This window comes from Asterias amurensis, chromosome 10 (genome assembly GCF_032118995.1).
Source record: "Asterias amurensis chromosome 10, ASM3211899v1".
In the NCBI taxonomy this organism is placed as follows: Eukaryota; Metazoa; Echinodermata; class Asteroidea; order Forcipulatida; family Asteriidae; genus Asterias; species Asterias amurensis.
The window spans coordinates 8,005,855-8,150,033 of NC_092657.1; the positions used below are offsets into that span (position 1 = coordinate 8,005,855).

General features: G+C 39.2%; 5 protein-coding genes across 10 annotated transcripts in view; 3 read left to right on the forward strand and 2 right to left on the reverse strand.

Annotated features, from left to right (window-relative positions):
• Positions 1 to 3,781: 3,781 nt before the first annotated feature.
• Positions 3,782 to 18,760, forward strand: LOC139942577 (uncharacterized). Of its 2 annotated transcripts, none has more exons than XM_071939432.1 (5): positions 3,782 to 3,910; positions 6,573 to 6,733; positions 10,233 to 10,331; positions 11,356 to 11,569; positions 15,502 to 18,760. In XM_071939432.1, the coding sequence occupies exons 2-5, from the start codon at positions 6,617 to 6,619 to the stop codon at positions 16,326 to 16,328; spliced, it is 1,257 nt and encodes a 418-aa protein (XP_071795533.1). In that variant the 5' UTR covers positions 3,782 to 3,910; positions 6,573 to 6,616; the 3' UTR covers positions 16,329 to 18,760. The 2 variants fall into 2 exon arrangements, with proteins under 2 accessions (XP_071795533.1, XP_071795534.1); XM_071939433.1 differs by having other exon boundaries at positions 3,892 to 4,018.
• Positions 18,761 to 20,253: 1,493 nt separating this feature from the next.
• LOC139942575 (DNA-binding protein RFX6-like) lies at positions 20,254 to 59,969 on the reverse strand. Of its 5 annotated transcripts, none has more exons than XM_071939430.1 (17): positions 59,223 to 59,969; positions 54,702 to 54,897; positions 53,747 to 53,870; positions 49,497 to 49,558; positions 46,791 to 46,868; positions 43,870 to 43,897; positions 31,043 to 31,150; positions 30,619 to 30,696; positions 29,983 to 30,146; positions 29,042 to 29,201; positions 28,581 to 28,722; positions 27,449 to 27,543; positions 25,824 to 25,929; positions 25,013 to 25,135; positions 23,049 to 23,792; positions 22,200 to 22,469; positions 20,254 to 20,950 (listed from the first exon to the last, which is right to left on the reverse strand). In XM_071939430.1, exons 1-17 carry the CDS (start codon positions 59,377 to 59,379, stop codon positions 20,697 to 20,699), a joined length of 2,889 nt encoding a protein of 962 aa, XP_071795531.1. In that variant the 5' UTR covers positions 59,380 to 59,969; the 3' UTR covers positions 20,254 to 20,696. The 5 variants fall into 5 exon arrangements, with proteins under 5 accessions (XP_071795531.1, XP_071795532.1, XP_071795530.1 ...); XM_071939431.1 differs by having other exon boundaries at positions 20,254 to 20,947; positions 25,824 to 25,941; XM_071939429.1 differs by having other exon boundaries at positions 25,824 to 25,941.
• Positions 59,970 to 71,070: 11,101 nt separating this feature from the next.
• On the reverse strand, positions 71,071 to 95,685 carry LOC139943080 (GDNF family receptor alpha-4-like). Its single transcript, XM_071939895.1, has 14 exons — positions 95,554 to 95,685; positions 90,227 to 90,361; positions 88,829 to 88,993; positions 83,719 to 83,775; positions 83,379 to 83,462; positions 81,361 to 81,685; positions 80,229 to 80,437; positions 78,249 to 78,353; positions 75,252 to 75,316; positions 74,847 to 74,955; positions 74,113 to 74,199; positions 73,119 to 73,252; positions 72,461 to 72,544; positions 71,071 to 71,502 (listed from the first exon to the last, which is right to left on the reverse strand). The coding sequence occupies exons 1-14, from the start codon at positions 95,573 to 95,575 to the stop codon at positions 71,263 to 71,265; spliced, it is 1,821 nt and encodes a 606-aa protein (XP_071795996.1). The 5' UTR covers positions 95,576 to 95,685; the 3' UTR covers positions 71,071 to 71,262.
• A 14,601-nt stretch (positions 95,686 to 110,286) lies between these two features.
• Positions 110,287 to 115,891, forward strand: LOC139943123 (uncharacterized). The gene is made up of 6 exons (XM_071939940.1): positions 110,287 to 110,482; positions 111,713 to 111,812; positions 112,124 to 112,341; positions 112,686 to 112,906; positions 113,283 to 113,442; positions 114,184 to 115,891. The coding sequence occupies exons 1-6, from the start codon at positions 110,287 to 110,289 to the stop codon at positions 114,372 to 114,374; spliced, it is 1,086 nt and encodes a 361-aa protein (XP_071796041.1). The 3' UTR covers positions 114,375 to 115,891.
• A 26,333-nt stretch (positions 115,892 to 142,224) lies between these two features.
• The window catches only part of LOC139943352 (neo-calmodulin-like), a 14,490-nt gene continuing 12,535 nt past the window's right edge, over positions 142,225 to 144,179 (forward strand). The window contains exon 1 of the mRNA XM_071940182.1: positions 142,225 to 142,338. Within this exon, the coding sequence (XP_071796283.1) occupies positions 142,336 to 142,338 (3 nt within the window). The 5' untranslated portion in view covers positions 142,225 to 142,335. The remainder of the gene's footprint in view (positions 142,339 to 144,179) is intronic.

A 144,179-nucleotide genomic window follows, 5' to 3' on the forward strand; every position in this document is an offset into this window, starting at 1 on the left:
CAATCTCCACCATCTTAATGAGACCACGGTTGGGAGTTTGGATTTTCAGAGTGCTTGTTGAATTGTTTATGAGCTCATGACCATGTCACCCCTTAGAAAATCTGACAGATGGCCTACTGTGCTTTGGAGAGTTCTGCTGTGTGATTGCCGCCCCTCTATTTGAACTGCTTATTATAACCACACTTTGGGCATGTTCATTAACTTCCACATATTTTTGTTCAAACAATTTTAACCAACAAAGATTGAAGCACAGACCATTTAATGTGCAACAGAGCCTCGCAGGTCAGTCGATGTCCTAAATTAAAGGCGCAAATAAGCCTTTGCCTTGAAGCATGGGCTCAGTCTTATACTATCGGCTTCATTACACCCGCCTCTGTCCACTTGTAGGCGTAACCAAGCCAGTACGTTCAATGTGTTGGCAATTAGCCTTCAGAAAATTGAAGCAAACGTATAGTCCTCCCTTGTGAACAAAATTAAATCTCACACTTTGGACTTGCCCGTACAAGTTCTTTTCCTCTGCTGTGTAAGTGGCCGGGCAACTGTGATGATGGTATATTTCTGACCTGTCCACAAACTGATTGATCAAAGTGATGAGATTGTCATTGCTGTCTGCTAGTGCCTGGAGAGTAGTGAGAATTCTTTCATCAAAGAAACTTGGCAAAAAATATGTCAAGCTGTAGTGGTTTTGGTGTGCCTGGTTATATGTAGCTCTGGAGTTAGCTTGGAAGGGCACTCCAGATAAGAAAGCATATGTATCACTGCACGAGATAGGTACAATGTATAACTACGATAAAACAACATTTTACTGCAATCAGAATGTTCCACATTATTTCCTGTCATTAGTGAATTAAAATTTACTAATGACAGTTGAGTATTTTACGTATACTTGGAAAGATTGTGGAGTAAAAATAACGTTGATATCAGTTTCTGAGCATGTCAAACTATACAACTACACATCAAACTAATTGCATTTTGCTTTCAAAAAAGTTGTTTGTTAAAACTATTATATGCAGTGGTGGGATAGGGTGTGCAAACAAATGTTTGGTATGCTCAATTTATGCACTATAGGAGAAAATCACACCTTTATATTTAATTTTCCTACAAATTTGTGTACACAACAAAATGTTTACTCTTAATTTCACAGACTTGGAATGTCATTATGATTACGGAAATAAGTTTTATGGATAGATCTGCCACCTGGGAAAAAAATCAAAACTGTAAAATGTTGACCTTTTTTGCATTCGTTTACCTCAAAGTTACCTCACATGAAGGTGGTATTTGATTTTTGTTCTCTCAAAAACTGTCTGGGTATTCTTTTGCCGTTCGATACGTTTTACTGTTTGATCGAAACATCTGCAACTTTATATACCGTGGTTTCACTTAGGATTATTATGTAATTGAACTATTTCTGATTAGTATTGATATACTTTGTTATTGGTATGTTCCTACATTTCTGCTTAGCAATACCATGGCAATAAGTAACTATAGTTGTGCTGGACAAGCATTGTCCTTAGATAACCCTTTTTCACACTTTAAGATGTTCAAGCACATTCCTTTCCATTTAAGTTGGCTAGACGACTGTTTGCTGTTACGTACGTAAACAGTTGTGACCTTTGATCTGGATTGACCAAAATCGTACTATACACGTGCACGCATATCGTTCCCTAATGTTTAAGACTCACGAAAGCTATCAGTGGGTGCGTTCGTTTAGCTTCCCTTGGTCGACCCCGGTGTGTGGCGGTTTTTTTGTCCAGGACGAACGTGGGTAATTATCTGCACACGTTTGTCCTGGAAAAAACTCCGCCACACAGCGGGGTCGACCCAGGGAAGCTAAACGAACGCACCCTATATTCACAGAAAGAGTGTTACTGTGTTTTATAGTTTGTTGTATGTTCTTTATTATGTTTGTAAGTCATGTTATAGTTGAATAAGTTTATGGAGTTAAGATCATTTTTCAGAGAGCGAAAATCGGCCTAATGCAAGAGGACTTCTCGAGATGTGTTTAGATAGTTACACTTTGCGTAGATTTTGTTTGGAACATTTGTTACTTCCCTAAGTAAGTTCCTAAATCTCTTCTTGCATCTCTATAAAACGTGCAGCACGTGCTCTGTTGATACAGAGTAGTCCACAGGCCTCGCTTGAGAAGTTGACCAGGTTCAACTTTCAACTGATGTCAATATTTCAAGACTGAGTCTCTACCAAGTTCTAGTTGAAGCGCGGAACCCAGCTAAGATCTATTATATTATTGTGTATTTGCATTGTCATTTAACTGTCTGCGATCTGTTTTTCTCAGGCTCATATTTTGTTGAGTATTATTTTAACTTTTTGTTTCACATTGGTGAATTGCCGTTGGTCAGATATGATTTCGCACAGTTTTGTAAACCATTGATATACTGAATAACTTTATACGATTGCATTATTGGTTGTTAATTAAATGTATTGTGTACTTGAGATTGGGAGTGCAAACATTTTGGGTATACTCAAAATAGTACTTTTCAAGATAATCACACTTTTACGTTTTACTTTGCTATACTTTTGTGTACAAGGTCAAAGTTTATCCGTTAATTACATACGTTTGTCATATCAACATTAACTTACAAATACATTTTATGGATAGATCTTTCACTTGGGGTCAAATTTGGTGAAACTTTCAAAAATGCAAAATTGTTACCTTATTTGAAATTCTGACCTCAAAATGAGTCGTTATGACCCCACATGAAGGTGGTATTTGAATTATTTGTTTTCTCACAAACTGCCTAGGTATTATTTACCTTTCAAAAAATAACATAACAACATAAAGTTAAAAAATACATTTTATGGATATAGATCTTTTAAATGTGATTAAATTTGACACAAATTTGAAAATATTGATTGGCGGGGACATAATACTCAGTGAAGTGAATAAAATTAATACAATGACAAAGCCGGTTGATTTAAAACTCTGCGTAAAAGAGACGAAAAATAATCCACATTTATACGGATAATGCGTAGGCCCGCTCGATCAACACTAAAATATCACGAACAACACTACTTGTACCATGCCAAGTACCACCATTGGCAAGTATACCCTTCCCCACTTTTTAAAGCTCAATCAAGAATCTGTGCCCATCCCAGCGGTCCTGGATAGACTGGCCGCTGGGGCCAAGCGAATTAAAGACTGTGGACACTATTGGTAATTGTCAAAGACCAGTCTTCTCACTTGGTGTATCTCAACATATGCATAAAATAACAAACCTGTGGAAATTTGAGCGCGATCAGTCGTCAGAGTTGCGAGATAACTATGAAAGAAAAAAACCACCCTTGTCACACGAAGTTGTGTGCTTTCAGATGCTTGATTTCGAGACCTCAAGTTCTAAACTTGAGGTCTCGAAATCAAATTCGTGGAAAATTATTTCTTTCTCCAAAACTACGTCACATCAGAGGGAGCCGTTTCTCACAATGTTTTATACTACCAACCTCTCCCCATTACTCGTTACCAAGTAAAAGGTTTTATGCTAATAAATATTTTGAGTAATTACCAATAGTGTCCACTAGAATTTGTTCACATAATTACTGACCTAAGTTGACTTGACTTATACTAAATTTATGCTACCTTTTAATTTAATGTTACCTCTGAGTTAGGTCATTGATATTTTCTTTCATACTTATTAAAAAAAAAGTTACTGGTAAAGCCATAAATTAATTACAAAATTCGTTAAAATTAGAAAAGAGGGGGACCGAAATTTTACCACCTTTAACTGCATGGATTCTATTTTCCTCCATTTCCTGAATACGCGGCCAGAAATCGGGCCAGAAACCCGGCCGGAAACACGGCTAGCTAGCTGAACAGTAGTTCGAGCGTTATAATAAGCACAGGCAGATGAGCAGCAGGGCCCCAGCAGGGCAGGAACATAAACATCCAAGATCCAAGGTAAAAGTGATTTGGACATGCTCAAGTTCTAGTTTGTAATTCAAATTTTGTAAAGGACTTTCCGTACGGCGCCATCACTTTTTCACTCATTTGTACAAAAAGGGATAGGTAGGTAGGGCCTCGGTTAGCCCACCTTGTTGAGCTGTGTTGGCTCCGCTTTAATTTTAAACATCGGTCTCATCACTGTGACCATAGCTGTGACCTTTGACTGTCACCATACCATTACAGTGACAGTGATGAGACCGATGTTAAAAGCGGAGCCATTAACAGCTCAACAAGGTGGGCTAGGTAGGGCCCATCTCTTGGTCTTGTCACTTGCTAAAGTGGCTTGACAGACAGTGGCTTGACAGACAGTGACTTGAGGATGTATTCTATCCTGATTCCTGGTGTCATGTGTTTTCACTCTTCCAGTCATGCCAGTAGGATAACAGCCTAAACAGGAAAATTGTTCACAATCAAAAATTTAATTATTATTTTTTTCAAATCATCTATCCAACATTTTTACAATGACACTTATTTATTGCGATAACGTAACCCTCCGACGGCCGCCAGGCCTAAGGGTTACGAGATTGTTTCGAGCGTCAACGGTTGATCTGGTCCAACATGTACGATTTCGATAGCTAGTCATGCTAGTGGCTAGTCTGTAGTCACCAGATTTGCCCCATTTTTACAAAATTCAAAAATCATGACACAAATTCTGAGGGTACGAACTTAATCCGCAATGTCTAATGCAGTCTGCCATAATACTCAAAACACCATTGAGGAAATATTTCGAAGAAAAATGGACAAAAACTTACCAGAAGCGGAGCGAAATTCACAGGTTCAAAAATGTTGAACCTGCATGAGACGGAGCTTCGGCTCTATGTGTGTGACGTGTAGTTCAAAAGGTGGGGTGCATTGTGACGCCCCGCAACTGTGCACACCACCCCACGCATTGCCACGACCTTTTGAACTACACGTCACACACGTAGAGCCGAAGCTCCGCCCCACGCAAGTTTGACATTTGAACCTGTGAAATCGCTCCGGTTCTGGTAAGTTTTTGTCAATTTTTCTTCGAAATATTTCCTCAATTGGTGTTTTGAGTGTTATGGCAGGCTGCATTAGACATTCATGACATTGCAGATTAAGTTTACACCCTCAGAATTTGTGTCATGATTTTTGAAAGTGGTAAAAATGGGGCAAATCTGGAGACTAGCTGTCGAAATTGTACGTGTTGGACCAGATCAACCGTTGCCGCTCGAAACAATCTCGTAACCCTCCAGCCTGGCGGCCGTCGGGAGGAGGGTTACGTTATCGCAACTATGACACTTACACTTCATTCATCGTGTCGTGACTCGTGTGATTCGTGTGTTGAAATCTTAAAAAAGTTTAGTTTCTGTTCGAGTGATACTCCACTATTTACATTTTGTCGTTGCTAATTTAATGCGTTTACGAAATTTAGGTTTCGGATAATGATGGAGAGATGTCATATGTTTTCAAACCTTTCATTGGTTGGTATTTTATTGAATATTCAGAAGCTAGTAAGTAGTATATGCAAAATAAATCAACAATCTCATTCAATTACTGTTTATTTAACAAATTTGTCCCAAGACATTGATAAGAATCTGGAGATATCACAAGGCTACTTCTAGAAACTATAAATATAAGGCTCCCCCGTGAGCCTTTAATAGGGGTCTAATCTAATATTTTGGACCTCCTATACGCTATACGTTTTTTAAATCGGCGTAAATTTTATATTTACGACCGTTTAAAGCCACCAATAAAAATAACTGAAGTTTCCTTTGTACTATTACACAACCAAAACCTTCCCAACACACTCAATATGTACATATATCATAAATACTTGCATTGCCTTTTTTTGATTGAAATTAAAAAACATCTTCAAAAAATGCAATTTTCTGCTTGGTACTCACTGGGTTTTTTCTGCCGCATCACCCATTTTTTGACTTCTCACTAATAAGCGCAACGCTTTAGTTTTTTGGTCACCAAGCGCTGAACTGCGTGTACCAGCATATTGGATTGACGAACTGCCGAGCTGCGGCCGAGTTAGACTAAACCATTCTGTGAAAGGGGTGTTAAAAGGTAGTGCGTGCAAGCTATATACCTGAATGGCGGGTATTGTAAACGGACAGCGCCCACGCACTGCCGCACTGCCTTGTTTGTAACACCCCTTTCACAGCTTGGTTTAGTCCGACTCGGCCGCAGCTCGGCAGTTCGTCGATCTAGTAGGCTGGTACCCGCGTGTACAGCGCTTCATGACCCAAAAAATAAAGCGTTGAGCATATTAAGAAGTCAAAAAACGTGCGTCGCGACAGAAAAACAACAGTGATTACCGAGCAGAAATTTCATTTTTGGGAGATGTTTTTTAATTTCACTCAACAAAAAGGTAATGATTTCAACTCCTGAAGCTACCTTGTGTATTTAAGGCAAAGAAGCAGTTTGAGTCAAGCGTCATCATGGCCACACCCATAAAACAAAACAACAAACATTAATTTAACCTTGGCTTTTTTTCTGTTGGACACTTGTAACTCGGACACCCAAATACAAATACTGTATGTATGTTAGTCTCTAAAACCTTATGATTGCATTTTTCAAGCTGTCTGTAATAATAAAAATACACAATGTATTAACCATAAACCCAATTTGTTAAATACACATGTAGGCCTATGATACAGAAAAACCAGCATTGATACTACGAACTAAGCCATGGAGTCTGGTGCCCGATGGGAGCCTCTTGTTTGTGTATACTGTCCGCTGAAAGCTGGGAGCATTGATGGTACAGATACTAGACCTCATGATAGAGCAGTTGAAAGAGCCATCAAGGTATGCAGGGGTTTCCCTTAACTTTTTTTTTCAATCGCCCTGCGGGCGAATCAACCAAAATTCTTGATGGCCTGCAGGTTTTTTCACTAGCCCGCACATTATATTTAAAGTTACCTGGAAGTGGTATTTTTTTCAAAATGAAGCTTTTGTCACTAATTTGTTTTGATGAGTGGAATGTGAATAAACAGTTAACTAAGGTTCTCAAAAATGAGAATTTTATTTACAAATTTAAGATTAGGCCCGACCCCAAAGGGCGCTGTTCGTGACGTCAATCGAGGCGCGATATTTGAAGAGAAAATGTGTAGTCTGGCCCCGTACACTAGGTCTGCGTACCTGATCGGTATGATGTCTAGTTATGACAGTCACCAGTAAGTTTGGCTTGGGTTTGCCTACAGTCACCAGTAAGTTTGGCTTGGGTTTGCCTACAGTCACCAGTAAGTTTGGCTTGGGTTTGCCTACAGTCACCAGTAAGGTTGGCTTGTGTTTGCCTACAGTCACCAGTAAGTTTGGCTTGGGTTTGCCTACAGTCACCAGTAAGTTTAGCTTGGGTTTGCCTACAGTCACCAGTAAGTTTGGCTTGGGTTTGCCTACAGTCACCAGTAAGTTTGGCTTTGGTTTGCCTACAGTCACCATTGAGGTTGGCTTGGGTTTGCCTACAGTCACCAGTAAGTTTGGCTTGAGTTTGCCTACAGTCATGACAGTCACCAGTAAGTTTGGCTTGGGTTTGCCTACAGTCACCAGTGAGGTTGGCTAGGGTTTGCCTACAGTCACCAGTGAGGTTGGCTAGGGTTTGCCTACAGTCACCAGTGAGGTTGGCTTGGGTTTGCCTACAGTCATGACAGTCACCAGTAAGTTTGGCTTTGGTTTGCCTACAGTCACCAGTAAGTTTGGCTTGGGTTTGCCTACAGTCACCAGTAAGTTTGGCTTGGGTTTGCCTACAGTCACCAGTAATTTGCCTACAGTAACCAGTAAGTTTGCCTACAGTCATGACAGTCACCAGTAAGTTTGGCTTGGGTTTGCCTACAGTCACTAGTAAGTTTGGCTTGGGTTTGCCTACAGTCACCAGTGAGGTTGGCTAGGGTTTGCCTACAGTCACCAGTGAGGTTGGCTTGGGTTTGCCTACAGTCATGACAGTCACCAGTAAGTTTGGCTTTGGTTTGCCTACAGTCACCAGTAAGTTTGGCTTGGGTTTGCCTACAGTCACCAGTAAGTTTGGCTTGGGTTTGCCTACAGTCACTAGTAAGTTTGGCTTGGGTTTGCCTACAGTCACCAGTGAGGTTGGCTAGGGTTTGCCTACAGTCACCAGTGAGGTTGGCTTGGGTTTGCCTACAGTCATGACAGTCACCAGTAAGTTTGGCTTTGGTTTGCCTACAGTCACCAGTAAGTTTGGCTTGGGTTTGCCTACAGTCACCAGTAAGTTTGGCTTGGGTTTGCCTACAGTCACCAGTAATTTGCCTACAGTAACCAGTAAGTTTGCCTACAGTCATGACAGTCACCAGTAAGTTTGGCTTGGGTTTGCCTACAGTCACTAGTAAGTTTGGCTTGGGTTTGCCTACAGTCACCAGTGAGGTTGGCTTGGGTTTGCCTACAGTCACCAGTAAGTTTGACTTGGCTTTGCCTACAGCCACCAGTAAGTTTGGCTTGGGTTTGCCTACAGTTACCAGTAAGTTTGACTTGGCTTTGCCTACAGCCACCAGTAAGTTTGGCTTGGGTTTGCCTACAGTCACCAGTAAGTTTAGCTTGGGTTTGCCTACAGTCACCAGTAAGGTTGGCTAGGGTTTGGCTACAGTCACCAGTGAGGTTGGCTTGGGTTTGCCTACAGTCACCAGTAAGTTTGACTTGGCTTTGCCTACAGTCACCAGTAAGTTTGGCTTGGGTTTGCCTACAGTCACCATTGAGGTTGGCTTGGGTTTGTCTACAGTCACCAGTAAGTTTGGCTTGAGTTTGCCTACAGTCATGACAGTCACCAGTAAGTTTGGCTTGGGTTTGCCTAGGGTTTGCCTACAGTCACCAGTAAGTTTGGCTTGGGTTTGCCTACAGTCACCAGTAAGTTTGACTTGGCTTTGCCTACAGCCACCAGTAAGTTTGGCTTGGGTTTGCCTACAGTTACCAGTAAGTTTGACTTGGCTTTGCCTACAGCCACCAGTAAGTTTGGCTTGGGTTTGCCTACAGTCACCAGTAAGTTTAGCTTGGGTTTGCCTACAGTCACCAGTAAGGTTGGCTAGGGTTTGGCTACAGTCACCAGTGAGGTTGGCTTGGGTTTGCCTACAGTCACCAGTAAGTTTGACTTGGCTTTGCCTACAGTCACCAGTAAGTTTGGCTTGGGTTTGCCTACAGTCACCATTGAGGTTGGCTTGGGTTTGTCTACAGTCACCAGTAAGTTTGGCTTGAGTTTGCCTACAGTCATGACAGTCACCAGTAAGTTTGGCTTGGGTTTGCCTAGGGTTTGCCTACAGTCACCAGTAAGTTTGGCTTGGGTTTGCCTACAGTCACCAGTAAGTTTAGCTTGGGTTTGCCTACAGTCACCAGTAAGGTTGGCTAGGGTTTGGCTACAGTCACCAGTGAGGTTGGCTTGGGTTTGCCTACAGTCACCAGTAAGTTTGGCTTGGGTTTGCCTACAGTCACCAGTAAGATTGGCTTGGGTTTGCCTACAGTCACCAGTAAGGTTGGCTTGGGTTTGCCTACAGTCACCAGTGAGGTTGGCTTTGGTTTGCCTACAGTCACCAGTAAGTTTGGCTTGGGTTTGCCTACAGTCACCAGTAAGTTTGGCTTGGGTTTGCCTACAGTCACCAGTAAGTTTGGCTTGGGTTTGCCTACAGTCACCAGTAAGTTTAGCTTGGGTTTGCCTACAGTCACCAGTAAGTTTGGCTTGGGTTTGCCTACAGTCACCAGTAAGGTTGGCTTGGGTTTGCCTACAGTCACCAGTAAGTTTAGCTTGGGTTTGCCTACAGTCACCAGTACGGTTGGCTTGGGTTTGCCTACAGTCACCAGTAAGTTTGGCTTGGGTTTGCCTACAGTCACCAGTAAGTTGGCTTGGGTTTGATATAGTCACCAGTGAGGTTGGCATGGACAGGTGTTTGTCTACAGTCACCAGTGAGGTTGGCATGGACAGGTGTTTGTCTACAGTCACCAGTGAGGTTGACTTGGGTTTGACTACAGTCACCACTGAGGTTGGCTATAAATGGTTTGCCTACTTCGAATCATACTTTATGTCTTATGTTGGTGAGATTATGAAGGCTTTCATAACAAACAAACATGTAGACATCAACTTCAATGAAAACAACACTAGAATAATGTGTATGTTGATCCCTACTTTAATAAATAGGGCATCCATGTGCAATTACTATATCTCCGAGTGTACTGTGTAGTAGTGTAGTAACCCTGGTGTCCAAATGAATCCAAGGCAGCCTAAATAGACACCCAGAGGGCTCTCATGTATCCTAGTCTATTTCCACATTCACTATGTGAACTTACATAATTGTGACTTTTGTTTGTACAGGCTATCTACAAGCCCAATAAGAAAGTACAAGGTGACCCAGAGTGTACACTTTTCATTGGGAGGCTAGATACAATGACATCTGAAGACCAACTCAATAAGGTTTGTTTATCATCTATACCATCCATTAAGCCCGGTTCATATTTTATGCGAATGCGAATGCGAAGCGAATTTGACGTGAATTTGATGCACAACCCTCCTTTGGCAGTGATATTCGCAAGTGAGTTGAGCGGAGTTCAACTGCTGCAAACTTTTCGTTGCGAATTTGTGCAGCAACATTCGTATCGCATTCGCAGGAAGTATGAACCGGGCTTTAGGCTCCGCCCATTGGCACGTGTGAGCAAGCCGTGAGCCGCTCCAATGCTATTCTTCAGAGCTTTGCCTCGCTCGCCAATCATACGCGCAGGAATGTCGGAGTTTATGATAGTGTCTGACTTTTGATTGTGCATTGGGTTGTGCTTGGTCAATACGCAATGCTGCATCGATTAATGGATCGGTCGATTGTATGTATGCATAATGGTATTGTAGCCTGGACCAGGGTTGCAGTGCACACAGTTTAATGACACAAGAGGGCACAATTAACTGACCTTTCTGTCCCTGTTCAGGAGTTTTATTTACACTCAACAAGTCATACTAAATACACAAGTACAAGAAGAACTAAGCCAGAAAGCGCCCTCTCTGGCGAGAAGGTTCCCCGATCATCATGCAGGGGCCGGCAGCAGTGCTCCCACAGGGAGTTGTGCTGGCCTCCCCTAACGCCTCTGCAATATACAGCCTGGCCTGAATTATGTTTATTCCTTAACCACAAGAACATAGTTGCTGTTGCTGGTATTTCTGCAGGCCTTTGTTTGTTGTTTGTGAAAGACACTAGTGGGAAGATACTAGTGTCATTTGGGGTTCAAAGGGTGTCAGAACCTTTTTTATATTGTTAACCACAATAGATTATTACTGTGACATTGTTATTCAACATTGATGCTCAAACTCCAGTGCTCAAAATTACTGTGACATTATTATTCAACATTGATGCTCAAACTCCAGTGCTCAAAATTGTATCATATACAAATGTAGGTTCATGGTTTTAAAAATACATCTTCATTTACTTAGCTATTTGCATGTATTTGAACAGATCTTCTCCAAGTATGGTGACATCGTTAGATTACGCTTAGTCCGAGACATAGTGACTGGGATGTCCAAACAGTATGCCTTCATTGAGTACAGTAAGCACAGGTATGCAATGAGAGCTCGGATTGAGGCCAATCACATGGCGCTAGATGGACGGGATCTACTAGTTGATTGGGAATGTGAACGCACCTTGTCAAAATGGATTCCTAGAAGACTGGGTAAGTACATTACATAATGCTTAAAGGAACATTACACAATTGGATTTTGCTAACAAAACATTTGCTGGCAGTGTAAGGACTTTATGTAATCCACCATATACATAAACTGACCAACCTGTAGAAGTTTGAGATCGACCGGTCATCTGTGTCACGAGAGGATAGTGAAAACCGATTAAAAATTTTGCATTGCATCGATGCCAAAATAAAAATCAATAAAACGCTCACTGAGCGATAAACTCCAAACGCGAAGTTAGATTATTTATTTCTCATCAAATATGACATTTCAGAGAGAAATATTTCAAAGGATGTTTTCAACTATCATAATCATTAGACCGTGTAAGTTTTATGTAAATCTGATCTTCACGAAGATCAGTTAAATGTGGACTCTTGTGTCATTAAACTGTGTGCACTTCAACCCCGGTCCAGGCTACAATACCATTATGCATACATAAATCTGATCTTCACGATTTTTGTTTCTTACCAATTCTGTAACGTCCCTTTAAAGTAACGTCCGTCGATGTCGGTTTTTTCCCATAACCGATATATCGAAAATTTAATATCGAGTATACTCGATATATCGAGTATTTCCCGCGCGCAAGATGGAAGCCTAAAAACAGCACTTGGTATACTCATGGAGGTAGAAATATATATACCGTAGACTGACAGTTTAATGGGGTTACATTTCAACCTGTTTTTGTCTGATCCCCCGAACTTGTTTGTAGTTCAAACAATTTCAAATTGCGTAGTCCCGCCCCGATTATTTCTGGTTTTACAACAAAGTATGATCGCCGCTACCGCTGGCTTGGCCATTTGGTGAACGCTCACCACAATTCTCGATTCGTGATTGGCCGTCTCAAAATGACACAGAGCCTTTGTGAGTTGCGTGACTCGCCGACATTAAGGTGTCAGTTGCCGATGCATTGACGTAGAAGTGTCAATCAAGTTGTCCGACGGGCGCCCGGACTACTTTTACGGTTGAAAATGGTTGAGATAATCATCGAAAAAAATCACTAGAAAGTCCCGCAAAACACAGACCTACCACTCCGCGATCACAATATACAACGCACGCAGCATGCAGTCACATAGTCTCCAATAAAGGCTCGTCGTCTTTTTACTTTGCATTCTATAACAAAGGCAAGAAACATTGAATGCTAGAACGCCCTTTATTGTCGAAATAACGCAGTGCATCACGCGTTACCGCCTTGACCAAAGACTGCACGTGTCTGTGCATGCTTGGGCAAACGGGTTTTCCCCCCGAATTGCAATAACCATACACGCTGGTGTGCACGCTTAAACCGTACAAAAGCATAGTCTACGCTGGTACGCACGCAATAGCCGCCGACAGCGTGGTCTGTGCTGCGAAGCATAAAGTTCCTCGGAAATGTTAGCTTGTTTACCGAAAACAACACAACGTGTAGGCTTTATTTGACCAAAATGACGCCATTACGATACCTTGGATTGTTAGAAAGATTATTTTACTGTATAACGTAAGATTGTTTTCTTCCTTGTTTTGTTTTGTCTTGTTGATTCGGGGAAGTTTTTGCGGGGTGAAGACGCATTGATTTTGATCACATGCGCAATGGGAAGTTGCATCTTAAACAGCCGATGGCGCAGCAGCGGCGGTTTCTTTTGAGGTTTTACCGAGCGCTCGCCGCGGGGTCGTGAACTTCTGCGGCGGGCCAGCGGCTGATGGCGAAAACACAAAGAACAAGCAGACATACTTGGTTGTAAAACGTATTTTATTTAATACGGCAACTCAACATGATGAAACTACATAACGACGACGGCTTTTCTAATACTCAAACACAGATTTCTTTTAAATAATCGGACACTCTTTTGGTATTTTCGATATCATTTAGGAACATCGAAATTTTCAAAACATCGAAATTATTTTCGATATATCGAAAATCCGATATTACGATATGATTATAAAAGTGACATCGGCGATTTCGATGTCAAAAAAATATCGAGTTTTTGAGTATTTTCGATATATCGACGGACGTTACTTTAAAGGCACTGGATATTATTGGTAATTAATCAAAATATTTCTAAGCAAAAACTTTGTAACAAGCACTGGAGAGCTGTTGATAGTATAACATATTGTGAGAAACTGCTCGCTTTGAAGTAACGTTGTTTTTGAAAAAGAAGTAATTTCTCAGTAAAATATTTCTTGTCTCAATGCATTTATTGCCGGTTCGCGTAGATTTACCAATAAAGGGCGTTTTATCTTATGCTATTGCATTGTTCCAAAACGACCTCTAGCGTTTCAATGTTTCTTGTATTTTATTGTCGCACGCAAAGTAACAACGATTACAGGCGTGAAATCTGCTTTTGTGTTACTTGAAATCTACTGACCTCGGAACGGTTGCTTTTTGGGGCTTATTTTCTGTGTCATTTTAAGAGATTTTCGAGTCAAACTTGGACATTGTTGAATTTACTGGAAATTTAATGCATGGGCAAAAATATTTTTAACATTCGTTCCTACCCTAAGTTTTGAAGCAATAAAATAATTTAGCAAAATAAAATGTGTTTTCGTCCCTACCGACCCTAATTTTTTGGCCAGTGTAATAGGAAACACACATATTATTTTGTTTGGCTTTACAAGGGTGTGTTTTCTTCCTTAATTATCTCTTATTTTTGACAACCAATACAATTAAAATTTCCGCAGGTTTGTTATTTTGTGTACATGTATATGTTGAAAGACACCAAGTATGAAGACTGGTCTTTGACAATTACCAAAAGACTCCAGTGTCTTGATAGACTACATGTGCTCAATGTATTAAACATTTAACAAATCAAGAAAGAAAACCTCAGAATAAGACTTGAACTCTGTTTCCAGTTACTTCGAACCAATTAAGAATTTAGAATGTTCAATTTATTAATTCTACAGTATATAAATGTAGATCTTTATACAGTTCTGTAGGGTTGTTGAGATTACGCTGAAAGTTTTGAGCAGCTACATGTACATGATAATGTCAGTGCAGGAAGAATATTCTGTAATTTGAATCCACTACATGTATAATCTGAGAATTGTTTCTACATGTAACAGTAACATCTCTCAAGGGGATGAAAACATACTGTATCTTGTTCCATGACGACACTGTTTCAAAGTAACACGATTCTTATTGCCTTATACTTTCAAAAAATGTGCTGTTCTTCTAACCCAGTAAGCTTTTCTTCCCATTAATAATTTAAGTACATGTAGTGATTACTAAAATGTAGAATGTACTTTCTCTTTGAATCTATGAAATGGTCGCTTACTTACTGACTTAATTGGAGGTGGGGTTTGCACATGGGTTTTCTAAAAAGTATGCATCCTTCTCTCAAGTTATAATGTGTTGTCAATGTTAATTGAACAAACTATTTTACAAATAAATTACATACATGTAGTACAATTTAAGTACCCTGATAATAGTTGCATCACATACAATCTATTTTGCAATTAGTTTGTGTATCCAGTTTACTTACTTGTAAAGGCAGTGGACACTATTGGTAATTACTCAAAATAATTATTAGCATAAAACCTTTCTTGGTAACAAGTTAGTAATGGGGAGAGGTTGGTAGTATAAAACATGAGAAAGGGCTCCCTCTGAAGTAACATAGTTTTTCAAGAAAGAAGTAATTTCCCATGAATTTGATTTCAAGACCTCAGTTTTAGAATTGGAGGTCACGAAATCAAGCATCTGAAAGCACACAACTTCGTGTGACATGTGTATTTTTTCTTTCATTATTATCTCGCAACTTCGAAGACCCATTGAGCTCAAATTTTCACTGGTTTGTTATTTTATGAATTGAGATACAGCAAGTGGGATGACTGGTGTTTGATAGTGTCCAGTGTCTTTAAGAATCAAGCGTGTTTGTTTAAACATGAGCAGCCCGAAATGCTGTAGCTTGTGCACGTATAAACCTTTAGTTGTAACTTAATATTGCAGGAGGTGGATTTGGTGGCAGGAAAGAATCTGGTCAACTTCGCTTTGGAGGTACAGATAGGCCCCACCGGAAGCCAATCATTGTGAGTCAACAGCACCACAGTAGAGGTGAGGTACTAGACCGAGGTAATGAGAGGTGGAGAGAAAGACATCCTGACAGGTATAGAGATGATCGATCTACTGGATACAGAGCCATGAGTAGACATAGAAGAAAAGGTGATGACAGAGACGGTGGTAGTTACTATGATAGACACCGAGGGGGACATGAGGAGAGGTCTACCCACAGAGACAGAGATAGAAATAGAGGGGAACATGAGGGGAGGTTTGCTCACACAGACAGAGACAAAGATACACACCGAGGGGGACATGGGGAGAGGTCTCCCCACAGAGACAGAGACGGAGATAGAGACAGAGGGGAACATGGTGAGAGGTCTCCCCACAGACACAGAGACAGAGATAGAGACAGAGGGGAACATGGTGAGAGGTCTCCCCACAGACACAGAGACGGAGATAGAGACAAAGGGGAACATGGTGAGAGGTCTCCCCATAGAGACAGAGGGGAACATGGTGAAAGATCTCCCCACAGACACAGAGACGGAGATAGAGACAGAGGGGAACATGGTGAGAGGTCTGCTCACACAGACAGAGACAAAGATCGTCACAAAGAAAGAAGTAGAAGCAATACTGAGCAGAGCACAGTGGCAGGAGGGAATGATGTATCAAACTCTAACATTAAGACAGAGAGTGAGTGTGTTGTCAACGGGCCAAGACTGCTGAATTCAAGAAACACTCTGGATCCTGATATTAAGATTAAACAGGAAAAAGACTGAGGTATGTTAAGCAATAATATGTGACATGTCCTTGTGAACTTGGAAGGAACTTGGCCTCAGTCAATATCAAGAAACACTTGACATTGACTAAGTACTGGGCCCAATTTCATGGCTCTGCTTACCGTAAGCACAGAATCGGCGCTTACGGACGCCAGGAATTCTACGCTGGGGGTTAGCGGCATATTTTTGCTTGTGCTTATGTGTACTCCAGGTTACTAGGCATTCTCTGCTTACAAGGCTAGTGCAGAAATTTAGCGATTGCACATAAGTTGAGAATCATGATCGTAAGTGCAGAGTTTGTCGTTAAGCAGAGCCATGAAATAGGGCCCTGATCGTTAACCTGACCATCTTGTTAAAAAACAACACAACGCGATACAACAAAGCTGTGTGATGGTTCTTGTTTTGGTTGTCATGTTTTTAAGAACCCACATCAGAGACCAGTCTATGTTTTGTCAGAGATCGATGTACATTTGGCCTAAAGGATGAGTCACACTGCAGCGATAACAAAAACAATAACGCTAAAGACGCAAAGAGAACGCATTCTTATGGTTGATTTGCTCCGCACAGAATATGCCCACGCTCATTCAACCAATCGAGGGCGTGCATTTTTGACGTTCTCGTTCTTGTTCTCGTTATTGAGGCCTGTGTGACCGGACCTTATAAGTCTATCTTGCAATTCAGTCAGTTTTCCGTGGTTTATTATTTGATATCTGAAGTAAAAAGTGGCATCGCCTTAGGGTGATCCCCTAGCTGCGCTTTCCAGGTTGTATCGTAGACTTGGGTTGATTCCTAGCTATACAGCAGCTAACCGTTCTTTGGCTTCTGGCTTGCACCCCGGAATAAAGGAATTGACAAATTAGGAAGACTAAGATAGGGCTCGGCGGCAGGATATTTTAGTCTGTAGAGTGTCTGCTAGTTAAAGGCCGAGTTCGATTTCACAAAGAGTTAAGACTCGTCTTACCTTGAGTTGGGATGAGTAACTCGTCCTATGTAACTTAGGATTAATCTCAAATATTTCAATCTGAGAATGACTTTAGGCCTGAAGCTTTTCCCAGGCATCCGAAAAGAGACACATTCGTGCATCTACTATAGGATGTTTTTTTTTTTTTCATTATTTCCTATGAGGGATTGAGCCCAAATTTGCACAGGTTTTTTATTTTATGCAAATGTTGGGCTACAGCAAGTGAGAATAACCCTGGTCTTTGACAATTACATTACCAAGCGTTTCCAGTGTCTTAAATCTGAAGGACATTTGGTTCAAATTCATTTCTAGTCAATCCGCTTTGTTAAACCTCAAATCAAAGAGTTACCCTTCGAGAAATAAGCTGTAATATGCAAATACTACTTTACTGAAGACCTTTTTCTTTTGATGTTTGGAAATAAGGGACATAACTTATTTTGCAACTGGAAAACCAGGATTCCCTTCGAATCATTATCAACATTGTTAAGCTGTTCAAGGTTAGATGAATTAATCATTGTGATTTATCTTAGCTGCTGCAACACGTATTAAAGATAGAAATACTGTGTACTGAAATAAATGTGTACTGAACCATTCAAGTACTTGCTGTGGTGTACAAATGAACGCTGCCAGTGCATTGTTCGTTAACCATGATAATTGAAAATTAGGCATCCGAATTGTGTTTCATACATTTTTCCGAAATTGTTTGTTTGAAAGAAAATGCAACTTGTGAGTAAAATTTAATTAGAACATTCAGGATAAGAAGTCAAAAGAAGAAATAAACACCATCTTTTTGTGATCTATAAACTGCCAATCATAATTTTTTTTATTTTGTTGCGTTTTTGCATTCCGCCCTGAACACCTTTTTTTTTTTGTAAATTTCAACCATTTATTTCATACCTTAAGAACAAAGCAAGCAGCAATATATATTTTTTCCACCAGGCTTGTACTCCGTGATTCTGATTGGTCGATCCATAGCAACAAGATTGTGATACATAGTATAAACCTATATTGCACGGCCCATGTCACTACCTGCGCCTTGTGTTCTGTCAGGCGCCAAGGTTGCTTGAAGATAAATACATTATCACACATGCAATCGTGGAATACAAGAAAAATATAGCGCTGCGTCCCATATCCAACTCGGCATTCGGCCTCGCTAGATATTTTTCCGAATTCCACTCGCACTTGTGTGATAACTCATAATGTCATGCAATCAAGAGACCATCAAAATTGCCAAGCACTGTATCCGTTTTCCTCGCCAGGGGCTTTTGTGAGGTTTGATGCAGGATTGGAACTGGGGTTTACAGAGGTAGAATAGAAACACCATGCCAACATGTTACCGAATTAGATAAAACAAACACACATTACATGTATGTCATCAAGGTTATTCTCTTTATTGGATTCATAAACATTTCAATACAATATACAGTAACATTATTACATGAAAGGAACTAAATACATTATGATAACTTAACTTAAAAATAACAGTCTTGACAATAAAGAACTTTGGACGGAGTTTTTAAATCAGTTTGTTTACATTTTTTATTTTATATGTACAATTGATTTGTTTAAAATTAAATTATATTGAATTTTTAAACTGTTGTGGTAACCATTTGAATCCCACATCAGCTGCAATCCGCTTACACAAAGTTACAGGTCATAAATTCTGATAGCAGAGATAAGCTTTGATGTAGAGATGTATTGTCACAGTGAAGGCATGTCCAGAACTGACTCCTGAATTAAGTCTTACATGTCTTATATGTAACATTCTGCTTGGTTTTTTTTCAAATTGAAACCCAGATTTGTTTTGTATCATTTTTACAGACATACATTGTACAGTTGTACTGCAAATAAATTATTATTGTGTCTGAATGCATTGATGATGTACAAAAATGAATGGTCTGTTTTAGAGGGTACAAGCCTCAAAATCTCTGATAAACCACATGTTGTGAAATCCGAACCTAGTCTTACAATGTACATATTTACATCCCTTTTCAATTAACACATTATTATCTTGGAGACCTGAGCAGGAGTAGGCCTACATGTACGTGTATCTTAAATGTTGTAGCATGCAGGCCTGGAGAGGGCAAGGCCATCTTTTGTTTTGCAAAGGGCACTTTACTTCCATTAGACAATGTTAAAGTGTACGGTGCACCAAGGCCAAGACTGAGGGTCATCATTGCCTCTGTGGCATGCATGCAATTCCAGCTCTGTATATCAAGTTGTAGTAACCCTATCATTTTATATCTTTTTGCCAGCTGTAATTACAATTTGGTTTTAAGCAAACAGTTCAGAATTAACCAACAGAATTTGTTCAATGCAACTACTAAACAAAAGTCTGAAAAGAGTCATTGATAGAATTAAAGATTTTAATTCCAACAGGAATGCAAATTTTAATAAGTGTGCAGTCTCAATTTCATTTTAATAATTCATTTATCCTGTTGTGCCCGAAATGTGTAACACAAGTTTGTTATGATGTTGAATAGAATGTTAAACAGATTTTATGGACTCCACTACCATTTGTCCAAATAATTCCTTTGGTCAGAAACACACTTTTGCTGTGTGACAGCAACTTAATTTGATTTTAATTCATTTCAAATTAGATAAGAAGCACATCCATATTGTGCACAGAATGACTGATAAATCTAGTCATGAATAAAATAACAAAGGTTTGTGTGAAAAGCTGGATGAAATAAGTGTAATGAATAAATACGTTGGACAATTATTTCCAGACGTGATTGGTCAAAACTCAATCACATGGGATGTGTTAATGAGTTATAAAGGACCGAGTCGGAGGTGAGGTCCATTAGCAGTGCCAGCCACCAACTTGCGGCGGTCATTACCACGCAGTGAAGACAGAGTCCTCCACTGTTATTCCCGAATTAAAATGAAATGTTGGCACACTGCATTTTTTGTCCGCGTAACTAATGCAGATGAAATACTGTATAAATGTATGATGTGTACTTCTTTTGGATCAAAATTTTCAGGTGTGTTGATCGTGAGTCCAAGCGACTGAAGTTTTAATATTGAAATTGATTTGCGCATTATATTATATAGTTACTGCATTTCAAAATATGTTTACTTGTACAACACTGGTTGTTTGCGAATACAAAATAACATCCAATCAACAGCTTCTAGTTTTGAACTTACACATATGATTTGGGTTTGTTTTGTCTCTATGTGAAACAGTCACATGTTGGATATGGGACCTTTATGTTTACCACAAATGTTTGAATCCTTTTACTTATAAAAGGTCATATGAAAGTATCATTCTAATGAGATTTACGTAATATATACAGAAAGGCATTTACATGTCCTAGCCTTTTATATGGCATCAAAAAAATCCAGGATAGATTCAAAGAGCACTTGACCAAGAACTTTCATTCATAATTCATATATTTGCAGGTTTACTAGCCATCTATATTAAATACAGTGTTGATTGGTGGAAGAGACGATCCCTGTTCATTACTCACAATAGGGGTGCCAGTAGACTGAGGGTGATGTGTTGTATTATGTTGATTGGACCCTAAATGTCTCATCTCCCCTGTGGAATCATGGTACATGCTGACTCCACTGACTGGAAGGTAGTCTGTCTGACCAAGCAATCCTTCATTTTGTCGTTGTGGTCCGTTACATGATGGCGACTGTGAAGAATGAGAAACTACTGTACATAAAAGACAAGATGCAAGTAATCACTGTATGAGTACGTTTTCTGATAAATTTCCTATAAATTTTACAGAGTTTGAATGAAACCGGTTTTTTGTTACCCTCAACAAACTCTCTGTGATTGTTTTTTACTCATCTGTAGAGGGCGCTACATGTGGAATTGTTTTCATTGATACAGTTTACCAGTCGACCTAGACCCCGTTCCCACTTGACCCAGCATTGATATCTCAATTCGAGAAAAGGGCGATCAAGACCCCGAAAGGGCGATCAAAGGGCGATCAACGAGAAACAGGCTCCAGTGGGAACGCAAGGGCGATCAGGATCTGACCGTGCAATTTTGATCCTCCTTGGGAGTAGGATTAAAGCGGGATCTGATCACCCTTGTGGATGAATGGGCAATCAAAAGTCTAGTGGGAACGCAAAGGGCAATCAGACCCCCCAATTTGCTTGCAAAACAGTATTCTTTTAAACCCACTTCCGTTCCCCTAAAGGGGGATCAATGCGCGATCATACTCAAGTGGGAATGCGACTGCGATTTCACGCCTGCAACTCATCTTGTTGCGAGATCCCAATCTCGCAATTGTGGATCCAGTGGGAACGCGATCCTAGAGATTCAAAATTCTTGATCCATTTACTTAAAATTGTCTGTGTCTATATTTTAGCCCACCAGAAATGTTAACTTTGATGGACACGTTGCCTTAGATCGGGCGAGTTGGTCTCTAAAAAGCAGTTGTTATAAATACATATGATGGAAAGATGTTTTATTTAAAAGTAGAGTGAATGATCCACACAAAATGCCTAGATATTGTATGGTTTGCCTTATACGTCGTGAACTAATGTGGTACACCATCTTGTGGAGTCAATTTTTTGACTCCACAAAATGGCCGACCGTGTTTTGCAAAATAAAAGGAAAACCACGCATTTTCGAGGCATATTTGTGTGGATCAGTATATTTTGTATTTGAAATCTTTAATTCTAACCAATGCATTTAAAACACTTTAAAAGACGGACTCGCCCAATCCAAGGCATTATATTTGTGGTTTAACTGTCACGACAGCCATGATACTCGGATACATGTCTGCCTGAAATTCTGTCAAGGTTTGTGAAATTGCTTTTGAAGAACCCACAAGTCATTGGTTGTTTTTTGGATCATCTTCAAATTAATAAGCTTGATATGAACATGCCAAACATCCTATTTAAGATAACGGACTATTATTTTTTTGAAAACATTCAGGAAATGTTGTTACCTGTTGGAATATGGCATGTAGCCTGACTAGTACCCCCAAACAGATGTGCATCCTTGCCTGGTTGTCCAAGTCCTGGTGGACCAAGTCCTGGTGGACCAAGTCCTGGTGGACGGTCCAAGATATTGAGTGGATCATTAATCTCATTGAACTGTGTAGGATTGATGTCTGATTGAGATCGAGGACCATGTACACTACTAATGACTGACACATGTTCCACGTCTTTGTTGTGATTGGGATTGCTGTGTGTGTATGCACCTTGTGAGTAATATCCTGTAGGGATCAAGACAGGTATATTGATAAAGAAAATTACATTGAAAAGCTTTTACATAACGCCAACATCTGCATAAAGAGACGCTCGTGGCACTTTCCCTTGAAAGAAGTAAACCAAGCAGGCAATGAACATGACAAAATGTTTAAAACAACTGGAAGCATAAACAGAAATTCCACGAACCCCTCATAAATACAACTGTTAAAACATTTTTTGGTTAAAACAATGGCAGGCTAGTCAAAATATTGTTTGAATAAAGCCAAAGTAGACATTTCTAACTCTTGCAATAATCATAATGATATGTTTTATTGTGCATCCTTTTTCTTTTTTGGGGGGGGGGGATACTAACATTGACAGACCGATTTTCTAAACTTTAACAGCAACTGCCGGAAAACGGGAAACATTCAAATTCAAAACATGACTTGCATGTAAATCATGCCAGACACAGCTAAGTTTTAATGGCATCATATCTGAATATGGTTCGTATTTTTGGTTGTAGTCCTGGCTGCTATCAGTCCAACGGATTAGGGCTGAGCTTTATTAGACAGTATTTGGTTGTCGTGCCAACAGATTGAACTCACCTCCATTTTGATATCCATTGGTGAAGGAATATGTAGATGGTATACTACCAACTACATTGAAAGCACTGCTACCATGCACAGAACCGGTTGACTGTATAACACCTCCTTCAACATGATGACTTGATCCCATAGCACAGCTAGTGTAATAACTTTCATCACGATACTGGGGTTCCATGTAAGGATAGGGAGGTGTAGGCTCCACATCGTTTTTAGTATGGTAGGCTGTAGGGGCATAATTAGAATGAAACATGGCTGGTGGGTAACAACCACTACCCTGATAGGGTCCAAGGTAGCTCTGGGATCGACTCGATGAGTAAGGATCTTGATTCTGTCCAACATGGCTCAGATATGGATAAGCCCCATGATGCATTGCTGGAGGAACTAAAGCAGCTGGAGCGGGTGGATTGCGGGATGTCACATGACCCTGATTGATGACTGAGTTGCGCATTGGATTGACAACAATTGGTGATATAGGAGGAGTGAGCATGGCATTACTTCTTGCCGCACTACCGGGGCTTGGCATTGAGGGCTGGGTACCATAATGTCCTGGTATACTGTAGGAATCCTTCTCTGCTGATGTAATGACAGTATGTCCTGGATAGGTTCCTGGTACAAAGCGCTCCGTGTAGTCTTCTCGTTTGACTGATTGATCAGGATAGCCTTGGGTTGTACGAGACATGTTCCTGTTGGCCAAGAAGCATGTACCTGGCTGGTTGGATAAGGGTCTCTGAGGATTGTTCGGATCTGTAATTAAGACACAGTTTAATTAAAAAGAATTATAATAAATTCATATAAACTGATCGAGACTACTGATAATTCGCAAGTAAAGTACAATACACAACTAGCCTTCTCCAGAAGACGATCAGAGCATACTGATCGAAAAGTCGAGTAAAAACCAACGGTTTATTTCAGAACCACCCCAACTCATTTAGAGATAGTCATTACATGGTGTTACCGCAAACCTTTCCATACAATAAACAACTTAGAACATCCTTAAAGCCATTGTACACTTTCGGTACAGAAAAAAGAGAAAACAAATTCACAGATGTACAAATAATTTACAGGGTTTACTGATGTATATGGTTCCTGGTAATGGTGAAAGACTTCTCTTGAAATATTGTTCCATAAAATGCTTTACTTTTTGAGAAAACATGAAAACAATATCAATTCTCAATATCGAGAGTTACGGATTTATTTTAAACACATGTCATGACACGGCGAAACGTGCGGATACAAGGGTGTGTTTTCCCATTGATTTCTCCCGACTCCGATCATCGATTGAGCCTATATTTTCACAGGTTTGTTATTTTATATTTAAGTTGTGATACACCAAGTGTGGGCCTTGGACAGTACTGTTTACCGAAAGTGTCCATTGGCTTTAAAGCCATTAAAGATGAAATTATTGTTTTAACTTAATAAATTTATAAATTCTGGACTTGCATGATAGTTTGCCATTGCATTAGGGACTGGGTATTGTTGTATGCCATTGCATGCAGTGCTAGTGTATTCGTACATTAAGATGCCAAATAACTTGATAGATTGACAGTTTATGTCCAGCATTAATTTAAAGGCAGTGGACACTATTGGTAATTGTCAAAGACCAGTCTTCACAGTTGGTGTGTCTCAACATGAAATAACAAACCTGTGAAAATTTGAGCTCAATCGGTTGTCGCAGTTGCGAGATAATAATGAAAGACAAAACACCCTTGTCACACGAAGTTGTGTGCTTTCTGATGCTTGATTTCGAGACCTCAAATTCTAAACTTGAGGTCTCAAAATCAAATTCGTGGAAAATTACTTCTTTCTCGAAAACTACATCACTTCAGAGGGAGCTGTTTCTCACAATGTTTTATACTATCAACCTCTCCCCATTACTCGTAATCAAGAAAGGTTTAATGAAGATAATTATTTTCAGTAATAACCAATAGGCTTTAAAATGGCTTGGTTTATGTTTTTTTGCTTACCAGCAACCTTCATGTGTTTCTCTAATCGGTTCTGTAGCTCATTATCCTTCTCAGTATTAAATTGTTGCTCCACTGCTAAAAGAATGTACTCATCCAACAGCATCCGAATCAGATGAAATGAAGCTGTAAAATAATAATAATAAAACATTCTTATGGAGGGCATAATACAATACAGTGTCTGTGTGTTTTGGTGAGTAAACAGGATGGTTTTGAGTTTCAACTTAAATTGTTCCAGGGTGGGGCAGTTTTTGATGTGGTGAGGAAGGTTGTTCCATAGTTCAGGTGCAGTGGAATAAGGCACATTGACCATTAATTTGATCGGGATCACATTTTGACGGCGAGCGCGCACTGTACTGTATGCTACGGGTTGTTTCATAGTAAGTTTAGAATGGGACTTGAATCAAGTCTAATCATAACTTGTCAATTAAATGTAAAACTCTCATTAAATGGTGCTCATTTCTTTCTGAAAATCGAAACAAGAAATCAGTTTTATAACTGTTCACGTATGACAGTTTTTGAGTTTTATTGGCAGGTCCGGTATGAATTAAACTCCATTCAGAAGATCACGGCTGTGCAAATCAGTGTTTTTCTTAACTTTAATGAAAGATCTCCCAAACAACCGAATGGATCAAAGGTCTTTGAGGCACCATGTCAATATGGCTAATTGTGCACTCACAATGGCGTACTCCGTCCCCTTTTTCTTTTTCCAACATAACAAATTAAGTAAATGAACAAAAGAGCCATTCTAGGGTCTACACATTAAGTGGTCATATCCATCCATGCTCTTCTACTTAGTGTTGTATATACATACCAAAACTCTGGGCATTGTTGAGAGTCAAGTTGTGCATGACACGAGCTCCAAAGAAGGACCATTTGAGCAGGAAGTCTTGGGCTCGTTTCTTCATGGATCTCCCATTCTGTTTACCAGGCTGAAACAGCGACAGCTAGTCATTAACCAATAAGTACAAGACAAATCAGACCATCCTCATGGTCAATGGTTTAGAAAAATGTTACACTGTACCCACCTTCCCTTTCCTTAAAGGAACTGGACACTATTGGTAATTGTCAAAGACAAGTCTCCACCATTTGTGTACCTCAACATATGCATAAAATAACTAATCTGTTAAAATTTGGACCCAATTGGTCGTCGAAGTTGCGAAAGAAAAATTAAAGAAAAATCACCCTTGTTGCACAAGTTGTGTGCCTACAGATGCTTGAATTTTAAACCTCAGCTGAGTTCTCGAATTCAATTCAAATGTTTTAGTGAGAAATTACTTCTTTCTTAAAAACTACGTTACTTCAGAGGGAGCCGTTACTCACAATGTTTTATACTATCAACATTGCTTGTTAACAAGTAAGTTTTTATGCTAACATTTATTTTGAGTAATTATCAATATACATGTAGTGTCCAGTGCCTTTAATCAAGAAATTAAGATCACTTTCATGTTGCTTCAATGAGAAACAAATCAAGGTGTTGCAAATAGAAGCTAAACCTGAGCTAAACATGTTCTTGAATGGATGGAGGGAATCCGGATGGAGTAACGTTTAGAACATGATGTCCTCTCATTTTCAATATACACCTAAGATGGGTTGATGGATGCTTGAATTTTTCCTGAACAGTTTTGAGTTTCATGAATCTGTTTGATGCGCTTGGGTTGTGTATGCGCACGGGTGCTTAGCAATAGATTACGCGCTGTTACTAATAGCTAATAGCTTTTGTCTGTCAACTTCACTAGCTTAGATTTTTTATCACAGGTATGCATACAACAATAAATAGAACCTTCATCGCCACTTTCCTCTCCTTCCGATGTGTCCGCCATGTCTGATGAAGACGCCATTGTTGTTGTGGTGCTTCACCGTGAAACGCGCCTTCTCATTGGTCAACGCGTCGCAATGGCTCTTGAAAAAGGCGCCGTGATTGGATAATCAAAATAATCATGGATTTATTAGTTTCCCAACTTTATTAATTAATATCTTTTTCATGTGCAGTTTTTCGGCTTGGCGAATTTCATATTCATAATCAGTGGTATTTTAACGATTTTTTAAGCACAAGCAAAAGTAGATTTGTGAGGTGGACTACAAAAAAAAAAAAATTTGCCCTCAGCCCACGGTCTATAAGAACTACGCTTTCCGCATGATAATATATGCGTACACGCGCGCCTGACACGCGGAAGCCAGCTGGTTTTAAACAGCTCCAGCTGGTCATTATCAACCGTTTAAACACCGCCACGTGAGGTGCTCTCTACCAATAGGACTAGCGAAACTGTCTTGGGTATTTATGAATTAGTATTATAAAAAATGATAACTGGTTGTAATGTGTTTTTCATTTCAATATTAATTTGGAAAGGATGATGTAACCAGCATTCTCTCTCCAGGACGTGTATAGCTAAGTCAAATATTGAGCAAGTAAGCTGTGAGCAAAGTTAGCAAACTGACCTTAATAACTTTACTTTCTACGACTTGGTCCAGCCATTCTGTAAAGGCTTCTACTGTAGCTTGCTTCTTAAGTAACTCCTTGAACTCCTTCAGAACTGCAAGATACATTAAAGTCAATCATGTCAATATTTAGGCAGGTGGACATATTCCTCGTTATCTTGTGATCTTCCAACAGCAAAAGTTTTTTTTTTTTTCAGGCACTCACATAAATATCCCCAGCTCAAACAAATAAACAAGTGTTTAACAATTCATCAGCTTTACTTTTCTATGTCATTAGTTTGCAGAAAATGACAAACTTTAGAGATAGTAAGAATACGTATTGGTCCAACTGTTTCATAATGAACTTTATCTGGGACTCTATTCTATTCCTTTACATTGACAAACATTTACATTGAGTGTCTTACATTCAGCATTGAGTTCCATATCAGACTCATTGGTATTAGCAGTGAGTAGTGCCTGAGACTCTATTTTATTCCTTTACATTGAGTGTCTTACATTCAGCATTGAGTTCTATATTAGACTCATCGGTATTAGCAGTGAGTAGTACCTGGGACTCTATTCTATTCCTTTACATTGAGTGTCTTACATTCAGCATTGAGTTCTATATTAGACTCATCAGTATTAGAAGTGAGTAGTACCTGAGACTCTATTATATTCCTTTACATTGAGTGTCTTACATTCAGCATTGAGTTCCATATCAGACTCATCAGTATTAGCAGTGAGTAGTACCTGGGACTCTATTCTATTCCTTTACATTGAGTGTCTTACATTCAGCATTGAGTTCTATATTAGACTCATCAGTATTAGCAGTGAGTAGTACCTGAGACTCTATTATATTCCTTTACATTGAGTGTCTTACATTCAGCATTGAGTTCTATATTAGACTCATCAGTATTAGCAGTGAGTAGTACCTGAGACTCTATTATATTCCTTTACATTGAGTGTCTTACATTCAGCATTGAGTTCCATATCAGACTCATCAGTATTAGCAGTGAGTAGTACCTGGGACTCTATTCTATTCCTTTACATTGAGTGTCTTACATTCAGCATTGAGTTCTATATTAGACTCATCGGTATTAGCAGTGAGTAGTACCTGGGACTCTATTATATTCCTTTACATTGAGTGTCTTACATTCAGCATTGAGTTCCATATCAGACTCATCGGTATTAGCAGTGAGTAGTGCCTGGGATCCAATGCTGTTCAAATCCACTTTATCTAGATCGGCAATCATCTGATCAATCAGCTGCTGATCAAACAGCACTGGGCGGGATGTCTACAAAGAAGATATCAATCATCAATCAATACATTTATTAATGATTATTTTAATATTGTGAAAGATTATTTGCATCAGGGAATACAAATCTTATTTGTGTTTTACTCACACACTCATGTGAACTAAGCACCGTATACGCAAACTTTGAACAAAACAAACAACACAAGATACGTGGTTGGACTTCGTTATTTTTTAACAGATGTCTTACCACTATACCACTGAGCTTGCCCAGTAGGCCTATGAGGCAGTTTGAATCCTGTACTTTTAAAGCAACTGAAGTTTGTTATATTTTGTGCGAGTTTTCCGTTCTTTTTTTCACCTGAGCCAAGTGGAGGAAAGATGTTTGTCTTCTGAGTGATTGAACAAAACGTCTTGCAACAGGCAGCTTACACTGACTAACACACTCTGGTAGATGCTCTAATGAGGAACTTAACCACTGCTCCCAATGCTTGGCAAACTTTCGTATATCTGCAAGAAGACTGAAACAAATGTAAATCTTATTAGATTTATCCATAATAACGAATGTACAGTTGAAATAAACAATCACAAATCATGCAACTATACTGAGGTCATTAAAAGTCATATAAAAAGTGTCCATCGTCATAATAACAATGATAAAGACTTGTAGTGCACACGTACTACCCTGCTGGGCGTTCAAGGCGCAGTAACTTTAAAAACAAAACGAAAGAAAACAGAAACAAGAAAAAACCTGTGACATAAGATAAGTTTTGAGAAGAGATTTGAATACAAGGTCTAAGATTAAGTGGTAGAGAGTTCCAGATGCGTGGCGCAGCTGAAGAGAAAGTCATGTCACCCCAGGATTGTCGAGACTTGGGTTAAATGAGGAGAAACATGGAGCATGGGTGGATTTCACAAAGAGTTAAGACTAGTCTTATCTCGACGAGTTACTCATCATAACTTAGGACTGGCCTAAAGTCTGTATTATCCCCTAGGATTAGTCGAGTCTTAAGTTAGGACTAGTCCTAATTCTTCGTGAAATCGACCCCTGGACCACAGATTCCTTGACGAAGTGTAAACTTGAAGTAGTTCTGCGATTGGGGAGCCTTGCCGGTAACTGCTTTGTGGACAATGAGCATCAGCTTGAAGATGGTTCGTTAGATAGGGAGCCAGTGAAGTTGTTTCAGAACGGAGGTGATAGAACAGCTAGGATTGCCAGTGATTCAAACAATGTATAATTCTTTGAGCAGTGCGCATCGTGCATGATCTTATAATAGACGAAAGCGATGAACTCAATCTTACCCTTCTGGCATCTCCTGCATAGAGGCTGGAATCAGGATCTCCACCGTGGTCTTGTACAAGATGGAATCACAGATACATATCATATCAATGATTACCGAACTGTCTAACAGCGGTAACAAGTGATCAGGCATTCCTTGCCAAAAATGCAAAAGAAAATTCTGGATCTAGTGGGGAAAAAACAAGAATATTACTTGGTATAAGAATAATTTCTTTCCATTTTTTTTATTTTCAAAATAATGGACAGCCCGTTTTGGTTTAAAGGTACTATATACTCGTGTATTTTAAGTTATAAACACAGAGGGTGCTTTCAGTCAGCGTTTGTATTCATTTATTTTGTCATACATTGTTTGTTGTGGTGGTGTAAGACACAAAGAAACGCCCTAAGTATTTTAAATATCTTTGTTTATAAAGTTTTTTATTTCATATCTACTATTATTTATAATAATGAACTTGCTTATGTACAGCTTTGGATTGAGGGCTTAAAGGTGCTTTAAAGTGATAGCTCAACAAAATATGACCAATGTTGAGAGGTCACAGTAACGCAAACTCAACTTCAAAACTAACGTTATAACTTGGAAAAGAACCTGAACTATACATTTTGTTTAAATATTAATGGCATATTTGATTGATCTGTACCTCGTCAAAGTTAGAGTTGATGATTGTATCCAGAATACACTGACAGTGTGTCTTGTACATCATGAGCAGCGTCTCCACCTGTGTAATACAATCAATTATAATGACATGGTTTTAGGCAACTGTCATGTCATGTTGGTTACATGCAATGCTCAGACACAATGGGCGTGTGGGAACTTTTAGCAGTCATACTTTTTCATGACGTCATTGTTTTCCTTGCATGATCACATCCTTTCCACTGTGTTTTCATATCAACCATGGTTTATTTTACATTATAAGTCTTAGGCAAGTGCATGAAAACATACATTCTCATAAAATAGGTGAAAACATGCATATACGGAATATAGACAGCTGTTGGGTTGAAATTGTAACCAACATTGTCTTTGATTTAAAGAGGTTAGAGTATTTGAAATGGAATAGAATTTACCTTGTCTTTTGGGATGTTGTAGGGTAAGACAAGAGATACTGCAGTCGGGAACTCTGGTAATAATGTACCAGTCTTTGAGGCAAGTGAGTACTTCCTCGTGAAACCACCCTGAATCAGAGAAAACATACATCACTCATTATTGCGATCCTACAGCCAATCAAGACATACAATCAATACAGCCAATCAACTACAGCCAATCCATACAGCCGATTAAACCCTACAGCCAATCAAACCCTACAGCCAATCAACTACAGCCAATCAATACAGCCAATTAAACCCTACAGCCAATCAAACCCTACAGCCAATCAAACCCTACAGCCAATCAATCAAACGCTACAGCCAATCAATACAGCCAATCAGACCCTACAGCCAATCAAACAAACAGTAAACAGGTAGAATAGAGTTGTCCCCTATACTCTAGATCATTACTTAAATGTAGGAAATTTATTTGAAGATAAACGAGGACGACTTGAAGAAGGTGGACTTGAAGTATGCGTATAGTCTATATGACCCAGTAACTGTTGCCCAGTATACAGAGCCACAGTTAATGGGTCTAGAGATAGGCCCGTCTGAAAGTTTACTCGGTAGCCATAATTGTTACTTATCCCAATCTTCTTTCTTTGGGGGAGAAATTCTGTTGGAAAGTTTGATGTGACAAGTTACACACAATAAAAATAATCTAACATCGCAAAAAAATTAATACCTGTTTTGATGTTTCCAAAAATGTTTAACTAATGTATTCTTTATAGCAACCCTCTCTTTTATAAAACACTAAACAAGTAAAGATATATTAATTACATTTCAAGTCCTATACAAAGATTTCATACTTGGACCTATCTGTTAAAAGTTTATTATTTGGGGAATTTGGTTATGAAAGTATGTGTATCGAGTTTTGTTCGAAAGCATCCGACCGTTTTGCCCAAATTGAAGTTCCAATTGGTTTATTCATCGCAAGTAGTTCTTTTTGTTATTTGTTGATCTTAAAAACCAACGTCGTTTTGTTTGGTAAACCCCATAACACGCTTGGTATTCTAATATAACAGACTAAACCAACTTTTTCCCGTTTATCAACTCCAAACTATGAACATTTACTAGAAAGAAATAGAAATAGAATAGTCATAGTGAGTTCTTTAAGATAAGCAGAAGAGATCCTTAACGACCCAGGCATCAGAATGACTAAGGAAGGATTGTCAAGTATTGGCGAACCAAATTAAAACTGTCTTCAAGATTTGTACAAGTGAGAAAAAGATAAATGTGTGGATTGATACGATGTGTAGCTTGCTTCCTGAAGCAATTTATATCCTGTCCCCTTCATCCGATCAACCGGATAAATTAGTTCTTACAAAGTCTGCACTTGAGAATTTAATATCCAGCTAGTAGGACCAGCTAGAGCGATAGGTTGATGAGTGTTGGTCAATACAGAACTACAGGCAGAACAGTTACAGAGGCGACAAGCTTAATGGCTACAATTGCCCCCAACTACATGTACAACATGGATATTGCTTACACTATGCATATTTGATATACAACAATATCGGAAACAAGCACTTGTGTTTTGCCAAATTAATTTCTTGCAATGTCTTGAGAGGCGATGGTTGACATTAACTGGTTTATGTTCGTCGTCAAAATCTTAGCAAACACCCTACCACATCAAGCAAGACATATTTGCCAATAAAGAATCCAGGCATCGAGTCTTCCATGGGGCTAGTATCTTTATTAAATTCTTAGCCAGTCACCAAGGAATTCGTACCATTTTCACGCTAATTTTGTGTAAAATCCACTCCTATTTTGTAAGCCTTCGTTACCTGACGCTGTAGCTATGGCCGTGCAATCACAAGACATCAACTTGTCAAGTTGTGCCTTGATATGCTCACTTTATAAGTGCTTGGCAATTACGCACACAATTTAATTAAGTTAACAGTTAGCCCGTCAATTACACACACTACGATTTACTCTTTACTTCGGAGGTGGCAAAAGAAACGCATTTTAATCTTGAAAACTTAGTTTCATTCCCGCAACGAAAGTATCTATAGTATCAAGATGACGATAAACACATATTGACTGTCATGTAAGGCCCACCATGGTAAACAAAACACCTCTCCCTGCCTTGTTTGATTGATTTTGGAAGTTTTATTTTCAGACCTATGCTTAAAGACACTGCCGTCGATTTCACAAAACTCTTCCTAACTTAAGACTAATCTTAGGACTTAGGACGAAGACCAACCCTGCACTGTAGCATGCAGACCTTGAGATTAATTTTAAGTTAGGACGAGTTAAACGAAGTTGTGTGCTTTCAGAAGCTTGATTTCGAGACCTCAAATTCTGAATCCGAGGTCTCGAAATCAAAATCAGAGGGAGCCGTTTCTCACAATGTAATTCCCTTAACTATTTTTCACTCGCTAGCCAGACTCGCTAGCTTCTGGGTCACATGCAAGCTTTTTTGAACTAGCCCACATATAGGCCTATGATGCAAACAATTTTCGAAACGTAACGATTTTGTGTGTGCATTTGTTGACGATAATGTTATCATCCCTTAATTTCTGCCCTTGATAATGTTTTTCCATCAACAACAATTTGTTTTATATTGGTTCTTGATTTGAGGTTCGCTTGAAAAAAAAAACTTCCTTCGTAATAATATATTCGTGATTTAACGATCGGTCGGCGACGCACATTTGGGGGGGGGGGGGGGGTGATATGCAGCGAGAGCGATGTGTCTATGAGTACGAGGTTAGTATTTAGCTTAAGATTAAGCTGGAAAGGGGTTGAGATTAGACCCAGCAGACAGTGCGTCTTCCAAGGAAACTCGAGTTATGTTTCCCCAACCGCCCGCCTATGAAAGCAAGTTGTATAAACGATCGCGACCTCGTTAAATATAGCGCTAATCTGGACTTGTCATGAAACCATTTGCGAACTCTAAAACAATATCATTTCGGGAATTTATCACCGAACCACTCATTTATTGTGAAAAGGAACATTTAACTCCCGGCGGACTAGTAATAAGAAAATGTATGACTCGCCCGCCGCTTCAAAAGTAAGTTTGCCAAAGTCAGAGATCTTAAAAAGTCGGAACTGAAAACAAAAGACGGATTTTCAAAGTCCAAAAGACAAAATTCACCCAAAAGGCGGCATAATCTTACCCCTGTTATTAACAACTTTTATGCTAGTCCTATGTCAGGGCTAGTAACTAGTCAGCCATCTACATTAAGGCCTCATTAGAGGACCTGTCCATATTAAAGACATCAAAGGTGACGAGTTTGAAGTTAGTCTGGTTGGAATGAGAAAAGACGGTTGTGTCTGAACTGGCGGCTACAGCTGAGGCTATGGTCGGATCATCATGCGTTGAAGTATATAATATCCCTATAGCAACACACTTAGCACCAGTCGTAGCCGCACATGAGTAGATGCCAGTTCGGATATCGGTTTTCCATTCCTAAACCCCATTGACCGAGTGGGTTTTAGGGGCCCAGTGTTATTTCTACTAGTTTGATAGTCGTAGGAACATTTTGGAGGCCCATTTCTCCTAACATCTCATTTTTGTCCGTTATCGGAACAATCAAGCTGTCGACGAACGAACTAACGGGCCGATCGATATAACCCCGTGTGGGTTCGGATCTTTGGTTCAGAGTAGGCTACTTTATGTCACTGTGCGAGCCACATGAAGCTTTCTCTCCATAAGGGATGTCAAGTGGAAAGTCCCGTGAGTAGAGAGGTTTTGCATACGAACGGATACGGTTAGTGCGACTGATACGTCATCATTATGACGTCATACGCCATTCGCTATCCGCTATACGTGCAGACGACAGTGATATCCTGCTTCCTACACGTAAGTACGGATAGCTAAACGTATGCGTATGCCTATCCGTTCGGGTGCGAAACCTCCCTATTAACGTAAAACAACATATAGATAGGCCTACTATTATAAGAGAAGGGGTTGTCCTTGGTGTTTCTCGCACGGGCTTGCGGCAGATATTGCTGCCTCCTCTCAAATTAACCGTTCTTACGAGTACATCTTACAAACCCAAACGTCATCTACAAACTCAGGGAAAACTAGTTTCATTTGTCAGTCCATCCTGCTGACACAAAATTGTATTAAAAGACAAATGCAAGTCGCACTGTTTCTGCGTGCAGGACTGAGTTGTATCAATATTGCTGTTCATTTTGCGATTTGTTGAAGCCAGAGTCTGTGCCATACAGCACAAGAAGCAACTTAACGGGATTGCTACTTCCTTGAAACTCTATGTACCCTTTATGCCGTCAGGTTTGCAGCCCTGGTCATTCATTGACTAACCCTAATGGTCGCTGCATATCCAAGTCAATTTAGCAGCTTAATTTAGCAATTGATACGAAGCACAGATGGACGGGACCCCACCATTTATTCACAAGTACCCATCAGACCGAGCGATGTGTCTTGTTTGTACGCTCAAGCCTAATGTCTTTTAGAGAGCGCTAATTATTGCCGGAGAAAATTTGACGCACGAGTTTCCTGTGGGGAGAGGCGAGGGAGCCTCGCTGCTTATCGGCCTTAAATTCACTACACACCCAAAGCTGTCTATCATCCACGACTGCTCTATACGCTTCATTACTGCAATAAGTACCCTTATTTAGTCACTAATTTGATTGTACAGGTTTAATTGAGAAAGTTCAAAGACTTGGGTCGATAAACGTTTATTGGTGTCGAAAATCCACCACAACAATTACAAAAGGGTTGATCTTGGTGCACCGCAGTGTATGAACTAATTTATATATCAATATTATAATAATGATTACGATACATACCATCATGCCCTTCATTTATTGAAACTACAAAACCTCCAGCAACGCCGTCAACACATTTGTCTTAAATTTGCTAACTTTCTAACGAGCAGTAATGTATTTCGGGAGTGGCTTCCTAAAACGAAAGGATGGAGATGGTAATGGCCGTTCACTACTTAACTCACATTTTGTTTACAGCTCCTATTGTAGAAACCAAGCGACTTGCTAATAGTGCAATCCCTTTCAACGGTCAAATTTCTTCATGAAAATTTCGTGTAAACTGTTATACTAATGTTTCTGTATAAATACTTTTCTATTCATATCGCTAAGTTGAACTCATGTGTGCTTTTTATGCCCCCTTTTTTTAATGTCAATCCCAATTTTGCTCTGTCTGTAATTTTAATCTTTTAACTGTACATTTTGTAAATTCAATGTGATTTTGCCTATGGCAACTAAATTTAATGTTTTTAATAAACCATGATTAATAATAATAATGAAGGGTTGTGGCTTGGGACTCGGAGTGACCAACACACAACGGATTCATTTCCAAAGTTGAAGATGAACTGTGTTTATTTGAAGATAAAAGATGGTAGCATGACGATGTCGTGCTTTTTATAAATTTAAAATGTTTTTATATTTTAAGCAATTTTTTTGTAGTGTTTGATTTTGGATCTGATGGTGAGTAGGGTGCAATGTTTTTTGCTATTTCTGCTCACGTTTCTATTCTGTATTATAATGTATTTGATCGACAGCGCTTTGAAACAGTATTAAAGAGCTTTATAAATGCAGTTAGCCTATGTAAAGTTAAGTTAAATACACCGGACACTAGTGGTAATTACTTAAAATAATTGTTAGCATAAAAACTTACTTGGTAACAAGTAAAGGAGGGCTGTTGATAGTATAAAAGATTGTGGGAAACGGCTCTCTCTATCTCTTAAGTAATGTAGTTTTCGAGAAAGAAGTCATTTCCACGGATTTGATTTCCAGACCTCAGCATTAGATTTTGAGGTCCTTCTGAAAGCACACATTTTCGTGTGACAAGGGTGTTTTTTATTCCATTATTATCTCGCAACTTCGACGACCAATTGAGCTCAAATTTTCACAGCTTTGTGATTTTGTGCATATGTTGAGATACTCTAAGTGAGAAGGCTGGTCTTTGACAATTATTCTCAATGGTGCCCAGTGTCTTTAAGTTATGGCCTTCGTTTAGATGTCTGCATTCCGTGTGTACTTATAATTTTAAACCACTTTTAGTTAAAACTACTCTGACCACGGGCAAAATATTGCAAGTACAAACAAATGCATTCTAGACACTATTTTGTGACTCGATGTATGAAGAATCGGTATAGCAACCTTGGCTGGTACCAAGGTATACTGGTGCAAAGTTTGTAATGTGAGAATCTTATTCGCAGTATGACGAAGATAAAGTGTTAATACATTTGTGCCAAGAATTAGAATTATTTTGGTTTCAATTTAGTTCGTCTGGTTGGTGCTCTTGCTTGGCTTTGCGGGTTTCTTAAGTTACGATGGTTTCTGTCTATACATTTTAACAACTTTTGTACTTGCCATGATTTGTGTTACTTTTCAATTCAATTTTGCTGGTACAGTATTGATTAATAACAACAACAACTTGATATATTATAGTTCAGCGGTCACCAGCGTTTTCCTTTTGGCCGCCTTCTGCTTTGCCTTTGATTTCATGTCATCCCATTTGTGGTGAACCGCTGTGGTTGTTCTTAGCACTTTTCCAACACAGTTGATTTTGCGTGAAATTTCTGCCCAGGTGTCGGCCTTTCTCTTTAACGTTACGAAAATTTGTTGTTTAGTACCGACCAATTCAATGAAACAAGGTCAACTAACTTGACTATCTCAGTAGGCGAGAAATTCGCCTTCCGGCGATTCCCCTTCGCCTCCTCCTCGTGTTGCAGGACATCGGTCTTCCTCCTTGCTTTGGTCGGTCTCTCCATTTTTGCAGTACGGCAAATATCTCCAAAGTGATGGCTGCCAGTCCAGTCACTGTCTAAATACTCGTTTTGGACAATGATGTCACGCTTTAGTGGGTCAAACAACAAATCCATGTCTGTTCAGCTCAAGCGCGTTCCCCCTTAAGAAGGCGTTACGAGAGGTTTAGTAAGTAACGCGGTAGTAAAGCGATACGAATGCTTCGTGAATAACACGTAAGGGCTTACTAAAGTCTTACTAACGTCTTACTTATAGAGCCACGTAAGTGACCGATTTACGAGGGCTTCTAAGGCCCCACTGATACGTCAGCCGCGTGTTGGATTTTGTTTCGCAAACTATAACTAGGTACAGTTATGTTTCACTTGAGCGAGTTCGCTCGCATTCATCATGAGTGTTTTTTTGTGACAAACGTGACCGATAGAGACCCCGTGTTTTATACACTGCATTTTCTTATCGTTTTGCCCGAAATGACTATCAATTTTCTATCTTTATCAAGCACGATACTAGTGAAAGCAACTCCGTGGGAAATGTTTTTGATCTGGGACAAAAATACAACTAAAATTCTGCAAAACAGTATCCGTTTTTCCACGACGTGTATGAGGTCCCGTATCCGTTGCTAACATGTATGCAAAATACGATAGTCGCGGAGACGCGTCACGTTAACACACAAAGTGTCGACGTATCTGTTTATGTATCGTAGACTTGCGAAACCTCTCTGTTATATCAAGATAGTCTATTAAGCCACAGGATCTATTGTGTTTACTGTACGCGGTAGTTGTGAGTTTGTGGGTGCCGAGTTTGCAAGGTGCCGAAGTTGTGGGTGCCGAGTTTGCGAGGTGCCGAGTTTGCTGGTGCCGAGTTTGCAAGGTGCCGAAGTGTCCGGTATTCGTTATAAACCAACTGTGTACATACTAATAGATGTTAAATTTGCATCGGGGATAAAGAATACATACTAGTTACCAGCGCCATTGTATCGATCGTCATTCTGAGAAAAACATTAGACTCTACTGAATGTTATAAGGTCTCCATAACGTTAGCAAGACATAGAATTATTGACAAACACCTATACAGATGATTTTAGAATTTCCAGATCAGTACAAAATCTCAAAACCTAAACATCTACGAAACGCTGATTGGACTTTAGGGACCTTATAGTGCTACCTGTACTAAGGTTGATGCAGGTTGTGATGACAGACAGGTAGCGGCCTATTGATCATCACTCAGATTGCTCCATGCTCGGACATACAGTGCAGACAGTCACCGGGTAGCTCGATCCATAATCGCCATCAACGATCCACAGTTTGCAAAAGCAAGTTTTCAAGATCAAGGGTTAAAGGGTCAACTCGTGCGGTTTTGATCTTTAAGGGCTCGCCGTCTCTATTGTTTGTTTTGTTTGTTTGATTTGTTTTTTTTTTTTTTTTTTTTTGTTTTTTTTTGGGGGGGGGGTTAGAGAATTTGAAAGGTCATAAGGTTTATTGTCAATGTGACGTTTACTTCCTTCCAATAATGTTATTGTTGTCCCTTTCTCAATTTAGGTTTAGGCAAGGCGCGCGTTGCATCCCGATGGCGTCATTTCACTACAGGGCTGCCTTTAATACCAGCATGTACATTGTAGAGCTACGTACATTGTAGAGCTATGTACATTGTAGAGCTATGTACATTGTAGAGCTATGTACATTGTAGAGCTATGTATGTATACTACTGAGGACTAAACACAGGCATTCATTTTATACAGCTCTTCTGCTCTTTGAACCCATCATACCACGCTGCCGGCCAAAACCCACACACTGCAATGGCAGCACGAAAAACAACATCAGAAAAGATTCACACATTCTGATATCATACAAATTGCCATGGTTAAACTATTCTTCTCCCACAACACAAATGCTACAGACATGACGGCCTTCGTCATCCCATAGATTCCGGTCATTCCTACCCATCCATGCGCCTTTGCGATCAACATATATTGCCGTATCCCTTTAGCTCTTTGTTTCATTTCGGTAAGCGAGTAAATCAATTGGGCCAAAGGCATGGACCAGATCTCAGTGTATGAATTGTTAAAGAAAATAACCATTGGAGACAAGCTCTTTAAGGGAAGAGGTATGAAGCTCATTGCTTTAACACTTTGCCTTGTTTGTTTTCATGATGAGGTGGTATGTGCGTCTCTTGACAAGGCTACTAAATAAAAAAACATGTTTTCAACTTTTATGTTTGAAAATTTCTCACTTGATCACAACTTCAATCGTTGCAAAAAGCTCTACCGCCCTTGAACAAAATCAATCTTCGTTTTCCAAACCTAACTCCCAGCCTGCTATTAAGTTACAGGGTCACAATAAACGTGAACAAAAGTTCACGTTACGAAGTTATAGACCTATCAACTGACTGCGGCCAAAATGGCTGAGAAACGATTGGCAACGCGTAGGGAATAAAGTACCAATATTGTGCATACAGCTCAAGCCCGTATTGGTTGTTTGGCAAACAGTGTCTGAAGAAAATGATTTGGTTGGTCTAAATAACCTTCCTCTAAAGACTCGATTAATACACAATTAAAACAGTTTCAAATGTATACCAAGACGGCAAAATTATTTCAAGGAAAGCTAGTTAACCAACCAGTCCAATGCAGCAGTTTTTACAAACAATAACACGACGTAAGTTGTTTGATGCACTTCCCAAAATACATTGCCTGTTTCTGTCCACATGATACCCAAGTGATGCCCCATGGTCACGACGCTGCACTGCACACACAACAAGGTTGGGTGTCTCTCAGATACTTGACCTGACTAAAAATTAACTTTAATATTATGATTATTGTCTGGTATATTCCATCGATTAGTTATTTATTTATCTAAGGAACATATCATTCGTGCGGAAAACGTTTTCTGCTGTTCCCATATTTCTTTATTTACCTACAAAGCTATGAATATTGTGCTGAGTTTACTTAAGCAATCTGAGACTAGTTTATGTTATCAACGCTACAGTCACGTCCGTCTGCCCACAAAATGGCAAAACCACCAACGACTGTTTCATGACCAGACACGGCAAGCTGGGGGGATGCTGTATAGCAGCATATGTAATTTTCTAGTAATGTTGGGTATGTGCATTTGCTAACCTATTCCATGCCCTTTCTGGCAGGCGAGATAGTTCACTTGTCGTTATGGGAGTTATTACATTTTGTGTCATAGCCTAAGGTATAAATTCCACATAAATAACAACTGAAAACACTTTTGCCATGTGCCCCTGTGTTCATATTATAAGTTGATAAATATCAGACAAAGCCTGCAATGTCCATAAAATATAATACTTCAAACGTTTTGAATCAAACAGTGTACACATCTTTTTTTTACATGCAAGGGTTATGTTGTTTTTTAGTAAACACTAGTACTGGATGTCACAGGTCACATGATCTAAGGAAAAACGCTTTCTATTTATGGAACCATTTTTCGAATTGTTTTAACACGGGTTGTTACGTCACCGTTACGTCACTGCGTGTCGCGTCATGGGTGCAGGAATGAAAATCAGTAACAACTACATACCAAAGTCAAAAATACACAAGGAAATAGCCGTCGGATCGTTTGTTTAGAATTTCACTTCAAAAAGTGCAAAAGTACTGTTTAGAGTCTCAACTGTCAATCATTTCATCTTCGACTTCTTTGTTTGCAATATTTACCGATTGTGACATTGTCAAAAATTGGCAGTAAAGTCAACATACTTTTGAACGCATGGGTAAACTGTAGGGGCTGGGTTGGCCTCGATGACACTTGATAATAATAAACGAGGTCTCTTGATATGTGCCCTGATTGCTGACCAGAAATAGGTTACCAGAAATAATAGGAGCAATCACACAAGCGTAATGGCTCGCACCAACATTGCTCAAGAATACACAACCCTTGTCTAAGTTCTTTAGTTTAATAGTGACTGTTGATTTGATCAGTATTATGAACTACGAAAGGTCTTTGTGCTTTCGTTAAATCATATCATTGAGCAAATAATGAGATTTTATTAGCGATTAAGAATCTCGATGAATACAACGCTGGTTGCAAATCAGAAAATGACACATTTATTTCTGTCCAGTTGAGGTTGGCGCGATATAACTCCGATACGTCAGTTTAACTGTTAACAAACTTCACGATAATTCAATATGACAGACTCATGCATGATCATGGTGAAACTTTTCAACGTTAATTAAACTTTGGAACACAGAACCGACGGTGACCCCAATATTCAAACATTCACAGCTCAATAGACGTTTTCAGGACATTACATTGTGCGCAATGACACACCTAAATGCATGTATTGCAGGTTGGCATTTTGTTTTATTTCCATAGTTGTAGGGTCTTTTTTGAAAATTATAAAAGAAAAAAGAAGAAAAAAAGACGAACGGCACTTAAAAAAAAAAAAAAATCAAAAAAATCTCACGTAGACAATATCTTTATCGTTCCAATGTACTTCTGATCTGAAGGAATGAAACCATTCTTTAAATGCACAGCGGTTCTTTGTATCAAGTCTATATTATGCAATTATTGTATCGTCCGTCCCCATCCACCACCTGACCACCATCGACGTCAAACTGTCGAGGCTTACATCATTTAGATGAAGTTGCACCTCTCTCATGTAACTATTATAGAGTACTTGCAACATAGCCCTAACAAGCATTGTGTGCAAACGGACTTCATGTAGCTACCGGGGAAAGTGTATAACAATGATGAGGACATCGACTACACCATAAGGCAGCCGTGTCTAGACTAAAACAGTCCCTAGCAACCGAACCAAAGTAACATCATGACGACATGACAGTCTCAGGTAAAGAACTCGGTATGATGACTGTAGATCAGTATAAATGCTACATAGAAACGCGTCAAGATCAACTTGACGAGTTCGGGGCAACTTAGGCCACTTGACTTGATCAGACCGAGCTATGGAATCTTGCTCGTGTTTAAGCTCCCGTATTGGGTATGTCGATACCCAGTAACCCATAATTGCCCAAGTAAATTAAAGCAATATACATAATACCAGGTAAGTACACCCGGGATACCAATAAATGTCATATGACTAGTAGTATGGTGATTGTCAGGACAAGGTAGTATCATAGGATAGCTGAGTATTATGTCGACCCGAAATGAGAACTTCATTGTGATTTCCGCAGCGCTGCCACATTGCAAGGGGTGTTTTAATTAATGCTTCATTCATTATGATGCGGAATTATGACAATAATGAAGGGCTATGTTTAAGCCTACTTAGGTTTCGTTCTTTTTTAGAAAGTATTTTTCTTTCACAATAGCAGGATTCCATTCTTTAGACGAGCATTCTGATACAACGGGAAAAAAATCGAGTTATCATGATATAGTAATGAACCGTGTAAACTGTACACGGGTTTGTTTTGTTTGTCAAACGGAAACCTTCAAAGGGAGAGCATTTTCGCAACAAATGTTTTTTAGTTGCTTGGTTTAGTTTAATACTCCTCATCGCAATATATTTTTGGGACTCACCAAAGTTCTTACAGTCCAAATCAATGCTTTGCTAACAACCTTGCCGTATCCATTGTTCCTGCTCTACATTTACCTTGGATCGGTCGAGTTGGTCTTTATTGTAACCGTTTGTTATAAAATGCATATGGTTCGAAAGATGTTGTAAAAGTAGAATGCAATGATCCACACAAACTTGCCTCGAAATTGCGTGGTTTTCGTTTTACTTTGCGAACTTACACAGTCGGCCATTTATGGGAGTTGACTCCCATAATAGCCGACCGTGTTTGTCGACGAGGTAAAAGGAACACCACGCAATTTCGAGGCAAATTTGTGTGGATCATTGTATTCTACTTTTAAAACCTCTTTCTAACTATATGCATCTATAACAAACGGTTACAAACGCTTTGTATAGACCAACTCGTCCGATCCAAGGCAACGTGTTCCTTTAAACTCTACTCAACTATGAATGTCCATGAGGAGTTATTACTAACTATTTCTCTAATAACACGGATAATCAGAAACCAAGTAGTTCTTTCTTTCTTATGATTGTCTATGTTTTCTACTGGCTGCTGAAGTTTGATGAGTCTTTTTGCTCCCAAATTCTCTTTGTGTAGGAGTTTGAAGCAAAACAACTGAATTATTACGTACCTCATTATTGAGTCTTGCCCCGGAGAACCTGCACAAAGCATAGAAATTAATACAAATTAAATTAATTATATATGTTATTAACTGTATGTTTTGTGATAATTTCGATGTTAAAACTAATTGTCTATTTATTATTGTCACACTCACGCCAGATTATCTTTTGAGAAATAGTTAATTATATATAAAAAAGTTAAGAAATGGGCTTTTTTATGCCCGTATTCAGGAATGATTTAGGGAGAGATGAAAGTGAGTTGGATGCAGGGGAAGTATTAAGAGGATGTGCTCCTTCAGAAGTTGGACATTATGTAAAAATAAGTCACAATTCATTCAATTCGATGCTCTATTATATGTAAAGTACTGTGAAACAAAACTCAAATACAGCTTCTGCAATGCTCAAAATGGCATATAACGGCATTGTGTACATATCGGTACGTTATTTTATGTTAACATGTCATAATTTAACAATAAAACAAACATTTGAGAAATAGTTAATTATATAAAAAAAAGTTAAGAAATGGGCTTATAATTTAACAATAAAACAAACATTTTGCTTGTAGTGTTATTCGTTGCACAGTTACGATACAGACTTAGTTTATTATTGTTTTTGTTTGCGGACTTTTTCTACCATGTTTTTTGCGGAACTTTTAGCCCTTTATTTTGTTTATTGTTATGTATATATTTGATATTAGTGTTCTTTTAGGGGGTGTGATTTGTTTCATTCATGAATTCACTTTACATACTGAGTCAACTGAGTCTTTTCTGCAGGTTTGGTTCATCACTGAATGCATGCTACTGTGATATCGCTTCATTGTTTGTTGTGATATAGGCTCCCCACATCACGCCATTCATGCACAGAGACATTGTCAGCATGAGGCCTAAAACTCAACCGTCGCAGTCCTTCATAAATTTACCCTTTATCACCGAGTCAATATTGACAACGGCCGCTCCAACCCATCTCAGATTTCAAATAAGCCGATTACACCATCTTTCCCATATTTGTTCAATCAAGCAATGACGTATCATTTATCATCATGGATGCCTTTTTCATGGCTGGATATTGTCCTGTTTTTATCTGTAAGGTATATCAGGCATACAGCACGAGTCGTAGTAGAGCTGGCTTCATGTCAAACCCATCTAATTCACAAACCTTCTCAATCATTGTCACAAAGCATAGTTCACTTCTTCAGGTAATTTCAAACTTATTTTAAACTTATCTTAATTTATATTGAAGATCAATATATCATCAACCTCCTTTATAAATAAAGGTATTTCGAGGTTAACTAGATTGTTACATTACAGCATTATCTTTTTGAAAAGCATGCAGTCAAACATAAATTTAGCATGTTGTGAATCTTGGATTGGATTGCACAACATGAAATCTTCAATCTCAACAATGACGGCTCTTTCTTTGTATTGTTCTGTACATGATGTGATGGAGTTTCTTGTTCTCTATCCCTAGTGGTGATTGGCTGTTTTCCCTTTTGGTGACTGACAGCTATCCCTAGTGGTGACTGACTGTTATCCCTAGTGGTGATTGGCTGTTTTCCCTTGTGGTGACTGACAGCTATCCCTAGTGGTGACTGACTGCTATCCCTAGTGACTGACTGCTATCCCTAGTGGTGACTTATTATTATCCCTAGTGGTGACTGACTGCTATCCCTAGTGGTGACTGACTGCTATCCCTAGTGGTGATTTGCTGCTATCCCTAGTGGTGACTGACAGCTATCCCTAGTGGTGACTGACTGCTATCCCTAGTGGTGACTGACTGCTATTCCTAGTGGTGACTGACTGCTATCCCTAGTGGTGACTGACTGATATCCCTTGTGGTGACTGACTGCTATCCCTAGTGGTGACTGAATGCTGTCCCTAGTGGTGACTGACTGCTATCCCTAGTGGTGACTGACTGCTATCCCTAGTGGTGACTGACTGCTATCCCTTGTGGTGACTGACTGCTATCCCTAGTGGTGACTGACTGCTATCCCTAGTGGTGACTGACTGATATCCCTAGTGGCGACTGACTGCTATCCCTAGTGGTGACTGACTGCTATCCCTAGTGACTGACTGACTGCTATCCCTAGTGGTGACTGACTGCTATCCCTAGTGGTGACTAACTGATATCCCTAGTAGTGACTGACTGCTATCCCTAGTGGTGACTGACTGCTATCCCTAGTGGTGACTGACTGCTATCCCTAGTGGTGACTGACTGCTATCCCTAGTGGTGACTGACTGCTATCCCTAGTGACTGACTGACTGCTATCCCTAGTGGTGACTGACTGCTATCCCTAGTGGTGACTGACTGCTATCCCTAGTGGTGACTGACTGCTATCCCTAGTAGTGACTGACTGCTATCCCTAGTGGTGACTAACTGCTATCCCTAGTGGTGACTGACTGCTATCCCTAGTGGTGACTGACTGCTATCCCTAGTGGTGACTGACTGCTATCCCTAGTAGTGACTGACTGCTATCCCTAGTGGTGACTAACTGCTATCCCGAGTGGTGACTGACTGCTATCTCTAGTGGTGACTGACTGCTATCCCTAGTGGTGACTGACTGCTATCCCTAGTGATGACTAACTGCTATTCTTGTGGTGACTGACTGCTATCCCTTGTGGTGACTAACTGCTATCCCTAGTGGTGACTAACAGCTATCCCTAGTGGTGACTAACTGCTATTCTTGTGGTGACTGACTGCTATCCCTTGTGGTGACTAACTGCTATCCCTTGTGGTGACTAACAGCTATCCCTAGTGGTGACTGACTGCTATCCCTAGTGGTGACTAACTGCTATCCCTAGTGGTGACTGACTGCTATCCCTAGTGGTGACTAACTGCTATCCCTAGTGGTGACTGACTGCTATCCCTTGTGGTGACTAACAGCTATCCCTAGTGGTGACTGACTGCAATATTTAGTGGTGACTAACTGACTTACCTTGTGAGTCCTTTACCGGAGTACACGGAATGGTAGTAAGCGCTTGTCTCTTTAATCCCAATGCCGTAATAATGATATCTGGTTGGAAATGGTACAAAACATGTTATTCAGACAAATAATACGAGGCGGACTGTTTGTCAAATATATGATACACATTTCCCGTGTCATTGAGAATTTATCACTTCAATGAGGTAAGACGGTCAAGACATACCGGCTAAAGTGGCATATAAATGCGACTACATACATGAAGTATTGTTTGAAGCTTTGTATGGTGTGGATACAAAGGAAGAAACTATAAATAAATAGTATTATTGCAGGTACAAATGTGTCAGATGCAATTGTGTCCGCCATGCAATACTGTCCGCTCCGGACACTTTTGCATATGCAATCGTGAACATACGTATATGCAGCATGAATATTCGCGTATTTTATGATTGCAGCGAATATCTAACGGCCGAACCAAGGGCGTTGAATTTACTGCAAGGACGGTTTTGCACGGGGCGGACACAACTGCATATGCAAATGTGTTCGGGCGGACACAATTTCATTATGCACCAGCGTCCGGGCGAGTTTGATGATATACACTTCAAAAACTGGGGTGTTTGAATTGACACACATCTCCCAACAAATGTTGTTGGTGTTAATTTAACACTCTATGATGTTAATTTGGATTCGTTCTTGGGTATCAATGTGGCAACACGTGTGCGTGGTGTACATGTTAGCACCACAGTTTTGTTTCAGTGTTGTCGTAACAACAAAAACCAGAATCAACGCTTTTAGTTTTAGTCAATAATTTGAATAAACTCCCGATTCACATCCCCCTGCACCATACGTTTATTTTGGTCATTGATGGCTCTAAGTGTGCGTAAAACGGCACCATATCTCATTAAATCTTAGCCACACAGAAAGGGTCCGTCATTATAAGTTTATTCCCTTACAGTGCGGAAATGCACAGTGGTTGTGATCTTTGCACAGCCGTTGAGCATGCTATATAAATGACCGGTCAATATAAACGGGTTGGCTAGAGCTAATACATGGTTAATGGTATCTCATACTCCCGATACTGTCTCATTTATCAATAACGGTAAACACAGACTAACGTACATAACAGAAAACAAACTACAGTGTTGCCCAAACTGGATCGGTTGGTTTAAACGTCTTCGTCAAAGATTTCTATCTCTTAAAGGAACACGTTGCCTTGGGTCGGTCGAGTTGGTCTTTGAAAAGCGTTTGTAATACCGTTTGTTATAAAATGCATATGGTGAGAAAGACGTTTAAAAAGTAGAATAAAATGATCCACGCACATTTGGCTCGAAATTGCGTGGTTTTCCTTTAACTTTGCGAACTAACACGGTCGGCCATTTATGGGAGTCAAACATTTGACTCCCAAAAAATAGCAGACCGTGTTTGTTGCCGAGGTAAAAGGAAAACCACGCAATTTCGAGTGATACTTGTGTGGATCATTATATTCTACTTTTAAAATATCTTGCTAACCATATGCATTTTATAACAAACGGTTACAAACGCTTTTCAAAGACCAACTCGACTGATCCAAGGCAACGTGTTCCTTTAATATTTACTACTGTTAAATCCCCACGTTTTCGTAACATTCCTGTCAAGTCGGCCTAATGTGAAATAATTATTGGATTCGGCCCGTCAATGATTTCACGCCCAGTTACACGCTCAGTAACTGGAAAAATAAAACATCAAACAATTTCGTTTAGGGTGAGTCAAGTACAAGATATCGCGTAGATATACGTTTTCACATATGGAAGTTTAACCCTCAGTAAAGCAAACAAAACAATTAATTTGGGGATTTTGGCATGGACGAATACATTTAAACCCGTTTTTGGGGGGTGATTAATTGAAGACAACTTTTGGGGTTTTGTATGGACCACAAAAGAACCCTGCTCTTTGACTTATCAGATACAACATGTTTCTAACAGGTTGTGTAAAATACAGGAAACCCATGCCCTATGGCCTCATTCAATTCTGAATCTTTACCAAACATGTTCTGAAGTTTAGCTCTTCAACTATACATAACAACAAATGTGTATATGGTGAAATCCTTATAACGAATCGCATGAAGAGTGATTGGTAAAAACTGTCAAACAGTTTTACTTTTGCTCTGATGATACTAAAGAAATACATGACACTAAAAATAAAGTACAATCACTGTTTGAGTAGTGTTAAAAATGTTCAAATTGGGCTTGAATGAAGCCGTCCATTGACACAGGCTTGCCACACGACCACAATGTAGGCCTACTACATCTTTGCTTGTTACAATTTCATTGTTTCATAACAATCAAACAGTAAAATGTCCTTAAAGGGAAGGTACACGTTTGGTAATTACTCAAAACAAATATTAACTGAAAAACTGACTTGGTATAGAGCATTGAAAAGTACAAAACATTGTGGGAAACGACTCCCTCTGAAGAAACGTAGTTTTTGAGGAAGAGGTAATTTCTCAATAAAATAATAAAAGACTTCTATCTGAAAGCACACAAATTCGTCCAACAAGGGTGTTTTTTCTTTCATAATTTTCTCGCAACTTCGATGACCGATTGAGCCCAAATTTTCACAGGCTTATTATTTTATGGTTATGATGGGATACACCAAGTGTTAATACCGGTCTTTGACAATTACCAAAGGTGTCCAGTGTCTTATGAGGTGAATATTGCTGTTTGTATCAGCTTGTATACTTACTTTGAATGACCACGTGTTCCAAGACGTCTCGTTGTAAGATGGGGAAACTTCTGGCGAATCGTCTGGAAAAGACAAGAAAATGAAAGGAAAGATAAAACGACGCGACGCGTTACTACGAAAGTATGAGTACACTACGAACATTTCTTGTCTTAAGTAAAGAATTGTACTATTTTCTTCACCGAGGATCGAATCGTTTAACTTGTCCTTGTATGATCTCGTTAATCAGGCGGTTACAGTGGTTTGAAAGTACCCCATATGCTCAAGTTTACATGATTGTCAAATTAAATGGAACACAGTTGGTTGTACACATCTATTCAGAACAATTGGTAGCATTCCAACATGAATTGATAAAGTACTGTCTCGGTTTCTCCTCTGAAGTTAATGCTGGATCGCAAGCTTCGTCTCAACATCACATCTGTAGACAACACTCGCTGCATTCCCAGAGAGGGCGGCATTCTTAAAGACTGAACGGGGAAATGCGGTATTCTTTTTGCTTCTCTTAGTAAAAAATCAGCAAAGCAGCTGCTTATATTTACTATAAAAAGGCTGTTTAATGTGTAGCAGTGTATGAGCTGACTTGATTAGCATGATAACGTCAGTATTTAATTCATTGCTTTCTGATTGTTTACTAATTCATACCAAGCCTTATGAGCAATATTATTAGATTATGGAATACCGTGTCAGTTGCGAAATTAGAGTTGGAAGACAAAATCATCATTGCCTATCTTACCAGAACCATTGACAATAAAGTTTTTTTTGCTGTGTCCATTTCGTAACTGAACCAATTAATTTGAATTCGTTTTCCCCATGTATGTTACATTATTGTTATGTTGAATTTTTTGAAAACTTGGGAGATGGTAACAATGCTAACTTCTAAAAGAAGACAACTATCTGTTCTTCTGTTGAGCTCTTATAGAGTTCGTATGGTTTTGACGTGGGGGGGGGGACCACGACACTTTAGGTGCTTTCAAAAATTGTGTCTGAAATGTTTAAGTGTCGCAGGGAGATGACCAACGTTACTGCAAGGTAGCTCAATCGGCAAGGGCTGGTATGTTGTTCCGGAGGTTGAAGGTTCATACTCCGCTCTAGTTATTTGGTCCTTTTTTACCCCCAACAATTTAACTAAGTTTACCAAGTCAGTTTCTTTTGTGCAGTTATACTTGATATAAAAATACTATCTACTTTTAACTAGTGCATAACAAAATTCACTACACACAATCCTCGATGCGGTGAAAAGAAGTGATGCCGTGTACGGAAACACATTTCGCCCGCATTGGGAAACACAATAAGACACATTGCAATCGATCTTTTACTGTTTTATTGCCCAATTTATGGTGCTAACGACTTGTCAGTCATGACAGGTCAAAGAACTTGTGGAGAAGCAAAAGTAAGCATTTTCTGTTGACAACATGATTGATTGATGTTTCATCAAAAAATAATTTACTACAGTTAATGCGAATACAATGTGTTAGTTTGTGAAAGGGCCTGTCACATAACACCATGGCGTATCAGCTGAACGTATATGCCGACGTATGGGCCTACACAAAATAGTTCGAAAACTGTCAAAGTCCAGAATGTCCAACTTCCCAACGCATTGAATCGGAAAAAATGTACGTGTCCATAGCCTATTCATTCTAATTATTTGATAGAGTATTACAAACTAAAGTTATGTATGTTACACGATCGCCATATAAGTTGTACAGAAGGTGGTTACGTCAGAATACGTCGAGACTCGTTGATTATACGTCAGGCGTAGGTTAGACATACGGCACAAATTAATACGTAATCGTCTCTTCAGCCGACAATCAACGTATATCAACCTACGAGTAACGTACCTCTACCGTACGTCAGCGTATGTTAACGTATGTCTAAAGTTCTTTGAACTTACGAGCAACTTATCAGAACGTATTATGATCAGTACGCAGAGACATTTTAAATATGCTCAATGTTTGTTTCGTGGTAGATTTATCGGATGTTCGGCAAAAGAACTGTCCTGCTTTTTAACTACTTCCTGTGCGGAAGGTATAGCAAATTGGCTGGGACCTACTACTTTAGCTTATATGATCATTAATTATCTGCACTACCGCGGAGATAGTTCTTGAATTGGTATCAACGGTTCGACTAGCTTGTTCTAGTCATCGTCATGAGACTGTGATCTTTACCTTATAAAGATTTGTTTGTCTGTTTCATCATGTATAATGCTTTCTCTGTCAACCAAACCCATACTATTTTAAGTTTGTTGTATATGTGACGGGCTTAAACAAGGACACAAACTAACAAAACAACTACCTACACTATAGCAAGCCACGCTCTTACAGCAACATAGACAAATTTAATAAAGAAGTCAAGCGCATTTTTATTTTGTATCTCAACACTAAAAAACAATAACCAAAAACTAAAAACAAAGTAGCCCTCTGCCCTATAAAAAAAACCGGTTTTAAACAAATAACAAACAAAACAGATGAGTGTTACTTCAGTGTAAGCAAGCACTCCAAGTTTACGAGTATGGAGAAACATTCGCACACAACAAACCATAGAGTACAGTAACTCCGTCTTGATGCATTTGACGTAACCGGCGATAGATTGAAGCGCGTCTTCTTATCTTCTGACAAGGCGGTAACAAACACAGATCAAACTGATCATAAGAATAGACCTCAGTACATAACGGATAATAACATTGAATCATTAGATAAGGGTAATAAACCGTATTCCGCTACACATCCATCTACGTCATGCTATTGTACCGCTATTGTTTGTCTACTGTCAGAGCAGACGTAATACTTCCCCTAATGACCAGTACAGAGGCTTAACTTATCTGAATGAATATAGATAAGTGCTCAATTTGGTCTGTATGCACCAAAAGCACCCCAACAATAACACTGGGACACGTTGAATCGGCGTCTTTGTTTTCCACCCTAGGCCCTATTGCTAAATCCCTTTTAGCTGCGGAATGGTTATTGCTTCCAATAATATTCAAATTTGTGCATTAATCTTACTTGGACCACACACACGGGACACATGTTTCTCTCGTATTATTTTGTTTTACCAAAGCATCATTGATATGGCACAGTTTTCCCCTTTCTTAATGTTATATGATACAAAACCAGTATATCGTTTATTTGGAAGATTGTGTTCTTTTTAATATTGTACTAACGAGTGGAAATAACTTTCAGCCCCCCCCCCCACACACACACACAATGCACACACAGACAGACATACCTCATCATTTAATAAAACATAGTCACATCGTAAAGATGTGGCTTACATTAATTGAGTCTTCCAGGAAAAGATCAATCAGGACTAGACAGAGGCGAAGCTGGAAACACACATCTTGTTTGGATAGATTTTGAAACATTAAAAAATGAGGTATTGCAACTCGAAAAACGGACTCATGAATTACAAGTAAAGTGCGGAACAGTATCATGTACAATGAACGGATTGTTTTCCTGACGGAGTTAAATGTTAACTTGGTTGTTGGATTAAAAACGTGTATATATACCAACAAATAACTTTTTGTTCCCTGATAAATAACGTTTGCGATAGGTCAGAGCAATGAATTGTCTGAACGAAATTATGTAATTATAAATTATCACAGTTCGTTAAAGGCAGTGGACACTATTGGTAATTACTCAAAACAATTAGCATAATACCTGTCTTGGTAACGAGTAATGAGGGGGGGGGGGGGGGTGATAGTATAGAGTATTGTAACAAACGGCTCCCTTTGAACGTAGTTTTTGAGAAAGAAATAATTTTCCACGAATTCAATATCGATACCTCAGATTTGAGTTTTGAGGTCTCGTAATCAAGCATCTGAAAACACACGACTTCGTGTAACAATGGTGTTTTTTCTTTCATCATTATCTCGAAACTTCGACTACCTATTGGGCTCACATTTTCACAGATTTGTTACATTATGCATATGTTGAGATACAGCAAGTGAGAAGACTGGTCTTTAACAATAACCAATAGTGTCCAGTGTCTTTAATCATTATTGTATTATTTCTGCATGTATCCTCTTTTCATTTGCCTTTTTCTCTGCTAAAGCCTTAATATCTGAGATTCGCGATACCGGTCGAGTTGACCACCCCTTCCATTTCACTTGATATACAGAATTTTGTATGAACAGCCAGCATTAAAAGGATAGCAAATACTGCAATCAAACTATGAGATACAGCAGTAATTGACAGAAATGTCTCAAACATTGTGTCCTCTCAGAATACTCTCTCAATACAAAGTAAGTCCCTTCTTACCTTGCCAAATGTAGCTGCACAAGCTGGCTCTAGGTTTTCTTTTCTACAGAAGTCCAGATAATGTGCGTAGAGAATACAACGAGGCAGACACACGCCTTCACACATGCAATAGTTCTCCTCCAACCTGATGGGATTTAGAAGTAAAATAGATACCATTCATAAGACTGCACCGAGTGGCGAGTAGTCTATATAATTGCCCTTTTTGAAACGACGGCTTCGGCTTTGGATTCGGCTCTGGCTAGCTTGGCCCCGCCTGTTGTTTTGACAATTTGCTCGTGTTTTGCGTATAAGCGCTCGGGGCTTCAGACGATAGAACAAAGCCTGAAGCCAAATCCAAGGCCGAAGCCGTGGTTTCGAAAAGGGCCTATGATGGTCACATTGCTTGACAAACAGAGGTCCGTTCGTTGTTACTCGATAAAGGCACTTGACACTATTGGCAATTACTCAAAATAATTGCTAGCATAAAAACTTACTTGGCAACGAGCAGTGGAGAGGTACTGGTGCTTTTTATCAGGATACAATTTTTTAAAGAAGGTTTTTTTTCCTTCTTCTTTCATTGTTCTCTTGTAACTTCGATGTCTAAACGAGTCCAAATTTTCACAGAAGTGTTATTTTATGCATACGCTGGGATACACCAAGTAAAAGTACTGGACAATTTATCAAAGGTGTCCAGAGTTTTGAAGAAGGAATGTAAATCAGTAAAGTTTCATTGTTTTGGTCTGTTTAAAAGGAGCTTCATTTCTCATTATATTGTTGACCTTACAGATGCAACGATGACAATTTTGTCAATACAGAGCGGCGGTTGTTATTGCATTTGTCATAATGGGGTTATTATTAATTACTGTCCCCTCTTTCGAAAATGGTCAGTGGCCTGACGTATGGACCCTATAGCAGAATCTCTCTCAAAGGCTATTTATTATTATGGTTTGACAAAGATGGGTATCGGTGCACTTACCAGTGTAATGTTAATGAGGTTTGTTTCTTCTTATCTTTCATCATTTGAGCTACAGATCGTTTGGGTTGATGGGTTGAGGAGATGTCTCCTTTGATGTTCTTGAGGTCATTGTCATTCTCTTCTTCATCTTCATCTTCCTCTGACTCCTCTGATTGGAATGCATCTTCGTCATCTTCAGTTAGTATTGGTGTTAATTCTACAATCAACAAATGTTACATAATGAAATGTTACAAATGACTTCCAGTGTAATCATAAAAGGCTAATTTGATTAAAAATACAACATTTTTTGGGACAAGATTCGGACCTGCAACCTTCTCTACTAACGTGTCGGCGCTCTTTTCCATACGATGTTAACGACATTATTATCGTGAGAAGTATTTGTATTTGTAATAATAATGATGACTATGAACACTTTTTGCAACTTGTGCCAATCACACTGGACACATTCAGAAATTTTCAAAGACCAGTCTTCTCAAATGATGTATCACAACATTATTAAGATAACAGACCTGTTAATTTTTTTAAACTAAATTGGTCACCGAAGTTGCGAGAGAATAATGGAAGAAAAAACACCCTTGTCGCACAAGTTGTGTGCTTTCAAATGCTTAAATTCGAGGACCTCAACTGAGGTATCGAATTCAGTTCAAATATTTTAGTGGGAAATTACTACTTCTCCTTCAGAGGGAGCCGTTTCTCACACTGTAATATCAACTCATAATATCAACAGCTTCCCATGGCTTGTTCCCGAGTAAGTTTCGATGCAAACAATTATGTTCAAGCAATTATCATTAGTGTTTTTAAATATTATATGCTATTAGACACATGATAAATGCACGGAGAAAAAAAAAAATATTGAGAATAAAGTAACACAGCAAAATCGGCAGTAAGCTTGTGGCAGTAAGAGCAAAGCCACAAACAAAGAAAAAAAGAAATAAACTCCTAAATGATGTCTTGAAAATGTAAGTCTTGAGTGAAATTTTGAAAAATAATGATGACGAACTTGTTCAAGAGGCATCCAGTCTGTGCTAAATGTACGATCTACACAACGTTTCAGTTGCAGGTTTAACAAAAAAATCTGATTGGAAAACCGAAGGACGTAAAAGGAATTTTAATTAGCAAAGAATGTCTCTATCAAGGGAAGAACCTGGCAGGTGGCAATGTGGCATTTTTACTTGCAACTCTATTTTATGAATATACGACAAATGGGTCACAACAAGCAATCTGTGCATTGCAGCATGCATATTCAATTCTCGCGCGCGTCGGAAGCCCACAATGTGTGATGTCTGTTCACATTGGTTTAATAGCTTACTTGGTAGAGTACTTCGCGACTCTTAAAAGAGTCGCAAAGTTTCAAGAAATAATCGTTCAACTTCGTTGGTTTTTATTCTCGTGAACTAATCAATCAGCTATCGGGAACATTAAATGTAACGGGATTGTCCACCATAAAGCGAATAAACCCATAACCTAGAATTTTTTGAACGAAGAAATTCATCGATAAGGCATTTCATAAAATTGAAATAGCCTAAAAGTGGTGTGTAACTAAAGACTGAGTGTTGTAACCATGTTATAGATATGCCGCCAAGATCAGTTTAAATACCGGACAATCTTAATGCTTTACAGAGACACTTCGCATTCATTGTCCTGCAGATGGTACGTTATTGGTAGTTCATTGGAAATAACTTATTATACAAATTGCTATAACTGCTATTGCTGTAATGTCAATAGCAATATTGGATTTCGTAAATGACGCTATTTTCCCCCACTCCAATACCGTTATAAGTGTGGCGAGGCTCTTCGGATCATGAGCGACGGTTGATTTTTAATCTTATCAAAAGTTTTTGTCGGTTTTTTTTAATGGTTTTCTATCACATATTTGTTGCCTGAGTGTTTATATATTTTATATTTTTTGTATATGTAATAATATTTGTAATGACTATTTTTGTAAACTGTACATTTCGGCGTTTAGCCGCTGTATTGCAGTGTTTTGATAAACCATGAGTAAGTCAATTATAGAACAATTTGGTTTACTGCGGATCCCATCCACCCAACCCCCCCCCCCCGATTCTTTACCCTAACCCTCTCCTTTAGTCATATTTAAATAGACAACCGGCATGTTTCAAAGACAAAAGCCTGCACATAACAAGGCGATAAGTGTTAAAAACTTTATCAAGAAATGAGAGGCTTCTAACTAACAATTAACAGCTATCAAAATACAGCATCATCCATCGTTGACGCTGAGTGTTTGGAGTGTGTAAAGTAGGTATCATATCAACAATCAACTTAATTTTGTACTAAAATCTACATAACTTTGGTGAAAAACACCACCCCCCCCCCCAGTTTTTTTCTGCAAATAATTTTAATTTTTAGATCCAAAATCAGACTTTCTGAAATGGTTGAAGACTGTTCAATTAAATGTCCTTTGAAAGTGACATAATTGCGCTCCATAGACAAGGGTGTCTTTAAGTACTCATGCGGAGTATGTTTCGTAAGCTCCAACTGCGCCTTGAAGTTGAACACCCAGAAGGGTGGATAATGTTCGCTATTGCAAGGCTTTATTTGTATTACGAAAGGAACACGTTGCCTTTGATCGGTCGAGTTGGTCTTTGAAAAGCGTTTTGTAACCGTTTGTTATAAAATGCATATAGTTAGAAAGATGTTGTAAACGTATAATACAATGATCTACACAAATATGCCTCGAAAGTTTTACCTCGTCGAATAACACGGTCGGCCATTTATGGGAGTCAAATTTTTGACTCCCATAAATGGCCCATCGTGTTAGTTCGCGACGTAAATGGAAAACCGTGCAATTTTGAGTGATACTTTTGCGGATCATTGTATTATATTCTACATTGAAAACATCTTTCTAACCATATTATGCATTTCATATATAACAAATGGTTTCAGACGCGTTGTATAGACCAACTCGTCCGATACAAGGCAACGTGTTCCTTTAAGCCACAACAAACAAGCGCTGTCGGCCGTTTGAAATGTGTCGAACATTTCGTGTATTTCCCCTCAGTGTCTTTTTTAAATGACGACTGTGGCTTTAAAGGCACTGGACATAAATGGTAATTGTCAAAGACCAGTCTTCTTACTTGGTGTATCTCAACATAATGTGCACAAAATAACAAACTGTGAATATTTTAACTCAATTGGTCGTAGAAGTTCCGAAATAAACATGCGTGAGGTCTCGAAATCAATTCAAATGTTTTAGTGAGAAATTACTTTTTCCTCAAAAACTACGTTACTTCTGAGAGTGCTGTTTCCCACAACGTTTTATACTGTCAACCTCAATTGCTTGCTACCAGGTAAGTTTTTATGCTAACAATTATTTTGAGTAATTACCAATAGTGTCCAGTGCCTCAAATGGTCTGGGTACTTTTTGTAGCACAAAGCACCGTGTCAACAGTTTAACTTTAAACTAACACGGTTTGAAGATAATAGTAAAAAGCTTCCCTAACATAGCAGTTACTGAAGTGCGGTAGTTTTTGTGACATTTAGTAAAGCAAGTCACGAAAATAATTTTCGTCTTAGCAAGTACAATAATAAGGTAAGCCTTCTACTTCAAACGGTATAATTTTAATGTAAATCTATGGACATTGTGTTTTGTGTTCGGAAAAATTATACCCAAATCCATGGAGAAACAATAATTGAATTCATCTTTCCAAATACCTGTTTGCAATTTAATTTAAGCTTCAACTTGACTATAAAGCCGGCCAATAGTAAGTCAAATATCGGTTGATTTAGATTAACTGGGTAATTGGATAAGGTTAAATTGGTATTCATTACAATGAATAATTTCACTTGTAGAGTAAACCAGAAACCTCTAGCATGCTGTAAACATATGGAAGAGAAATAGTGTTAATCTTTTATAAATAGGAAAAATGTCATCAGGACAAAATGCACCCGAAGTGTTCATTTGAATCAAGCACTATGACAATCAAACACACATATGTCCAGTAACTTCAATGGAACCATTCCCCTCTAAATATCACATTATGCTTCATTGAGACTGTCGTTGTTAAAATATGTTGCTTTTATTGAACACAGAATAATGTATGTTAAGACACTGAACACCATTGGTTATTGTCAAAGACCAGTCTTCTCACTTGCTGTACCTAACATATGCATAAAATAACAAACCTGTGAACATTTGAGCTCAATTGGTCGTCGACGTTACGAGGTAACTTTGAAAGAAAAAAACACCCTTGTCACACGAAGTTATGTGCTTTCAGATGCGTGATTTCGAGACCTCAAAATCTAATTCTGAGGTCTCGAAATCAAATTCGTAAAAATTACTTCTTTCTCGAAAACTACGTCACTTCAGAGGGAGCCGTTTCTCACAATGTTTTTTTACTATCAACCTCTCCCCATTACTCGTTCCCAAGTAAGCTTTTATGCTAAAAAATAATTTGGAGTAACTACCAATAGTGTCCACTGCCCTTTAAGCTGTACATGTCATTGGTAACAAGTGTTGGCTGAATCTACTGGTTTCTCTACTGGCCACACATGATATCTTACCCAGTTTGGTCAGTTTGCAGTCTTCTTCAATTCGTGCAGACTTCTTGACGGGTTCGATGTGACTACGACTAATAACACTGACCGTGCGTTTTAGCGGAGATACGGGTAGATGGTCCACGGAGTGACCCGGTGATGTTGCCCGTCCGTTCAGCTTCATCCTCGTCCCAATCCCTCCTGTCTCCGTACAGTATACTTCGTACGGATTGAAAGTATACCTCAGTCAAATTATTCGTATTATGCAGACTTGATTTTATAACACAGCAAACAGTTTGATTGCGGTTCCCAGTGGAAGTTTGGTATTTTTTCTGGGGAAACTTGTGGTGTGTTTGTTGTCTGCACCGAGGTGTGGACTCTCCTGCCGTGATCCAGAGGGAATGAACCGTCTGAGGGATTCTGTTAGATGTCTACGTTCTTGATTTGCTCTAGGATGACCAGGTGAACGAAGGAGCACATAGACAATTGAAGAACTTGAGACAAAGTCGTAGCATGACTGAACTTGATAAGGTGTCGTTTAAATTCTCTCATACCAACTAAGGTATACGCAAGGAAAATCCCACAGGACTAGACTACACACGACTACAGACGTCTTGATCGAAGTCTTGAAGCGGGTGGTTGGGATAAATACCAGATAAATATTGCAGTTGCAGAGAGACTGTCAGTAAAAAGGTTGGGTATAGATGCGATATGAAGGAGTGCTGATCCTAGACTGATGTAGTATGAGAGGTCCGTCAGCTTAAAGTACAGTCTCCTTTTGATGAATAGCCAGTGATGGCTCCTAACCAAACCGTGTCCTTTAGTACACAATGTACTCTTACACTCATTATAGGCCAACTCTGGACTTTGGACACGTTTAAGAGCAGGGAACGCATACAAACGCTCCATAGATCTATAAACATATATGGCATTGGGAAGTGTACAAAACAATAGGCCGGGATCTTAATGGGTAATTTCGGCACAGTGCCTTAAGCTAGACCACTGCTTTTTTCCAGAAAGCGGTTTGCAATTACCATTATTGCCTTTAACCTGACTAATTATTAAGAGTGTAATATTATAAGCATCGGTGGGTTAGGGCAGTCAGGGTACTTGCCGGTTTTGCTTTGCCTGTCAACCTCAACGACATTAAAAAAGCAACAAACAAACGGCTGCACACACAACAAGGAGACCAATAAGCAAAAGACCAACCACAATCTCAACATAGAATCGGAATTTTAATAAATAACTGGGCTACTCGAAATGGTTACTAAGTGGCAAACAGGGCAGTTAAACTTTAACAACCTGTGTGGAAGGGGTGATAGGGTTGGTCGCAGGCAAACAAATAGAAGCAGTGTCTTCGCAATGGATAAAGCATCTCTCAATCTAAATATTGATGGAGGAAGACCAGCACGTATAGTACACTTCCGATCCATTTTATATTACTTGGTGTCCTCTGTTTTAATTTTCACTACACTTTTAGAGTGTGTAATGTATAGTTTATGAGTGTTTACCTTTTTATGAGCTATGTCTGGAAGGGCACATCTTTTTTAAGGACAATTTTGCCTATTCCTCGACGGCCTGTGCTTGTTTTAACTGTATTGGCCGAAAGAACTAAAATAATTAAAATAACAAAAGTTGGAGTTTGCTATCATGCTACTCTTTTTTGAGTACTACTTGTATTTATTGATGAGCAACATGAGCACATACCCAGTTTTGCAATCAGTTTGGAATCTTGTATGCGTGGTTTATACTCCACATTTGCCAGCAAGTACCGTACATTCCTCTCTCATAATGAAAAAGGAAACACCATTGAGTATTCCCTCCTCCAGGCCTCAACTCAGTCACTATGATCTTAGGAATTCCAAAGATTTTGACGAATATGTTAAAGTAAATTAATAAACATAGTATTGCTTTGTGTTTTGTTGTTATGTTTCACGCATGCTGTCGAAATTCCCTCAATTGCTGCATTCTAAAAGGACGTGAATATAAAACTCAGAACTGTTCGTTGAATGTTGAAGTTTAACGAGAACTTCATAGGTGGTTTTTGTTGGAGATTCAAGAAGTTTATTAGAAAAACATAAAATTTGTATTATCATAATTATTATATGCATCAATCACCTCCAAAAAATAATCATGATTGTTCTTTTGAATGAATGCAAGAGGTAACTCTACGTCTACATAGACCGAGTAGGCTAATGTGTGAAGAGCCTCTTGTTCTACTGTACAGACACTGTAAACAATAATGCCTCAGCATTTATCTCCAATTGGAAACAGGGCGTCGGCTTCGTTCATGTTTTACTTGTAGGCCCTCAAACATTCTTTGTAAGACATAATATGTCTTAATATTGTTCCATGGCTCTAAAATATTATTTTAGAGCTATGGAAAATGGGTAATTGTCAAACAAATTCCCTGGCCTAGAAATGGCCTGATGTATTTCGGATCTGAATGACGTAATAATTTATGCCCTGGGCATATTGAGGAAAATACTCCGAACAAGGGTGTTTCATTTTGAGGGAGAATAACACGACTGAGCACTATCATGAGACTCCTCATATCAAATTGAGCAGAGGATAACAGTTCTTTCTGGAATCCTCCTGGCGGTCATCCAAACCGCGGCAGAAGGAAAATGAGCTACCCAGACACCATCACAAGAGACACAAATCTCAATCCAAACGAGACCCAACAACTCATGAGGGACAAAGCAACCTGGCACCACTTCATCAATGCTGCTTGTACTGTTCCGTCCAAGAACGAAGGATAATGAAGAACAGTTTCTAAACAATGGACACTATTGGTAATTGTCGGAGACCAGTCTCAACATATGCATAAAATAAAAACCTGTGAAAATTTGAGCTCAATCGGTCGTCGAAGTTGCGAGGTAATAAAAAAAGAACAAAACACCCTTGTCACATGAAGTTGTGTACTTTCTGATGCTTGATTTGAAGACCTCAAGTTCTAAACTTGAGGTCTCGAAGTCAAATTCGTTGAAAACTACTTCTTTCTCGAAAACTACGTCACTTCGGAGGGAACTGTTTCTCACAATGTTTTAAACTATCAACCTCTCCCCATTACTCGTAATCAAGAAAGGTTTTATGACAATAATTATTTTGAGTACATACCAATAGTGTCCACTGAGACAGGATGAGCATTTTTTTTTTTTTTTTTTTTTTTTTTTAGGGGAGGAGAATGGGAGTGAGGGTAAGTCGTTATAAATAATGTAAACTACATCGTTGTTTGGGTGAAAGCATTTTGATTCAACTCCGAATTTAACGTTGACCATAAAGAGAAAATGCACGGGAAGTGTTCATTTGTGGTGACATGGTTTTCCTTTTTTTATTGGTTGTATATACTCGACTAATAAAATTGAGTGAGTGAGTAATTCAGGGGCTATAATGGAGTTTGTGAGCTTCTAAATTTAGAATGACAATTATTTTTACGATTGTTAAGTTTCTTCCATCAGCTTGAAATGCGGTCATTTCTCCTACATGCATGCACAATAAGCCCCACTCGGGATGATGTATTCTCAAACAATAACCAATAAGGATAAAGAAAATTACAAAACTTTGAGTGATTTTAGGGGTTGAACAACAACGATTCAACCCCTGATGATTTATTATAAAAAAAAAATCATTAAAAGGCATTAATAATTCTATTCATAGTTTTAACTCAACATTTATCAAACTCTGGAATGTTTCCATTGTTTCATCATCTCTTACACAATATGTTTGAGCTTTTTGTTGTCAGCCGAGCTTGCTTGCTAGTTCCACACTTGCTGTTATACTAAAGCGTCGTAACAGGAGCAAGCATACATACTTTAGGATCATTGGTTGTCGTGTAATAGTCATTTTGGTATACAAGCTAATAGTTATGAGGGATGTGCGATGGACACAAATAAATAAATAACATAGATATCTAAACAAGTAAATAAATAAATAAATAATTTTATAAAGATTTGTTAAAAGTTATATTTTCATTAGTGGATCGTCAAAACTTACAAAGTACATACATATCATCCGTCACTTGTTAATAACTGGATTTATATAGCGCCAAATTACCAAAGGATGCAAGGCGCTTTACAGAGAGACAGACAAAAGAATGGGGAAACCAGCTACGAGTTGTTACATGACATACACTTGACTAATAATAATATTAATTATATATAACGCCGTAGAAAAACACGGTGTAATTATGTTTACTCAATTTCAATCTGCAAAATATTTGACAATGATTTTAAAGCACTGTGCACTATTGGTAACTGCTCAAAATAATTGTTAGCGTAAAACTGACTTTGTAACAAGCATTGGAGAGCTGTTGGTAATGTACAACATTGTGAGAAACGGCTAACTCTGAGGTGACGATGTCTTCGAGAAATAAATAACTGTACACGAATTTGATTTCGAGACCTCAGAATAAGATATTGAGGAATTGAAATCAAGCATGCTGAAAGCACACAATTCTTCATGTGACAAGGGTGTTTCTTATTTCATTATTATCTCGCAACTTCGACGACCAATGGAGCTCAAACTTTCACAGGTTTGTTAATTTATGCATATGTTGAGGTACACAAAGTGAGAATACTGGTCTGTAACAATTTTTCAGACAAAAATACATTATTCATAAAATTTCCACAATTTATATATAGATACGGTCAAAACAGTTTTATTATAAACAATTGTAATAATTAACAAGAACACTATATATTATTTACAATATTCTCAGTCAAGTAAGTTTTTAAGACCAAGTGGTTAAGAGCACCGAATTCAAGTTCCGGTGGTTCCGGTGATTAAATCACCGGAGTGTGGGTCCACGTCATGGCACTCGTGTCAATGAGCAAAATGCTTGACTATTGACCAATTTCACCCGACGTCATCATCAGAAAAATCTTGAATGCGCCATACTGGTGGGCAATTTCACTGTGCGTTTTCATATATAACTCTATGCATTGAGTATGCTGTGCGTTAAGTGCGCATTTTAGGCGACGCGGCGTTAATACACGTAAACCTAACTGCCCACCAACATGGGAAGCGTGGCACCAGTCGCCGCGTGTGACGCGCGTGCAAGGGGTCAATAAATGCTTCTCTTCACCCAGGAGTAACGGGTACATGGGTCGAGGTTGATATTGTGAATGAAAAGTCCATAGCGCCATAAGAAAGATGATAGGATTGTTATTGGGCGAAAAATAACCAGGACACTAATGTGAATTCAGACATTATTGTGAAATGCGCGATTTATAAGAAGTATTATGATTGTTATTGTTTTAACCTGCTAATTGTATTTACAATTCAAACAAGATAAGTGCTCTACGGAGTGTTCGTTTTATTGAACTTGGCAATAATATTGACATCAAATCTGACGGCAACTATTATGTTCTCTTTAGGAGTGATACGTTTTTAGTGAGCTGTCTCCCCCTCCCCCTTGAGGCATCAAGGTAATGCAAAAGACTGGAGCATGATTGGCGACCATCACACATTACAACTATTCACACGGAGTTACATCATTTCATACTTCGGCCATATCTCAATCAGAAAGTGACACCCCCCCCCCTCCCCGGTAGCCCAGTTAACAGTGAGAACTAAACATCAACCATCGATACAAGTCCAAGCTACAGTTATCTTTAGGCCTGAATTCCTATACCACACGGAAGTTCAAATGTTCCTACAATGAATCCAACGACCAAACACCTATCTTCAAACCGCCTGAAACCATTGACTAACCACGTCAATACTTAATCATACCACAAACTCTTTCTCTGTGATTCACCAAACAGACACGCGCAATATCAACAAGAAGCTGAGGACTAAAAATGAGCATTCATCATATAACCGCACCCATAATTCACACAAACGTATAAATCCATCTCTCTCCTTCTAACAACGAGCTCAATCACTGCAAACGGCTAACCTTAAATAGCTTTGGACCATGAAATCTTTTTACCGATAGATGTATCTTGTTGATTTTTAGAATCTTTTTATCTGAATATAAAGAACTTTGACAGATGGTGACGTTTCAAAATAAAAATAAAAAAAACGTACACAAACTTCCCCCATGGCACAAAAACGAATCAATTAATATCAGGATCCCGACATTAATAAGGGAATAAAAGGGTAGCGACTAGTTCTTTCACGGCCGTTTAAAGGCAGTGGACACTATTGGTAATTACTCAAAATAATTATTGGCATAAAACCTTTCTTGGTGACAAGTAATGGGGAGAGGTTGGTGGTATAAAACATTGTGAGAAACAGCTCCCTCTGAAGTGCCATAGTTTTGGAGAAAGAAGTAATTTTCCACGAATTTGATTTCGAGACCTCAAGTTTAGAACTTGAGGTCTCGAAATCAACCATCTAAACGCACACAACTTTGTGTGACAAGGGTGTTTTCTTCTTTCATTATTATCTCGCAACTTTGATGACCGATTGAGCTCAAATTTTCACAGGTTTGTTAGTTTATGCATATGTTGAGATACACCAACTGTGAAGGCTAGTCTTTGACAATTACAATGTCCACTACCTTTAAAAACCGGCAGGGTCGAATTGCCGTGTGATAAAGGCCCGAGCCGACACGGCAATTCGACCCTGGAAGATTTTACACGGCCTTGAAAGAACTAGTATAGCTATCTTTTCATTCCCATTCATAATACCTTTTTGGTTAAAGGCGTAATAGACTGTGCAAGTCTCGCGAGACTTGCACAGTCTATAAAGTAATAAAGTATGTAAAACATCCGTTTCCGCATGGTTTCCGACGTGCTTGAGCCCTGTATGATGTACATGTTACATGTGTGACGTCTGTGCGGCACCTAAATGTAGCCCGGTCCTAAATGTTGCATGCCTATTTTCGACAGTTACAGGTTCCATTCCTGCGCATGCGCGTATAGTCTTGAAGCAACACGTTCTATTTTTCTTTTCACACACAACGCGGCCAACTCACCGACAGCGCATGCATCGCTCGTAAACAAGAAGTGTCTTGGATCAAAACTAGCGCGGAGTATATCCGCCACCAACCGGTTATAAACAAAGGTTTAAACATACCCCCGTGATGCGCTCCCCACCAATACGATTTTTTTTGACGGATTTCTGTTGTTCAACAATGGAAAAAAGGCTCGCAACTTTCATGACTCAAATAAGCCTAAATGCTGAGACCAAATCTGCCGAAACTTGTACATAGCATGTGCAATGCGAAGAGCTTAACAAAGCAAGCAATGCATTTTACAAGCATTCAAGACAAATATTCTTCCAACCTTGATGATGCTTTACAAAGAAACTAACATGCTTACAACTGAGCCATCAAGTGTCCCTGAGTACTGAGTATTCAGTGCTAACACACATCGGTGTATGTGGGTGAAAACACAAATTAATATTCATAAATACGTCAGACAGTTTCGCTATTTCTATTGGTAGAGAGCGCGTCACGTTGCGGTGTTTAAATGGTTGAAAATGACCAGCTGGGGCTCTGTTTATAACCGGTTGTGTTCGGATACTACGCGCCAGTCTTGGTGCAAGACGTTTCTTGCACGAGAGATCAAGCACGTCGGAAACAGACGAGTTTTACAGAGTTTCTTACCTTACTGCGCCTTTCAACCAAAAAGGCATTTATGCATGGGAATAAAAGAGCAGTGGCTCGTTCTTAAACGGCCGTTCAAAACCTTGCAGGGTCGTGGCCCGGGCCTTTGTCACACGGTAGCGACCCTGCCAGTTTTAAACGGCCGTTTAAAAAGTCGCCGCTTTCCTTTTATTCCCTTAATCTTTATCCCCGATGCATATCTGTGCTAACAGACATGGGCGGATGTGGGTAAAACCGAAATGAATATTGTTCTTTCCCGATGCAAATTTAACGTCTATTACAGTGTCCATATAACAAACCCGACATATTGCACAGCTACAGCAACAATTCAAACAATGGTACAGTCACACCGCACATTCATAAGCAAAAACAAAAACCACACACACGTACATCCCCTTTTCGCCACAAACGAACGCTTACAACCACGCCCATTATGACGTCATTCCCATTACCAAAAACACTCTAACAAAAACATATTTCCGAGTTGTATGCGGAAACAAACACCTTCAAAGTTCCACACTTCAACAACTGCATTCCAAAGCATACTGCCATTAAATGACACCATCTTCACCAACAGTTCGTTTGCCAAAACTCTTACACCCTTGCAAGTAACTCCGTTTCAATTTCATTTTTAAATTCAAGTATCAAAATAATACGACTATGGTTAAAAAGCTGATACCTTCTTTGAGCCAACCATCACCACATTTTTAACCAATTGAATCGACCAATTGAATCAACCAATTGAATTGAGTTTACTTTAGTTTCCAGGATTCAATGAAACGAGGTCTGAATTGTTTGCATTGATTACGTGATGCATTGCAGATCGTGTCCCATCATCCTTCACTTTAATTATCTCATTCTAAACTCCTTTTTATACTTTGTGTTACTGCGCTTTGGAAATGAAGTTAAACGTTTACTTTCCAGCCAAAATGTTTGTAAATTTCAAGTTCGAAGCTCTGCATGTAGTCATTTAAAATTTAGAAAGCGTTTCAGAGTATAAATCAGCAAAGGACACTATTTAAATGAGTATCACTGGTTCGAATAAAATGCGTTTGATTATTTTATTTAATTCAAATCTATTTGTTTATACTGAAAATTCCAACCATCAATGGTACAGGTTGTCTTGGAGGCAGGTCGCTTTGATGCAGATTGTAAACGTTCCTGGTCAGTTTTTTTCATCGTAATGCTGATTCGTAGGCAAAACCGTCAACGGATAATGCCGACTCTGTTAAGAAACAGCACAAAACATAGAACAATTTTCTTTAAACAAGTTTCAAGAAAGGTATCCATAATTAATATAGTTCTTGTCACTTAAATAAATTACGTCATTAACTTTCACGTAATGTACCCTTTTGTTTGGTTGTTTTTGTTTTTCGTAAGCGCTTTGTATCGCTTTTGCAGAAAGCGCTATAAAAATAAGGTTGCTATTACTATTTACATTTCAAAGATTCCTGCCTTATCTACTTTAATGACTATGGTGTTTTCCCCGTCGTATTGCAAATTTATGAAAGGCATATAAAATACGCAGTTTGGATCAATTAAAGGCAGTGGACACTATTGGTAATTACTCAAAATAATTATTGCCATAAAACCTTACTTTGTAACGAGTAATGGGGAGAGGTTGATGGTATAAAACATTGTGAGAAACAGCTCCCTCTGAAGTGACCTAGTTTTGGAGAAAGAAGTAATTTTCCACGAATTTGATTTCGAGACCTCAAGTTTAGAACTTGAGGTCTCGAAATCAACCATCTAAACGCACACAATTTCGTGTGACAAGGGTGTTTTTTCTTTCATAGTTATCTTGCAACTCCGACGACCGATCGAGCTCAAATTTTGACAGGTTTGTTATTTTATGCATATGTTGATATACACCAAGTGAGAAGACTGATCTTTGACAATTACCATTAGTGTACACCGTCTTTAAGATTGTGGGACAGCGATCACAGGCTTTAAAAGAACTTTGAACCTTCTGATGGTAACTCACCAACAACTGATTTTTCTATTTCGGTTAATTCCGGTTAAAGAAGAGGGGGAATACTGAGTTGATGTGTTACACTGAACTGTCTGTTCCTGCCTGTATCATATACACTATATAGCCAAGTACGCAATGAAGATGAACCCACTGTATCTGTCCCGTCTGATGCACACGAGTATCGACACTGGGCAAAACAGAAATCGAACCCCAATCAGTGCGGTTGCATTGATCCGCCTCGTGTCCTACTCCAAAATACAATTACCTGAAAGGATAATTATATTTACAAAAGGGTTTTGATCTTATAGCCAGTTTTTAACCATTGGTATCCAAGAAAGCCGGTTATAATTAATGTGGGGTGTGTGAGATGTGCTGATTCACAGCTGTTGATATAGGCCGGTTATTGGTCTCACTGCACTGGCTGGTGTACAATTTAAAAGCTTTTTTTTTTTTACACGGAGAAAATAATCTTACAGCAAAGGTAAACAAGCAATCGCTTATCATATTTGCCGTTCAAAACAATACCAAAGTCGAATAAATAGTTTTTAGTATGAGAATTTTGAGACGGTGGCGGCAGCAGACAACGGTCCTTGTTTGCGGATCTGAGCGTGCGCGCTCATGCTCAGTACTGCGCGCGTGGGCCTGAGCATGCGCAATACTGTAAAAGGACGTCTAAGGCCGGTTCCATTGGTTAAGTGAGCGTATTCTGCGCCTGGAGCAATTCAACTAATCATTCTATATCATTGGGTGCGTTCGTTTAGCTTCCCTGGGTCGACACTGGTGTGTGACGTTTTTTCTTTCTGGGACGAACGTGTGCAGATAATTACCCACATTCGTCCTGGAAAAAGAAAACGCCACACACCGTGGTCGACCCAGGGAAGCTAAAGAACGCACCCTATGAATAGAATGTGCTCTCGTTTGCGTCGTGATCGTTATCGTTTTCGTTATCGCTGCAGTGTGACTCGGCATTTAAAGTTTTCAGTTTGGCAATTTGCCGTCAAAAATTACCATAGCCCGGCAGAACGGTGTAGCCGGCGGATTGGTTTTCAGTTTGGCAATTTGCCGTCAAGAATGAAATTTACTACAGCCCGGCAGAACGGGACGAGAAAACCGACTTAATAGATGTTAAATAGATGTTAGCCTCTAGCTAGCGGGCAATCTCGGTGGTCTAGTTGGTTTGACACTGCTCTAGAATTGCAAAGGTCGTGGGTTCGAATCCCACCCGAGTAAAATTCATGTGATTTTGTTCACAGGACTCGGGAAAGTCCTGAGTATACAGTGCTACACACATCGGTAGATATGGGTAAAAAACAAAATTAATAACACCGAATTAGTTGTTAAAAAATGTCATCAGCGGTTATATTTTCTCCGTAAGTTAAAGACCTTCTCCGTCGACACACACAACTATCCCTAGTCTTTTTTATCAGTCGTTTATTGAAAGTGTGTTTTGTTTTTCATTCATTTCCTGGTATTTTAACTTACGTGTAAGGAACAAAAACAGTTCGAGAAGAATTGTCAGACTTTGGTCTAAAATTATCGGAGGCCACAGAGAGATGTTACCCAGTTCTGTGAGCAACATGTACTTATTAGGAAAGCACAATCGATTTTAACCAGTGATAGTCATGTACTCAAACAATTGTTTCAATTCCTTCCTTCAGGACGTCGTTTTAAACTCCCCCTTTGCAAAACAAATAGAAGGAAGTTCTCTTTCGTTCCAATGCCAAACAGACTTCAGAATGGTTGACGTTTTGCACTTGTTTTCAACTGTTTTCGTGTGCGGTATGTCAACTAATTGAAGGTCTGGTTCGCAACTGTTTACCTGTTAATGTCTTATTTGTTTTGCGATCCTTAATAGTGTAAGTTCAACTAATAATGTGTGTTTTTTATTTTTTTATTTTTTTTATTTTTTTATTTAATAGCTGTGGTTTCAACCATTTGTACATAATCTGTCTTGTCATTTTGTCAAGTAATCTTTATATTTCTCTTAATATTTTTATATGGAGCTGGTCTGCTATGTAATTGCTGCAAAGAATAAATAAAGATTTTTAATTGAATTGAATTGAATTTTAGCCGGCGGGTAGGTGTAGCCCAGCAGAGCGGTCCGTGTATCCCGACGGAACGGTGTAGCCCGACGGAACGGTGTAGCCCGGCGGAACGGTGTAGCCCGGCGGAACGGTGTAGCCCGACGGAACGGTGTAGCCCGGCGGAACGGTGTAGCCCGACGGAACGGTGGCGGTCCATGTATCCCGACGGAACGGTGTAGCCCGACGGAACGGTGTAGCCCGACGGAACGGTGTAGCCCGGCGGAACGGTGTAGCCCGGCGGAACGGTGTAGCCCGGCGGAACGGTGTAGCCCGGCGGAACGGTGCAGCCCGACGGAACGGTGTAGCCCGACAGAACGGTGTAGCCCAGCGGAACGGTGTAGCCTGTATTGTGTTTATTTAAATAATAGTTGTGCATGATGTGCAGTTGTCCTTTTCGGTCGCACAGGTGTTTTTTCGTTTCTTTAATTTAGAAAATAATTATACATTTATTTACTATACTGATACCCATAGGATAAGTGTTAGGATGATAAATAAATAAAACAAGTATTTCTTGTCAAGCTGGTGGTGATACCAAACACCACATGAGCGGGAGTTGGTAGTCACAGGCGATACCCCAGGCTCAACAACACTTGCTATCTTCACCATGGACATGACAACATCAGTGGCAACAGAGGGCGCCCTGTAGTTTATCAGTGACGCCAAATCAACCAGCTGATTCAAACATTCCCATTCCTATAACAAAGAAATCAACGAAAGAAGGACACTTCAATCAAGTTAGGCAGTTAATGTAGCAAAACATTAAAGCCATTGGACACTTTCGGTAAACAGTATTGTCCATAGGCCCACACTTCGTGTATTTACAGCTGATATAACAAATTAACAAACCTGTGAAAATTTAGACTCAATCGGTCATCGTAGTCAGGAGAAAATAACGGGAAAACCCACCCTTGTCTCCGCACGTTTTGCCGTGTCATGCCATGTGTTTAAAATAAGTCCGTAATTCTCGACAACGAGAATTGATAATTTTTTTAATGTTTTCTCGAAAAGTAAAGCATTTCATGGAATAATATTTCAAGAGAAGTCTTTCACCATTACCTTCTGTACACCCTGTAAGTTATTTGTAAATCTGTGAACTTTGTTTTTTTCTGTGCCGAAAGTGTATAATGGCTTTAAAGGAACAATACAGACTTGGTTTTTGCTAACCTGTATAAGTTTGAGATCGATCGGCCTTCTGGGTCATGAGAGAATAGTGAATAACAGATTACAAATTTTGCATTGCGTCGATGCCAAAATAAAAAACAATAAAACGCTCACTGAGCGATAAACTCCAAACGCGAAGTTAGACTATTTATTTATCATCAAATTAATATGACATTTCAGACAAAAATATTTCAAGGGATGTTTTCTACTATCATCATCATTAGACCATGTAAGTTTTATGTAAATCTGTGATCTTCACGATTTTTGTTTCTTACCAATTACGTAACGACCGACCTCAACAACGAACAAACAAAACCAAATAAAAGCAGCTAAGTTATTATTGTTTAGATACTGCTTTTCTCCCTTTGTTAAGAAGCAAATAGCCAACCACTCACACGCACTGGTCACCTCAAAAGTTTACAAGTTATGTTAACCACGAAATTACGTGTTTCACTGATCGAACCATAGTGAAGCTGGATTGTACATTTACCTGTAGATGTTTTGAGTGAGCGAAGACCGCAATGGTCCCATTAGTCTCCGCAGCACCACTCGTATATTCAAGTTGGCATGGATTCTAAAAACAACAAGATAGCAAAGAAAATGTGACATGGAAAAACAAATCGTCAGCAACAAGAATTTGTGCTTCAGACAATCAACAACATTCAATCAAACTTGTCAAAAACTATTCGAATAATGCTCAAACTGATTTGGATCTAAAACCACTTGAATTCAAATCAAATTCAATTTAAATTCAATATTGGTTTATATTTAGAAAAAAATCCATTACCAAAGAAAAAGTCACAGACTTAGGTAATTTTGTTAAATTTCGTGGCTTTGTGTTCAGCAGCCAGGGCCAAATTTAATGGAGCTGCTAAGCACACAAACTTGCTTATCATAAAAATTTCTCCCTTGATGAAAAACAGGATTACCAACCAAATGTCCACGTGATTTTCATGACGAGCAAATAACAGCTGAATACCAGTAACAAGCAATATGCAACAAACGTTGGTAATCCTGTTATTATCAAGGATGAAATTTCATGCTAAGCAAATTATTGTACTTAGCAGCTTTATGAAACTGGGCCCAGGTTGGTTGGAAATGAGTCGAAGATGAAATTCGTTATTTTGCTAAACAAGCCCTGTACTTACTTGCGTGTTAATACTTGCAAGTAGTTGATGTAGTTTCTCTTTGATGACTGAAATGTTTAATTCAACGTGTAGTTGGTGACGAATAAGCTCTGCTTCCATAACACTATATGCTAGTAGTAGACCAGGAGAACGTGCTGAGAGAAGGAACATTCACATCATTTACTCGTTTCCATGTTGCTGTTTTCACTGGGTGATATTCGTTTTCAACCCATGACACCAATATCAGTTCACGAGACTTCATTTATCCAAATACTTATAAACCATGTGAACTTTCTTTACATTAAGTGTGATTTAACTGCACTGGTCATAATGGGAAAGTTGACATTTTGTGTCGCAATTTCCATAAAAATCCAAGAATTGTGAAAGTAAATGCTGGACACGTTTTAAGATGTGTCCCCCTTCAGCATATCAAAAATTTAAAAAGTACAGTGCAATCTGCATAAAATATAAGATTTTATGTTTTCTTCAATTAGACTGTGTACAAATCGTGCCTGCAGGAACTCCAGGCTCTGTGGCTCGTAAAAATGTGATGTAACCGGTCTTTTCGTCTATACTTCGCGTGGTTTAAGAACACATCTCAATGGAGGTTTCAATGTTCAACAAAATAAAAGACACACGGAAAATGATTGCAAGATTTAGTCGTGGTGAACAACTCTTCAACTAGACGTTACATACATGTCAGATCCGATAAGTATATGGACTAGTGCATGGCAAGATGGTAAAATACGGAACGATTGTGTTGCCAAATTTAGCGCTAAACAAACAGACGAAGGCAATCTGATCTTGCATGCAATTATCAAAGAACAAGAGATTTCTGTGAGGGCCTGAGTATCGTTCCGTTTTCTGTGTGCAAGTAGTTAGATTTAGCAAACCCCCTTTTTATTTAGTCTCTCCTCGAATGAAATGAAAACACCTTTTGTATCCTTAATTTAAAACAAACTTGACCAGCCGTGTTGGGGGTGGAGGGTGAGGGCTGGCATATTATAATACTTACATAATAACTTGGGTTGTGTATCAATGCAGATACGTTCGCATCCTGACCACACACATTCCTTTTGAGCATCAGAACCTAAAGATGTATCTGTAATTAAAGGCAGTCGATACTATTGGTAATTACTCAAAACAATTATTAGCATAAAACCTTACTTGGTGACGAGTAATGGGGAGAGGTTGATAGTATAAAACATTGTGAGAAACGGCTCACTCTGAAGTGACGAAGTTTTCGAGAAAGAAGTCTTTTTCCACGAGTTTGATTTCGAGACCTCACATTTAGAGTTTGAGGTCTCGAAATCAAGCATCTTTGAAAGGGTGTTTTTTCTTTCACAGTTATCTCGCAACTTCGACGACCAATTGAGCTCAAATGTTCACATACTTGTTATGTTATGCGTATGTTGAGATATACCAAGTGAGAAGACTGTTCTTTGACAATTACCAATAGTGTCCAGTGTCTTTTAAAGTCACAGTCAATCAGTGAGTTACAGTTTCAAACAATACTTTAGTACAGTGGCTTGTGGCAAGTATTGAAAAAAATAAAAATAAGATGAGATTGTCGCGATACAGGGTTGCATCCGTCAGGCGGTGTTGTCATTGAAATTAAGCCAACCAATATAGGCAAGGAGGAAAATATAGTCTGGCGCTTAATTCATATATTAAATCAGTTGTCATACTACCGTTGTGTGGTTGGGGACATGGCGAGGAGGGGTGGGTGAAATCATCAAGGCAATTTACCCTTTCGACATGTCGTTACATTGCAGAGTACGCTGAAGCACTCGGATAGAAAACCACTGCTCAAACATCGGCAAATCTGTGTACAATCGGCTATATGCTCATCGGGTATCTGGCAAGAGAGACACAGACTATCAATTATACCATATCATCAATGTACAGACAATAAGGATACTATATAAATAGCACATCAAAACAAACTTACAGCAGAAACTACTCACAATGAGTACAAACAAATAAAATGAGAACAAAACCAAACCAGCGTGTTCGTTTTTGCTACTCGTGTGTTCATCTTGACACCTCTAGATTAAATCTAAATTGGCCAACCAAGAACAGACTGGACAACGGCCTAAAAACCGACATGATGAATGCATGAGAAGAAAGAGTTGTTTGTACACGGAAACTTACCCGGATAACATTCCCTGCTCTGACGTATACATCATGGCTACCACTCCCTAGCTTGACGTCACAACCTATATAATTAGAATAACAATACAATCTTGAAAATTCTTTGAAATGTTTACCAGAGTAAATCGTTGTTTTTTGATCCCCATACAATTTGATTGTTCAGAAAGACATTTTGAAAAATCTGCGGTCGTCATTTCAATTAACAGTTGTCCTTTGCTCATTGCAATCTGTTGGTTTTGGAAACAACTGGTTGCTGTATCCCCCAAACAGTGGCGTAACTAGACATTTTCATTTGGTGGGGCAAGTGGGGGCAAAGATTAAATTTGGGGGGGCCAAAGAAGTGCAAGATTATTATTAAATGTGTTAACTGATATATAGTTGATACACACCAATGCAGTTCTAAATCAGTCTACATAGTCAGCAGGTAACAAAAGATTGCGAAAACAACAACATCTTAGAGAACTTGTCATTTTGTATAAGATAAAACTTTTTGACTGTATAAAGGATTAAATTACCAACTGTGGTCACCAAGTACCAACTTAGAGTTGTACACGGCATTCTCAAATAGGCTTTGTGGGTGTGTAAATACCCAAAACATAATAATATTAGGCCAAGTAAAAATAGAAAAATAGAAATGTTTAGCGTCCCCGCCGCTTCCTTTTTACAGGACACCTCTTTTTTTTCTTAATTTTTTTTAATGCAAATTTATGATTTTTTTTTTTTTGAAAAAGGGTTATTTTAAATGATCTCAGCAAAAAAAAAAAATCTGAATGTCTTGTCTGAATGCCTTGACCAAACTGTTTCATTAATGTTTTGTGTATTTCAGCAGCAGAAAAAAACAATTGATATTTGACATTCATGGCGGCCATCTTGAAATAAAAAATAAAAAGCCCCTCCTCCTTCCTTTTTTTTGAGAAACTCAGACACTAAACATGTTTCTTTTTTTTACTCGGCCTTATTGTAACAAGTGTAAGCCATCAAAAAAAAAATACAGGATCGAAATTGTGGGTGGTTAGTAATGAAACGGATATTTAAAATAGGCCTACCTCTCAATTGCACCGCTTGCTTCAAAGGAGAAGAAATGGTCTAAGCAACCTTTTTCGCTGGCCATTGTTTGCTGTTGTAAATTTCTCTGTAGTGCATCTGACCATGGAGGTAGAAATTTCTACCTCCATGATCTGACTTTGTGTTTACGGAGCTATTGGTCTGCGTTCAGACCACCACGTATTTAACAGAACTTTGTCACATCCTGCACTCTCTGTAACCGCAAAACCACAACAAACATTTACCGCCAATACGATCGCGCGCGCGTTTCCACGCATTTTTCATGTTATAGTCCACATAGGGCCTACTGATATGAATAAAAGTTTTCCTTTATACGACAGCATTTTATGCAGCCTTAAACGATTTATATATAAGCCCTATGTATAAGAATATACTTATCTCTGATTTCATTTGGGGGGCAAGAGGGGGGGGGGCAAGGGTTCTGAGCGGGGGGGGGGGGGGGGCGCCGGCCCCCCTGCCCCCCCACCCCCCCCCCCCTCTGGTTACGCCACTGCCCCCAAAAAGCACTTTGGAACGTGTTGAAAATTAACGTTATTCCGCACCTGCTCCAACGAATTTGTAAGTTCTTTAATGTTGTGCACGTATGAAATAATATTGTGTACGTAGGTTTTCTCGGTCAAATTCGGCAAATCAGCAGTCAATTTCATTTTCATGCATTCGAATTAAAGCTGTTTTGCCTCTCCAGTTGTTACTGCGTTTCAAATTCAGAATTCGGCCATTCAATTTCGTTTTGAGTCGAGTCAAATTCCTATAGCACTCTGTTCAATTTAGCGTAGCGTCATTTTTTTTCGTGACACACACGCCTCAAGAAGCGTCTACAAATTTGAATGCTGCTTTGATGAATTGTTAAATTGAATGATTATTTTGTTAAATCGAATGACGCAACATTACATTTGACTAATCATAAAACGAAATCGAGTGACCCTTTTCAGTTGCATTCGATTTCGCGAGAAATAGAATAGCTTGGAGGTTAAATTGGCTGCTCATTTTCCGAAATTGACCAAGAAAACCTATAGTTCGTACATACGGATTAATATTAGAGTACATACTGATTAATATTAAGGTACATACGGATTAATGTTAAGGCGGATTAATACTAAGGTATACGTACGGATTATTAAAAATAATATCGAAGTTTATATAGCGCACGTATCTACCAAACAAGGTACTCAAGAAGGTTTCCGTTTCAAAATCTGAAAGTCTATGGAAAACTTTCAAAGGGGCACCAAGGGTAATACTTGGTACATGCAACACGGGTCGTTTCCTAAGTTGTATCATCTAATTCAACGCCTGCTTTAACTTACGGTTGATAAATACATTAATGGTAGGTATCTAGATGTAGTTAAACAACAAACACATGTAGGTAAACAGGTTTCCCAAAACTCTTAAAACCCGGCTGATGCACTCAAGGACATGGTGTCATTTTGTCCGTTTTTACCTTAAAGTTGAGATATAATTTGTTTTTTTACAAGCTCTGAAAAGATTCGCTGTTGTTAGTTAAATGAACACTAAATACAAATTATTGGCTGAAACACGACATTTTGTCACGTGTACCAGCCATGCCTACACAATTATTTTGCATGTTTGTATTAAATGTGCACTGCCCATGGTATATTATTCAGGACACCTTTGGCTGTCAACATTCGTATAGAGAGAGAGAGAGTGAAATAAATCGGCGAAAATCGGGCCAAGCAATAATTTTTAATTCAACTTTGAGAACATACGAGACTAAACAAGTCACCAAACAGAAAGGATCAATTCTGCGAATTGGATTATTGTCTTCTCTCCCAGTTATTGTTACGTTATCCGTACGCACAGGTCCAGCAATTCATGACGTACGAAATGCAGTAATTCGATGTCCTAGGAACAGCAATTGTTCACCATGTCCTAAGAAGAAATAGTTGACATGCAGTAATGGATAGGCTTAATTACCTTGGTTAGAATTAACACGTTTGTTGATACGCAACCTGGACATCTGGGTGGTGTGTACAACTTCTACATTATCAGCTGGCGAGTAGTACGCGTAGCTTGCTCGTACTGCACAACAGAACAAATTAAATACATGATAATGCGGACATCAGAGCAAATATTATTAACGGAGTCGCTATAAGAACTACATCAATGTGTTACACTTTACAGAGAGCTGGAAAGGCCAGCCACAATATGAAGATTTGGTTATCTCAGGATTGTGACTTTAGACCTCGACATGGCAATACAATGCCGCTAGAAACAACTTGTCACTGTTCTTGTTTAACGTATGTATCATTTGGCCATCATTTGGCCATTTTCAATTCATATATACCCTGCGGCATGTCTTTTTTTATATACATGTTGTCTCGTTTTACTCTTTAAGCTTGGTAATGTTGTTAAGAGCCTCGGGGTTGGTTTCGCGTGAGGCGCTTAATAAATCGAACTATTATTATTATTTAAGACCGAACATCAATTCAAAATATCAATATCATGTGAAAAAGAGGATGAAAACTTCCAAGAAAAAACTATATGTTGGTGTACACTTCTTAATACCGAGATCATATTTCTCCTAAGATAATTGACTATAATTTGAAATACAAGGAAGTCGACCACTACTTTGTACAATGTGTCGTCTGATTTGACATTGAATGTGTCCACTGTGATCGCAATGTGGTTTGCATTTCGAGGCACTTTTCGCGTGACTTTTTCGACGCTTGCCTACTCAAAGAACGGACATTCCGGAATCATACATTCTTGCTAATACCTGTACCTGTTGAATCGTCCTTCAAAGAGTTACACTTCTCGGTTATATAGGCGAATGGTGAAGTTTGTCGGAGAGTTTGTTAGCTTCGGACGTATACATTCATAGGCAGGTCGTACTAACTAACTAGCCACCGATGACGTCACGAGTCCTTTGTAGCATGGTTGGTTTGACATCGCGGTTTGCAGATTTTGGGCGGGGATTTTTTCGACGAATAGACATGTTACTTTTGTTTTAGCGTTAGGTAAGGGACTCATAATTGTTTATATTTCTTGGGGACTGCATCTATTGGCACATTAATACAAAACTATATACTATTTCAGAGCATTCTAGAACCGCTCTTTATAAAGCAAAAGGCGATCTTTGTGATCCTTGACGTACATGCGATGTCAAGATTGGCACAAATGGCACTGCTAAGCAAATTATGTCCGACGAAAGCAGGGGATTTCGCGCTTACATCAAGCGTCAAGTTGTGAGTCATTATCCGCTTACACAGCTAGCGCATAAATTCGGTCTTTGCAGAGCAAGCCGAGGTTGGTGATCGTAAGCGCAGATTACAGCGGTTAGCGGAGCCATGCAATTGGGCCCTGATGGCTCTGATGTGTCCCGACGCTCAGAGAAGACCGTTACACGGTCTATTGTCTATATACATATTGTATTTTGCAAATTAACATAATCCACAATAGTACAATCGTGGGAAGCTATTTCAAATGTTAGTAATGTGTAGTATTGGCCTATATTTAACTTGTTAATGCTTAAAGGAACACGTTGCCTTGGATCGGCCGAGTTTGTCTTTAAAAAGCGTTTGTAACCGTTTGTTATAAAATGCATATGGCTAGAAAGATGTTATAAAAGTAGAATACAATGATCCACACAAATTTGCCTCGAAATTGCGTGGTTTTCCTTTTACTTTACGAACTAACACGGTCGGCCATTTATGGGAGTCAAAAATTTGACTCCCATAAATGGCCGACCGTGTTTGTCGACAAGGTAAAAGGAAAACCACGCAATTTCGAGTGATACTTTTGTGGATCATTATATTCTACTTTTAAAATATCTATCTAACCATATGCATTTCATAACAAACGGTTTCAAACACTTTTCAAAGACCACCTCGTCCGATTCAAGGCAACGTGTTCCTTCAAATTTCCCCGAAATTGCCAATACACTCAGATACTTACAGAAGCATGAATTATCCGACACAGTGTGTTGTTGTTGTTTACATCTCGTAGCTACTGATCCTTCGCTCCCTACACATGTACACGTTGCTGCTACTACCGTGCCAAGAATACCAAGCCGGGCATTGCGACATTCACCATAGCTCCGTGCACAACCTGTCCCAGACGTGTCGCTGATGGCGCAATGCTTTTTGTAGTTTTCAAAATTGGTGCTGAAAATTGATCGATTAACTCGAGTAATATTCTCATTAATACTACGGACTGGTGAATGTAGCAAGAGGTCTCGTATTATTGGCACAAACAAAACTGTACATTAAGTCTGTACTCAGTCCTGAAGTTTGTTAATTCATGGATTATGACTTCAAATAAATAACTCATTATGCTACGAGAATTGATGACTTAACCCATCACTGTGAGTTTGAAGCTATAGCTAAATAAAGTGACGTTTAACTATTTAATATTTTTGGTGTACCTTTTTTACTACCACAAAAACAATGTTTGGACTCAATGATGAAACTGGAGTTTCTTTGGCTGTAATTCTAGTGGTTTGTAGAGATAAAAACAAAATGGTATGGTCTCGGGGTCTAAATGGTCTGGCAGGTTCCAAGCTGAGCTCCAATACATGGTTTTAATATTCTGTATGTTGATATTACATGTTTGTCACATGATTCGGGGATAGCGCTTTTTCCCTTCACTGCGCATCCATATCAAGACGTCCACACAAAGATGCGTTTGATATGTATAACAAAAAGGTACCAGACTTTGCCAAATGGGTGCGTTCGAATAGCTTCCACGGGTCGACCCCGCGGTGCTCACTCGGGGAGCCCCTAACAAGAGTTATTCGAACGATCACCCACCCTCTCGTTGTGACGTCATGTCTCTTGGGCGATTCCCAAAGTGACCCACTCCACAAGCAGGTTACTTGGGGATGACCCGGGTGAGCCCCTCGAATGACGTCAAAGCTACTCGAACGCACCGGGGGCAGACCGGTAACGACCCAGGGAAGCTAATCGAACGCATCCAATATGATGCGTTGGATATTTATGGAAACAAGGTACCAGACTTTGCCAATCTAAAAGGTTGCCAATTAGTAAGTGCAGGCCTTATAAACAATATTGCATATTGATGGACTGACCTGCATAGTGTAGATGCAGAGCACTGGTCACTCAACTCCAGACAATTTGGTATAACTTCTCCTCCCTTGTTGGCACAGTCAGCATTCAACCCTCGTCTCAATACCTCACATTGGGAATCAGTGCTAGTACAGTAGCAATACAACAAAGCATGTGTGTAGATAGGAGACACATGATCCAAGAAGAAGCGAATACTAGTCCTACATTGGGTTGTTCTACACGTATTGGTTAGCCTATCCTTACTGCACTGGGACAAATACTCGGCTAGCAGCTTCCTACAAGTGACGTCACCGGTACATGAATCAAGAGCTTGTACGCAAGTACTTTCTGAAAGAATTAAGATGAACAATAACAACTGTTAGTAACGTTTCCAGCAATCACTAGAGTGAAGCAATGGATCTTTCAAACTCAATTGTACATCAGTGAAGTACCAGGTCAATTTCCATTGTTTACGTAGTTCTGAGCATGTGTACACTACCGGGAACGATGGATTTTACCTGGTATGTCTGGCGCCACCTAGCGTCACAAAGGTCTCCCATAAATAGAACACAGCTGACTCGTCCTAACTGGGTCATTCCATGTCAGACCAACGCACTTTTTTACCTCATGTCTTCCGATTTTGATAAACTCCGAAATGCTCCTATTGAATGGCGCTACACTACATCCAGCCAACATTTGGCATTGCTATAACATAACGGCAGTGAGAATGATTGCATCTCCCTAGTATTATATAAAATGACTCTTATCAGGGGGGTAACCAGGGGTCGATTTCACACTCAAAATAGTGGTAACTAAGAACTAGTCCTAAGTCGGGTCATTCCATGTCAGACCAACGCCCTGTTTTACTTCATGTCTTCCGATTTTGATAACAATTGCTGTGCTTGTAGGTCAGATTGAGCAATAAATGCACACTAATTTTTAGCCCGATCGGACTTACCATGTGGTCAGGGCAGAAACCACTAAAATCTGACATTTCTAGGGTAAAATACCACCTTTTTGGTAAAAATATCTCATAACCATGTCAATTCTCATCACATATATGCAAATTTGAGCATGCAATTCTCATCATTTTGATACCAAATTTGCATATATGTGAAAAAAATGAAATGGTTGTGACATTTTTTTCCAAAAAGGTGGTATTTTACCCTTAAAATGTCAGATTTTACTGGTTTTTGCCCTGACCACATGGTATGTCGGATCGGGCTAAAAATTAGTGTGCATTCATTGCTCATTCTGACCTACAAGCACAGCAATTTGTATCAACATCGGAAGACATGAGGTAAACAAGTGCGTTGGTCTGACATGGAATGACCCAGTTAGGACGAGTAAATCGTCCTAAACTCGAGATAATACTAGTCTTTAAAGGCAGTGGACACTATTGGTAATTGTCAAAGACTAGCCTTCACAGTTGGTGTATCTCAACATATGCATAAAATAACTAATCTGTGAAAATTTGAGCTCAATCGGTCATCGAAGTTGCGAGATAATAATGAAAGAAAAAAACACCCTTGCCACACGAAGTTGTGTGCGTTTAGATGGTTGATTTCGAGACCTCAAGTTCTAAACTTGAGGTCTCGAAATCAAATTCGTGGAAAGTTACTTCTTTCTCCAAAACTATGGCACTTCAGAGGGAGCCGTTTCTAACATTGTTTAACACCATCAACCTCTCCCTATTACTCTTTACCAAGAAAGGTTTTATGCTAATAATTATTTTGAGTAACTACCAATAGTGTCCACTGCCTTTAACACTTTGTGAAATCCACCCCGATCATCCGTATAGACCTTTATCAAGGGTCGGCCATCTTGATTTTCTTACATTCAAACTAATGTAACCGTACTGAGAATGGAAGAAAAGTTATTAGCCTGGTTCTTTTTGTACAATGAATACAAACACTGTTGTTGGATACAGGGAACATGACCAAGATGGTGGCAGCATGCTAAAGGTCTATAGGATGACGATGAGTAAGGTCTGACTAAACAAACGATGACTCTACATCAGCCTACACGCTACAATGATTACCTCCAGTTTGAATTCCTCCAGTTGGGGGTACTTCTTCATGCTCAGTTGCAGTTAGAAATTGCCACGTATACAGAGGAATGTAATCTGTAACGTGTAATATGCAAATATTTGTGTCAAATAAAAAGAACGATAAACGCTCAACTGGAAATAGACACAAAGAGTTCTTTCTATGTGAACATCTTTGATTCGTTGATAGGGCACGTCTACCTAATTGTTCGTTCATGTCGGACCTCGAACGACTCGGACTCACGATCTTGCAAATAAATGGCCCATCGTGAAATCAAGGCTAACGGGGTATGTGAAGTGAAAGGTATTAGTCATAAATTAAACATGAACTCACCTTGTTTGGTTTGTTGAGTTTCAGTCGGTAGATCAAGACTAGTCTGGTCTCTAGACGCTGTAATGTCACAACAACATAAATCAATTATTTATCTCAGGAAACAATAGTTGGTGAAAACACTCTGGGTTTGGTTTTATCATGAAACGGATGTATTATAAGCACTCCATAATTGTGAACGTCCGAATCATATTTGGAAGAACACGTCTTGACAGGATTACCAACACCAAATTGTACAATATCAGCCACCAAAGTGCATTAACTCAAACCGTTCAAAACGAGAACTCAGATGGGTTGGACGGACATATCCTGCGGAAGCCTACCAACATCCAACATCTTTGCTCTGTACTCCCCATCCCGATAGCCGGCGCAAACAAGGTCGTCAGCGCCTTCTTTATACGCATAGTACATCCAAGATTAGTTGTGATCTTATGTTCTATTTTTGGTTTATCTTATTTCATCTCCCGTTGTTGTGTATGTATTTTTGACATGATTTTATCCAAATTAGTTCAAATCAAAATCAAATCAAATCAAAGTGTCATAGGATTTTCTGCTCTCCCCGCTTGAGATTCGGAGAATAGCACAAGACAGGAGAGTATGGGGAAAAGCTTTGTGTCCGCCTGCTGTGCAGCCGACTGATGATGATGATGAGGATTCCATCCAAACATCCATTCATTATTTACACATTGCTCGCCTGTAAAATGTTTATAAAGGTTTTGCATTCCCACCCCAGTCAGTATAGGTGAGGAAGGGTGGGGTTGGGCGGGGCCGTTCGGGGCAGGGCGGGCGGTGGACTACCCAAAAAGTAGGTTGTGCAATACTTTAATACGACTAAATAGTTTCAGCCACGCACATTAGAGGGCGCTCAGCGCGGTCACATCGCAGTTGATACAGCTCCCGTGTTTTGTATTTTTTTGTACGTTTTATCGTCCTGAATTATAGTCCTGTATCGTCCTGAATTATAGTCATTGTCTAGTTTTAAGTCTATGTTTGCTGTATCGTCCTGAATTATAGTAATTGTCTAGTCTACTTGAGTCCTGGCTGAAAGTCGTATTTCCAAGGATTTGTTCATCAGGAGACTCTGAACTTGTTACCTTCGTGAGAGAACCGAATATATTTCAGTCACCATGTTTGTTCACATGTTGTGCATGTTACTGTACAATATAACGATTGCTGCAGGCATGATGGGTGACGTCGCTGGTGCCCTGCCCACCGCTCATCCAGCGTTTCAAACTACTATACCTTTGGACAGGAGACCATACCAAAATGGCGACGGGGTTTCGTCTCGACAACGTTATTCAAGATAAGAACTTCTGAGCCTAAAACCACCGAATAACTCAACTACTCATGTTCCAGGTGATACCCTGAAAGAGCTCAAACTGAATAAAGTTAAATCCAACAGAAGCCGCAGAGGTGGGCGACACATTCCCAAAAAAAATTACTACCGTATCCGGCACGTCATGATCGGGTTTTCTTCATTTGCGCCAATAAAGTATCTAAACATATACAAAATAATGGTCAGATATATCGGAACCTGAAATAGTATGCCAAAAAATAACTATTCATTTCTATTCACCGTTAATTTCTGCACATTTTGACACCTCTTGTGTTGCGCTACGATGTTGTTAGGTGGATTTATGGGCACTTACGTGGCTTAAGGTTGAATTTCAAAAGTTGCTAAAGCCCCTATTCAAGCTAAATCGTTGTATTGTGACGAGTAAGATCAGCCTTTATTTTACCCGCTGATTATAAACGATTTTTCTTTTGTCGCGTGTTGGATAAATCGGTTGCGATGAACATCAGCAATAATTGCCAGTAACCAAGCAAAGGGGTCAAAGATGGGAGGCATACATCAATCTGGGTTAAGAGCAACGATCCCTGATTATGGTAAGACAGTGAAAGGTGTTTCAAGATAACATGAAAGTTGGCTCAACTGATCAAACAGGAAAGAGGACGGATCGTTGGTTTGATAGAAGCCGGTATGCTGATGCGCGCTGCAGCTCATAAGGTTACAAAGTCACCACCGACAGTCAGTAAAATGGTGGAATCGCTACCAAGATCAGGGAAATGTGGACGACCTGCCAAGGATTGGCCGTCCGAGGGTGACTTCGGCAGCAGAAGAAAGTGAACAAGTCCATCTAGCCTGACACCACTCTCGAGGGATTGCGACGCATCCTGATCAGGAAATGGCAGGGGATTGACCAGGTACAGATCAGAGGTCTCATTGGGAGTATGAGAAGACGACTCCTTGGCGTTCAGGACATTGATGGGGACACACCAAGAATGGGGGACAGGATATCAGCAGTTTTAGAGTTGAAATACGGCAATAAATTTCATGGTCAAGTAAACGAAACGAGTTTGTGTCTTTTGTCTTGATTTTGTTTGTGTGTGATGCTTAAGCGATTACCTTCTGGAATTGGGGTGAATAGGGGCTTTTGCAACTTTTGAAATTCGACCTTAAGCCACATAAGTGCCCATAAATCCACCCAACAACATCGTAGCGCAACACAATAGGTGTCAACATGTGCAGAAATTAACGGTGAATCGAAATTAATAATTATTTGTTTGTATACTATTTCAGGTTCCGATAAATCTGACCATTTCTAAGTGTTTAGATACTTTATTGGCGCAGTAGTTGCGATAACGTAACCCTCCTGCCGACGGCGTCGGCTCCGCCGTCGGCAGGAGGGTTACGTTATCGCAACTGGTTTTCTTCACGATAACTTTACAAGACTGTACACTTACCCGTCGAGTGGTGACGTCGAACCTCATTTATGTACATGAACTTCCACCACCTATTTTTCAACGACAGCATCGCCAACAACTATCTTGCATGCCATCCTTTATGTTGATAAATGCTAGATCTTTAACACAACGTATCGATGAGCTCGAAATTCTGACAATATTGACATTGCTGCGATCACTGAAACATGGTTTCCGCCGCAGGTTAGTTCAAGAACATTTTGACATATGCAATTTTACTCTTCTTAGCAATCCCCGTCGTAATAAGAGAGGAGGTGGGGTTGCCTTTTATATTAGAAACGTCATTCAAATACAAACTGTTGATGAAATCGCCATCCCAGATAAACTTGAGATTATCTTCGACGTCCTAGCTCGAACAGTTAGTGGCCTAATAATATGTACTATTTATCAACCTCCTGCCTCCCCATACGAAGCTCTAATGATGTATCATATTTCTGCAACGTTGGACTTGCTACAAATTAAATATCCAGACGCAGGAGTAGTGATTCTCGGGGATTTTAACCAAGCCAACACAGACTATAATTTGCCAGACAACTGGCCTCCGCCAGGTTGTTAATAGGGGGCTGGCGGTACTGGACAAAATCTTAACCAATATTACTTCATATTACCAGGAGCCTCGTTCTTCAAGTCCTATTGGCCTCGGTCTAATAGAAATATGATGAAGCTCAATCCTAAGAAGTGCCAGGTTTCAATTACAGGAATGGTCTAATAGAAATATGATGAAGCTCAATCCTAAGAAGTGCCAGGTTTCAATTACAGGAATGGTCTAATAGAAATATGATGAAGCTCAATCCTAAGAAGTGCCAGGTTTCAATTACAGGAATGGTCTAATAGAAATATGATGAAGCTCAATCCTAAGAAGTGCCAGGTTTCAATTACAGGAATGGTCTAATAGAAATATGATGAAGCTCAATCCTAAGAAGTGCCAGGTTTTGTGTTCTAACTTCAAGAAAGGCCCATTTGTGTTACCTTATTTTCATATTGGGGACTCAGTCCTTGCTCAAAGTAGCTGTGTGAAACTGTTAGGTGTTCATATTCAGGATAATCTTAAATGGGATTCCCAAATTAATAATATGTGTAAAGGTTTTACCCGCAAACTGTACTTTTCACGTCAATTAAATAGCTGTAATATCCCTGTGGCAGATCTTAGAACAGTGTATTTACAGTATTTGAGACCAACGCTTGAGTACGCATCTCCAGCATGGTTTAGTGGTCTAACTAAAAGTCAAAAAGACTGCCTCGAAAAGCTGCAAAAAAAAGCCTTTCGGGTCATCCTTGGTCATAACCATTTTTACACACAATCCTAAGGACACTTGTCAGCTAATTGATATTCCCCACTGGCTCCCTCCAGCAAGAAACAACAACTTGAGGAATTCCAACACGTTATCCATTGTTAGATGCCGTACTAATCGATATAAGAACAGACCCATTCCACACCTGACTGCTCTCTTGAATAAGCAATAATTCTCTGTTTTTTACCTTGCTTGTTTGTATTATGTACATGTTTCTGGTGCAATTGCTATTTATTTTTAACTTGCCTCTTGCTGCATGCTCCTGTTGTGCAATTGTTTATTTCGTGGTTTTATTTATGATCCTTTAAAATATTAAATGAATAGTAGCACTTAACAGAGTTTATAGCAAGAGGTGTGTTATGCCTCCCTAGTGGAAAGTATTTTTGTATTTTAGTCTTTGAGTATCTTGTATTTTCTATTTGTACTTAAATAAACATTTTTATATCCTAATATTTTTCTATAATTTTAAAAATAGTATATATATTTTCTTATGCTCTGTAATTTTCAACGCAATTCAGCCTCTGGCTGCCAAGTTTGGATGTTTTTAAATAAACCAATAATACAAAATGCAGACTGTCGAGAGGTCATTTTACCGAAAACACAAAAGGGATACGTCTATAGATGAATACTATATCGTCATAAGTTAGGTAATAGTGAAGGGAGCACATGAAGAGGTACACATAAAGAGACAATTGAATGTGTACTATTGAGAGATGTATTTATTTCTGTCATTTTACTTCTAACATGGCTCCGTTTTGGGGTTAAAGTTCGAACTGTTGTGGCCCCAATGTGTCAACTTAGACGTCATTAAACTTCCAACAATCAAGTATACGCTCTGCAACAATTAGTAACAATACAAATACGCGATTATCTTTATATATAGCACATGTATACAAAAGAAAGATTATGTTCATGTTTTTTTCCAAAACGGTTCAACAGCCTACATTAACAAGGCATTTCTTAAGCCCTACCAACTCCTGAGGAGTATGCAGCCCCGTCAGCCAAATTTACACATTGATACATGTAATGAGTAATGACCATTGATTATTATGACTTACCTGTGCATTGTTGTTTGAATACCATTCTATACACTCGATCACACTCAGCAAAATACGGTTGGAAAGGATCACATTGACATCCTTCAAACACTTTACTCTGGGTCAGTATTTCTAAGATGCTGTCACACTGAGATGGCTCCGGTGCCTGGCATGTCGTATCTGAACCTAGTATTAATACAATCAATCCCTTGATCAAATGGATGCCAGAGGTGGCTGGAGCAAGGCCAATATCTAAAGAGATGAAAGTTTTGAAAATTGCAAATTTTCCCAAGGAACTTTCATTTACCGAATGGGTTAGAATCTGTGACAAGAGTATTTATAATGCACGAATACTGCAATATCTTGTCTACAATACAGTACAACTTTCTACAATATCAGCCGATGAGAACTGCTTAAAAACAAATTGTAAAAAAGGCTTAACTCAAGCCAATGGTCACCCCTTTCGGTGCACATTTGTTGTGGATGCCAACCATTTTTTAAATATTTAGGACTGACTTGTTTTATTCCAAAAGAGCATCGCCCCACTGAGATTTTAATTCGATTCGACACAGTAAGGGCGTGCCGTGTAGCACGCCAAGCTCTGCCGTGCTTTATATAGAGTTGCACGAAAAGTTGCGCTTTTGCCGTGTCAAATCAAAATAAATTCTCAGCCGGGTGACGCTATTTGGGAGTGCGCATGCGCAAATATTTTGAAAAAAGTTTTATGTGCAGTTATCCATAATCATATGAAGATTCTCCGTATGTAGGAGTATTTGGGATGGGATGGAACACACTTTTGACTGGAACAAACATACTGTAGACTTCAGAATGAAGCCAAATGTTTTTGTTGACACTCTTAAAAAAAACCCGACGATGAACGCCAATCACCAACAATGGTATTAATTAGGCCAAAACGTAAATACGGAAAACAATATATGGAAAACAATATCTATTTGAGTTTTACAGCTCTAAATGCCATCATGTCACATCACTCTTTAGCAACAGTTTTCCCGCGTCGCCATTTTGAATTCTTTTAAGTGCGGCAAACTATTTCAATAAATTCGACGTTTGTCGCCGGTTCGTTTTAATTGCTGCTCTTTTGTCGTGTGAAAATCATTTGAGTTCGCTAAAAAAAACTTTGCTAAAGAGCCATGTGACATGATGACAATTCGAGCTGTGTTACTAAAAATTGCCCAACTGAGAATTTAATTCGATTCGACACGGCAAAATCGCAACGTCTGTCAACAGGGCGTGCAACTGCCGTGTAGCACGGCAGGGCTTGGCGTGCTACACGGCAGTGTCGAACTCAAACAAAACGTTTGCGCTAAACGTCGCTCTTTTGTCTAGTTTAATTTACCATTTCCAATTATTTGAGTTCGACACGGCAACAGTGCGACGTTTAGCGCGGGTCTTACTTACTTGAATTCCCGCACAATTGCGGTACCATAGTCAGCATGATGGCACAAGTCCGGTTCTCATTACATTTTTGTTGTGCGTACAAACAGTCCGCAGCTCCACAAGGCGTTGTTAAAATCCAAATCACTATGGGGAGAACTGTCAAGGAAACAAAATACGATATGACATTGTTAGCTCGTGATGCGTCCCAAGGCCAAAGCGGTCTTTAGAAACTATTACGACATGTATTGCTGATATAATCATACTAATCATTATAAAGCGTTTTCAAGTCTTAGTTCCCCTCTGTTCACGCACAGACAACAAAACAAATGGAACTACCTGTATTGGCAATATTATAAAACGTGACTTGTGCCTAAGTCTTAAAGGCAGTGGACAATATTGGTAATTACTTTTTTAAACAATTTTGTTTGCATAAAACCTCCTTTGGTGACGAGTAACGGGGAGAGGTTGATAGTATAAAACATTGTGAGAAACGGCTCCATTTGAAGTGACGTAGTTATTGATAAAGAAGTATTTTTTCTTTTATGATTTCGAGACCTCAAGTTTAGAACTTGAGGTCTCGAAATCAAGCATCTGAAAGCACACAACTTCGTGTGACAATGGTGTTTTTTCTTCTTTCATAGCTATCTCGCAACTCCGACGACTAATCGAGCTCAAATTTTCACAGGTTTGTTATTTTATGTATATTTTGAGATACACCAAGTAAGAAGACTGGTCTTTGACAGTTACCAACAGTGTCCAGTGTCTTTAACCACACATTGCTACACCAGGGTACCAGTAACGCAGCCAATGTAACCACAGCGATGCACAATGAAGCGTTTAAATCTTACTCCAAAGGTTCTATTCGGGTAAGCTACGTGGCCAGTAGGGACATCTTCAATCTACATCACGTGTCATTTATAGTAAACTATTTATAAGTCTTTAAGTTCTAGCTTTCATTGTTAGGGAAAACAAATGAAGTTAGAGGCTTATGAGTTTTTTAACAGTATATTGAAACCATTATATCACATAAAAAGCCATATCAGATAGGAGTAAGTGTTCTCCGGGGAGATTTATCCATTCTAAGGCTCTTCAAATAATTCTTATATTTATAAATCAGACATCATAAGGGACTGGGTTGCAAAGATGAAACGAATTTGAGATTTTATTTTAAGAGACGCCTCGCTGTTTGATGTGTTGCTGACGTGTACTGGGTTTGAATCTGCCGTACTCTACAGTAAATGCATTACTGCGTTCCGCTCCTATACAATCTACCATACCTCCCTGAATGAGCGCACTGTGGTTTGGACGTTAGACTAGACCGAGTCGAATGGTCACGTCTTAAGTGAAGTGCAAGTGGGATTGAAATGAAATATCACAGCCGGTTCCTGTACATTTCCTGTTCTTGTTTAAAAGCATCCTTAAGTGGCCTTTTACCATGAAAAATTATAAAAAGGCATATTAAACAAAAGTGTTGCAATAGAACAGTACTTTTAGTCGTAAAAAACACAAAATACTACGTTGTTTATAAACCAACTGGACATTCGAATATTTTCGTGTATTTTGAGCATGTTCTAAAAAAGCAGTTCAAGAATTCTTATGAATTCTACTCTAACCGTTGATGCATCAATATTTCAGATCACTATTTGTTATCATTTTAAATAGTGACTGAGTGTAAAATCATTTAGGCACTGGACACTGTTGGTAATTATTATTGTCAATGACCAGTCTTCTCACCTGGTGTATCTTAACATAATATAATGCATAAAATAACAAACCTGTGAAAAATTGAGCTCAAGAATTGGTCGTCGAAGTGGCGAGATATAAACTGATAAAAGAAAAAACACCGTTGTCACACGAAGTTGTGTGACTTCAGATATTTATATTCGGGACCTCAAAATTTAATTTTGAGGTCTAGAAATAAATTATTTTAGTGGAAACACTACTTCTTTCTCAGAAACTACGTTAGATCAGAGGGAGCCGTTCTCTCAGTGTTTGATACTATAGACAGCTCTCAATTACTCGTTACCAATTCTTCTTGAATAGTATAACATAATTATTTTAAAATGGAGTGTCCAAAAACGCGATTACTGAGTCCGCCTTCACGCATCTATGGATGGATGATGGTCTATCTAGTTGTGTATCAATGTCCCAATGGACGATGCTACGTATAATCCAGACTCATACCTAAGAGGATTGGTGTATACACATGCCATAACAAACAGCTTTACTTGTAGCACAATCTTTACCCCCCAACGGATAGGCCTGGATTTCCGCCCGAACAAAGTCACTCTTTCCTCCACGTTTGTTTTCCGCACATTTTGAAGTAACTTAAAACTGGGTATTATTCAACTGAAAATAGTTTCTACAAGACGTACGGGAAGAATAAACATGAGATTTTGTGATTGTTTGGAAAAGCTCAAAACAACATCGCATTGCAACAACCATCTTGGATTCTTGTTTGTCGCCATCGGAAATGTTAGGAAGCAATTTTGATTCTCATACCTTAAACAAGAACTGAATCTCAAGTGAGATTTTGACATAAGCTCAAGGGGATGAGCTTACGATCGTTAATAATGTCTCAAATAAAGACAACAGAGATATTCCCAAATTGTGATTATATCGATGCGTGTATATGCCTTGAGAAGATATCGATATGCTGAAGCAGCTGTTATTGGAGAAACTCAACTTGCAAACTTTTCGGTTTTAAAAGCTTTTTAGGTTTTTTTTTTTTTTTTTTTTTTTTTTTTTTTGTATAAAATATTGTGTAAGAATCCCTCGACAGATTGAATTCGAAATCTTCCCTTGTTTGATTAAAGGACAAAGCCTCGTGGCTTCCAGCCAACCATAATATCAATATTTACCTAAAACAAACATACATTATCTGGGAGCTCGTACTGGTAATTAGCAAGCACGCCCAATGTACAATGCCATTGTTGTACTGACGCTTGTTTCAATGGAGTAATGAAGCGACATAACAATCATAGGCCTCATCACGTCATTAATTATTCCGCAATCCCCCTCGCACTTAAGTCAAACAATCAAGCCGTCAGAGATATTAAGTTTCTACAATGTTGATATTGACACAATGTTGCAGATTTAATTAAACAAGAAGCGAGGTTAAACAATTATTAGTATTACGATGTAGCATCAAACTACCACCATTGTTAAGCAGTTATTTTATTCACATATAGAGCGGACAGAAGCTAAGCTCAAAACAAGGTTGCGTAAAAGAGAGTTAACTTGTTGAGAATAGTTCAGTATTTGTTGCCAAAGCAGTGCATTCTAATTGTGCAAAGATTTAAAAATTAATTGTTGGTTAATTATACACAGATTGGTCTTAGTCAATGTGTTGTCTCCTTATATACAGCCATGGTAACTAGTTTTTCTAATGTAGATGTTACGGTGTATGTTTATATTAGTCATGAGATGTGACAGTTGCGGTAAAAAATGAATGGCTTACCGAAACACACTCAATCCAACAACACATTATCAAATGAGAAAGTCGTTGTACAAACATTAATGGTTTTCGAATAATTTCATTCTCTTACACTTTGAGTTTACATAGTCAAAGAATAAATTGCATATAAAGAATAAAATGATCATATTTATGTTAGTTATTTCTGTTTTCATGTAATTCTGTAAAATGTGTCAAAGTAGCGTTGGACAACTACCATCATTTGAAGGCGTGGATACGTATCATATCTAAACAAACCTAGTCATTTTACAGCGAGTTTTAGCTCAAAAATTATTTGTTGTTCTTTTGCACACAAATAATGAAGCCGTTGAGAATGCGACTAATTTACCCAACGTTTGTTTTATGTACGTGTGAGAACTCATGACGTCTATCAATCTGTATATGTCCTTGATTCATCAATAACAATGTTTAGGCACAAGTCATCAGGAATATAAGGTTTTAGGTCGGGAAGGGGGTGGGGCCAAAACGAGTAACGTTTATCTGATTGCTGAAGCTTAATATTCAGAAGAATCCGACAACCAAGATGCTCACAGTTCGACGGCCCTTAAAGCTAAAGCTTTAGTCAAATGAACCCGTCAAAGACACTGGACACTATTTGTAACAATTGTCAAAGACCAGTCTTCTCACTTGGTGTATCTCAAAATGCACAAAATAATAAACCTGTTAAATTGTTAACTCAATTGGTCGTCGAAGTTGCGAGATAATAACCGAAGAAAAAACACAATTGTCGCACGAAGTTGTGTGCTTTCAGATGCACAACGGGACCTCAGAATCTCATTCTGAGGTCTCGAAATCATAGTGGAAAATTACTTCTTCCTGGAAAAGCATGTTACTTCAGAGGGAGCCGTTTCTCACAATGTTTTATACTCTCAACATTTCTCCATTGCTTGTTACCAAGTCAGTATTTATGCAATAGTTTTAGGGCCTTTAAGTCATCGGTCTAACCGTCATGTCTAATCTATTATTAACCTTTTGTTTGGGGAAGGGGGATTTTGATGCACCAAGAGCATTCATGTTGTGCATTAATTCGACTTCATAATGGGAGGGCGAGGACCTTGTTCGATTAAACGGGGGAAATCAACTTTAACAAACTTCACAAAACGCTAAAGAAGACTCGTCAATGGTTTATCCTATACTCAGGATTCAGTTTTGTTTGATCCAGATATTTACAAACCATATAGGTTTATTTTAACACAAAATTGCCGCAAACTGCACTGATTTACAGACAAAATGTGGAGCAGTTACGGCAGTATATCACGAGTATTTCGCTGAAACGAAGATTTACAATTATTCGAGAACATTTTAACACTTATGGCAAGAATGAAGGTTGTTCATATAGTATATCAATAGCTTTGAAATTTCGTTAGGTGTGATTCTACTACTGTTCTTTCGACAAACCATGACGAAGTATCAATTCAAACGTTCAATTCATGTTGTCAGACGTGTTATTAAAGTCAGTGTTAAAGGCAGAGGACACTATTCGTAATTACTCAAAATAATTATTAGCATAAAACCTTACTTGGTAACGAGTAATGGGGAGCTGTTGATGGTATAACACATTGTGAGAAACGGCTCCCTCTGAAGTAACGATAGTTTTCGAGAAACATGTAACTTTTCACGAATTTGATTTCAAGACCTCAGAATTAAATTTTGAGGTCTCGACATCAAGCATCTGAAAGCACACAACTTCGTAACATGACAAGTGTGTTTTTTCTTTCATTATTATCTCGCAACTTCGACGAGCAATTGAGCTCAAATTTTCACATGTTTATTATTTGTTTGCATTGTTTGAGATACACCTGGTCCGTGACAATAACCAGTAGTGTTTTGTGTCTTTAAAGAATGACATACAAAATAGAATATGACAAAGTACCTGTTAAGTGTAGTGTATCCATGGTTGAAGAAACTGGACTCGTTTACAGTATACAGTCAGGATGGTCTAATGATACATGCTATCACCTATCATCCGGACTAAGATGTCCACTCACACACTATGGGTCCTCACTGTCTCGTCCCATGCCGTCCTATGATAGATCACACGATACAAGCATCCACAGAGGCATACACACTGACATCTGACATGCACTGTTGCCATGGTACTAGCAATGTGTAGGAGTACTCTGGGTTTGACTTCAAAACCCACACAAAGATTTAGACATCAGAATATCATTTGCATCGCACAGGAAATACCTTGGTGAGGAATGAAATTGCTAATAATATTGTTATATAAATGCTAGGCGTTGTGTATAACGCCGTGTATTAATTATGAGGAACCCAATTATTTGCAAAGCCAGAAATCGACGAGGCATATTGCAAATATTTGCACTTTGTATAACATACTAACTATATTAATAAGGTATTATGTGGTTATGTGACATGTTGCCTTACATAATTAGTATGCTTAGTATGTTACAGTAGTGAGTATATATTTATTAAAAACTGATGCCAACTGGCGTTTCTCTTTCTTATTTACATGCAGCGTTTTCACTTGTTAAAGTCGTCTATTGTTAATTTTGGTCTGTACCGATCTACACCGATGTGTGTTAGCACTGTATACTCAGCACTTACCCAGGTTGACCAACTAAACACGTTGGCTTATTTGGATTATAGTCTTATTCTGATCTATGGTAGACTAAACTGTGACGTCACCCAAATCGGTCTAGCTCGACTTTTGCATTTCCTACTCTTACATTATCTAACTTAATATTTTCAGTTTTCTTGACACACAAAGACACGGTAGTAGTCAAATTTACTGTTTATAGACGGGTTTACAGATACGTGTTGTGTACAATTTACTTTCTTCTTATACCCTACTTTACCAAGTTAGAACTTCAAAATAACCAATGGGGGCGCTGTTCAATATGGTGCGATTGCTGTTTTGTTTACTGCTCCTTCTCAACTGTATAAACTTGCAATCAGATACATGTAAATGAGTGTAACTGCACCAAATACGAACAATGTCAATTACCTTGAACATTATGTTCTGACTATTTGAATTACCTGTCTTATTATTACGATTGTAGTATACAACATAGTATCGAAGGACCACCACCATACTAACCATTATTCAGAAGCAGTTACATATTTATCATAGACCTTATCGCAAATACCAATGCGCAAGCGCAGACTGTTGAATGAGGTGCATTGTGGGATAGACATGAATCAAATTTTGCTACCAGCTAGACCACAACGCATCTAATTCCAAGCTTTACGCGCGCGCCCCAGTATTTGCGAAAAGGTCTATGGAAATAGAGATAATCGAATGACTTGCACCGTTTCGGTGAAAACTGTTATTTTGACCATGATTGTATTATATCCCTTATTGGTATTTACATTGTTTAATATTTTCTCTTGGTCGTTTTCTTGAGAAGTGCGCATTATAAGTCACTAATGCTATTGGTATAATTAAAAACTACAATATTTTAAATGTTAAAGGAACACGTTGCCTTGGATCGGTCGATCGAGTTGGTCTTTGAAAAGCGTTTGTAACCGTTTGTTTTAAAATGCATATGTATAGAAAGATGTTGTAAAAGTAGAATACAATGATCCACATAAACATTCGTTGAAACACGGTTTTCCTTTTACATCGTCGACTACCACTGTCGACCATAGGGCTGATCGTGTTAGTTCGCACAGTAAAAGGAAAACCATCTTTCCAACCATACACACAAAAAATGGTTACATAACGTAGTTTTTGAGAAAGAAGTTATTTCTCACTTTAATAATTTATTTGAATTGAACTCGAGACCTCATCAGCGGAGGTCTCGACTTCAAGCACCTAGAATTCCACACAACTTGTGCGACAAGGGTGTTTGCTTCTTTCATTATTGTCTCGCAACTTCGATGACCATTGAGCTCAAATTTTGACAGGTTTGTTAATTTGTGCATATGTTGAGATACATCAAGTGAGAAGACTGGTCTTTGACACCGAAGCTGTCCAGTGGCTTTAAGGTTTCTTACAATGACAACGACCGTAACTCAAGAAACTGCAGCTAAACACACGAGCCGCTCCTCGCGTCTTGGCTGTACACAGGACTTACCATCGTAGAACTGTAAGCAAGTTGAAGTTACTCAGGGACTATACATAACATGTATGCTTTACTGTTGTTTGTATCTGCACGTAGTCTTGTGGCATTATGTAGTCTTCACTTGACCGCAATGCGTAGGCGTCTTCTTGTACTTTTTAGTGCATCCTTCCTGTATTCTGAACCGCATGTCGCCGTACAAATAGTCCATGGCTAATAGTCGCGTAGGAGTCCGAGTTGCATTAGTATGTGTAGGCGCAGCGTCTAGTCTACTCAACAAACTCAAATTTCACAAAATTTGCTGTGTTTTGGAGAGGAATTTAGCAAAACAAGTGCCTAATACTACGTGTTGCGTTGAATGCCAGTGCACTGTTGCTCTGCACCACGATGTACGTACTGCTAGTCATTGCTCAAGAATCAAACCCCACTTTGGAAATAATCGTGGGATTTCTGACGGGGTTAAAGATGCTATGTCAGATTTTTGGCCGATTTGACCCAAAATTTTGGTTTACAAAATGAAAGTTACAAGTTTTCATTTGAGCCATTGCTCGAAAAAGTCCGCCAATTATTAGCAGTGAAATAAAGTGCAAAATTAGTTTTGGTCGGGATCCCGATAATATATCACGTGACCAATTATTATGTGTTTTATAAGAAACGTTTTAAATTTGTGTCATGGTTCCTGACCATTACAAGTAAAAGTTAAACTCTTTGTCGTTAGAGCGGGTGATACTCCTTGAAATATCATTTACTAAAAAAAAATTTTTTTTTAATGTTTGGGGCCAAAAATCTGACGTAGCATCTTTAACAATGTGATTCTGGGAACTGCGCGTTTGACATGTAACTAATCTGATCATAAAAATGGTGTACCAATGAGTACCAACAGCTCATTTGGGAACTATCATCCATCAAGTTTGCTGTGTTTTATTCTTTGGACACATTTTGGTTGATAAACAGTTGATTTAGAATAAAACTAAAACATAACAGAGTAGCTTAAAAATATAAATTAGTATTTTCTTGTAATTTTTGTTTAGTATGAATAATTCAATGAATTGATAAATAGTAGTTGTATGCTAACACTCTTATACAATTAATCAGGAGACACAACCCTCGTTTAGTATGTAAATAACACTATTTCTACTGTACGAACTGTTTACAGCCAAATGAACGATGTATCAAAACAGTTGCCCCCCCCAAAAAAAAGGAAAAAATAACAAACAGCTCATATCTCGTCGTTTCATTGTAGCTGTAGTAACCCCCCCCCCAAAAAAAAAAAAAATAATAATAAATAAATAAATAAATAAATAAAAATAAATAAATAAATAAATAAATAAATAAATAAAAATAAAAACCGCAATCAACATACACGCTGCATAGGCGCCAGCTTTGTATTATAGGATGCCCACACTAAATAAACTCCCATAGTAACCAATGTCAAATGCTTAATATTCAAAACTCAACAAATATAAAGTCTCTCAGCCTTTTGAAAACCAATCAGAAATTTTGAAGACAACTAAATTTCAGATTTCCCGTTCAAGTTTTGGTAGGTCAGTTGTTTGGACTTTTTGCTAAATACCCCTTGAAAAACACACCTGAACAAATGAATTTTTTTCCAAATTGACTCGATGCCAGCAGTTTCCCCGAGGCATCCCCCCATTCCAAGCCAAATAGTACCAAATTGAAAGTCTTAATTTATCAAATCTACTCACAAACTGAGGCTCATAGCCCCCAGGTTCTTAAACATTGTTGTAATTAAACAAATCTATTAGTTGCATGACCCCAAAAACGTTGACTTATTCAAAATAAATTGGCGCATGAACTTTGGCCTATAGGCGCCTTTAGTGTGTTGCATCGCACCCACAGACATAACGTGAATTTACCATAGATACAACGTGTTATAGCGCCCTCAAGTGAAAAGTCACTGCAATGTGAGATTGGAAAAGTTATCAGACTGATAAACAAATCAAGCGTAATGGTGCGAGTTACGTGACAAGCACAAAGCACATGCAGCCCTGCATCAAAAAACTTTCTATAGCTCCAAGTAAACAATCATGTATTGTCCGTTGTTTGATAAATTCTCAAAATCGGCAAGATTTAATTGTTACTTTTTAGGAACGGTTCTAGAGCCGGCTTGTCCCTTTAAGCACACCTTTGCTAATCAAAACATTACCTAAACAGAAGCAATTACTCTATATCAGGCGCTCATTTCAGGCTTTATTTCATCTATTTACCAGAATACTAGTCTGACTCCATGATAACATCAAGTACGGCTTTATACGGTAGCCTACAGTTATTACTCAAACTGCTCACACACGCCTCACATCATTGTCCCTTATCCACGTTTGTAAAATATATTGTCGTAAAAGTTACTGAGGAATGATTATTAGTGAACAGTTTTCCGGTTGTCTGATTGGAGCATAGGCGCACTGAGCAGCTGTTTACAGCAATTATAACTACTAGCGGGATGCCGCGCTTAGCGCGTCAACCCCGCTAGAAAGCTCTACGTATAAAATGCTGCAAGTGTAGCGCTGTGTACAGGGGAGGGTTAACGTGGCTGGGCAGGGTCACAATACAAATCACTGTGGCAAACAACCCATCCAAAGTTAAGACGAATCTTAGTGCTTTGTGAAATCGTACACTAACCCTTGTCCGTCTTTTTTCCCGTTTCGGAATTTTTTGCCAATCCCATCCAGTGTTTTCCAGTTTCCAGCGGGTCCCGATAGTGGTTCTTTCCCAGTCCGGTTTATGTCGCGTTTCGTTTATTTTGTTCCCGTTCAATTTATTATTTTCCTGTCCTGTATCGTTTTTAAGTCCCCTTTCTTATTTCCCCCTCACCAGCCCCGTTCATTTCCCCCACTTCCCTGTCCCACCGTGTGCCCCTTCCCTATCCCGTCCCATCTAACCCACGCCTCCGCGCCTCCCATCCCCGCGATCCCGTGCATTGGCATTGTTCTTTGCTTGCCACTGTTTGCCCATAACTTATCTTTTCCAGTTTCGCGTGGGTCCCATAATGTGTCCCCCCCCCATTCAGCCATGTTCATTCTCCCGCCCGTCCCCCATTACACAGACATACCACTTTGTGCCCCATCCTCCTGTACCCATCCTAAATCTAACCCGTACTTCCTTCCCTACATCCCGCCCGTGAATTGTTCTTTGCACTTTTTTCCGGCCCATAACTTTCCCCATTCCGCGCGGGTCCGGCCAGTCAGGTGGTTCTCCGTTTGTATTTTTCTCTGTCCAGTTTATTGTTCCCTGTGTCCAATGTCATCATTAGTCCCTTTTTCTTTTTCCCCTTTCCGTATTATTTTCCCAGCCCTTTTACTATATGTTCCCTTCATTTTTTGCCGTTCCCCTACCCCCTTCCAACAGACGTACCACACTGCGTGCCCCTTCCTTCTCCCTGTCCCACAACGTGCTCATCCCAACCAGCCTTCGTCCTGTCGTCGCGTCGTGTGCCTAGCTCGATCCCATGCATTGATTTTTTTTACTGTATGTACGCGCGATGTTACTAGACGGTAGCGCTGTGACTGTGACATCACAAAGGACCGCCTGCACTTATTTCAATCACAAAGTTATACACGCTCGCGCTTTGACTGTGACGTCACAAACAACACATATCCCCAACCAACGGGTACCCCGAAATAGACCCTTCCCATGAAATATGTAAATTGCACATAGCGCGTGCGCACTAACGTTTTGGTTGGCAAAATGAGGGAAAATCGCGCTGTTTTGTACACGGCTAATGGGTGCGTGACGCGTCTGCTTAGTGTACAACTCTATGATGTTTGCCAACCAACAGGGTCTGTACGCATGCGTGAATGTAATTAGCATATTTCATAGGAAGGGTCCATTGACCCCAGGACGCATCATTTTAACAGGTTGCGGGCACCACTTAACGTGAAAACAACATGGCGGCGCCCATGCGATTTAAGCGCTTTTATAATGTAGATGTTTCATTACATTATAATGTTGCCATACACTTCCCCTGTCCTCTCTATTTCAACTTTTGTTTCTCCTCTTTGTTTCTCTTTTTGTGTCAAATTTGACCGGATGCCCCCCATATATCGGACGACATAATAATAACAATGACACATCAATCTGATTTCATAAGTATTTAATATTCAAAGCATGGGTAGCGGCCGCCTCGACCAAAGAGTTACACATAGTTTGGATCATTATGTTTTATAGGTAGTGGAATAGTAATCAAGTTAGTAATAGACCTTATGCATTGACGTCATCCAGCGGCCATCTTAGTGGAAAAACGATGACGAAACAATCGAAACGCACAGATTTGTACGCGCGGCGCACAGGATTGGCCAATGAACAACCTCCTTTTGACCTCTATAGGTGAGGGCGCCCCACTGAAATGACGGCATGTGCATAAGGTCTATAAATTAGCCACACTTCTGCTCTACTATTAGAGCACTGCCATTAAATGCAGTGGACACTATTGGTAATTACTCAAAATAATGATTAGCATAAAACCTTACTTGGTGGCGAGTAATGGGGAGAGGTTGATGGTATAATACATTGTGAGAAACGGCTCCCTCTGAAGTGCCATAGTTTTCGAGAAAGAGTAATTCTCCACGAATTTGATTTCGAGACCTCAAGTTTAGAATTTGAAGTCTCGAAATCATACATATAAACGCAAAGGGTCGTGGGTTCGAATCCCACCCGAGTAACATGCCTGTGATATTTTTTTCACAGGACTCGGGAAAAGTACTGAGTATACAGTGCTAACACACATAGGTGTATGGGTAAAAACCAAAAGTTAATATTCTTTATCCCCGATGCCAAAACATAGGATTCGAACTGCCTCTAGCTACCGGGCAACCTCGGTAGTCTAGTTGGTAAGACACTGCTCTAGAATTGCAAGGGTCGTGGGTTCGAATCCCACCCGAGTAACATGCCTGTGATGTTCTTTTCACAGGACTCGGGAAAAGTACTGAGTATACAGTGCTAACACACATCGGTGTATGGGTAAAAACCAAAAATAACATCTAAACGCACAAAACTTCAAGTGTGACAAGTTTTTTTGTTCTTCTTTCATTATTATATCTCGCAACTTCGACGACCAAATTGAGCTCAAATTTTCACAGCTTTGTTATTTTATGCATATTTTGAGAAGACTGGTCTTTGACAGTTATACCAATAGAGTGTCCAGTACGCTGCAGTGTCTTTAATTTAGGCTCTCGGACTCTTCAGTCCGTCTTGGTAGTTCGTACCTTCCATCTTTCCCTTATGTGTTTAAATCTGTATACTCAACCTGGGATATTGATGTTTGGCTCACGTACGAACACCCTAATGCACTTAAAAGGATATAACATGAGCTAAGCTTCCCTTCACCCGCTGGGTATGAATCTTTGGGTGAAATTATTTAACACAAATCTCTTATGTTTTCCCCATGTCTGGAATTTCAGACATGTTGAACAGATCTAATCGGGTTGTCTGATGTCCAAGATGTGGTGTATTCATTAGCGAGTTGTTAACAACCACACCTTGTGTCAGAACCTCTAGGCACCCGTACCCCTACAGCATGTCTTCAGCTGTTAAAATGCATGGCCAAACGAGTTCGTGCTTCACGGGATTCGTAGAGGATCGTTTCTGTAATGAGTTTTTTTTTTATAACAACTTCATTGACACGTTGAAATTGGAACGTTCTCTTTCACATCTAAAACTCGTTGCGGGTTATTTTTGTAAGACGTTTGGCTTTCTTGTGATGATGAGCGTCAATCTGTCTTGCAAGATGGGTGAAATCGTTATAGTCAGCATTTACCTTGTGGGGTCCGGGCCCGTTTTGCGGCCGGGATATTATTAGGTCGTAGATGCTCTCTGGTGCAATCGAGGTCTTTTCCCAGACATCTTTTGACCCTTTAAATTCATCTGAAATGATTTAATGTTAACTGCAGTCCAATCTTTACTACTAAAAGCGTAACCCGCGCCATCTTGGATTGAAATTAGAAGGTCCAGTGGCATGGCATCATTGTGGAAATCAACACGGTTTTGTGTGTGGAATTCAACACGTTTGTGTCTTTTCAGACGTCGGGTTGCAAGTCTACAAAACCCTGACCCAAACTCCTACTTACGAGTCATCTGATTGGAGGAAGCTTGGGCGGCGACCGTGTGTCAACCACTGGTCGATGTTGTTACCAGACTTCCTAGAAATCTTTCTGACAGGTGACTCATTGGGCAGTGTTTCGCAGATGGTTCTCCGGATTGGTTCACTCATTGCCCCTTGCCCGCCCACCTGCCATTCGATCCGCCCTTTTTGGTCGGGTCACTTTCGTGTTATACTAAGCATGGTTCTCCGGATCGGTTCATTCATTGCCGCGCAGGGTCGAAGAGGCTGGGTGCCAGGACAAAACCGAAACCAATCTCACGAATTTGCATTAAATAAATGAAGTAACTCACAGATTGATGTTTCGCAGGCGACCATGTGTCAACCACTGATCGATATTGTTACCAGACTTCCTAAAAATCCTTCTGACAGGTGACTCATTTGTTGAAAAGATTAAATTTAAATGGAGAATATTTATAAAAAAGCAGTCACTTCCAAACGGCCTGAGAATTATGGACAAGGCGGATGGGATCAAACGAAAGCTTTATAATTTTGAAACATTTGGTATATGGGGCGCCGTCTGTCAATTAATTGTTTGGCACTTTTAAGGCATGTTTTTACCATGGTTTATAGCAATTAGATGTAAACCATGGAAAGTGTTGCCAAATCCTTTTTATGGTTTACATACCAGTAGTATTTTGTTGGTGTAAGTTTATGGTTTACAAACCATGAACATGCAACAAACATTTGTAAATCATGGTTCATAAACCATGGAAACTTTATGCATCTTTAAAACATGGTTTATAAACCAGAAAAATGAAGCATCAAATTCATGGTGTACAAATCATGGTTTATAAACCATGAAAATTGGGTCATCTTAAAAACATGGTTTATAAACCATAAAAATTGAAGCATGAAAATCATGGTTTATAAGCCATAAAAATAGGAGCACGAAAATCATGGTTTAAAAATTATGGTTTATAAACCATAAAAATTGAGGCATTTAAAAAACATGGTTTATAAACCATGAAAATTGAAACATGAAAATCATGGTTTACAAATCATGGTTTATAAACCATGAAAATCGTAGCATGAAAAACGTGGTTTACAAATCATGGTTTATACACCATGAAAGTTGAGGCATCTTGAAAACATGGTTTATAAACCATGAAAATTGAAACGTGAAACTCATGGTTTATACCATGAAATCGGAGGCATTGTAAAAACATGGTATGTAAACCATGAAAACTGAAGCATCAAACTCATGATTTTCGTGCTCCCATTTTTATGGTTTATAAACCATGATTTTCATGCTTCAATTTTTATGGTTTATAAACCATGTTTTTAAGATGACCCAATTTTCATGGTTTATAAACCATGATTTGTAAACCATGAATTTTATGCTTAATTTTTCTGGTTTATAAACCATGTTTTAAAGATGCGTAAAGTTTCCATGGGTTATGAACCATGATTTACAAATGTTTGTTGCATGGTCATGGTTTGTAAACCATAAACTTACACACATCAAATACTACTGGTATGTAAACCATAAAAAGGATTTGGCAACACTTTCTATGGTTTACATCTAATTGCTATAAACCATGGTAAAAACATGCCTTAAAAGTGCCAAACAATTAATTGACAGACGGCGCCCCATATGGGTAGGGCTATAGGTTGGAAGGAGCCTGAAAGGTGTCTATTTATAACATTTTGGGGTTGGGGGAGGGGGGGGGGGGGGCTTACACAAGTAAAGTAAGCATGTGAAATCGAGCCCAACCTCACATTCTGGTCAGTGTATTGTGAGTGGTGTGTTGTCTGGTTTTGAGACAGGCTACCTGTTGCTTAGCCTTGATCAAGGCGCTACAGCCAGCCGCGATCTGCAAAATCCCAGTCCCCATCACTGAATTCCACCAGTGCACCCCCATACATAACACAGTGCATATAATACGTATGCAGCGTATGTACACACATACGTACTGTACATGTACATGTACCATCTGTATACGGTACACTTACGGTACATGGGTACTTCCTAAGTAGCGCCTTGATGGTTTTGTATCTGCCAAAATTTAGGGCGGAGCTCATTTTGCTAATGTTTACTAACAACCTGTTCTCATTGGTTGTTGGTTGACCTATAACCTCTCGCAGCGATGTCAATCACAACGTTCTGCAAGCACTCGCACACACGTGCTCGTCGACGTAATTGTAAACGAACCGTGGTTGTAGTTGCAATGGCGGCGGGCGAGGGAGAAATCCCTACTACCCAGATAGCAAGCACACGTTGGGCCAATGTTGGCACACGAGTAGTTTTGTTGGTACACGGTCGGTGTCGGTTGAATTACTTTGGGCCGACGATGTCCCAATGTAAGAAGAGAATTGTTTTCTGTTGGCTTGGTTTTAATCATTGGCCCAACGTTGGCACGATTTGTATCTTCCTTCGTAAAAAGCACATGCGTTGGACCAACGTTGGCCAAACACCATTGGCTCTAGGTTGGCGTAATAACAAAGTTGGTTAAATGTTGGCCCATAGTTGGCCCAAATTGGTTTGTTTTAAGAGAAGTCACAGTGGGCCTTCTGTTGGCGCATTTCTTTGTTATGATAATCTTATCTACGTTGGCCCCATATCGCTAAAATTATGTAATTGGCCCAACATTGGCACGATTTGTATCTTACTTCGTTAAAAGCACATGCGTCGGACCAACGTTGGCCAAACACCATTGGCTCTAGGTTGGCGTTGTAAGAAAGTTGGTTAAATGTTGGCCCAATATTGGTCTGTGATCAGAGAAGTCACCGTGGGCCCTCTGTTGGCGCAGTTATTTGTAATGATGATCTTATCTACGTTTGCCCCATATCGCTAAAATTATGTAGTTGGCCCAACATTGGCACGATTTGTATCTTCCTTCGTTAAAAGCACATGCGTTGGACCAACGTTGGCGAAACACCATTGGATCTAGGTTGGCGTAATAAGAAAGTTGGTTAAATGTTGGCCCATAGTTGGCCCAAATTGGTTTGTTTTAAGAGAAGTCACCTTGGGCCCTCTGTTGGCGCAGTTTAGGATGATCTAACCTGCGGCGACCGTACCCTATCGCTTTTGGCCAAAATGTTTACACGATTTGTATAATTATTCATTCATTAAAAGCAAGGGCGTTGTACCAACGTTGGTCAAACATTAATGGCTCTAGGTTGGCCTGTTAAGAGAGTTAGGCACCATGCCTCAGTGTTGAGCCAGTTGGCGCAGTTGTGTTGAAATGGCTTATAGGGCAGTGGTTGGTCCAATGTTGGGCGGTTGGTTGTTGGGAATTGTGCAAAGATTTTACTGTAGTGTTGGCCCAAAGTAGGCCCGTACAAAATGTTGGCGCTGTATTTTGCAAGCGAAACTTAGGCCAAATTCATTAAGAGAACCTGACATTCTATCCAGTTTAGGTTGGATGATGTAAGTCAAATCAATGAATATAATTAAAGTGTATTCAGTGCACACTGCCTGGCGCACTGCAAGTACTGTATGCAAAGAATGAACCGCGCCAGCCATCATTTTTAATGTAATACATTCTCAGTTTGGAAAAACGCCAAGACAATTCGCGCGCTAACCCGATGTTGCATATAGCCGGCCGCATCACGTACGGGTTAATTACAGTGTGTGGTGTTCAACAGAATTGAATCGCACTCTCCTCACACTTGGCATACTGTCATACAAAGCACTCGCACTTCAACTGCAAAGATCGATTCCAGTTGTGTTTTATGGGGTCAAATTTTACGAGGTATGTACATGTTTTTATATAAACAAAGAAGTGAAATCAATGCCTTTGAAACCATGTACTACAAGTACATAAGGAACACTTTACCGATATTCATAAATTAAGTTGTACGAACTAAACGTCATTTTACTTTGCAAGATTTGAGACAAATAGCTCCATTAATTAGACACTGGGCGACCATTCATTTCATTCACTTCAGTAAAAACATGATGTAGTTGGCCACTTTGAAAAGCTTTTCTATTAAAAATGTACGGGGCGTCTTACTGGACAAAACGAAGGAAAATAAGAGAGAGGGTTGCGGCGCACCTTGATGACATTGTTTGTGAAACTGATGATGTTTGTGTTGGCTTATACTACTCATCGGTGTCTGATGATGTTGTAGCTTCATCGGTAGTGATCAAGTCTTCAGTGGGATATGAAAATGAAAGTGACGGGGAATCCACAAATAACGAACAGTCCGAGGAAACATCTAGTACTCCCAGTAGGGAAAGTAGTCCTACTAACTTTGAAGATTTTGATTTGAGCAGTATTGCAACTGATTTTGATTTGTACTCATTACACAGCAGCTTTCTTGGTAGTGATTCTGAACATGATTCTGAACATGATTCTGATTCTGAACATGATTCTGAAAGGGACAAACAGAGGAATTTTATCAATGAAATTTCAGATTGGGCAACTAATTACAAAATTCCATTGTCTGCTTTGGGGTCCTTGCAACATATATTAAAACCACATTTTCCATTAATGCCTAAGGATCCAAGAAGTTTGCTACACACGAGAACTTTGTACGATGTGAAGGAGTTAGCTGGTGGGAAATATTATTATTTTGGAATTGAACACAATGTAATAAACAAAATACAGTCTCATCCAGAAATCATGAATGGAGAAGGACTTTTGGATTTACAAATTAACATCGACGGACTTCCAATATTTAGAAGTACCAGCACTCAGTTCTGGCCCATTTTGGGTTGCTTGGAGAGCTGCAAAGAGCCATTTACAATAGCATTATTCGTAGGTTCTAAAAAGCCAAATAACCTTGAACAGTACTTGTACGATTTTAAGGAGGAAGTTGTAAAATTAAAAGATGATGGGTTTGCTTTTAATGGAAAGAGCTTCACCATAAATGTCTCCTCAGTCATTTGTGATACCCCAGCAAGATCGTACATCAAAAATGTAAAAGGATGTACTGGTTACCATGGTTGTGACAAGTGCTGGGTAGAGGGCGAGTGGCTTAATAAAATAATATATCCAGAGTGTGATGCTAAACTGAGAACAGATGATGAATTTGCAAAAATGGTTGACGAAGAACATCATCATGGGCCCAGTCCATTGCGGGAAACAGGGCTGGGGTTAGTCTCTGGTTTCCCATTAGACTACATGCACTTAGTGTGTTTGGGTGTGACCAAACGTTTAATGCTTCTTTTAATCAAAGGCCCTCTGGCATGTAGAATGCAGAGTCGCAAAATCGGTTATATATCAGAAGCTCTGACCAAAATCAGAAATAATGTGCCTAAAGAATTTGGGAGGCGTCCAAGATCACTGAGTGAAATTGACCGTTGGAAAGCGACAGAGTTCCGCCAACTGCTGTTGTACACTGGAATGCTAGTTTTAAAGGACAGGGTAAAAATTAAAGTATACAAACACTTTCTTATTCTGTCGGTGGGTATGCACATTCTTTTAAGTCCTGCTCTGTGCCAAACCTACAATGATTATGCACGGGAACTGCTACTTACATTTGTAAAACAGTTTGAAGAATTGTATGGAAGAAATCAACTTGTATACAATGTGCATGGTTTGTTACATTTAGCAGAAGATGTAAAGCGTTTTGGCCCACTGGATAGAATTTCAAGTTTTCCATATGAGAACTATCTTCATAAGCTGAAGCGCCTTATTAGGAAACCATCATTCCCCCTTGAACAGGTCATTCGCCGGCTATCAGAAGATAGTAATGGCCCACGCAAACAGTGTCCTTGTAGTTCGCAAGTGAGCCAGTCCAAATGCATGAAAGAACACATGAACGGTCCTCTGCCGCCCAACTTCCATAGTTGCAAGCAATTTAAAGAACTCCATCTTAGCTCTTGCCACATCTCTCTATCCCCAAATGATAGTTGCATATCTGTAGCAGAAGGTGTGGGTGTTGTAAGAAATATTCTGCAGGATAATGAAATATTTGTTGTTTATGAGTTGTTTCAAAGCATGGAGAACTTTTTTGAATATCCTCTACCCTCCAGTTGTTTGGGAATACACAAAGTTGATTGTCTTGAGGACACACTTCATACATGCTCAGTGAAAGAAATTAAACATAAATGTGCTATCTTTCCCTGTGAAAACGGGCACATGGTTGTTGGTCTAAATCATCAAGTAAGGTAAATAAAACACTTCCACGGTATCTCCAATCTGGTATCTAGTGTACATAATTTTAAGACTGTATAACATTACAAATGTACGTAAAGGCAAAAACTCTAGATTTAGATGTAATATTCTCTCGCTGTACAGATACTATTTGTGTTCATGATTCTCTTTGAAACTTTGCTTGCCAAAGTACACACAACATGACTGAAGACGAGTAAAACAAGAATTAGAAAACAACGAAATTCCAATATCAATATTGGTAAAGTGGAAAGGTCTTGTGTTTTGTATGTAACATGGTTTTCAAAGTTAATTTTAGTTCACTTACCAGTTTTGTGAATGGCAATCATATCCGCACAATACTCTCAGTTTAAATAGCAAAAACATTTTACATTTTTTCACACTTTTTTTTAATAGAAGTTATGTATGCAGTTGTTGAGTTTGTTGATGAGGGCTCAGTGTCCCTTGTGCCAGAAAGCTGGCTGAGCAAGCAGGATACATGTGTAAAGTGGCCTTCATGTTACAAGTCACAAACTCGAATTGACAAGGCTGTTCAAAAGTGTGAACCACCAAACAATGATTTTGATCAGTATCCATGCCGTTTGATGTTAAAAACAGGTAAGAATTTGTATATTTATTTATTTTTCATCTGAATTAATCATCAGTGTCACTATCATCCATTTCATTTCCCTATTGGTTTCTTTGTTTTCTACTTTTAGGTCATAGAAACATTGTCCCCCTAAACAAAGTTGCATACACTGCAATTTTTGTAAGCCAGTTAAATAACTACGTTGTATCTAAGCACATACTGTTTTGTTTTTATCACCCAAGTACTTGTTGTGTTCCGACACACAGGTGGGGAAGTCATATAAACTAAGAATTATCTATACTATTAAAAGGAAATGCATTTCGAAGTGTGCCATTGTGTTTATATACTCTTTAGTAAAAAGGAGGTAATTCTGATTTCAAGTTAAATAAATTTCCAACGTTTCCGCATGTGACCCCTTAGATTTGGCTGACTCAGGCAACACAAATCTGGTCCAGAATATCTGCCTTCAAAATGGGCGTGTCATCGTTTTACAAACTAAATGTTGTTGACACTTTTAGACCAATTTCATTTGCTCATAACTACTTATATTTGTAGAGAATATTGAAAACTCTACAAATAATAAGTTTGAATTTTGACAACCCCCCCCCAAAAAAAAAAATCTTTACTTTGTTTGAGTTTGTGGGATAAAACTATGTTTTAAATATTTTAGGTGAAATCTAAAGAGGTCACGTGGGGACCCATTATGTGACTTATGAAATGACCTAATTTGTTGCCCCCCCCATATGTTTATATATATATATATATATAAATGTGGTTTATTATTTGATGTGTATATAAAACAAGGTGGAGATAGCCTTAGCTTTCGATCCAAACCGGACCTTTGTCATATATGTGTATATATCGTCGTGTGCCCGGTAGAAGGGCATAAGGCCTTACGCCCTACTACCGGGCACACAAAGTACTGTTTTTCAGCAATGAAAGGGCGTAAACAACAAAATGGCTCCTCTGACAAAAAATATGGTATAAATGTTAGATTTGTGTTGCTAGAATTACCCCAAAGACATGTTTTCTCATTCCCATACAGAATTTAAACTTCCTATATTTATTAATACATGGCAGAAAACAGATCAAACTTTCGCACTCAGTTTTCATGAAACCCGATTTTGCACATTAACTGCTTACGTCCTTTTAACGGGAACTTTTCCTTAGGTCCTTTTACCGGGCATTCGACGATATATATAAAAATAATCTGGATTGGAGTTACCCAAAAAGAATATCTTCATTTTTTTCTGTTCTAGCTTCGTATGAAAAAGGAATGGCTAAGGTCAGACGAGCACAGGAAACATCTGACCTGGCTACAGATGCAGAGACGGAAATGCCTCCGAAGAGAAAAGCAAGGTAAGTTTAAAAATGTTCTGGTAAATTTAACATCCAACAGTAACTGAATTACTTGGGTACTGATTACTCATGTTTATTTGACAGGTATGAGTAATGCATAGGCCCATTCCTGTATACACCATCTACACTAAACATTTAATGCAAGGAGCATCTCACCAAGCCAACGAAACAACTAAAGCGATTTTATAAATGGGGGATCCCATGTCTCATTTTTGAAATGTTTTCCCTGAAATACGAGTCTCATTCACAAAGTTATATTTGATGTGATACTGATTCAATGGTGAAGTAACAATTTTCTCAAAAATCTTCAGACCAAACCCACGATACCAGCAAGACTCATCATCTGATGAAGATGTAACTGAGAGAGTATTCAATTCAACCCCAAGTCAGTCATCTAGCCATCAGTCCGTCTCAACAAAAACACCGGTTACGTCATCTTCCCCAATTAGGCTTCCATCTCCACCTACAACCTTGCTTAGGTCAGGAACACCACCAGTAAAGAGTGTTATCCGCCCTATTGGCTGTACAGGTACTGTTAAAAATTATTTGTGTGGGTATCTGGAACTATTGCAATTAAACAATTCTTTTAATTCAGTCCCTTTACAAGTATTTGTTTTAAAAATATTCAGAATTGTAGTTTCTATTAATAAAAACAAGACAAGAATAATGTGTTGTCAAACACAAATGCCCGCTGATCTTGACCTTGAATAATGACCTTGTCCTTTGAATAAAGACACAATCCCAGAACAATCCACGCACTAAGTTTTGAGTCACTCGCAAAGGCTTCTTGAGTTATCACTTGGAAAATTGATTGTACTGACACACACACATAATTTGATACAGATGATGAAAAGTATATTTTTTTTTCACCAGCAACTGAGAAGAAGATCATGACTTTGATAGAAGAACAAAAGATGATAGCTGCAGAAAACAGAGCGATTCTCGTTCAGATCCTGAGAAGGTTAGAGAGCAACACACAGCAGGAATCAGAGAGTGGTGGGCTACCTGAAGGAGTAAAGTTTCCTTTAAACCTAGTGAAGGATGTCAGAGATCTGGAAGCTCTTCTTCACAACTTTGAAAAGGAGAAGCGTTTGGTAAGTGAAATAAAAGATAAAATAAAAACAAATACTGCATTTGTATTTTGAAAGAATCTGTTGCTTACAGAAGTAATGTTTAGACTTCATGTCAAAATACCAACATCTATTATAAAGGAATAGAATGTAAAGAATTTGTTTGCAAAGAATTAAGTAAAGTAATTCCTTTTTTTACAAGTGTTTGGAATAAATGTATTGAACAAAGACTCATCAACTTTGTGGTCACCTTTCCAAGGTTATGTTGTGTAAGGGGTGTTGTGCGCGTGGTTGATAAATCAAAACAAGTACTTGTAGTCCAATTTTCGTTTTGCACAATCAGCACAAAATTGTAAAAGGCTGGCATTGCTAACTGTCCTTATTGTGGTTTATCGGACAGGTGACATATTTGTCAACAATTGGAGGAGACAACCTGGCAAACACTGTGAGGAGAATTCTGTCCTGCACAATGACAAATGATCTCGCTCGACAATTTAACTGGATTGGGAAAGGTACCAAGGAAGCATTCAGCAAGCTTCGCTTGGTCAATGTGATTCAACGTAAGTAAGCTTTGAAAATTTAATGACCTATTGAATGAATTTAGATGTGCCCTGGTTTGAAAATCTTAAATTTCCCTGCTCGGAAAAATAACAATATATTTGCATTTACATTCCAGTCTGAAAGCTTACTGGTTGTTCAGTTAAAGTTTATACCAGAGCTGGTCCATTACATAACTATTTCTTAAAGAACTACTACTAAAATGATTAAAGGCAGTGGACACTTTTGGTAATTACTCCAAATAATTATTGGCATAAACCTTTTTTGGTGGCGAGTAATGGGGAGAGATTGATAGTATAAAACATTGTGAGGAACGGCTCCCTCTGAAGTGCCATAGTTTTCGAGAAAGAAGTAATTTTCCACGAATTTGAGTTCAAGGCCTCAAGTTTAGAACTTGAGGTCTCGAAATCAACCATCTAAACGCACACAACTTCATGTGACAAGGGTGTTTTTCTTTCTTTATTATCTTGCAAGTTCGATGACCGACTGAGCACAAATTTTCACAGGTTTGTTATTGTATGCATATGTTGATAAACTGTGAAGGCTTGTCTTTGACAATTACCAATAATGTCCACTGCCTTTAAAGGAAATATTAAAAGCCAACTGAGCACTTGGAGTCTCCACAAATAAAATAAGCTTCATCTGATTTTAATTTCAAATTAATACAAATTCAATAAAGTTAAAAAAATGTATCTTCTGTAATTGTAACAAGGTATGGACATTTTCTGTTCAATTCCATTTAGGCTCAGTTCGTAGAAATTCAGGAATGAGATCGGCCACCAACTCAGAGATAGACTCCGTCATAAAGGACTGGCTGAAGTATGCAAAGGATCGAGATGGCGGCAGAGCAAGACGAGCAGCGGTTCGCCAAGCAGCTATAGCCAGTGTCAGTCAAGAATCCACGGAGGATTACGGGTCCAGTGAAGAGAATTAAAACTGTTTCCTTTTTTGTTGTGGTAACCTCGACTTACCTGTTGACTAAAGCAGTACTTTATCATGTTTTGATGACCATTTTTATAAAACTTTTGACTTAAACTACTGTTTTGCGAAGAGAAAAACAATCTTATCTTGCCATATTAATTAATTTTTAATTGATACTGAAGCACATGAAAAGGTTTCATGGTCAATAATAAAGTGTTTAATTCCAACTTTTTCAAAAGTGCAAAACCAATTTATAATCAATAAGTAATCTTGCAACCTTCCAGTAGAAGTTTGCTTCATAGGCTTTATAAGACAAAACAGAACTCGCATTTTGTTTTTGGAAAATAATTGCAAAAAGGGTTTGTTGTGCCCGCCAAGTTCCCCTTTTACTTTGTTGTTTTTGCTGGGCTCATATTTTTTTTTTTTTTTTACTAAATGAGTATGAAAGCGTTAAAAGGACATACAAAAACAGATACGAATACAAAATAAGTCATAGTTGGGACTTGGTTTTTAAGATTATGAGTTAACTAAGTCATATTTATGCAGGCATAATTGTTAGAAAGTATAGAAGTCATAATTATGAATTAGGCCAACTCGTAGCTGTGAGATACTTTTTTGATTTGTTTCCCTCTGTGTCCCTTTAAACACTTCTGTACAAGAGGATCCACAAAGGTGTGTGCAAAAGAACTTTTGGTGACCATTAATTTGGACACAATTTGAAAAAAATGGACATTGCAGCATGCTTAATCGTGTTTTATGCTGTATCTTTTATTTGAACATTACATTTTGTCAACAGTTATGCAGAAAGACTGAAGTAAGGCTAAGGTTAATTTATTTTGCACAGTTGTGAAATTTGTTGTTTTGATATTAAACTTGAAAGTAAATAATTACTTCTGAATGATTAATTTTTGTTCTGGTATTGATGTACATCACACATTAGTGCTACAGATGGGCCAACGATTGCTATTGTCCATTGGCCCAGCGTCTAAAAATTACGTTGGGGCCGACAGGGACCCCACGCTTAGGCTACAGATGGGCCAACGATTGCCATCGTCCAATGGCCCAGCGTCTAAAAACTACGTTGGGGGCCGACAGGGACCCCACGCTTATGCTACAGATGAGCCAACGATTGCTATTGTCCATTGGCCCAGCGTCTCAAAACTACGTTGGGCCGACAGGGACCCCACCCTTGGGCTACATATGGGCCAACGATTGCTATTGTCCATTGGCCCGGCGTCTAAATGCTACGTTGGGCCGACAGGGACCCCACGCTTAGGCTACAGATGGGCCAACGATTGCTAGTGTTTATTGGCCCACCAGTAATTTACAACAGTTGGCCCAACGAAAAACACGCAGTTGGGGCAACCATAAAACTTTCGTTGGCCCAATAAAGAAGGCCCACGTTGGCCCCAGCATCTACCAACAAATGGGGCCAACCTCGCGCCGATGAGCAAATCCAAGTGGGGCCATCGTGGGTTGCCAACATTGGCCCAATTTCAAAAAACTAATGTTGGCCCAACGCGTAATTGCTATCTGGGTAGTAAACAAAACAGTAAGTCGCCGGAAATCAGTGGTGTATAATTTGCAACACAACTACAGAAACTTTCAACAAAATATAACAACCGCGTTTAATGCATCAATCATGGGTTTAGAAATAGAAGGAAGAACATTAGAACATGTGAAATGTGTTTGAGAAAGGTTAAAAAAGTATCCAGGTGGCAAGATGGCTACTTGGTAAGAATTCTTAGGTGTTGGGCATATGACAGTACAACACACCCCATCCCCTTGAAGCACAAACACAGACCAGATGAGATAAGAAACCCAGCTGTTTATTTTGTCTTAATGTAGACATATATTATTTATTACGTTTCTCGCGGTAAATCAAAGTTGGGGATCGAAAATATGTGTTGTCGAAAACATACCAGACGGTAGAAGATGGCGTGTGGCTGAACAACAACTACAAGTAAAGTTCAATTTCATAAACTAACTCTTGCCATACTACTAGTACTACACTCACAACGTTACACTTATATTACAGCAGCTTTCAATTCAGGGACAAATCTACCAGCTACGTTGTAATTATGATGCTAGTCCTCGTGTTATAATGAAACGCAAGACAACGGAAGTTGTTCGAAGTTGTTAAACACCATTACCGACCGGGCGAGTCTTGTCCGGCTCACCCGTCCGGCAGCGCATTCAGACCCCTTACAATCATAGCTAATATACACACCACGCTCCCGACACTGCTATAAAAAGCACGTATTACAGTACATGTCCATACAGCTATCGTACAGCGTACACACACACACACCCATGCATGCATGGACGTGGCATGATTGCTTGCAGTAATACGTCATTCTCAATCGCGCCTGTGATTGGCCAATGTTTAGAATGACACGCCCACATCATGAATACCCTTTTATCGGAATTCCGATAAAGCTTTACAAACCCATCAAGGCTGTTGTTTGAGCCACGTGTGCGAGGTTGAAAGTAGAAAGACACGACCGTACTCACGACTACGCTATACTGTTCTCGCTGTACAATGTATGGTAATGTACATTTGTGTATGCACTGCATGCGTGTGCAGCGAACCGGGCCGGGGAACAGTACGTCAACAGGCTTGATCAAGGCTACCTGTTGCTTGGTGAAGGAGGTCGCCGTGGGACCACTTCAGGTTGAAAGTGGATGGCGACCTGGGACTTATAATCTCCATACATAAATTGCACTATTGATGCAAAACGTATGTTGCTGTTTTAAAACTATGGACACTATCTTTATAGAACAAATTATTTACAAGAAGAGAGTGTATACATTCTGATTCTTTTTGCCAGTTTTACCGTTTTAGAATACGGTTTGTTCATGGAGGTATAGTATTGCAGTTTCAGAGTTTACCCCATCACGGAAGTTTGTGAAACTTATACACGTATATATGTAAAAGGCCGTTTTGAAGCTGTAAAAAAAGAACTTTGCATTTGGTCAAAGTTGTGGACCTAAACGACATTAAGTTTCCTTTGAATAAGTCCATTCACAAAGTTGGTTAGAGCAGTGTGTCAAGGTCAGGTTTTAGAATGCGCATTGTGCCAAATCCATTTTGTAGCCTACTTTAGCAATCGGCCCGTCGGGTTAGTTACTGGAGATAATGTAAACAAAAGAGCCCTCATGCGGCTGAATGGGGTACATTTTTAGGAGTTTGTTTATTACAAAATTGACCCAAACTGGACGTAACAAACCCTAAAAATAACTTGACATGCTTTCTGAAGGTGAAATAAGTTAGAGAAAATTAAGGAGTGAGGACGAATTTACCGTTTTTATTTAGTTTGTACGATATAGGGTTCCAGAGATATGGGATGTATGGAGGTTTGTTCCTAGAGCAGCGTGAACATGAACGGTCAGAAATTGTGTCGTTAAACAAACAGTACACTTATTGACGTTCACGTTCACGTTTAGTGCTCCCGTAACGTGCAGCCTATTGACCAGAAAGTTTACAGGACAAATTCAGATGAGAATAAACTAAAAAGAGGCCTACGCTCTTACCGCCCCCCCCGAAAAAAAACCCAAAACAGCAGTGATAAAAACGCTATGTATCGTGGGACGTGACGCTCCATAAATCGCGATGAATAAGTTAAGGGCCCAAGATAGACTGGGTAAACTTTCAAACAAAAATCAACCCTGGGAGCAAATTGTGTTAATTTGTGGCATACAAGGTATTGAGGGGTGCTGAGCTCGAATTTGCTGTATACCAAGCTCAAAAATGTCCCATAATGCCTCAAAATCCCAAATCCAATATGGCCGCCACAGTGCGTGCAAGCTTTATGCGTGAACGGCAGGTATTGTAAACGGACAGCATCCACGCACTGCTGCACTGCCTTTAAACACCGCTTTCACAGTTCGACTCGGCCGCGGCTCGGCAGTTCGTCGGTAGTAGGCTGGTGCGATGCGGCAGAAAAACAACAGTGAGTGAGTACCGAGCAGAAAATGTCATTTTTTGACGATGTTTTTCAATTTCACTCAACAAAAAGGAAATGCAAGCATTATGAATGTATATTGAGTGTGTGGGGAACGTTTTGGTAGTGTAGTACAAAAGAAACTTTAGTTATTGCTGGCTAACGGTCGTAAAACTTTCACCTATCAACGCTGATTTGAAAAATGTATAGCGTTAAGGAGGCCCAAAATATTAGCCCCTATAAGGCTCACGGGGGAGCCTTATAGTTCCTAGAAGTATGCATAGGTACGCGTCTAACCCACCCAAAACGAGGTGGGCGCAGCTAGCCACTGCAAGTAGTGGCGGACGTGCGCAATAGCTTCATTTTGGGTTAGAATGATGACGCCATGCATAAATATTTAGAGAGGCGTATAACACCCTCACCCACATTACATTTCGAAATAAATGTGTAAAGGATTTTCATCATCTAGCGGGGTGCCGCGCCAAGCGCGGCATCCCTTTAGTCGTAATAATAACAACACAAATGGCTTCTTAATAACATGGCGCAAAGTGACCCTCATGGGTTCAACATTCAGTATTTCCTGCAAGGTTTGTACTAGGACTAGGTTTGAATTATGAGACCTATAGCACCATGTAATGGTTTACAAAGTGCTATGGTATAGGTCCGTGTTTGTGGACGAGTACCTAAGTAATGAGTTCGTAATGGCCGCCACTTGCTCGTCCACCAAACCGAAGCACAATGCAGTAGTGCAGTGTGGTGGTTACGATGTGCACATCAAACTTTGATTCAAAGCAATAAAAACCTTGCGTGCGGTCCGAGCATGTCCTTGCTCTTCAATTCGTCAAGAAGACACATGTTAAATTGTTCCACGTGAATAAACGGTTTCAATACACTTCAATACACGTGAATAACCGGTTTCATTATTCGTCGTAAAGTCAATCTGACATTCCAACCTGCAGTTGTGTGTGCACGCTCATCATGTGGTGCAGCGTGGATCACGTGTAGTGGCCGGCGTGTGAATCCATACATCCAGGCACGTGTGAAGAGCGCCCTCTGCTGTAGGAATTTGGGACAGCTAGTTGAGCATTATTTTTAACGGACTTAGTTTTGTTATGGTTTTGTCCTTCCCTCATGCTCTATGGTCCTTCATATCAAACTTTGATGCAAGGCACAGACAATATAAGTGTGTGGTTTAAAACGTAAGAACCACACACTAACTAACAAACTAACTTTACACAGAGACTATTCTTTGACAGGGTGTGTGAATAATCCCCTAGGAGATTCTGCCCCCCCCCCACCCCGGACTATTGTGGCACTGCGTTATTATAAAGTTTGAAATTAAAGAAAGGAGCTAGGTACAGGCGTAGGGCCTAAGGGATCTAAATTAGACAAAATGATACTGTGCCTGTGGATATAAAAGTATATTGATTAAAATGAATAATAATAGGAGATAGACTATTATTGCTCCATGGTTAAAGGAACTGTATGATATTAAAAAATAATTGTTTGCGTAAAAACGGACTCGAAACGAGCACGAGAGGTTGTTAGTACAAAATGTAACGGCTCCCGCTGAAGTACAAAGTTTTTGTGAACGAAGTAATTTCTCACTTAAATATTTGAATTAAATTTGAATTAAATTTCAGACCTCAGCTGAGGTCTCGAAGTACCTAAAAGCACACAAATTGTGTGACAAGGGTGTTTCTTCTTCTCTTGCAACTTCTTGCAACTTCGATGACCAATTGAGTTCAAATTTTCACAGGTTTGTTATTTTATGCTTCTACCTCCTTGGATACACAAAGTGAGAAGCCTGGTCTTTGACAATAATAAAAAAAACAATAAAAAAACAAAACAATATTACCAAAGATGTCCAATGCCTTTACAGCATAGAGGCCTATGGACCAACTAGCACACAAGCCGTATAACAGTACGCCATTGCCAGCCTTTCAAATAGCTATTTTGGAATTTCAAATTGTGGTCACGAGAAACATATGGAACAGTAAAAGGGAATGCTGAGGATCACAAAACACTAGTTTTTCTAGCGATGGCACAGGATTGGGACTTGAGTCAAGTCTAACTGCATGGCAACTTCAGACTGAAGCTAGACTTTATTTCAAGTCTGAGATTGCGGTATTCCTCTGCATCAGCCATGAAAAATGCCCCCACAGATGCTATCTCGCAATGGACGGAGGTTAATCTAACCAGAGGAGGGCACTATTAAACTCAGGCATTATTGTTTTTATGAACAATTATGGTCGACATGACAGCCAAACCATGTTAAAGACCACACAAAAACGTCACTTTTGCATAACAATAACAAAATAATACAAATTTGGGCACAATATTGGTAAGTGAAGTTGCAGGTGAAAGAAAATGACAACCTATTGCTCCAACTACAAACACCTGTGCAGTTTTCAAGGAAGGTCGCAAAGGATTTTCAGCCCACCCTCTTCTCTAAAATCAAGTCTCAAGTAATAACTGTGTTGTTTTCCTGAGAAGTTAACAGTCAAAAAGTTTATTTTATCAGAATATTTGAAAGGAACATCATCTTTCAGTCACTTGAAAGGAAATGTCACTAGATATTGTAGAAGGCCACATGTGGTGATACCCAATTTGAAAACTTTAGAATATAATTGTTTCCTCCCCACTCTTTGTCCTGCAAAAAAACAACAAAAACTAAATGTAATGCCGGGCTGCTGTAATGTAGCAATAGATGTTGCCATATCCACCCCCAAATACTGACATTTTCCAGTAGCTTCAGGTGTGGAAATTAAAAAAGGCAATTATTTTGAAAACAAAACTACAACATGTCAATAACAATAGAAAATACAAGCAAACCTCATTAAAAAAAAACAAAAACTGACCTTGAAAGTAAGTTGAACATAAGTCACCTCACCAAACCTAACTCTTTTGTCATCATGCACCAATTTATTTTCTTTTCCTAACGATGCAAATTTGAAACTCACAAATCCTGAACTAAGCACCAGTGGAATCAAACCACTCACATCTGCTCTCATGGTAGTAGTACAAGAAATTGCTGCTATACCGAGAGAACTGTGTGTCAATCTGAAGTGCTTTGTTTAGTTACAAAACAGTGAGTATAACAACAGACAAATTTGAAACATGTTTATGGGAATACAATTGTGTTTTGTTTAAATACCAGTAGGCCTAGACCTTTCTCATGATGCCTCTATCTTGGTCTTGTTCCTTGTATCAAATAATAATATTGAATGCTAATAATCATTTTTTCAAATAGGAACCAGACTATTTAGTTCTTCCAGCCTTGGTTTGATAACATTGATATCAATGGGAGAATTTCAAGATAGCTCCACCATGATAAAGGTCTATTCTCACTTGGTGTATAATAATAGATGCATAAAATAACAAATCTCTGAAATTTTGACTCAATTGGTCATTTTATTGGGAGAGAATAATGAAAGAAAAAATATCCTTCTGCACAAACTTGTGTGGTTTCAGATGCCAAATAAAAAGCTTCATCAGACCTGAAGTCTTTTATTAATAAATGAGAAATGTTACATTACAGGGAGCTGATTCTCACAATGTTTTACGTTATCAACAGCTCTGCATTGCTCGTTACCAAGTAAGTAAGTTTTTATGATAGCAACTATTTTGAGTAGTTACCAATAGTGTCCAGTGCCTTTAATTTACAACTTGCAGTGGAAGAGCATTGTAGTGCTGCAGAGTAGGAATGCTATAGGCTGATGTTGCTTTGCTACCTTATTCCGTTATGCATGTCATGATGGGCATGTGCAATCTGTATCGGGCGACTTCTTCCTCAGTTTAGTTTGGATACTTTGCAGTGAGGGAAGATGGTTGGGACAGCAGTCAGCCTAAACTTTCAGTCCTTTGGTCGAGGTTCAAATTGATCCTGATCAAAGTGCACCTGTAAACAAATTGAACAAAAACATAACCATTAAAAAATATATTTGAAAGAATAACATGTTGCCACAAAAGATTCTGTTCTGAGAACATGTTTTATCTTTTCCAAATACTCAAAAGATAATTAAAGTTTACCCTAACCAAAAGATTCTGAGAACATGTTTTATCTTTTTTAAATACTCAAAAGATAATTAAAGTTCACCCTAACCCCCCCCCCCCCCCCAGGCAGAAATGGTCAGTTCACAAGTACAGTATTGAGGCTTTGATGATTGATTTTGAACAAATAAGTAAATTTGTCCCTCGTTATTCCATAAATTTTGTATACTCAATGTCAGAGACAGCCATTTATGCAGCAGATCATACTCCACCATTAGAAATTTTCAACACCTTTTTTTTATGAACAATCAAAATTTTACTATGATGGGAAACTGAATGGGTTAAATTTTAAATGGTTTGAAGTTGAACAAGGGTTATGTAATACTAGAGCGGAATTTTACCCAACGACCTCCAGATATCCTTGTTTTAGGGTGCCAGTCATGCAGAAGCCATACAACCAAAACTGCCTTGTAGCCTGGGACCTAACCCATAATAATGATACAACCTTGGAAGCAGCTTGCAGCAAAGGGATTACTTTAATGGCAAAGGGATGCATGGCTTCTGACTGGCAACTCCCAATTTCTCAATTTTTAAGGATTCTCATGAACACACATCAGAAGTTTCACCCAAAGTTTATTTAAAACGAAATGTCTCTATGTTTAATGTTTTTTTTTTACTCGAACCAAGATGTGTATATGTGACACATTTGGTATCTTTCAATTGCATGTTTTTTTTGGCTTGCTGAACAAAACCCTAAATGCTCAAAGTGGTCTTAGAATATGAAATGCATTGTTCAGGGGTTCGGTACAATGTTTACCATCACCTGTCTTCAATTGCTGTGAATTTGTTGTTGAAAGTTTATTTATAAACTTACACAGTTTGAAGATAATGACAGTAGAAAGTATCCCTTGAAACTTTTACTGACTGAGGTGCTGTGGTTTTTTGAGTAAAACAAAAAGGGAAGGTACACGTTTGGTAATTGTCAAAGACCAGTCTTCTCACTTGGTGTATCCCATCATAGGCATAAAATAACAAGCCTGTGCAAAATTTGGTCTCAATATTGGTCATCAAAATTGCGAGAAAAAGATGAAAGAAAAAAAACCTTGTGGGACGAATTTGTGTGCTTTAATGAGAATGTAGTCTCACCTTTTTTTTTCTCTATGAGCAGATAAACAGCAGGAATATAAAAACAGAATCCTTTCCCCGTTGTCTTCTTCCTTCCTAGTACCTCTGTGCTGATGAACCTTGAAATGTGACCTGAAAGAACAAACAAACAATACTACTCATTAAAAACCCTCTCGTTGGTGACAAACTGCGGATATGGTCAATGTTTTTTTGACAGTGCCGCCATTTGCTTAACTTCAATCATACAAAATATCGCTCATGCCACATAACGACGTTTTATCCACCACAGCCAAAGCTCAGTGTTTTCTGAAAAAAGGTGTGTGAAGTTTAACTTTCAAACTGCTGTTTTAGACCATGCATTTTACTGTAAACATTTTTTTGGTCATCGTGCTTGAAAGATAAGATTCTTATAAGACTGCTCAATACAGGTTCTTAAAAGATTTTAATAAGATTCCTATAAATTTCTTATAAGTTTGTTATAAGAGTATTTTGTGAGGGAAGTAAGCCCTGGCCCATTTTTTTATTGACCATACACAGCCACATTAGCATAAAGCCTCGCCTGCAGCGTCGTTTTGGGTTACAATGATGATGCCAAGCATAAAAGTGATTCACGACAAACAATATATAGGTTATTATCACATTCTTGTTGCTATCATTTGACCATCAGAATAAAATTGACCATCAAATTTACTTTAAAGCCATTGGACACTTTCGGTAAACAGTGTTGTCCAAGGCCCACACTTCGTGTATCACAACTTATATAAAATAACAAACCTGTGAAAATTTAGGCTCAATTGGTCATCGGAGTCGGGAGAAAACTACGGAAAAAACCCACCCTTGTTTCCGCACGTTTTGCCATGTCATGACATGTGTTTAAAATAAATCTGTAATCCTCGATATCTAGAATTGATATTGTTTTAATGTTTTCTCAAAAAGTAAAGCATTCATGGAATAAAATTTAGAGAGAAGTCTTTCACCATTACCTTCTTTAAACCCTCTAAGTTATTTGTAAATCTTTTTTTTTTTTTTTTATGTTCCGAAAGTGTTCAATGGCTTTAAAGGGACACGTTGCCTGGGATTGGACAAGTTGGTGTTTAAAAAGCGATAATGATTTTTTAATAAATTGCATATGGTAAGAAAGACGTTCCTTTTACTTTGCAAACTAACATGGTCAACCATTTTGTGGAGTACAAATTATGTCTCCACAAGCTGGCGTGTCATGTTAGTTGAAGACATAAGAAAAAATGTGCAAACGCGGGGCATAATGTGCATCGTTATATTCTACTTTTATACATCTTTCTAACCATTGTATTTTATAAAAGGTTACAAGGGGGTATAATACCAGTAATATTTTGAAGTTAAATCAGAATGTTGTCTCACCTCTATTTTCTCTATAAGCAAATAAAAAGCTTTTAAAAAGTTTTTGGGGCAAGTACCAAAACGACGTTTTATCCACCACAGCCAAAGCTCAGTGTCTTCTGAAAAAAGGTGTGTGAAGTTGAACTTTCAAACTGCTGTTTTAGACCATGCATTTTACTGTTAAAATTTTTTTGGGTCATCGTACTTGAAAACGATGAAAGAAAAAAATAGCCTCGTTGGAAAGATTGTTTGCTTTCAGGTGACTGAAACGGGGTTCATGCCCCTGAAGCCTTTGTACTTTGTACAAACTGAACTTTTTGACATGGTATTTAGGCTGGTAACCTTTTTCTGGTAGCACAATTTTGTTGTGCTTAGCTAGTTTTTGTGCTTAAGCAGCTTTATGAAACTTAGCCCAGCACTGTGCATACTGCGAGGATGGAGGACACATTATTTTATAGTTGGCTTTACAGATGAGAACATGGGTCGAATATCAGTAAGCTGTTAATACGCAGAAAATACTTCTTTCTTAGACAAACATCTTTGCTAGGAAAAATTACGCAGTGAAAAATTACACAGCAACGTGACTTTTGATTTGATTTGGTTTGCTTTATGCTTATCAAGCTCATGCATACTCTTAAGTCTGATAACTTACTGAGCATGACCTTGCCTCAATGTCACAACGATTGGAACTCACAGTAGATGACACTTTTCATTTAAAAATTGTATTCTTGGAAGATTCTTATACACTTCTTGATTCTGAAGAAAAAAAAATTCTGAAGTTTCTTAAAAGATCCTGGTGCAATTCTTTTAAGATCTCGCTAATTTACATATAAAATACTTATAAGAATCACATAAGACTCTGATAAGATTCTTATAAGACTGCTCAATAGACTCTGATAAGATTCTAATACACTCTTAGTCTAGACCAGATTTCCAAAAAGGGCTTTAGTTAAGGAAGTGAGCAGCATTTTTGAGTAAAAGTTGGTAACACACCTGATTTAACTAATTTTGGGGTGCTGAATCCGAAAATGGTGGATACGAAGGCAAATTTTTAGTCCATCACCCTGAAAAATCAAATTTAAAACAACACAGAAAACCTAGCAGACTACGGACTTCTCACGTGAAAAATAGTCAGGTTCTGCTGTGGTTCCATATTGATGGTGTCAGGATACCACACAGGGCAGGTACCCGGGTGCAGGTCAGGTATCCGTAACAAACTTTTGAGTGTACTGGATAGATATACAACCAAATTGCACTTTCAGAGGGACCAACAGGTGCTTTCAATGTCATTTTGAAAGTATTTGAGTTTGTGTTTTTTCTAATAAAGAGTTATTTATCTGTTGTTAAAAGCACAAATCGTTGATTATTTTCTCTTATTATGTAGGCCTACACTACTTAAACAGGTAGGCCTACCATGTGTAGTCTAGACTCAACAATCATACAGAAAATTGTATTGTATATCAACTTTTCAGTGCTCCCTGTTTTTGAATAGGTTAGCTTTCAGTGTTCACACTCATGGCTTGAAATTATCTTGCCAGTCAAAAAATTTGATTTTAGAGGATTTTAAAGTTACTCATTTTTCGATTACAATCCTCCCCCGTTTTATAAAGTATTCTCCACAGTTGAAGAACCAATCTAACTGTTAAGGCTAACAATTGAAAAAATAAATTCCAGTTTGTTTGTTTGTTGGCAGTATAACGCAATGTTAGTCGTGTTTGTACACACAGACAAATTGCACACAAGAATTAAGACGATAGTAAGATTCCGAAACAAAGGACAACAAAATATGTATCCCCTCCATTGATAAAACAATCCACCCCTCTCTTTTCAGCTGGCTGTGAAGAACAAGGAAAAAACAGTGGATATGTAACATTTTGAAGTTAAATGAGAATAATGTCTCACCTCTATTTTCTCTATGAGCAGATAAATAGCAGGAATGTCAAAACAGAATCCTTTTCCTGTTGTCTTCTTCCTTCCTAGTAACTCGGTGATGCTGAACCTTGAAATGTGACCTGAAAGTAACAAACAATACTACTCATTAAGAACCCTCTCGTTAGTGACAAACTGCCGATTTGGTCAACTTTTTTGGGGGGTACTGTCATTTGCTCAACGTCAAACATACAACATATTGCTCATGCCACAGAACGCTTATTATCCACCACAGCTAAGCTGTGTTTTCTGAAAATTGTGTGTGATGTTGAACTATCAAACTGCTGTTTTGGAGCGTGCCCTTTACTGTACAAATATTTGGTCATTGAAAAAATACTTGTTAGTGTGCTTTCAGAGGACTGAAAAAGTCTTCACGCCTCTGAGTCTGAAGCCTTTGTACTTTGTACAAATTGAACTTTTGACATGGTATTTCGGCTTGTAACCTTTATCTTGTAGCACAATTTTGTTGTGCTTAGCTAGTTTCTGTGCTTAAGCAGCTTTATGAAACTTGGCCCACTACAGTGCATGCTGCGAGGATGGAGGACACATTTATGGTTGGCCTTACAGATAAGGACATGGGTTAAAAATCATAAGCCGTTTAACAGAAAATACTGCTTGACAATCTTCTTTGCTAGGCAAAACTTACAGTGTTAGTGGGACTTGGGGAATTTGGCTGAACCTGTTTCTGTTAAGCAATACTTTCCTGTGCTTTGCCTTCCATGGCTTATGAGCCCCATCTGCCTGGGTTTTGAAAACGAGTGCCTTGTCCTAGGTGGGCTGCCTCACACGGCTAATGAGCCCCACCTGCCCATAGAGCAATCTGGTTTTAAGGCGCCAGAATTCTGCCTACATGTACACACCTCTGCCCACTGTTCTAAACAGGGATCGGCACGGGAAGCCGGGCAGTAGGAGTTTGACTAGGAGAGGCTATTTGAGACGCTGGCCGTATAGAATATTTAAGGGTGAGAAGTGGCTCAATACTTCACACATTCCTGGCCGTTCCTAGCCCTTTGACCCCCATGATAAAAGAAACCATGTTTTGCATCATTCACAGAAAATTAATGTGGTGTCAAATATGACTAAACATGACATAGTAAAAAAATTGTTTAGTTTTGGTATCAAAAGTTTGACTAGCCGACTCTAGTAAGAATTGGTTCTTTGAGAACTGTTTGCCATTATCACACAGTAGGTTTCTCTTGGTGGATCGATCAGTTTGTACCGGTATGTCCTTGAGTCGGGCAACGAATCTGATTAAACGACAGTCAAAAACACAACAACATTTAAATGTATTAAGTTACACAGGGTTAAGAAAAGTGGAATGATCAATAAACCGGCACAATCTACACACTAACACACAAAAATTAAAACATAAAACATAGGTAACAACTGGTAAAACAAGTAATTGAAAAAAGATTCTTACAAAAAAAAAAAGCAAGAGAGTGCCAGTCTACCTACTAACCACTGTAGGTTCTCTTGATGGATCGCAGGGACTTCTCGCTATTAACGTCGCTAACTCGGAGTGAGTCTTTATTATTTTTTATTATAATCCCGTATTCTCAAGCCCTCGCATCAAAGGATTTTGTTAGATAGAGTGCCAGTCTACCTACTACCGTAGAGTAGGTTCTCAAATGGATCAAGTGGACTTCTCGCTATTAACATCACTGCCTCCGAGTGAGTTCTTATTCCTTCAATATATTCCCATATTCTCAAGTATCATAGGAATTTGTTACGTAGAGTGCCAGTCTACCTACTACCGCAGAGTAGGTTCTCTTATTAGTGGATCGAGAAGACTTCTCGCTCTTAACTTTACAGAGTTGGGATAAGTGGAATAACAATTAACCGGCACCATCTGCACACAAACACGAACAAATTGTTGTTAAGGGAAATAAAAAAAAAGGCAAAAACTGGTAAAAACATGTCATTGAAAAAACAAACAAGATTCTTAAAAAAAAAAAAAAACAAGAGCTACCAGTCTACCTACTACCCACTGTAGGTTCTCTTAGTGGATCGAGTGGACTTCTCGCTCAGAACGTCACTTCCCTGGAGTGAGTTCTTATTCCTTCAATATATTCCCATATTCGCAAGTATCATAGGGAATTTGTTACGTAGAGTGCCAGTCTACCTACTACCGCAGAGTAGGTTCTCTTATTGGATCGAATGGACTTCTCGCTCAGAACGTCACTTCCCTGGAGTGAGTTCTTATTCCTTCAATATATTCCCATATTCGCAAGTATCATAGGGAATTTGTTACGTAGAGTGCCAGTCTACCTACTACCACAGAGTAGGTTCTCTTATTGGATCGAATGGACTTCTCGCTCAGAACGTCACTTCCCTGGAGTGAGTTCTTATTCCTTCAATATATTCCCATATTCGCAAGTATCATAGGGAATTTGTTACGTAGAGTGCCAGTCTACCTACTACCGCAGAGTAGGTTCTCTTATTGGATCGAATGGACTTCTCGCTCAGAACGTCACTGCCCTGGAGTGAGTTCTTATTCCTTCACTATATTCCCATATTCGCAAGTATCATAGGAATTTGTTATGTAGAGTGCCAGTCTACCTACTACCGCAGAGTAGGTTCTCTTATTGGATCGAGTGGACTTCTCGCTCAGAACGTCACTTCCCTGGAGTGAGTTCTTCTTCTTTCAATATATATTCCCATATTCGCAAGTATCATAGGAATTTGTTACATGGAGTGCCAGTCTACCTACTACCGCAGAGTAGGTTCTCTTATTGGATCGAGTGGACTTCTCGCTCAGAACATCACTTCCCTGGAGTGAGTTCTTATTCCTTCAATATATTCCCATATTCGCAAGTATCATAGGAATTTGTTAAGTAGAGTGCCAGTCTACCTACTACCGCAGAGTAGGTTCTCTCATTGGATCAAATGGACTTCTCGCTCAGAACGTCACTTCCCTGGAGTAAGTTCTTATTCCTTCAATATATTCCCATATTCGCAAGTTTCATAGGAATTTGTTACGTAGAGTGCCAGTCTACCTACTACCGCAGAGTAGGTTCTCTTATTGGATCGAGTGGACTTCTCGCTCAGAACATCACTTCCCTGGAGTGAGTTCTTCTTCCTGCAATATATTCCCATATTCGCAAGTATCATAGGAATTTGTTACGTAGAGTGCCAGTCTACCTACTACCGCAGAGTAGGTGAACTCTTATTGGATCAAGTGGACTTCTCGCTCAGAACGTCACTTCCCTGGAGTGAGTTCTAATTCCTTCAATACAATCCAAAATACGAAAGTATCGTAGGAAATTGTTACGTAGAGTGCCAGTCTACCTACTACCGCAGAGTAGGTTCTCTTATACGATCGAATGGACTTCTCGCTCAGAACGTCACTTCCCTTGAGTGAGTTCTTATTCCTTCAATATATTCCCATATTCGCAAGTATCTTAAGAATTTGTTACGTAGAGTGCCAGTCTACCTACTACCGCAGAGTAGGTGAACTCTTATTGGATCGAGTGGACTTCTCGCTCAGAACGTCACTTCCCTGGAGTGAGTTCTTCTTCCTGCAATATATTCCCATATTCGCAAGTATCATAGGAATTTGTTACGTAGAGTGCCAGTCTACCTACTACCGCAGAGTAGGTGAACTCTTATTGGATCAAGTGGACTTCTCGCTCAGAACGTCACTTCCCTGGAGTGAGTTCTAATTCCTTCAATACAATCCAAAATACGAAAGTATCGTAGGAAATTGTTACGTAGAGTGCCAGTCTACCTACTACCGCAGAGTAGGTTCTCTTATACGATCGAATGGACTTCTCGCTCAGAACGTCACTTCCCTTGAGTGAGTTCTTATTCCTTCAATATATTCCCATATTCGCAAGTATCTTAAGAATTTGTTACGTAGAGTGCCAGTCTACCTACTACCGCAGAGTAGGTGAACTCTTATTGGATCGAGTGGACTTCTCGCTCAGAACGTCACTTCCCTGGAGTGAGTTCTTATTCCTTCAATATATTCCCATATTCGCAAGTATCATAGGGAATTTGTTACGTAGAGTGCCAGTCTACCTACTACCGCAGAGTAGGTTCTCTTATTGGATCGAATGGACTTCTCGCTCAGAACGTCACTGCCCTGGAGTGAGTTCTTCTTCCTTCAATATATTCCCATATTCGTAAGTATCATAGGAATTTGTTACATAGAGTGCCAGTCTACCTACTACCGCAGAGTAGGTTCTCTTATTGGATCGAGTGGACTTCTCGCTCAGAACGTTACTTCCCTGGAGTGAGTTCTTATTCCTTCAATATATTCCCATATTCGCAAGTATCATAGGGAATTTGTTACGTAGAGTGCCAGTCTACCTACTACCGCAGAGTAGGTTCTCTCATTGGATCAAATGGACTTCTCGCTCAGAACGTCACTTCCCTGGAGTAAGTTCTTATTCCTTCAATATATTCCCATATTCGCAAGTATCATAGGAATTTGTTACGTAGAGTGCCAGTCTACCTACTACCGCAGAGTAGGTTCTCTTATTGGATCGAGTGGACTTCTCGCTCAGAACATCACTTCCCTGGAGTGAGTTCTTATTCCTTCAATATATTCCCATATTCGCAAGTATCTTAAGAATTTGTTACGTAGAGTGCCAGTCTACCTACTACCGCAGAGTAGGTGAACTCTTATTGGATCGAGTGGACTTCTCGCTCAGAACGTCACTTCCCTGGAGTGAGTTCTTATTCCTTCAATATATTCCCATATTCGCAAGTATCATAGGAACTTGTTAGGTAGAGTGCCAATCTACCTACTATCCACTGTAGGTTCTCTTAGTGGATCGAGTGGACTTCTCGCTCAGAACGTCACTTCCCTGGAGTGAGTTCTTATTCCTTTGATATATTCCCATATTCGCAAGTATCATAGGGAATTTGTTACGTAGAGTGCCAGTCTACCTACTACCGCAGAGTAGGTTCTCTTATTGGATCGAATGGACTTCTCGCTCAGAACGTCACTGCCCTGGAGTGAGTTCTTATTCCTTCACTATATTCCCATATTCGCAAGTATCATAGGAATTTGTTACGTAAAGTGCCAGTCTACCTACTACCGCAGAGTAGGTTCTCTTATTGGATCGAATGGACTTCTCGCTCAGAACGTCACTTCCCTGGAGTGAGTTCTTCTTCCTGCAATATATTCCCATATTCGCAAGTATCATAGGAATTTGTTACGTAGAGTGCCAGTCTACCTACTACCGCAGAGTAGGTTCTCTTATTGGATCGAGTGGACTTGTCGCTCAGAACGTCACTTCCCTGGAGTGAGTTCTTCTTCCTGCAATATATTCCCATATTCGCAAGTATCATAGGAATTTGTTACGACGGTTCCAGTCTACCTACTACCGCAGAGTAGGTGAACTCTTATTGGATCGAGTGGACTTCTCGCTCAGAATGTCACTTCCCTGGAGTGAGTTCTTATTCCTTCAATATATTCCCATATTCGCAAGTATCATAGGAATTTGTTACGTAGAGTGCCAGTCTACCTACTACCGCAGAGTAGGTTCTCTTATACGATCGAATGGACTTCTCGCTCAGAACGTCACTTCCCTGGAGTGAGTTCTTATTCCTTCACTATATTCCCATATTCGCAAGTATCATAGGAGTTTGTTACGTAGAGTGCCAGTCTACCTACTACCGCAGAGTAGGTTCTCTTATTAGCTCGAATGGACTTCTCGCTCAGAACATCACTTCCCTGGAGTTCTTATTCCTTCAATATATTCCCATATTCGCAAGTATCTTAGGAATTTGTTACGTAGAGTGCCAGTCTACCTACTACCGCAGAGTAGGTTCTCTCATTGGATCAAATGGACTTCTCGCTCAGAACGTCACTTCCCTGGAGTGAGTTCTTCTTCCTTCAATATATTCCCATATTCGCAAGTATCATAGGAATTTGTTACGTAGAGTGCCAGTCTACCTACTACCGCAGAGTAGGTGAACTCTTATTGGATCGAGTGGACTTCTCGCTCAGAACGTCACTTCCCTGGAGTGAGTTCTTATTCCTTCAATATATTCCCATATTCGCAAGTATCATAGGGAATTTGTTACGTAGAGTGCCAGTCTACCTACTACCGCAGAGTAGGTTCTCTTATTGGATCGAATGGACTTCTCGCTCAGAACGTCACTTCCCTGGAGTGAGTTCTTATTCCTTCACTATATTCCCATATTCGCAAGTATCATAGGAATTTGTTACGTAGAGTGCCAGTCTACCTACTACCGCAGAGTAGGTTCTCTTATATGATCGAATGGACTTCTCGCTCAGAACGTCACTTCCCTGGAGTGAGTTCTTATTCCTTCAATATATTCCCATATTCGCAAGTATCATAGGGAATTTGTTACGTAGAGTGCCAGTCTACCTACTACCGCAGAGTAGGTTCTCTTATACGATCGAATGGACTTCTCGCTCAGAACGTCACTTCCCTGGAGTGAGTTCTTATTCCTTCACTATATTCCCATATTCGCAAGTATCATAGGAGTTTGTTACGTAGAGTGCCAGTCTACCTACTACCGCAGAGTAGGTTCTCTTATTAGCTCGAATGGACTTCTCGCTCAGAACATCACTTCCCTGGAGTTCTTATTCCTTCAATATATTCCCATATTCGCAAGTATCTTAGGAATTTGTTACGTAGAGTGCCAGTCTACCTACTACCGCAGAGTAGGTTCTCTCATTGGATCAAATGGACTTCTCGCTCAGAACGTCACTTCCCTGGAGTGAGTTCTTCTTCCTTCAATATATTCCCATATTCGCAAGTATCATAGGAATTTGTTACGTAGAGTGCCAGTCTACCTACTACCGCAGAGTAGGTGAACTCTTATTGGATCGAGTGGACTTCTCGCTCAGAACGTCACTTCCCTGGAGTGAGTTCTTATTCCTTCAATATATTCCCATATTCGCAAGTATCATAGGGAATTTGTTACGTAGAGTGCCAGTCTACCTACTACCGCAGAGTAGGTTCTCTTATTGGATCGAATGGACTTCTCGCTCAGAACGTCACTTCCCTGGAGTGAGTTCTTATTCCTTCACTATATTCCCATATTCGCAAGTATCATAGGAATTTGTTACGTAGAGTGCCAGTCTACCTACTACCGCAGAGTAGGTTCTCTTATATGATCGAATGGACTTCTCGCTCAGAACGTCACTTCCCTGGAGTGAGTTCTTATTCCTTCAATATATTCCCATATTCGCAAGTATCATAGGGAATTTGTTACGTAGAGTGCCAGTCTACCTACTACCGCAGAGTAGGTTCTCTTATACGATCGAATGGACTTCTCGCTCAGAACGTCACTTCCCTGGAGTGAGTTCTTATTCCTTCACTATATTCCCATATTCGCAAGTATCATAGGAGTTTGTTACGTAGAGTGCCAGTCTACCTACTACCGCAGAGTAGGTTCTCTTATTAGCTCGAATGGACTTCTCGCTCAGAACATCACTTCCCTGGAGTTCTTATTCCTTCAATATATTCCCATATTCGCAAGTATCTTAGGAATTTGTTACGTAGAGTGCCAGTCTACCTACTACCGCAGAGTAGGTTCTCTCATTGGATCAAATGGACTTCTCGCTCAGAACGTCACTTCCCTGGAGTGAGTTCTTCTTCCTTCAATATATTCCCATATTCGCAAGTATCATAGGAATTTGTTACGTAGAGTGCCAGTCTACCTACTACCGCAGAGTAGGTGAACTCTTATTGGATCGAGTGGACTTCTCGCTCAGAACGTCACTTCCCTGGAGTGAGTTCTTATTCCTTCAATATATTCCCATATTCGCAAGTATCATAGGGAATTTGTTACGTAGAGTGCCAGTCTACCTACTACCGCAGAGTAGGTTCTCTTATTGGATCGAATGGACTTCTCGCTCAGAACGTCACTTCCCTGGAGTGAGTTCTTATTCCTTCACTATATTCCCATATTCGCAAGTATCATAGGAATTTGTTATGTAGAGTGCCAGTCTACCTACTACCGCAGAGTAGGTTCTCTTATTGGATCGAGTGGACTTCTCACTCAGAACGTCACTTCCCTGGAGTGAGTTCTTCTTCCTGCAATATATTCCCATATTCGCAAGTATCATAGGAATTTGTTAGGTAGAGTGCCAGTCTACCTACTACCCACTGTAGGTTCTCTTATTGGATCGAGTGGACTTCTCACTCAGAACGTTACTTCCCTGGAGTGAGTTCTTATTCCTTCAATATATTCCCATATTCGCAAGTATCATAGAAACTTGTTAGGTAGAGTGCCAGTCTACCTTCTTCCAATTCGCTATTAACGTCACCGCCTCATAAAGAGTTTGTATCCCTTCAATATATTCCCATATTCGCAAGTATCATACGAATTTTGTTAGGTAGAGTGCCAGTCTACGTCTACTACCGCAGAGTAGGTTTTCTAGTAAAGGATCGAGTTGGAACAACCTGTTTAGGAAATAAAGTTTTGTTAACATTACATATATGATAACATAGGTAACTTAATAGGTAACAGTGTATAAGATATTTAATGCCCACCAAACTAGAACCGACCAATTCGCTTAGCCGCATAGAGCGCTCCATACATCAAAGGGCCTCGTCCTGCTAGACAACAAAAAGAATACAGTTAGTAACCAGGGAAGACGACGGAGCTTTGGATCCAGGCAACCTGTTTAGGGAATAAAGTTTTGTTAACATTACATATTTATGATAACACAGATAACAGTGTATAAGATATTCCATGCCCACCTAACTAGAACCGACCAATTCGCTTAGCCGCGTAGAGCGCTCCATACATCAAAGGGCCTCGTCCTGATTGACAACAAAAGAATACAGTTAGTAACCAGGCGACCTGTTTAAGGAATAGAGTTTTGTTAACATTACAATGTTAACATCGGTAACAGTCTATAAGATATTTAATGCCCACCTACACCTAACTAGAACCGATCGATAGCCTTGGCCGTGTAGAGCGCTCCATATACGAGGGGCCTAATGGTTGACACCACTAAGAAAATGGTTATCAGTGGTCCAAGTTCATACATCCATGGCCAATAATAGATGAGGTGGGTGACTTCCGCATTCCAAAAGTGTCATGGTTGGAGAGGAGAATGATCCATAGAGAGTGAGTTGATGCTGAGAAAACAGATGACTGCTATCCGTGGAAAGTTAGTTGATGATCAGAAAACAGATGACTGCGAGGAAGAAACAGTTCTCTAACAACGTCATCACCACGTAGGACTCAACAAATGAATCAAATTAAAAGTAATTTATTCTTAATATTATAAGGTATTACACAAATTCTCACAATGCTTTACATTCACAAGATTACAGGAAAACCAACAAATCAGTAAGCAAATAATATTAAAGCAGTTGTATAAAAATGAAGAAATAATCCAGGGTCATAAAAAAGAGATTGGCACAATGTGTTTTTATTGTTCAAATTTGCTGATGACATAAATAGCATTAGAACCATTTAAAATGTTTATTTAAAAGAGAAAACAGTGGATAAAAAAAACGCAAAGCGAAGACAATTTAAAAATACATGGACAGTAACAATTTTAAAGATTGTCTGAAACACGAGTTCAAAATTTTATTTCACTCTGTCACAACCAACCCACAAAAATGACCAGTAGAGACTATTTAACAGTGACAGTTACAAGGTTACACAGTTAACTGACCAACATCCACGTAAACATTTACATTTTTTACTGTTCAGCTAAATAACGTCCGTCGATATATCGAAAATACTTAATACACAACATTTTTTTGAGATAGATACCGCGGATGTAATATTTTTAATCATATCGAAATATAGAAAATGTTTAAATATCACAATTTGTTCAATATTATTGACAATTTTGATTAAGCAAAAACCAGGCATACAAATCTTCAGCGGAATTTGTTTTCCCATTGCTCCCATGTACCGAAGCCAACCGTCTATAGGTCCGTTTTTGTCTGGCTCCCCCAGCATACCCTTATAAATACAAAAAGGCAATAAAAAATACAGGAGCCAGACTGAGCAGAAAATAGCGTAGAAGGTATGCTAAACGAGGAGAAATGTGTCCTAGCCGCATAGTGGGACCTTTTACGCGTCTGGTTCCCCCTCAACTCCCTTATACATCGAACAATAACAACACTACAGAGCCAGACTGTGCAAAAATAGTGTAGAAGGAATGCTCATTGAGGATAATCGTGTCCTAGCCCCACAATGGAACATTGTTTTAGACAAACTACCCGATGGGAGCCGGAGCATGCCTCATGCAGGGAACCCTGAGGGCCGTTACCTCTAACCCTAGCAAGCGGCAGCGCCAATGGTAATCACATCTTTTTCTCATTGAAAAAAATACGTCCAACAATAAGTGCCAAGGATCAGAAGCAGTGACATCAGGGGAGGCCGTTGCCCACCCCCTCTCATTTGAAAAGCGATGATTTGCCCTACCCCTTCACTTTATATTGAGCTTTTAAAAAAGAAACAGGTTTTGCTGACAACCCTGTTTGTTTAATATAATACACACCTTTATATTTCTCAAGATAATCTTATTCATACAACAAAAAACACAAATTTACGCCAATCGTAGGCACGTAGACCGGTCAGTGCGCTGGTTTGTGCGGTGTAAGTGTGTCCCGCAGATGGCCACGCCATACAACGTGTGTCTGTGCATAATACAGTACACAGGGTTGGTTTAGAAAACCAGTTCATCAACACGGTAACATTTACATGAATATTGAGCCAATAAAAGACTGGCATTCCCTACTGACGAGGTGTTCAGTCCAAACATCTGACATCCCAAGGTCATAAAAATATCCAAGGTGACCCAATGAAGCTCATTTCCAATAGGGTCCCGATGAAATGTGGTCCTTAAAGTACACACAGCACAAAAGGAAACTGCGCAGAGCAGCAGGCTACTATCAAGTTGCCTATAAAATTACTATCATTAAAAATATAAATAGGCCCTATAGTCGTGTTATATTCACAAATTGAAACAGACGATTGGAACCAAATGTCTTCACTGACGTCTAGCAAATTGACTCAAACAAGAGAATCTCTTTATAAAGAAACCCATATAAACCAACATACGCTTATAAATATTAACAGCGACTTTTATTTAGTACATAACACAAGAACATGTTTGCACCAATGACCGTGGTAGAACAAATTTATTATCCACTGATTACAGTTTCTTAAAAACATCCCACATTATCAATCAATCAATCAATCAACATTTATTTTTCATGTCGACAATAACAATTTAAGCATGCACTAGAAAACAAATACCGATGAACATAAAAATGAAGGACGGATGCAATGTATAGAATTTGAAAAAAATATCTACAGAAATGAACGTGATTTCAACAGACAGACAAGGACTTGGACGACACAGACAAAAAACAAAACCAACCAAAAACAGAAAAAAAAAAAATTAAAAAAAATAATAATAATAATTATCGACACCACAGTCTTTGTTCAATTGGTATATACTACAATTACATACCCTGCCGAGAACAACACTTTGATTTGGTTTGATTTGTATTTATTCAGATAAAAAACATTTCAAAATACAAACACAACAATAGGAGAAAAGATGATGAAATAAGATAAGTTAGTTTAGAAACACAACAAAAATAGGACACAAAAATATACAAGGATAACCCAATAAAGCCAATACCTGTGGCTCATTTCTGTTGGGCTCCTATGAAATACCCAACTTGGTGCTTAAAGTACACACAGCACAGAGGGACACCGCGCAGAGCATGTCAGGTTACTATCAAGTTGCCTATAAAATTATTATCATTAAAATGTCAGTAGGCCCTATAGTCGTTTTATATTTACAAATTGAAAACGACGATTGGAACTGAACGTCTTCACTGACACTCGCATCCCTTTTTACAACACCATAGTAAGCGCGTACACAATATGTTAAGGTTTATAAAAATATACTTTAGTTTCATTTCAGTACCCTGAATTATGACGATTGAAACCTCAACAAGATGTGACACTCGAGACCCAACGTCGGACGCAGCCATAGCATATGGCGGCGGAAAAAGGCGCCGCAAGCATACCCCATTTTGTGCTTAAAGCCGTTCAACCTTTTTTATGTACATAAAAATTGCCTCTAATGTAGTGCTTTTCAAAGGAGTTTTTTTTTAAACAAATTGACTAAAAAAGGGAAGAAAATCATGTAAACAGTTATATATTAAGCTTATTATAATTATGTTTATAAGTATTAACAGGGACTTTAACTTCACATGTAGACATACAAGTACATGTTTGCAACAATGACCATGGTAGAACAAATTCATTATCCACTGATTACAGTTCCTTAAAAACTCTCACAATATCGAGGTCATACCCTGCCAAGAACAACACTTTGAGTTTATTTGAATGTTAACAATACATACACAATAGGAGAAAAGACGATGGAGTAAGATAAATTAACTAAGAACACGTAAAAAAACATCCTAGGATAACCAAGTAAACCATTGGGATGTCTCTGACTACCCATATTGGTCCCTAAAGTACACACAGCACAGAGGGAGACGCCGCGCAGAGCATGCCAGGCTATTAGTAAGTTGCCTATAAAATTATTATCATTAAAAATGTCCCTATAGTCGTGTTATATTTACAAATTGAACCAACGTTTGGAACCAAATGTCTTCAATGACATCCAGCAATAATTTTCATTGACATCCCTTTCTACAACACCATGGTAAATATGTTTACCATAAGTTCATAAGTATATATAAGAATATACTTAAGTTTTATTTCAGTATCATAAATTATGATGATCGAAACCTACACAACAATGGGAGAAAAGATGATGAATTAAGATCAATTAATTTAGAACACAATAAAAATAGGACGCAAAAAATATCCAAGGATAACCAAATAAAGCCAATATCTTTGGCTTATTTCCGTTTGGCTCCTATGAAATACCCAACTTGGGTGCTTAAATTACACACACACAAAGACACCTCGCAGCATGCCAGGTTACTATCATTGACAGAACTTGATTTGATTTGATTTGAATTTATTTGGATAAAAACATGTCAAAAATACTTACACAACATTGGGAAAAAGATGATCGAATAAGATAATTAATTTAGAACACAATAAAGGACACACAAATATACAAGGATAACCAATAAAATAAATCCACTTGCGTATTTCCGTTAGGGTCCCTAACAACAAATGTTCCTTAATATTTATAGCAAGAGGGACACCGCGCCGAGCATGCCAGGTTATTAGATTGCTGTAAAATCACTATCATTAAAATGTTAGTAGACCCTATACTTAGTCGTGCTGTGTCAGATACATGTATACTTACATGTACAATGTACATGTGCTAATTTACAAATTTAAACCAACGATTGAAATCGAACGTCTTCACTGACATTCACATCCCTGTCTACAACACCATAGTAAGCATGTACATGTATACATTATAAGTGAATATTAAGGTTCATAACATACTTATTTTCCATTTCAGTATCCGGAAATATGACGATTGAAACCTGAACAAGATGTTTGATGTTCAAACTTGTCTTGAAACCCCGACGTCGTATGAAGCTATCGGCGGCGGGAAAAGGCGCCCGCAGGTGATAACCCATTCCCCCATGGTTTCCTACACGTTTTGTGTATAAAATTGTTTCAAGACCACAGGGCACAATGTCATAGCTCTGTTTATCGCCAAATTCGGCGCTAATAGTAGACTTGTGGACAGGTCGTTATAATCCCACCGAGTCCCACGCGGTGAGATAGTCGAGTTGCAGCGGGTGCTCTCCGCGCGCCCTGCTGGTTGCGCGACTACTGCGCGCTGCCTGCCCGACTCTACTTCCCATGAAATGTTGACTTGACCCAAGTCGAACTTACGTCGAGTCCTTCGTCGCGTCGAAGCCCGGTTCATACTTCATGCGAATACGAATGCGAAGGGAATTTGACGTCACACCCTCCTTTCGCAGCGATTATTTGCAAGGGACGGAGCAGAGGGCTGCTGCGAATTGTTCGTTGCGAATTTGTGACGTCGAGATTCGCTTTGCATTCGCATTCGCAGAAAGTATGAAACGGGCTAACTCCAATGAAAAACTGCATCTAAATCGGAGCTTTATTTCACCGCTTTGTTATGCGCCCTCACTCGCCAGGAAAGTGCCAATTAACTGCATCGAAAGTGTAAGTAGTGAGTCAGATGCCGCGGGCATTTTTCTTCTATTTCTTGAGTTGTTTGTGTGTTTTGCCTGTTGGTAACCATGTGGTTACGTTGTAAACACACGGACAAACTGCAAGAAAGAAAAACCCACAGCATCAGATGATAGTGAAGATGATACACAAGGAACCCATCTCTATGCACCGAAAGAAATCTGACCCACAAAAACCACCAAAATAAGTTATAGAAACCCACACAAATACAGGGTCCCCCATCTACACATGACGGTCAATTATGTTTGCCTTGGGGATGGAAACATGCGGGGAAATTTGCAAGAAACAAAATAAAACCCGGCATTTCATGCTTACTCATGAAAAAAATACATTTACGCTACCCCCGCCCCGCGGAAACCGCGGATGGATGTCAAATTCAGCCTTTTTCTTGGCAATGTCGAAGTCCTGATATCGAAGTCTTATATACCCCACGTATCGACCAAACAATGTACTCAAGACGCTGATTATATACAACTTTCAGAAAGATATGTTATTGCGGTTATGAATTTTGAGACCCAATTATTAGTAAGCACCTTTTGAGGGTTTACAACTTGGTGCTACGGCGCATTGCAGCCACAGCCAGGAACACCAGGGCGAATCCCTTCTCTTTTCGATAAGTGCACTGGGTTCTTTTACATGCGTTACACAAGACAATTGGACCAACGGCTGTACGTCCCATCCGAAGAACGAAGCAATGGTCAATAGACCGATCCATTACGCACCGCCTCCTTACCAGTTGACCAATCACAGCCGCGAAATTCGATCACCGTTAGTGCAAAGATCACCAAACGGTTCAAATGGTGATCAGATTTCGCGGTTGTGATTGGTCAACTGGTAAGAAGGCGGGGCGTAATGGATCGGTGTGTTAGTGTCTGCTTAAGGACACAAGTGTCAGTGTGTCTAGGCTGGGGATACGAACCCACACTCTGCTGATCAGAAACACCAGAGTTTGAATTCGGTGATCTTAAATGTTCGACCACGACACTTCCACATGAATCTACCCAGGCAAAGCTACAGTGGAGTCATCACATGGCCACCAATCTGCCGCGCCAGTTTCAAACAATCCTTTAAGGCTTCGTCCACACATTTTCAGTTCGCTGAATGAGACCGTCTAACAACTCGTTCGTTTCTTTTTCTTGTTCCCCATGCTCTTTATATCAACAATAATGTGACACCATTTATAGCGTCATCTATTTCAAAAATTAAACCATTGTTTAATTCAGTTCTTTCCCCTAACACTTTAATTCATACTTTAATAAACATTTAGGTCTTAGAACAGCAACCATATTATCGGCATAAAGCCCCGTCCCTTTAAATGCTGGTTGATACTAGTCCAATAATGGCATCACCAACAGTGCCTAGTCAAGCATACTGCTGATCAGGTTGTCACTAATGCTGGTACCATCCAGGGTATATACATCGTTTACATGATATGTCAATTATTCCGTAGTACAGACAGAGCTAAACAAAGCACCAACCACTGGAAACATGGTAAGTAACATCAGTAAATACTCAAATAATGTTTCGTTCGTTGGATGTGTGATGGTTAACTTCAAAACCAGTTTGACACCTGAATGAGGGTATATTCAATGGATTGATATAATGGCCAATGGCAGCACTACCACCAGTCTAAATATAATTAGTCAAGCATATATGGTCATACGAACTCAGTTTTAGAAACAAGTGGCAACCATTCAGTTTAATAAGGCTCATATCAGTTTTGCCTACTTGCACCAAGTAATCGAGAACAGTAAAATGGTATCAAAATTCTGTATTGCGTCCAGGGACAAAGACACCCAAGGTAAGTGTCAAATCCAAGATGTTGATTGTCGCGAGCAAATACGTAGACAAATTACTTTTCCATTGATCAGTGTATAGTTATCCTCGTAGTATTATTGTGCTCAATGTTAATCTTATTATGCGAAGGATAGCATCAAACTCGCAACAACTTTTAATGGAAAGATTGCAAAAGGGACAAATTTCCCGCAAATAATGTACAGGAAATACGGTTTGGCGTCTGGATGAATCCTTTACCCCTCAATATCCTCCAAAATAAGAGAACTACAACGCCATGCTCCAATGCTATCGTTGGCATTATCAGTAAATATTATCTTCCAATGAATGTTTTATTTGTAATATTTAAAGACACTGGACACCCTTGGTAATTAAAAGACCAGTCTTTTCACTTGGTGTATCTCAACATTTGCATACAATAACCAACCTGTGAAAATGTGAGCTCAATTGGTCGTCGAATTGGCGAGATAACTATAAAAGAAAAACACCCTTGTCACAAGAAGTTGTGTGGTTTCAGATGCTTGATTTCGAGACATCAAGTTCTAATTCTGAGGTCTCGAAATCCAGTTCATGGAAAACTACTTCTTTTTCGAAAACTACGTTACTTCAGAGGGAACCGTTTCTCACAATGTAAAAAGCTTTATACTGTCCATTTATTTGGCACAGCCGGTGTCTCTAGCCGCCACCCCCACCCCCCCCCCCCGGTCCGGTATACGAAGAAAATAATATGTGGGGAAAACTACGTATAAACACGTATTGGATTAGTTTTTAATTTTTTAGTGGTTCCCGCAAGAAGGCGGTCAACTATCTTGTATTAACAGCCATATTCCATGTTGAATTAGTTGAAGATGGAACTGCGACCAAAGCAAAACAAGAAACTAATCCAGTCATGTTTTAATTTTGACTAGTTTCTTGCGTTGTGCTGGTTGCAGCGCAATAGTTTGCGCTCACACTCCCACACTCACATTAAGGCTACAAAACAAACAAACACTGAGAACATTTTTTACAACTGAACTGTTGGATAGGTAAAGGCACTCCCCTGGGAACATTGTTACCCAATGGAAAAGGTCCCAGCAAGGTTGCCAAACACCAGCTAATGGAATAGCTTAAAGCCATTGGACACTTTCGGTGAACAGTATTGTCCAAGGCCCACACTTTGTGTATCACAACTTCTATATAAAATAACAAACCTGCGAAAATTTAGGCTCAATCGGTCATTGGAGTCGGGAGAAAATAACGGAAAAACCCACCCTTGTTTCCGCACGTTTCCTCGTGTCATGACATGTGTTCAAAATAAATTAATAATTCTCGCTATCGAGAATTGATAATATTTTAATGCTTTCTCAAAAAGTAAAGCATAAAATGGAATAATATTTCAAGAGAAGTCTTTCACAATATTACCTTTTGTAAACCCTGTAAGTTATTTGTAAATCTGTGAACTTTTGTTGTTCTGTACCGAAAGTGTACAATGGCTTTAATAGCAAGTCCCCAGCACTGTGTGTATATCACTGTTTGTGTACCACTTTGGTTGCAACTTC

Bases quoted from the DNA above. Each gene is read 5' to 3' on its own strand.
- LOC139943123 (XM_071939940.1), top strand. From the start codon at position 110,287: ATGTATGCAGTTGTTGAGTTTGTTGATGAGGGCTCAGTGTCCCTTGTG. The intron at 111,813-112,123 runs GTAAGTTTAAAA...AAAAATCTTCAG, and splicing joins CCTCCGAAGAGAAAAGCAAG to ACCAAACCCACGATACCAGC. The intron at 112,907-113,282 runs GTAAGTGAAATA...TTTATCGGACAG, and splicing joins TTGAAAAGGAGAAGCGTTTG to GTGACATATTTGTCAACAAT.
- LOC139942577 (XM_071939432.1), top strand. From the start codon at position 6,617: ATGGAGTCTGGTGCCCGATGGGAGCCTCTTGTTTGTGTATACTGTCCG. The intron at 6,734-10,232 runs GTATGCAGGGGT...TTGTTTGTACAG, and splicing joins CAGTTGAAAGAGCCATCAAG to GCTATCTACAAGCCCAATAA. The intron at 10,332-11,355 runs GTTTGTTTATCA...GTATTTGAACAG, and splicing joins CTGAAGACCAACTCAATAAG to ATCTTCTCCAAGTATGGTGA.
- LOC139943080 (XM_071939895.1), bottom strand. From the start codon at position 95,575: ATGGATACACTACACTTAACAG. The intron at 74,956-75,251 runs GTAAGTTTCCGT...CTCTCTTGCCAG, and splicing joins GAGCAGGGAATGTTATCCGG to ATACCCGATGAGCATATAGC. The intron at 74,200-74,846 runs GTAAATTGCCTT...CTTTAATTACAG, and splicing joins TGTAACGACATGTCGAAAGG to ATACATCTTTAGGTTCTGAT.
- LOC139942575 (XM_071939427.1), bottom strand. From the start codon at position 59,379: ATGAAGCTGAACGGACGGGCAACATCACCGGGTCACTCCGTGGACCAT. The intron at 49,559-53,746 runs GTAAGAAGGGAC...TGTCTTTTCCAG, and splicing joins GTGCAGCTACATTTGGCAAG to ACGATTCGCCAGAAGTTTCC. The intron at 23,793-25,012 runs GTAAGCAAAAAA...TCTTAATTACAG, and splicing joins GAAACACATGAAGGTTGCTG to ATCCGAACAATCCTCAGAGA.